Here is a 127,648-nt window from a genome sequence, read left to right on the forward strand (position 1 = left end):
CCACTTAATTCCTTATATTCTTGACTTCTTTTTTACACAATAAAGTAGTATAATAAGATTGTAACTTTCTTCTTTTTTTTTTTTTTTTTTTTTTTTGAGGAAATACAATTGTTTTGGTATATATGTTGAGCCAAATCATAAAATAATAGTAAATAGATTATGTATTTAGTTAGTAACTTAATTGAGTTGACCTTATTAAAGTCGTAGTTGGCTCAACCTCGACTCATAAAAGAATCGGATTTCATATAATAACTCTAATATAATTTGGGCGAGCCATCGAACTTGGGTAAAGCCAGATTGGCAGACTCAATCACCGGTCAAATTATACGTCAAAACTAAAAGGAACATTTTACAATTTATTCCCAACAGCATTCTAAATAAATTACGAATTTTGTAAACTGGTATATTATATATATATATTCATAGTCATGACCCGCCTTCTAACATATTCCATAAGACAAGTAAAGCATATGGTTATTGGACCAAAATGTAACAGCGTGTCATAATTTTATATCGTTAGAAATATTTTAGCATTTTTGCAATAAGTACTTTTTGATATTTTACTCCAAGTGGGGACTAAATAAAACTAGTCAACTATAATAATAATAATAATAATAATAATAATAATAATAATAATAATAATAATAATAATAATAATATTTCTATCGTTCTTTTTATATATGTAACAAAAACACCTTGTTTTTTTACAAGATAAATAAAAAAGTTATTTTATATAAATTTAATGTAACTTAATATTATATATTTTATATAAAGATTTAAATGGCATGTTACTCACTTGTGGTGGAGCCAGTATAGCAAGGAGGGGCCGTGACCCTCCAACATTTTTTAAATCTCTATTAATTAATATATAAATATAAAAAATTTGTGTACTATAGCTTTAACGGCTTTTCTCAGATTTTTTTTAATGCATTCGGTCCCCCAAACTTCAAATGCTGGTTCTGCTAATGGTAGCTTCACTCACGAAATAGCTCAAGACACGGTACTTAAATACATATTACTTCGTTAGTTTTTTAAGGAAAAAAAAATGACCAGATTTAATTTTGGAACAATACACTAAAATTGAAGAGAATAAACCATACAAAATTTAGAATATTCATCGTGTGTGTGTGTATATATATATATATATATATATATATATATATAAGTCTATCGAAAATGATATTTTATGTGTTCTTTTCACCATTTGTTGTTAGTACAGCTAGCTGGAATTCTCCCAAGATAATAAAATGGACAACCACTTCAATCAATAGTGATTGATAAATTTACTTGATGATTGTGATTTGAATCAATCTTGCAAATATTTATTAGTGCTGCAAAATGCCAACACCCAATTAACGTTTAGAGCAAATTACGGACACCTCCTGATGTAAAATTAAATTACGAAAAAAGTCCATGATATTTGTGTAATTAGATTCATACTAAGTCTTCTTCGTTTCTAAGTATCATTAGCTCCAAGTTAAGCTTTAATTTCTTGCTCTCCTAATAGCATTAGCTTCAAGTTATGCTTTCTTCCTCGCCTAATTATTGTCTTACACGTTCATTCTTAACTTAAGATGTTAAATTTATTTACTGAATATGGGGTTTTTCATAAGAAAATACATTATCGAAAAGGATAGTTATAATTATTCAAAGAAGATTGATTGTTTCGTTTTAATTTTACCTCAGTTGTTGACCGTAATTTACCGTTGGAAATTAAACCAAAGAACTTAGTTAGAGAGTCTAGAACATCTCCAAGGGGAGATGTATATGTACATTATACATCATTTACACAATCAAACCCTACAATCAAAAAATAAAAATATTTTTTGATATTTTCTTTTTCAAAAAATCAAAAAATATTTAAAATTACAATGTTGTACTTTGTGATAATTAGTATTAAACTATAAAACTCTTTTTTCTGAATATAACTGTAATTAATATAAAAAAAACTAACTTCGTGTTTATTACTAATTATAATTAAAAGAACAAAATTTATTATCGCATTAATTAATAGTATTAGTCAAATATTATCATTAAAATTCAAATATTACTAGTATAATTTTTTTTTAAAATTAAAATTTCCATACTGATATTAGTTTCATTTTTCTAAATAATAAATATATTAAAAAATAGTTCTTGTCATTTTTTGATGAAGAATTATTTGCTTATTTGGATTCTACCACTGATAATAGCAGCAACGGTGAGCGGGTGATGAATCTGAAGCTTTCTTCTCTACGTTGTTGACTGCGCCACGTCAGATCTGAATCACAAAATCAAATTCCAATGCAGAAGTATAAAAATTGGTCACCAAATATACTAATTTGATACTTGCATTATTTTAATATCCTTTTACAAGAAAGTTTAAGCATTAAATAAATTATCAAATTTTAAATATACAAATAATTATACTTTTAAATGTCGTACGTCAATTTTTAAGATTAATTGGATGACGTCAATTTTTGAGATTAATTGTACATTTTGTATAACTCATTTTAAGGGGTGTATTTTTGCACCTCCGGGTTCGAATTAAATGGAATATTAAGAACATCTCCAGTGTCGAACTAAATGGAATATCAAATGCTAAGACTATCATTTTGTTACCTCTGCACTTAAAATACCTTCTCGAACGGAAACATTAATCTTATTTTAAACAGTTGATAAACTCTTACATTTAACAAGCTGTTTCAAGAGTTGATAAGCTAATACGTCTTATTGTTTAAATAAATTTTTTAAAGTGTTTGGATAATGATCTTGTAAGCTATTTTTATACTCATTATAAAATCTTAAATAAAAAGGTGGAGTAAGAGGGTGTTTGGCTAAACTTATAAGATGTTAAAATGAGCTTATAAGCTCTTCCAAAGTGTTTGGTAATTTTTTTAAAAAATATCTTAATTTTTTTAAAAATAAGCTGTTGGAGAGCAAATAAGATCTTTTTAAAAAAGTACATCTACCTCACCTTTTTATTTAAAATCTTATTATGAGTAAAAATAGGAAATAAGCTAATTATCCAAGCACTCTAAAAATTAATCCTAAAAATAAGACGTAACAGCTTATCAGCTCTTAAAACATCTTATCAGACGTAGGAGCTTATCAACTCTTAAAAATAGGAAATGTTTTTTTTTAAAAGATCTTTTTTTTTTTTAAAATAAACAAACACTTTGGAAGAGCATATAAGCTCCTTTTTAACGGCTTATAAACTTAGCCGACCTGTACTGCAATTGACGATTAATTCAAAATCAAAACAAACAAAACATCCTTAAAAAAAACTAAGGACCACATGAGAGGTGGGTAAAATTATTCGATACAAGCACGAATCATTGCTGCAAACAAAATATCTAGGGTTCTCTAAAGAGGAAGCAAGCAACTTTATTTTCATGGTACAATGTGAAAGAACATAATACATTTTCTCAAGTGCAATAATTATTTTTCTAGAAACATCATTCTATACAAAACAACTTTTCTTGAATGATGGCATCTCATATTTCATGCTAGTGGTTGCCATTAATTTATGGACCACAAGAAAACAACTACCATGTGAGAACCAATTCACCATCAACACTCTTTTATGACCTACTTATAATAATTAAAACCCGAAATCAAAATCGAACCCAAAACCGAACACTAGAAAAATGTCGAGAATCTTAAAAGCCCTTTAGTTGCGTAATCATACTAGGAATGCGAGAATTCACAAAGGAATAATATAACGATTGCAACAAACCGAAGCACTAAGTATCGATTCCATGTTCTAATTATTGTATTACGTACTCACTAGCTATTTCTTCCGGTTTCTGTGAGTTCAATATTTTCAAATTTGATGACAAATAAAAGCTAAATATTCTATAAGGTTCCGTTTGGTTGGGTAAACTAACCATTATTAACTAGATAATTGGACTTTGTTTGATGTTTGTTATCTTCAATAACTTGTCGGGTTGACCTGTAAATATTTTGTTATCATGGCCTATCTAGTTCTATTTTTGCCTTTTAGAGAGGTTTTTTGTTGGACATCTCGAGATCCGATAAAATAATCGAGTTGTCATTATAATATTTAATTTTATTTTAACTAATCTTATCTTGCCAACCAAACGGAACGATAAGTTGTACGGTTTCCATCTTTACCTTCTCGGACAAGTAATAATCTGTAGCATTCACTGTAGTCAAATGCTTCTCAAGCACATCAAACACAAAGCTGAAAATAGTAGGAAAAATAACAACTTTTTATTCCTTATTTTATTCCGTGATAGAAATATGTGTGATGAGTATTTCATCATCTAATACTTAAGTACTACAAAAAAAGAGAGAATCAATTTCAAACAATATTCCTATCTCCACATTCACTAACAAACTTAGGCAAATGTATATGATCACCTTATTACCAACCCTCAATTGCTCCCGTGTGATTATATCTTATCTCCCGTATATGTATCCTTCAATGTCGACTTCAATTTGATCGTGGAGAAGATTCTAGAACAAATAAACGGTGATCGATCGATCGATCGCAAAAGCTGACTCTTTGCAGTTAATGTGCATCGTATTTTCCCGCAAAATCTTACAATCCGGTTCTTGATGAATTATCAATATCAAAAGTATATCGGAGCTTCCCGGGGGTGAATCTGATGAAATGAGGCACATCAGAACAAAGATGAATCCAGTGAAGGTACAAAGATGAACTAGACTATGATGCAAAAGACAACCTTTTTTCACATAACAAAATAAATAATCCAAAAAAATGGACAAACTTCACCCCCTATAATCCCATTTTCGCATTTCCCCCCCTAAAAATTCCAAAAAGGGATACGCCCCACAAAATATTATATTTGTTGCACTTTGCCCCAAAAGCCAATTTTTGGAGGGCATTGTGCAAGAAAAATAACATTTTAAATGGGTAACGTGCAACAAAAATACTCAATTCCAAAGAACAATCCATCGAAATTTTGCTATCGGGGCAATGTGCAAGAATAACATTTTGAGGGGATATTCACTTTTTAGAATTTTGAGGGGGTAAAGTGAAAAAATTAGAAAGTTCTAGGGGGTGATGTGCAATTTTCCCATGAATAAATAAAACAATGGACAAAATGAATTTCACCCCTATAAATTTCTCATTTTTGCATTTCCCCCCGTAAATATTTAAAAAAAGGATACCCCTTCAAAAATATTATTTTGGTTGCACTTTGCCCCATAATCCAATTTTTGGAGAGCATTGTGCAACAAAAATAACATCTTAAATGGGTAACGTGCAAAAAGTAATGTTTTTAAGAGGCAACACAACGTGACAAAGACAACATCTAAATGGGCAACGTGCAACAAAAATACTCAATTCCGATAAATAATCCATCGCGGAGCAACGTGCAACAAGAATAATCTTTTGAACTTTTAAAAATATTGAGGGGTAAAGTGCAAAAATTAGAAATTTACAGGGGCGATATGCAAATTTCGCTAAAAAAACAAATTATGTAAGCAAATGCAGAGTGTAAAATTGACCTTTGAAACAAACGGGGCTCCATCAAGAAGAAGATCCGAACCCGGAACAGCCAAACAATCCCTCGGAGTTTCAAACAGAGAGAGAGAGAACTGCTTAGAAACAACGCCCACATTGAAGTAAATCAAACCCGAGCTGGGTACGTCGATCCGGATTTGAATAACCGGAAACCACAGGAACAAATCCTGCGCCTTGATTCCCGACAGCCCGTCGATCTGCCCGTAGCTAATGTTGCCGGAAACGTCTGCGTCGTAGTGGATCTCGTCCTCGAACTTTGCATTGCAAGCCCGGTCCAGGTGGACCGCGAATCTCCCGGAATCGTCCAGGCTGTAATTCTTCACCCCCTTTGGCAGCAAACCCGCCGGCAACCCGTATAAATTCAAAACTTCGTATATTGAAGATCCAGACTCTTCTTCAATGGCGGTTCCCGCCAATACTAGCCATGAATCGACGAAGACAATGAATAATAACGGGATCATGAATTGGCGCCAAGACTGCATTTTTTTTTCTGGGTTCTTGGGTGGCGGCGCCGCCGTGATGTGTGGTGGCGGTGGTGGTGGAGAAGATTTGAATAAGAATGAGGAGAGAGAGAGAGAGAGAGAGAGAGAGAGGGGCCAATTATTGTTGATTTGATGGTTTTTTTTTTCTGCACGCGAGGGTGTATTGAGCTGGACAATGGCGGTGGAAAACGTGGGGGGCAAAGTGGGGATATATGAATTGTATGTGGACACGTGTCGGGTTTTGAGAGGGTGAGAAGGGGTTTGTAGTTGCAGGTGATATGCATGGAAAATTTAATTTGAATTAGTGATAAGCAGATAAGTACTGATAAGAAGGATGGATGAAATATGAAGATAGAGCAAAAGGCCTACGTTTACTTGGACTCTTTTGCAAACTATTTTGTGGACTTTTACGTAAAGAATATACCTTCCACTGTGTGCTTCTGTGTGTGTGTGTGACAGAGTTAAATAATATTTCATTTTCCACCCTTTCTTTATTTTTTAATCTAGATCAAATTAAATAACAATTAACCCCTCAGGACCTTGACTTTTGCACTAAACACCCTGCAAATATAGGAAATACAAACAAAAGCATCAATTTTAATTTTATATATATATTACATTACGATTACAGGGATTTATAGTACCACGGAAAACAAAGATAATAAGTCTTTAAACAAAACATCATGAATAAATTCAGGGCAAGTTTCAAAAAACAAAATGGCATCGATTTATCGATATCACCATTCAATGTGGAATATTTGAATATATTATTTATTATTATTAATAAATACAAATGTGATTTTGGGTGCATATCAGGGCTCAAGTATATTTTGAGTGATTGGGATAAGGGCAAAGATGAACAATAAATCGACAATTTAAATTTGGAGCTGTATCTATCATGTACGTGTTTTTGAAGAAATTGCATGTGGGATGGGGCTTCAATTGTGATAATTGATATAAATGATTTTGTCTTTACATAATAATAATAATACTAATTAGGGTAAATTACACGTGCATCCCTAAAGTATGTTAAAATAATTTTAAGGTTCTTGTGGTATCGGTAATTACAATCACCCCTGAAACATGTTAGAAACCCGAACGAAATAATGCATTCGATAAGTTATTTCATTTGGGTTATAACTGACTATTAGTTACATGCAGTGGTGAAGACAACATAGAGTTAGGGGTGACATGGTTTTCCTAACATTTCTTAAATTCTTATCATTATATTCTAGATTTAAAAAAAAAAATCGTCTATGGCACGCGGGAAACAAATATAGTGCATTTTGGTTCCTAGGACATGAAATCTTGGCTCCGGTAATTGTTTCAGAGGTGTGTCTGTAATTACCAATACCATAGGACCTTAAGGTTATTTTAGCATACATCAGGGGTGTATGTATAATTTACCATTATTATTATTATTATTATTATTATTATTATTATTATTATTATTATTATTATTATTATTATTATTATTATTATTATTATTATTATTATTATTATTATTATTATTATTATTATTATTATTATTTATCTATGCATGATGCACAAATGGTGTGAATTGTTTTTAAATGGTTTCTTGAGTATTCTTTTGGAACTTTTACAAATTTGTAAGTGTTGGGACTTTTTGCAAATTACCCTTTTTTTGGGGCAAAAAGTTTGGCTGGATATTTTTGCCCTTACTGTTTATATCTGAATCTAGTTTTGAAGGACGATTGAGACAAATCACCAAGATAAGTTGGAAATTAAAGTTTGCTGTACAAATAAATCAACTTATAAATTAAATGATTGAAGTTAATTTATAATGACATTTGAAACAACCAAATTTTTAGAGGTTAGACAAATATTTCGGTTTTGCGTACGATTACAAACTTCTACATTTTCAAAAGTTGTTGCAAATAGCATTTCACGGCTTTTGTTCAAGTTAAGTAGAGATCGGATTGCAAATTTCCGACATGCTTCAATAGCATACATGATGAGTTTATTCTAATACATTGTTTCGCTTCACTGTTGTGCAATCGCGCTCCAGTTATGATGATTGAGAGAAAGGCGAAATTGTGAATGCTGAAAGAGTAATTCAATCTAGAAAAGTTAGTTTTAGGGTACATTTTTTTTTTTGGAAAAACTTTCAGCCGGGTGTATTTCATCTGATAAAGATCTACGCGGTGTAGCATAGTATAAACCACATACATGTTTATTTCTATGCTACACCCGATGAATGTTACACCAGGTGAATTTTTATTGATCTGCATACATCAATGTGTGCGTATTTTTGTATATATGAATAATAAAGATCTACCTACTGTATTTTATCTGGTATAGCATAGTACAAGCAAAATACATGGTTATTTCTACGCTCGGTGAAGGTTACACTAGGGTTATCTCCACACACCAAATGTGGACGTGCGTGTATGTGTATATGAATTATAAAGATCTACACGTTGTATTTCATATGGTGTAGAATAGTATAAACCTAATACATGATTATTTCTATGCTACACTGGATGAATTTTTACCTCTGATTTACGCACTCCGATGTAGATGTGTGTATATTTGTGTATATATCAATGCCGAATGGTAAAAATCTACCTAGTATATTTCACCGATGTGGCATAGTATAAAATGCCAATACATATATGTATATTCCATAAATTACTAAAAGGACAAGGATAATGAAATAATTAAATAATCCTCCTAAATCAAACAAAGAAAAATTATTTAAAATTCCATCATTTTAAGGTTTGTTATTTTATTTGGTAAATTTTGTGTTTTATTCAAGATTATGTTTGGCAGTAGGTAGGTAGATAGATAGCTCACAAGAAATCCATCCATGTTGCCATAAATTCATGATGGGCCTAAATTATGGGCATTAACCTCAAATTTTTAATTCATTTTATCTTACTCGGGCCCATTTAAAATAATTAAGTTTAATCAAGGGCATACATCCATATTATCTTATTGAAATTACAAAATAATCATAATCTCAAGAGTTTAGAAATAATTTTCATATCATGCTACACAATTTTCTTAAGATTTCTTTGAAGTTTTATTCTCTTGAATTTCAGCGCTGAGTCAAGCGTCAGAGGGTTTTCGTCAGTACGAAGCCTCGGCACCCTAACACTTGTTAGTGACACATATAGCAAATCCCGAAAAATATTTAAAGAGTACTACTAGCATTAATACTGATACTGATACTAATGTACAAAAGATGATTTTTTTTTAATTCCTCTTGGGCAATCTAGAAGCTTAATTGGTTATGGTACAATTGTTTTTTTCTTTGCTCCAAACAACTTTAATTTGTTTTCTTGTTTCACTTTACAACTCGGTGCATCACTAACATGTTTCTGCTTTGTTATTTGAGGTTTCATGTGAGCTTTTATCAACTAACAATATTATTTGATTCAATTTTTTCGGCTACCACTTGCAATTAATATACTTTAATTTAATTGAACAAGTGATTAATATAAAATCAAATATGTGATTAATTCCCCTGTACCAGTGCTCTTTCACACTTTTTTTTTTTTTTTTAATATCTCCAATATAATTTGTTTATGGATGATGACTTGGTTCAAATAAAATATGGTGTATTTTGGGCAACACAGACACAAAAGAGATTATCTCAATTGAAAAAAAAAATTGACCTTATTATATCTAATAAAATTATAAGGGTATTTAGCTAAACTTATTTCAAATATTTGATAATTTCTTACATCTGATAAGTTTACATCTTATTTTTAAATTTAGTTTTTTACCGTGTTTAGATAATGAGCTTATAAGATTTAATTAATGTGGAGTATATGTACTTATTTTAAAAGACTTTATATTATTTTAGCTCCCAACAACTTATTTTCAGAATTTTTAAGATTTTTTTAAAAATATATATTGCCAAACAATTTTGAAGAACTTATAAGCTCTTAAACAGCTTATAAGTTATTTTTAACAGCTTATAAATTTAGCCGAACACCCTCTAGATACCTAATTAGCTCTTAAATAATTTTACTAACTGGAAATGGTGCTGAAATGTAGACACGGCCACATATCCATTTTGCTCCGGACCTGACCCGGACCCACTTCGTTGACCGCCCCGTCGGTTCGGCCGATGGTCATTTCTATGATGTACTATGAATAGAGGGGGCAAACCAAACAAATTGAAACAATTCACTTTAAATTTGAAAAGAACCATAAGAGATTGGTCCTGAAAAAAAGAGGAGCTCCTTTCCATTTGTCGATATAGAACGAAAATAAGTATAATTTAATGAAAATAGATTTTTGAACAACTATGCTACTTTTTTTTTTTTTGTTTTACTTTCATATAGTTATAGTAGTTTTCCAATAGTAATATGGTTTGTCGAATGTCTGTTAATTTCTTTAATTAGCAAATGTGAATATGAGATGGTGTGCTCCAAACATAATTAAACATAAATAAGCTTTCTAATCTTGGTATTGCTTACTATATAATTGTACCATTAAATAATTTCAATTTTTCCTACGTTGTCAAGTGCAATAAATGATCATTTTTTCAATCATTGTGTTATAATATTATGGACTATAGCACTTAATTTATAGTATGACAAGTGTCCTAGATAGGTGTCACAATTAAACTATAGAAGTTACCAAGTAATGACATGTGTAATGGTGACTAAGGCATTCTCATGCCTATAAATACTTGTATTTTGTGTTGAAATGAATAAGAGAAAAATACACCTTTTGCTAGCATTTTTTATCTCTCTGTACTCTCTCTCTCCTCACACACACACTCTCTCTTAGGGGTGTAAACGAGCCGAGATCGAGCCGAGCTCGCCTCTTTTGGCTGGCTCGAGCTCGAGCTCGAGTTTATTTTGTCGAGCTCGAGCTCGAGCTCGTCGAGCTCCTCTTTTTTTGGCCCGAGCTCGAGCTCGTGTCAATTTTGTCGAGCTCGAGCTCGAGCCCATTGTCTTTTTTTTTTTTTTTTTTTTTTTAATATTTTTTTAATTATTATTTTATTATTAAAAATTATTTTAAAAAATAAAAAATAAAAACTAAATTGTAATTATATATATTTTTAATATTTGTATTTATTTCTATAATATTATACATTATTTAAATAAAAATAACATATAAAAAATAAAAAAATAATAATAAATCCGGCTCGCGAGCTCATGAACAACTGAAAACCGGCTCGAGCTCGGCTCGTCAGAAAGCTCGAGCTCGCGAGCTCGAGCTCAAAAATCTCGAGTCCGAGTTCGAGCTTTTTACGAGCCGGCTCTTCGAGCTCACAAGTCGGCTCGATTCGTTTACACCCCTACTCTCTCTATCTTTCCCACTCACATTCTCTATACACACATAGTATATTATATTATATTGTGTATGATATTATATTATATTAAATAGTGTATATCATATATATACATATATCCCATCCGTATGTACATATATAAATATATATTAGATCTATTAGTAACTTGTTAATATTGATTAATTAATAATATTCACACCATTAAGTTTCTAATAAAATATTTAATACATTAGCTAATGGAAATTATTTCAAAACACATTGCACATTTTTTTTTATCTAGAAGAACAATTGGAAATTAGTGACTTTGAGAAAGTTGCCATGTTATATATCTAAAATCCAACTTAATTACTCAAACAACCCTATTTAGAGTAACTTTATCCAAATTAGGGATGACAATAGAGTGGGTATAATGCTGGTATAAGGCTGATATTTCAATTCCCATCCATGTCCGACCTATAATTCCCCTTCTTCATCCCCTAAAAGTTTCTCGAGTTTTTTAAATTGGGTATCCCCAAAATTCCTGTCGATATTTTCCGAATACCTGAACAAAAAATAGCCATTTAAAAATAAAAATAAAATTTGTCCTTGAACATGGTGATTACTGTTAAGTGTCTATTTTAACACTTTATCGTATCTTTTTATTTGAGCTTTTGGTGTGTTTTAACGATAATTGGTGCTTAAAAAGTTGATTTATTGTATTTTAGGTACAAATTGAAGAATTGGAAAAGTATGGGGTCAAAACTGTAATTTTGGCGAAAATATGGGTCAAAAGTGAAAATATCAAAATTCTGAAGATTTAATGCTGAGACCCCCGTCCCAGTTTTAGTGCAAATCATGGGACCCCCGTCCGAGACTCCGAAATTGCACAGAAAAGGGATTTTAATTGCACAAGGAAACTGCCTTCTTCCCCAAGTTTTCCACCCTATATAAGACCAAGTCAAGCACACAATGAGAGATCCATCTTTTTACGCAAAATCAAGAGCAAAGAAGATCAACGAAGACTCAAGCATAGTTTTTCTTATTTAATTTATTTATTTTATTTTATTTATCATAAGAATTACGAGTAGCTAAGTCTTTATTTCTAGGATTTTATTTGGAACCCTATGTGGGATTTATGAACCCTTTTCTATGATTTTATGCAAGTTTTAATTCCGGATTATTTCTTCTACTTGTTTTATTAAGTGCATGAACTTGATCAACTTATGTGCTTCTATGTTATTGTTAATCGCATGAATCGGAAGATCGGGTTAATAATTAGAACTGTGGTAGAAGAGCCTTTGTGGTATTAACATAGGAATATAGTTAATCTCTTAGGTAGCCATTATTGAGATTTGTGCTTAATGCTGTGTTCTAGAATTAATTGCATAGGAATATAGTAATTGAATCTAGAGTATTAGAATCGTAATACACGCGGAAGCGGGTTATGATTATTTTAACATCTCAGGTTAATAATCCGGGTTAATTGCTTGCATAATTGAAGGAATTGGGGGAATAATAATCACATAGGGGGAAGAATAAAATCCTAGGCTTGTTTACTTTGATTAAATCTTCGTTTTAAATTGCTTTCTTGTTTTTGCTTGCTTTTTAATTTAGTTTATTCTCTCAAAACTCGACTGTGTAGGGTGGGCTTGATAATAATTGGTAGAATTTAGCGTCTAGGATTAAGTAATTAAATATTCCCTGTGGGTTCGATATCCGGACTTTTAGTCCACTATATTACTTGTACGATACGTGCACTTGCGTGTAGGTTTTCGACCAACAAGTTTTTGGCGCCGTTGCCGGGGAATATTTTAATTATTTATTTTATTCTAGCTCTAAATTTGAACAATTTTCACGATTCACCCAAATTATTTTTTTATTTTTTCGTTTTAATATATTTTTTTTTCTTTGGTTACATGTCAGGTTACAATTTTCGCGCAACTCAAACGGGATATGAATGGCTTCCGTCTGGCGAATACCTCCAAAATACCTATAATATGCCGTTGCTTTGTTCAATATGTGGTGGAGAACATTACGCTAACCAATGTTGGTATGCACCGAAGGCGAATAATTTCATAGATAATACCAACAGAGGTTACTGGAACACATACACCAACACGTACGAGCAGAGCAATTCAAGCCAATATTTCCACAATTTTCAACATCGTGAGCCGCAATTTGATGATTTTCAAACCTATTATGCAAAGCCACGAGAACCCACTATTGAGGAGTGTTATAGGAAATCCATCCTTGAAGATTTTATGAAATCCACTCAAGCATCTATCCGAAGACTTGAAATAATGTTGGAAGAGATGAAGCTCAAGAGGTCTCTTGAAAATATTTCAGACAATATCGAGAATGGTTGCAACAAAGAAAATTCGTCTGAAACTTGTGATGAGAAAAATCCTTTAGACCTAGATAATAGTGTCGATGAGAGGGAAACGGAAATAACGAAGACGCTTAAGGATAATGAATATGAGAATGCAATCGAGCTCAACTCCAAAGATGTGTCAGAACAAGAGAAGAAAGAGATGAATGTGGTTAGTGCAAATATTCAAATTGAGGATATTATTGTTGTTCATGACGTGGCTTTGAAGGCATCAATAGAGGTTGATGAGAAGACGAATGTATTTGAAGTGGAGGTTATACGCGGACGCGAGATTTTTGTGTACCAATTTGAGGGAGCGGGTGATGAAGATCCCATCTTGGCTTCGTACCGATTGATTACAACTAAGAAAGACTACAAGCTAAGGTGGACCCTGACATATTGCAATCCTATCCTTGTATCGGTTGCAATTGAAGTGAAAAAGCTCATGGATGGATGCACGATCTACAAGGCTTTGGATTGGACATAACAATTTCAAGAAGCAAAGTCCGGCTGAAGACTTAAAATTTAGCGCTTCTCGGGAGGCAACCCGAGCTTTATTGTTTTTCGTAGTTTTCTTTGATTTTTCGTTTCGTTTTTATTTTCATAGGCATGCATTCTAATTAATCTATTTGAATTTTAATTTTCAGGGTCGAAAACATGGTCAGGGGGTCCAGACGGCCGTCCGAAATTGCAAGCAAAATCTCAGACGGCCGTCTGGGAAACAGAAAGCCCCAAACGGCATCATTGCCTGTGGGACGGCCGTCTGAAAATAAGGCACAAACATGGGACGGCCGTCCCGTGAACAGTGGGGAGACAGAGATGTCGGACGGCCGTCCGAAAATCAGCACAAAAACCGGGACGGCCGTCCGACGATTTTTAGGGCGTTTTAACTTTAAAAAATTAGATTTTTTCCCCCATTATTTCCTAAACCCTCCTCTTTCCTTCTCTCAAACTCCCACACACAAATGGAAGCTAGAGAATCGAACCAAATTCTCCAAAATCTACTCTTTCAAGGCACGCCCACAAGGTGTTCGACAAATTGCCTCAACCAAATTTGGAGGCCGATTCTCATCCAATTTTTACCGGCACCCATTCTTGAGCCCGTACCCGAGCTTTCTGATGAGGACGAGCGTGAGAGAGCGAGAGAGGAGCACCCCGATCACACCGACTCCGAATAAATCAGGTGTTTTCTATCCTTAAAACTTTGTGCTAATTTCGTTGAGGGCAACGAAAATTTTAAGTTTGGGGGTGAAAAACATGTTTTTGTGCTTATTTGTTTTAGTTTGCATGCATTAGGTTTTATTCGTTTTTATTGTTTTTCTCGTTTTTCCGGAATATATAAAAAAAAAAAAAAAAAAAAAAAAAAAAAAATTGCTTGAGTCGAATGCATCGATGATTTATGATGATGAGAGATGATCAATGTTTGATGATGAAATTGCTTGTTTTATGTGATAAGGATTTGATGTTTGTTTAGCTTTCGATTCAACGGGACTTAGAAGCGAATTATTGCTAGGAATCACATTTTGTGCATTGCTTTGGTTGAATGTTTTGTATTTTAAATTTGGAATTAATTTGTGCTAGATCATGCTATGTTCGGTTTTAAGACTCACCTTAGGAAATTTATGATACGAAGTATTGAGTAGTGAGTGATTTGGGATATGATTTGGGCCTTCTTTGAACCGTTTGAGCCTTTCAAGCCGATTTTTTTATCAAAATTATCCTTAGAACCTTGATTTGAGCCTCGGAGAAAAGGTGTTCTTTCTTTTAGCCAATGTGTAAGGTAGAATAGGTGGAGATTCTTGAAAAATTACCCCTTGGAGTTCGGTCGAAAATTTTTATAAGGTCCTTCTTCTTCTTCTTCTTCGATGAAAAAAAAAAAAAAAAAAAAGAGATAAATATATATGCTTCTATATATATATATATATTATAAAAAAAAAAAAAAAAAAGAGAAAAAAAAAAAAAGAGAAAAAGAGAAGAAGAAGAGACTAGAAGGGAGAAATGAGGACTAGTTGTTGAATTATTTTTGAAAACTCGATCCATTGCCTCAAAAGCAAAAGTGGAGACTTTTGAACTTTTGAGAATCGAGTTTACTAAAGTCCGTAGAGGTGAATTCATTGTTTCAAACGCCTATCTTTCAAATTTTGGCGTAATCACCTAAATTCAAGAAGAATAGCCACACATACCCATATTTCCTACCTCGAACCAAATAGCCTAACAATTGAAAGCCACAAAGCCCCAATGATCCCAATAGCTTAATGTTCGATATTAGTAGAATAGAATAATTTGGTGAGTATTTGGAGTCAAGCATATGCATGTAAGTATAAATTCTTTCTATCTTTAATTTGCAAATATTGGATGCTTGAAGCAATTGTATGAATTGTGGTTTTGGTAATGGTGAGTGACTAAGTGTTGTTGAATTTTGAGCTTGCGAATGCCTAAGAATTGTCATTATAATTACAAGTTCTGAAAACGTGAAATTGATCATTGATCTATGTGATGAGATGTTATCGTTGAGTTATTTGCTTATTGGTAGATTTTGCTTGAGGACAAGCAAAAGTTCAAGTTTGGGGGTGTGTTAAGTGTCTATTTTAACACTTTATCGTATCTTTTTATTTGAGCTTTTGGTGTGTTTTAACGATAATTGGTGCTTAAAAAGTTGATTTATTGTATTTTAGGTACAAATTGAAGAATTGGAAAAGTATGGGGTCAAAACTGTAATTTTGGCGAAAATATGGGTCAAAAGTGAAAATATCAAAATTCTGAAGATTTAATGCTGAGACCCCCGTCCCAGTTTTAGTGCAAATCATGGGACCCCCGTCCGAGACTCCGAAATTGCACAGAAAAGGGATTTTAATTGCACAAGGAAACTGCCTTCTTCCCCAAGTTTTCCACCCTATATAAGACCAAGTCAAGCACACAATGAGAGATCCATCTTTTTACGCAAAATCAAGAGCAAAGAAGATCAACGAAGACTCAAGCATAGTTTTTCTTATTTAATTTATTTATTTTATTTTATTTATCATAAGAATTACGAGTAGCTAAGTCTTTATTTCTAGGATTTTATTTGGAACCCTATGTGGGATTTATGAACCCTTTTCTATGATTTTATGCAAGTTTTAATTCCGGATTATTTCTTCTACTTGTTTTATTAAGTGCATGAACTTGATCAACTTATGTGCTTCTATGTTATTGTTAATCGCATGAATCGGAAGATCGGGTTAATAATTAGAACTGTGGTAGAAGAGCCTTTGTGGTATTAACATAGGAATATAGTTAATCTCTTAGGTAGCCATTATTGAGATTTGTGCTTAATGATGTGTTCTAGAATTAATTGCATAGGAATATAGTAATTGAATCTAGAGTATTAGAATCGTAATACACGCGGAAGCGGGTTATGATTATTTTAGCATCTCAGGTTAATAATCCGGGTTAATTGCTTGCATAATTGAAGGAATTGGGGGAATAATAATCACATAGGGGGAAGAATAAAATCCTAGGCTTGTTTACTTTGATTAAATCTTCGTTTTAAATTGCTTTCTTGTTTTTGCTTGCTTTTTAATTTAGTTTATTCTCTCAAAACTCGACTGTGTAGGGTGGGCTTGATAATAATTGGTAGAATTTAGCGTCTAGGATTAAGTAATTAAATATTCCCTGTGGGTTCGATATCCGGACTTTTAGTCCACTATATTACTTGTACGATACGTGCACTTGCGTGTAGGTTTTCGACCAACAATTACTAATGTAAAACAATTTAGCTCTTGATAGTTGATACGAGATCATTCAAATCTAAATGGATAATCGATTTACAAAATATAATTAACATAATCCATTTAATTAAATAACTACAATTTTTGTGAGTCCAATCATAAATACACATTTTAAGTACATTAATAGTTTGTTGGATGTTACACCTGATTAACTTCATCAAATTATATACTCTTGTTATAACATACATGTGTATAGAACTATACATATCTTAAAATCAAATGTATATAAATTAATAGTGAAAAATAAAGAATATCACTATACTACGCACTCCCTATTTTTCATAATAATTGTCTATTTTAAAAATATTTTGTTATGTATTATCCATCACTTTAGATTCTCAATACTGCATTAAATGTATTTTTTTTCCTGTTTTTACTCATTAATTCAACTGTAAATAAATTAACTATCTCTTATGCACATCATTAAACGATCAAATTTTCTAAAATCAAGATACAGTTACTAAGGTTCGTAGTACTTATACAAAAATAAAAAAAACGACAGTTAATTAAAAACGAATCGAGTAAATGCTACCATGGAGATTGCCACGGGCCGTTTAAAATATCCAAACTTTTCTACCACTACTCATCTTTACTCTCTTCCCTTTAAAGCCACCCAAACTATAATCAAACTAAAGTCAAGATAAATTTAATATTTTAATTTTTTCCCTTTTCTATTCCATCTATTTAAACCCAACTTTCCCTGTATTTCAATTCTCAAACAAATAATCAAAATGAGAAAGATTCACTTGTTCAGCTACTTAACACTTTTCTTGATTCAAATTGCATTGAATTTCAAGAAAGGTTCCTCTGCACCTGAAGATGCTCTTGTTACACATATTCCTGGTTTTCATGGCAGCTTTCCTTCCAAACACCACTCTGGGTAAGAATAAAAACAGAATCTTTTTTTTTTTTTTTTTTTTTTTTTTTTGTGTTTTTTGGATGTATTTACTTTTTTCTGAGTAATGGGTTTTCTGTAATTATCTTTCATTTCTTTTGGGTTTTTTTTTCAGGTATGTGACAATTGATGAAACTTATGGGAAGAAATTGTTCTACTACTTTGTTGAGTCTGAAAGGAATCCAAACAAAGATCCTGTTGTTCTCTGGCTTAATGGTGGTCCGGGTTGCTCTAGCTTTGATGGGTTTGTTTATGAGCATGGTAATTTTTGGGTTTCATTTAATTTTTTTTTTTTGAATTTTAGATTTTGATTTAGGTGGTGATGATATAGGACTTGATATTGTGATAAAAATGCTGTCTTTTCTACGAATAGATTATGAGTTTTGAGCTTTAATTTTGGTGTTTCGATAGAAGTTAAAGATTCCGTCTTTCTTGAATGTGTGCTATGGGTGTTTCCAGTGCAAGAATGCTTAGTCGTTCGATGGTTTCGATGTGTTTGAATTTCGAGATCGGATTTGCGAATTCATTATTATACATCCTATGTTATATGGACTGAGTTATATATTGATCAATGTTCGCCATATATTTGTGAATTAATTTCGGTTAACTTAAAAATTCATTCTTGAAGTTAAAATGAATTGTGCCTTTTACGACATAACAAGTAAACGGCCAATGATTACTATTGTTTTGGTTTCGATTTGCGGTAACATGTTTTTTTTTTTTTAATACTTCTAAATGCAGGTCCCTTCAATTTTGAGGCGGGAAAGCCACGCGGTAGCCTTCCCACCCTGCATCTCAATCCATACAGCTGGACCAAGGTTACTATTTTCAGTGCTATTCCTAAAAAAATCCTTTCTTTATATATATACTTTTAACTTTTAATTGTATTTCTTATTCCAATTTTTAATATCACTAGGTATCTAGCATCATATATTTAGATTCCCCTGCTGGTGTTGGATTATCTTACTCCAGAAACGAATCCGACTACGTAACAGGAGATTTAAAAACTGCTTTCGACTCCCATTTATTTCTCCTCAAGGTGCAATTTTTATAATGTTTCATTTATATATATATATATATATATATATATATATATATATATATATATATATATATATATATATATATATATATATATATATATATATGTATATATGAATTGATCCATTAAATAACTTTGTATATCATCTGGCTAGTGGTTTGAGCTCTACCCGGAATTCCTATCCAACCCGTTTTACATATCCGGAGAATCGTACGCTGGGATTTATGTCCCGACTTTGGCTTATGAAGTGGCTAATGGTAATTAATTATCTATAAACATGTTTAGTGCATCATCTTTATTAACGATATAAAAACGTTAACTTAGTTATTGAAATTGTGTAGGAATTGACGCTGGTGTGAAGCCCATTCTAAACCTTAAGGTATTTCATATTAAAGTCGATATCGTGGAATTTTGCATTGTGTGGATTATTAAATTATTTAATTTTTACAGGGGTATATGGTTGGAAATGGAGTTACAGACGATGTGTTTGACGGAAATGCCCTTGTACCGTTTGCACATGGAATGGGTCTTATTTCCGATGAACTTTTTGAGGTATGTAGCTCTAGTTGCCCTTTTATTTTTATTATTTTTATTTTTTAATATGTTGTGTTAGTGCTATATTGGTTCGTAAATTTGTATATTTTTTCGGTCGATGGCATTGTGTTTAATCTTATGGCGCATACTTATTCAGTTGACTGAAAATCGAAAATATCAAGAAAATCGATGTATGGGATTTAATTAGCTCACCCATTGGTTAAAAATCGGATCTTTGAGCAAGCTCGATGAAAGAAGAAAAACAAAAATTGAGTGTGTTATGTTTCGAAACAACTAATATAAGTAATGATTTTTATTTTTGCAGGCAGTTAATGCTGAATGTAATGGTAACTACTACAACCCGATAAACGAAAATTGTGAAAGCAAGCTCGCGAAAGTTGATAGGGTAAGATAAATTTATGATCAAGATTCCACAATTTATTAAATTTTATTTATAAAAAAACAAAAAAAAAGCATTTTTAACTAATTTTGCAGGAAGTTGATGATTTAAATATATACGACATTCTAGAGCCGTGCTATCACGGGTCGTCGAGTATAATTCAACTCGAGAGTACAAAAGTGCCGCTAAGCTTTAGGAGATTAGGTGAGAATAGTGAAAGACCGTTAGCCGTTAGAAAAAGAATGTTCGGACGTGCTTGGCCTCTTAGAGCTCCTGTAAAAGACGGTTACGTCCCTTCTTGGCCTCAACTTCTCAACGGCGAAAATGTTCCGTGCACTGTAAGTAAATTAATTAATTAATTAAAACACAAAAACCATTATTTAATAGTACCTAATATTTTATTTTATTTTTGCATGGTTTTTTTTTTACTCAAAAAATTGTCGTGTAGGATGATGAAGTTGCAGATGCGTGGCTGAACAACGAAGCGGTTAGGAAAGCAATTCATGCTGACAGTGTAAGATTTTATTTGTCGTTTTTTTTGGAAGAAAAAAATAAATAAAATGATTATATCGGCATTGATTATCAGGCAAATGTAGCCGGTAAGTGGGACCTATGCACGGACAGAATATCCTTCTATCACGATGCCGGGAGCATGATCAAGTATCACAAGAACCTCACTTCACGCGGCTATCGAGCCCTCATTTTTAGGTACTTATAAAATTAAAATACTCCCTCCATTTTGTTCCATACTATCGGTTACTTTAGAATTCAAATACTGCATTAAATGCATTCTTTTTCCTGTTTTACCCATATTTATTCTACTCTAATATTAATTCTCTCAATCACATCATCAAATGATCAAGGTTATTTTAGTCTTTTTAATGTGTTTTTTTTTTCCTAAAATCAAGAAACATTTATTGAAATTTTTAATACTCATGAATAGCTGAAGAACGACTATTATTTAGGAACGGAGAGAGTAATTTTAACCATGCTTTTCTGACTAATAGTCTTTTTTTTTCATTGCATTTTTCACTATTTCTAATATTTTTTAAATTATTTAATTTGCTTTTAATTGCAGTGGGGACCACGATATGTGTGTCCCGTTTACGGGAACTCAAGCTTGGACAAGATCCATCGGTTATAAAACCGTAGATGAGTGGAGGCCTTGGACCATCAAAGACCAAGTTGCCGGGTAAGTACTTGTTCATCATAAACTCAAACCTCGTTTTTTTATTTTATTTTATTTTATTTTATTTATTATTATTATTATTATTATTATTATTATTATTATTATTATTATTATTATTATTATTATTATTATTATTATTATTATTATTATTATTATTATTATTATTATTATTATTATTATTATTATTTTTAAGGTGAATACTGAAGACAAGCAACCAAATTTGTTTGCTGTTTTGTGCACACAGGTACACTCAAGGTTACGAAAACGGTCTTACATTTCTCACCGTAAAGGTATATTCTACACCTACAGTAGAACCTCCATAAATTAATACACGATAAATTAATAACCTCGTTTGGATAATACTTTCTTCTGGTCTCCCAACTCAGTAAAAACATATTAAATTATTAGTTCGATAATTTAATATTTCGCTAAATTAATAGAATTTTGTTAGTCCCGACTGTATTAATTTAAAGAGGTTTAACCGTACATCTTTATATTTAAAAAAAGAGTTTATTACATCTAAATGTTGCGTTTTTTAGGGGTAGTTTGCTCATAAAACTGAATCATAGGGGGGATTTTGCAAATACTTAAAAGTTACAACACGAAGAGTCTTTTTTGCTTGATAATAAGTTTGTTATATTTAAATGTGAAATATTATCCGTGCAGGGATCTGGGCATACGGTACCGGAGTACAAACCACGCGAGGCATTGCAGTTCTATGTTCGTTGGCTCGAAGGCCAAAGAATTTGAAACGAACGAAACGATGAAATTATCTAAAATTGTAGTAGTTTTGTTTATTCTCGTTTCGAGTTTCTGATTCTTCACAGATGATCGAAGACGATGACTGAGTTCCGGAAAGACTGAGGGAGATAAATATATTTGCCATGATTAAGATATGGATTTAATATAGATATTTGTGGAACAAAAGAATGCTGCATGTTGCTTTCACGATTATAGTCAAATAAATATTTCCTCTTTCATATTAATTTCTTGAAAGCTCATCTAAATTTGATTTATTAACATGATTAACAAAAAAATATTATTTCATATAAGATATAAGGTATAAAGTTCGGATTGAGCTCAATGTAATTACAATCAAGGATAAATTACGGCCAACCCCTGAGGTAATGTCAAATTACGGAACAATTCTTTATGTTTGGATAATTACAACTAGATACGGTCACGGGCCGGTTGGATCCGGACCCGACCCGGATTTAGACCCGCTCCGCCCCGAAACCGACTCGCACCCCTTGGACACAGACCCGGACCCAACTTTACATGGGTCGGTTTCGGATCTTGATTTATTGGACCCGAGACCCGACGGGTCTACCCGTCGGGGGGACCCGAGGACCCGTCCGTCCACCCGAATAAAAAAATGTTTTTTCTTTTTGAATTTTGAAAATGCAACGGCTGTAAACCGGACCCGACCCGGACCCGGTCTGTAAATTCAATTTTTTTTATTTTTTTTTTATTTTCAACGGCTAGAAACTCGAGTCCACCCGGAACCGACCCGGACCCGGTCTGACTGAATTCAATTTTTTTTTCCAACGGTCAAGATTAAAAGATAAATAAAAATTCAAATGACCAGTTTTGGACCCGGACCCGACCCGGACCCGAAAGGACCCAAGTGGACCCCACCCGGACCCGGACTCGCCTCCACAAGGGTCGGTTTCGCGTCCCCAAAAAGTAGGACCCGGATCCAGCGGGTCCGACCCGGCCCGACCCGTGGCCGTGTCTAATTACAACTATCCTTAACTATAAATTCTCTTAAACATCCACCCTCGCAGTCTCAAATATTGTGGAATATTCTCCAATTTGTACCAATTTTACCCCATTCAAGCTCCACATTTTATAACAAGATAATCATACGATGTATTTCTTGACTTGTAAATATCATATTGTGGTGCATGCATTTTTACACAAAACGAGTACAAACTAGATAATATTGCATGTAATGTAATTTGATACCATAAGAGTGGACGCGTAAGAAAATTTATAATTGAGGGGAGTGGTTGTAATTACCCAAACATGATGAGCTTTTTTTTTCTTCGTAATTTGACATTATTCATGGAGTGGCCGTAATTTACCCTAAAAACAAACAGTATACTATGTATAAAAGATAAATAATTCGAGCACAATTTGCATTTGGTTCGAATAAAGTTCGCACAAACTCGATTGGACTAGTAATCGAATCAAACTCAAATATAAATTTTTGAAGCTTGATATAATTTTAAACAAACTTGAATAATATTCTAACTACTTTGTTGTGTTAAAAATATTTATATATATATTTTTTTACTTCTAGTAATTTTCTGTATATGTATTATGTAGTTTATAATTGTGTCTATACTCGATTCAAGATTGTTCGTTCAAAATTCGTCTAAGCTCGATCGGTTGACATATTGTAACTAACCAAGCTTGTTGGTTCGATAAACTATAAACCTCGAATTCGAGCTCGATCATAAAAAAAAATAATAATAATAATATAAAATATATAAAAATAAATTAAGCTACACAATTATATAAAAAAATAAAAGAAGCTTTACAAATGTATACGGTGTCTATACGCCACCGTATTTGTATTTGTAATTTTGATCGATGTTTTTCAAACGCTTTCTCTGCTCTCACACCGCCGCTCGCCACCGCCACCACCACCACGGCAAACAATGGTCGGTGAAGCAAGTGACGAATTCCAACTTCTCGGAGGCTTTGCAGGAAATCAAAGACTGCATATTCAATTCCGACTTCGTAGCGGTCTCGTTGCAGAAAACCGGCGGCCACTCCGCCACGTGGCAAAGGATCCTCCCCATCGATACGGCGGAGACGGCTTACATGAAGGTCAAGGACGCCGCCACGCGGTTTCAGATTCTCCAATTCTCGGTCTGCCCCTTTTCAGTTAAGGGTTCTAAGCTCATTGCTCACCCGTAAGCCTCTTTTTGCTTCATTTTACTGTAAATTGGGGAAAATGTAGAAATACTGATAATTCGTCGATTGGTGAACATGAATTTGAATGTAATCTGGCCTTTTAGTTAGCAATTGCCATGAAAGTGAAACTAAGCTCTGGAGAAGGCATTGTAGTTGTCGAAATTTCATTGTTTGGACTATAGATTGCTTAATTGAGATATGATCAAATCGATTTTCACTCCGTGATGCTTGCATTATTTTCAAACTCTATCGACACCATAACTACCCGATTATCGATTATAAAGTGTAGTTTTAGATGTTTGTTTGAGGTCGGCCAGAAGAGCCTTTTTTTTTGCCTGTCCGTTTCGTTTTTTCCCCCTACGCTTATCTGTTGCGAATGGTAACCCTCGCTAGTTTTTGTAATTTAGACTTCCGTTTGCGTAAAAATTACAATTCTCCGGCTATAGGAAATGACGAGCAAAACGAAATGCACGTTTTTTCCATACATGTTTCTGATGCCGTGCACATCTGACAAGATTTAATTCCGCGGTTTGAAATTAGAATGCTGTCATGTTCATGGTCTTATAGGAGCATTTCTCGCATTGAGTTCATTGACATTTTGAAATAAAATATTATTCAGCTGATACGGTTTCATCGAGAAATTTTACAGATTTTGAGTTATCTCTGTTCTGGTGCAGGTTTAACTTCCACGTGTTTCCAAGGGATGAGTTGAAAGTGGGGATGCCGTCTTACAGTTTTTCATGTCAATCGTCATATCTATCCTCTATGGCACGAGAAGGTTTTGATTTCAATGCTTGCATCTACAACGGTATGTTTATATCTCCTCTGCTAAATCTGTGTAGTTGTTTAGCGTATACGCTTTTCGATTTCTCAAACATTGTGCATCTAATGTGATCAACACGACAAAGCTATGAGATTACGAACAAATCGAAACTGAATGTGTTTCATTTTGTTTTGTGTAGGTATATCATACTTGTCGAAAGCACAAGACTCGGCTGCAAAAATTCAAACTGGAAATTTATCACCCGTTAGCGGCACAGTGGAACCTTCATCAGTCTACTCAGTTGCTGATACTATATTCATGGAAAGGATCGAATCCCGAGTTAAGAATTGGATACGTGCTTGTAAAGATTCAAACAAAACTGAGGGTGAGCAAAGTTTTAACTATGTCTTGTGATTATTTTGCCCTTCAATGATGTATATTTTTTGGCAGTTGCAGATGCTCTCATAAGTTCTTTAAGGAAACTTGTAGCTGGAAGTGAAGTTTTTGGTTCTCGACCATCCTTGACTATAGATATCTGCAGTGAACGCCAAGTGCCGCTTGTAATAGAGGTCAGTGTACTGCCGTTTAGGGAAGATAAATATTTCTCTTTTATTTATCAAATGTCGTAATTTAAAAATTAGGTTATTGATGTTTTGAAACGATTTGCAGGCATTGAAAGAGTTTGTTGACGTTGTACCATTACATGTTACAGCAAAGGGAGTGGGTGTGCAGGCCGTTAGAGCTGTTTTGACGAGTTCAAAAGAAGACAAGACCCTTCTTGAGGTATACATGAATCAACTCCGTGGGTTACTGTATTGTATAATTTATAATATATGTTGATTCAAATAGCACGTGTGACTTTTTGTATCATAATTCATAATACAGAAAGAAATTCAAGATACGGAACACCAGCAAAGAAAGCTTGTCCGTGGCTTCCTTGAGGTGATAGACTTGATTTCTACTTCTCAGAGACCTGTTGTCGTGCACAATTCACTCTATGGTCTATCTCTATCTTTTTTTTTTTTGTCAATTTGAAAACATAGACCCGAATTTTGAAATTAATATACTTCGTTGTGTCGACTTTTTAATTCAGATCTTGCTTTTATACATTCAAAGTTCCAAGCTCCACTACCGTCGACTATGGATGAATTCAAGAATTCGTTGCTTTCGCTCTTTCCTCACACACTTGACGTCAACCATCTTATGAAGGAAATCGGCCCATTCGACAAAATGAACAACGTGCAAGCAGCATTGTCCTATTTGGAGAGAAGATTCTCTGCACCAATAGACATGGACATCTCTAATCAAGGCAAGTAATCAAGTTTATCTAGCCCATAATAAATTTACTAGAAAACCGACATATCTAAAACATGAAGCGCTTGTTGCTTCAAGTGTTAACCGATTGAAGATGATGTCTTTTTTTTTCAGCAGAAGAGACAGAGAATACGAATACTCATGGGCATAATGTTCTCAGAGTATGCCAGTTGTTTGTTAAATTGTGCTCCATACTAAAAATACCTCTCGAGTTTCCGGAAGGTGAGCGTATTACCCAATTGCCTCCTTCCCTTCAACGCACTTCCAATACATTTAGTTCCAAAGTACATACTACCGATGACGACGGTGTGGGAATTCGGAGTGGCAATAGTGAAAAGGTTAGTACCGACAATTTGGTGTTCTTGTGGGGGTTAAAAAACAGAAAATCGTCCCGAAATCTGAAAAACCTCATTTGTGATTCGTACAATGTCTTGTCTGAAGAATTCGATGTTAGAATGTTGGATAGGACATGTGCGGTAGTTGTTTTCTGGAACGCTGGTGTGTTGGACCGTTTTCTCGGGATGGTAGAAGGTTCCGGAGGAGAAGGTTTGAGATGTGCGAGATATAATACGTACAGAAGAGTTTGCGAATCGGGTTTGTGGAAAGCAGATTTGGCGGAGTGCTTTGATGAAGCGTTGGATGAAAGTGAAACCCTATCAAGAACCGAGACGAAGCTAGAGGAGTCAGTAATATACTGGAATGATGATGAAATGATTAACCTGGATGATCTTTAACTTCCGAGTGTTAACTTGCCGTAATTGGGTCAATTCTTCACACAGACGAAGTATTCGGTTGTTGAGTTTCTTGGAAGCTGTGCTATAGCAATTCAAATTTAGGGTTTTAGGGTTTTACTATTTAGGGTTCATTGTAACATGATATTGTGCCAGTCCAAGAACTCTGGCAACCGTTCATTGCTTGAAAAATATGATCTGGAGTTGTCTGTGTACTGTTGAGTTCCATTTTCTTGTGTTTATTCAAGAAAGTTAAGAGGAGGTTAAATTAATTAATTATATTTACACATATTTAATATTCTGTATCTATATAGGACTTTGCTGACTTATAGTTCAAATATTTGAAATTAAAAAGCATCAATAGTTGTTCAATGAAGAATCAAACTATGAAGAAAGCAAAATCTCTCAATTTTTTAGTACAAAGATGAAGGAAAAACTTTTTCAAAGTTCAGTTAGAAAATATGATGTAAAAGAGGTCATAACTCAATGCAAAAGTAAGCGGCATTCGAAGCATCCGTTTTCTCTTTGGTTATTTTGTCAAGAAACGATTGACTAATGCATAAGAACCATGGCATCGTTTAACATTCCGGGAATGGGCATGGAAATCACTGTCAATTGATTGGAAGAAGCTGATAGTCGATAGATCCAGTTAACACGAATCTTGTTAATAAGATTAGGTCATCGACTAATTGTCCGTCACCCAAGTGAAGAATTTGGAGAGTATTCATTGTAAAGGTAAGACTAGTTCTCTCTGCACGTTGAGGAAACGTTATAAACCGCTCCAAGCATAAGTGCACAACAAGCCAAGTACCTAAACCCCACCTAATTGCAAGTGGATGCATATTTACATAACAATTTCAGTACAAACTCCAACGGATCCCTCTCTGGTTATTATATGCTTTATTGTTGATTTACACACATCAATTTGTGTGGGTTTGAATGGTAAAGATCTGCCCAGTGTATTTCATAGTATAAACATATCTTGGAAACTATCCATAATTGCATGTAAGAGATGAGAAAGTCTAAACCTCGATCCCTGCTATGGATTTATTTTCATGTAAATGCTCTATTCAACATAAAGAGATGCACACAATCACATGACAATTAATCAGTCGAAAACGTGAGCCATCACAAATTCATATATTACAGATTTCCCTACACTACCAAATAATGAACATTAGTAAGAATTCTAACTGCACAATGTCATAAAACATGTCGCATGTATAGGATTTCTGCACATCCCATTATAGAGAGAAGAGAGGTTCAACAACAACAAAAAAATCTCCTAACCCTAAATCGAAATGCAAAAGAAACTGATAACCGATAAAGCCTAAATCCAGTAAGCTTCTAAGCTAATGCACCTAAATCAACAGAGAATTCTGGATGAATGAAGGAATCGAAAGACTTTTGGTACAATGATCGAGTTATACATACAAATATATTAATATACAATAGCTCAGGGTGCTCTAGCCTATTGTTTCAATTCTTCTTGAAAATTACACAGAAAGAGAGTTTTTCCCACAAGGTACAAACAAACTTTCTCTCGTACCTAAGCACTAAAACTCTGCTTATATTATCTCTAGGACCGACCACCAACTCAACCATCTCATCCAACTGTAATAGCCATATGACTGAAGAGAGGCAGAACATTTAAAAAAATAAACACGAGTCACAAAAATTATTTTTATTTACTAACTCAGTTACTCGACTTCCATCCTATAGATCTCCTCTGTCACCTGACTACTCTTTCTAATTTCTTGATCGAATTCAAAATTCGAAATTATAACAACCCCACTACATAGCTTTCTTACAGCTTGCAGTATTTAACATGTCTAAAGTTCCATGTTATCGAAAAGAAAATGCAAAGCCAACCAAATAAGACGGTGGTCAATTCTAGAATTAACCACTTCAGCAATACTCACTTGACACCTTAAAAACAACATAAAAATAGTAAAAAGACAAGCTTCTGAACCAAAGCACCAGGCCTTGCCCTAGCATATAATTATCTCCCAGCGCCGACTATTTTCGGGTGCTTAAGAATAAGTTTAGCGTATCGAACATTTGAGGACCAAAACCCCAATTCCTAATCTTTTTAGGTGCTCAAGAATAAGCTAACCCTAATGAATCTTTTAAGGACCAAACCAACACCAAACCCCATAGTGTAAAAAATAACGATTAAGAGTTCAGCAAATGCAACAAATCACTAGATGTTCATTGCTCTACGTCTATTCACCACAACTTCTCACAAAAGAAGAACATCGTAAAAGTTTTAAAATTATAATTAAACAAACAATTAAAGCATACCAAAGATGTCAAACAAAGAATTCAGGAAACAAGATAATCTCATTTTCCGAAAAATTAAATACGAAACTGCGAACATTTCCTCTGATATGAATCAGATGATCAATTGTCGAATTTCATTCAAAAGTACATACATTTCAAAAACAGCAATCACATTCGCCCCAAATTGCATTATCCATAATATCCATCCGCATTATTCAAAAACAAAATTAAAAAAAGCCTTACGACAACGGCCGCTCCTCCGGGAATGAAAGCCCTTACGGAGTATCCCATGGCCTTGGCTCAGGTACGGCAACAACCATACCCTGCATCTCCTGCGTCAGAATGACCTGGCATCCAAGCCTAGCGTGCTTGTTCAGGATACGATTCCGGGAGCTCTTCCTCAGGACGTACTCCTCGTCCTCCGTCGCCGGCGGCAGTTTCTCGAGCCACTCCTGGGCGATGTGAACCTCGCATTCGGCGGAGCAGGCGTCGATCTCCTCGTGGCGGTGTGAGGCCGGATCGATTAAGCCCTTGTTTGTCAGCGCCTTCAGCAGAGTGTGGCCGGAGAGGCCGACCACGTTCTGCCTGTGGCCGTCGGGGTCGATTGCGAAGAGTTTGACGATCCGATCGGAGACCTTTGCGGAGGAGGAGGAGCGGGGCGCGGCCGCGTCGGAGGCGGAGGAGCGGGCGATTATGGCGCGCGATGGAAGTGAGAGTGAGGGGATTTTGGAAATCCGTGAGGCGAGTTTCTGGAGTGTGGAGATCGCCATTGTTTGCTTCCGAGGGTTCCGAGTGACGAATGAGGCAAATTTTATTGTTCTGTAAAATGTTGATGATTATAGTCAATTTGTTTTTGTTCAATTTCTACTTCTTTTTTCTTTCTTTTATCTATTTTTTAAAAACGATTATTAATATTTTTATTTTATTATTATTATTTTTATTTTAATAAGTTTATGTTGCAAATAATTATTTAAAAGTAAAAGTTAGTGAATGTGAGTTAAGTCAGTTTTTAGTGTTTTTTTCTAAAAGTTGGTGGTGTTTGCAAATATTCCGGAAAATAAACTTAAATAGAAAAAACAGGGTTATGGGTACTTTTAAAAAAAATAACTTAAATCATATTGTTTTAAGATAAGCAAAAACAAAAATTGATTTTGTAAACACCTCAAAACAAATTATAAGCAAAAAAAGCTCATAATCACGCTAAAAAAACTTTTGCAAGCACCACCTAAAACCCGTAGAATATCTCATGCTTATTTAGGTGGTATTTGCAAAAAACTAATTTAAAAGTAGAAAGTGCTTGTAAATTAAGTTAATATTAATATTAAGTATTTACTTCTAACAGTTGAGGTGTTCGCAAATACGTGAAAATGAACTTAAATATAAAAAAAACAGGTGCAAGGGTGTTTTTTTTAAATAGCTTAAAACTGTTTCTTTAAGAGAAGTAAAAATAAAAGCTGATTTTGCAAACACCTAAAAATATATTTATAAAAATGAAGTAGGGAAGCTGTTTTTTTAAGTTTTTGCAAACACCACCTTCTTTCTTCATTGATCATGCTAAAGTTAGATCACCTTAGATAGTTGAAGTATGATGAGCTGGAAGAGCAGAGTAGAACACTGGCTCACAAGTTTGATGACCCTGAGATACCTGCGATCAAAAAACACGTGAACTAGGCCGGTGGTTGATCTAGCGGAAACCCCTCCGACGCTCAAGTCAGACGTGCGGATAGTGGAAATAGTCCAGAGAACACAGTTGATAGTATTACTCAGTTAATAAGACATACCTTAAGGAATGAGTTCAAACATTTATTTATAGCTTAGTTGAGATTGTCGGGCCCAAATCTTACTTGAAGGTGATTGAGCCTCGGTGATAATGGTCTTCAATATTAGGCTCGTGGCCCAGTAGGTAAATAAATAGTAAGCCCATTGGGTTGACCCAATTAGGCATATCATTTATGACTATCAACTTTTGATTGGTTGGTCCGAACGGCAACTCACATTTGATGAAATGAACTATCAGATTAATGAGATAAACTTAGAATTTGCAAAGTCGAAGATGATTCAAAAGAATATTATTTCACTGTTCGTTCAATGTACAAAAGATAATCGCTAATATGATGCCGCACCGTCTTTCAATTGTCCTCTAAATAGTTGTCGGTATGACGCAATCATGAGCTGTTCCATTAGCCTACGGCTAGATAAAAGCTCGAGTTTTAGCTCTTGACAAACTCAACTAGAGCTAAACAAATTTGGCTCCGCTTGATCTTCAACTCACCAAATTTGTCTGACTCAACTTGAGCTTGACTCGTTTATACTTTGTTTATAATCTCAAAACTTTTTTTTTTTTTTAATAAATAACCCCCTATTTTCCTAGAATGTAGATAGGAGAGGTGTAAGAACCGTACAACTTAATTCTATTTCCACATTTCCCTCGTGACTGAGTATGGATAAGATCACAATTAGTATTTTCTAAGAAAAATATATAATTTTTATCAGAGAGTGAAAAATTAATTCATGTTACATTTTAAAACCAAATAAAAATTACAATCTAATATGCATTAAAATTCCATTAAACAAATATTAAATTTTTTTTTTTTTCAGAATTTTCTGAATAAAATAAAAAATTAATGCTTTAAAAATCGAAATCGAAAACAAAAAATCGATTTTTTTTCAAGTTGCGACTCCAATTCCATCAAAGGGCTGAAGTTATTTATAATGGGCCGAGCGAGCCCATTATAAAATGTGCCCTAGCTCATTCCGCCTCTATTTATTCTCTATCCCCACCGGTCCTTTCGTTCTATCTCCGCCTTCAACATCTGCACTATCTTTCTCTCTCTCTCTCTCTCTCTCTCTCTAAAAAAAACTGTGTACGCTTTGATATTTGTTGAGATTTTGTTATTTGTAAAAGAAAAATAGATTATAATTAGTGCACGCAAGTTCAGCTTCTTGACTGGATCAATCTATACTCCGATCCAGCCAATTATTTACTATTAACCTTGCAAAATCGACTCGCCGGTAACACTCGCCTGAATCTGATTTTTACTGATTTTTCAGGCCCTTATTCTACCGGCACAATCTCTTCTCATCTGATTTTTCTATTTTTTTGTTTTAATTTTTTTATGTAATTTAATTTACAGCAAACTCACTCTGTCCCAAAACCTTTTCAAATGTTCTGAGGCAATTTCTATGTTTGCTAAATCAATTTTTTATTATTTTTTCCAATTTACTCGTCCATTTGATTTCTCAAATTCTATGATCATACTGGACACATGGTTGGATCACATTTTTTAATTATTACTATTTATTTTAATTTATTTAACCAAATTTTTTTTTTCATTTTAATAGGGTTTTTTTTTTGCTTTTTTATTCAAATTAAATTTTTTTTAATTCTTATTAGCTCTTTATTATATTTGTTTATTGCGTTTTTCAAAATTATTAAAGAAATAACTAATTTTACTTGGCATTATAATCTTACATTAGCTAAATACAATATCAAACTTTACTTTTGAACTTTATAAGTAATTTTTGTACCCAAGTATTTAAATCTTTGATTAAATTGAACTTAAAATATAAAATAATCCAAACCGAGAAATATAAATTATTTCCTAGCAAGTTCAGCTTCTTGACTGGATCAAGCTATATTACGATCCAGTCAATTATTTACTATTAATCTTGCAATATAAAGTTGCTGGTAACACTCGCCTGAATCTGATTTTCTTGATTTTTTAGGCCCTTATTCTACCGGCACATTTTTCTTACTAAGATACCAATTTCAATGTTTGCTTACTTATTTTTTAGAAAATGTGTAATCTATTTCTGACATGTCAATGAATATAATCTTGGAAATTTATTTTATTTGATTGTGTAAAGGGTTAAGAGTTTGTTTCTGTAGTGAAATTCCCTGTGATATCAAATATTTTAGGGTAAATTACAAACACCCCTCTTGTTTGGATAATTACAACAATCCCTTAACTCATTAAATTTGGTGGAATCTTCGAGATTATATGGAATATTATTACTTTTGTATTCGTTTTATCCTATTCAAACTTTACATTATGATACATTATGAAGTAAGATGATAATAATGTGATTTTTAGCTTGTATATATCAGTTTGTGGTGCATCGGAAATTGTATTTTTTACACAAAAAGAGTACAAATTAGAGCACATTTCATGGAATTTAGATGACTATGTTGAATTTGGCACCATAAAGGTGCAGGTCTAAGAAAAAATCAGGTCTAAGAAAAAATTATAGTTGAGGGGTAGATGTAATTATCCAAACAAGAGGGAGGACTTTGTAATTTGATCATACCTCAGTGGGTGTTTGTAATTTACCCAATATTTTAAATCAACTTCAAACTAATAAACATTGAATGCGTATGTATTTATAAATTACAATAGAGCAATCGCACCATAGTTCAAGCAAATTATCATGAAAGACATAAACATTTGCCAAAATTACAAGAAAGTTAAATTCAGCCATTATCATTAAACTCAATATGAAATTTGTAAATTATGGTGACCTCTTGATATAAGGTCAATTTATGATTTTTCTTTGTTCAGTTAATTACAACTATCCTCCAAAACATATATTATTTTATACACACATTCTTATAGTATTAAATTCTATTGGATTTTTTTTATTATGTGAAATATTTTCTAATTTATATTTATTTTGTACATAAATATAGATTCAACTGCATCACAATTTGATATGTATAATTTAAGAGACACCTCTTATTATTATTTGGTTTCAAAATGTGGAGTTCGAATGAGGTATTTGGTTTCAAAATGTGGAGTTCGAATGAGGTGAAATTGGTCGAAATTAGAGAATCACAGATGATGTGTAAGAAGATTCATAGGTGATGAATTATTATAATTGCCTAAATACTATGGGTACTTTGTAATTAGACCTTAACTTAGGGAAATAGCATTCAGAGAGTTCAATTTTGAGATTGGTGAAATACACCCATATTTTTTGATAAATATGTAATTATTTATCTAACATACTCCATACGAGTGCGTTATATTAAAGTTACGTGATTATTTAACCTAGGTTCTAGAAAAGGCGGTGATTATATGCAATTGCAAAAATTACTTAGGGGAAGGTAAAATCTAATTTTTTATCAAAAAATTACTAAAATCTATTATACCCTTATTAAAACACAAAATCCATAATTTTAAAATTCCACAACTTCCTTTGTGTAAGACCGAACAAGCAAAACTCATTTCATCTTCCTCAAAAACTCATTTCACACAAATTTTTCAAAAATAAAATTCTTCATCTTCTCATAAAATCCTCAACATCCAAAACCATCAAATCTTAATAAAACATGCAAATGATAACATTATGGAGTCACGAGACATCACTATGGAGAATTCTATAGAAAAAGTAGAAAACAAACTATATGAATGAATATAATTTTATAGTTAGGTGATCGATTTTTAAGTTTTCAAAAAGAAAATTCGCAAAGTCAAAATTCGACATGTACATGTCGATTTTTGTCACAAAATTCGACATTTAGATGTTGATTTTTTAGCAAAAAATCGACATCAACTTTAGATGTCGATTTTGGTGACAAAAATCGACATCTACATGTCGATTTTTTGCCAAAAAATCAACATCTAGATTTTTTGCCAAAAAATCGACATTTAAATGTCGATTTTCAACAAAAAAAACATGTAAAAGTCGAATTTTCTTCTTTTTCTTTCTTTTCTTCTTGTTCTTGTCTTCTTCTTCATCTTCTTCTTCTTCATGCTTTTCTTCTTCTTCTCCTCCTCCTCCTTCCTCCTTCCTCCTTCTTCTTCTTCTCTTCCTTTCCAGACACCCGCGGTTGGGCGTCGATGATTTTTCGGCGGCGGATGGGAGGCGGCAATTCTTCTTCCGCTGGAGCATTCCCTCTCGTTTTTCAATTCCTCTTTTTTTTTTTTTTTTTTTTGGTCTTGCAATAGCAATTAGGTTTAATTTGAATGAATAATATCAAAATCAATATTGGGGTTATATTTGTAATTTTCAATCTTGTTCTTAACAAATTTATTTATATTTTGGTCTTAGAAATTTTGAAATTGTAAATAGGTGCAGTCTCTAAAAAACCTGTTTTCCATGGCTTCTTCGTAATTATATCTCTAATATCAAGCATTTAAACGCATCAATAAAAACCATATTGAACTATGTATTTGATTTCTTCTCAAACTAAAACCAGTATGGGAGAAGAATCCATCATATTCATACTTACAATATAATCAACAATCAATCGCCCAAATGGAAAAAGATAAAAGAAATTATGAAAAAAAAAGAACAAGCCATTTACAATGATGAAGAAGAAAGAATCGCCCAATAATTTTTCGACGAACCCCGAATTAATTAATTATCAACTCAAGGCGGCGAATCCGCCGCCCTTCATCATCTGCCGGAACTCGTCGAAATTGACCATCCCGTCGCCGTCGACGTCGACCTTGCTGATCATCCGCTTGCAGTCCTCGAGCGTCCGCCCCTGCTTCAGCCCCAGCGAAGCGAGCACCGACCGGAGCTCCTCCACGGTGATGAATCCGTCGGCGTTTTTATCAAACACCTTGAACGCCTCCCTCATGTCGTCCTCCTCGTCTCCGCCGCCGCGCTCGCTCTCCTCCATCACCGCCGCGTACAGAGTCCCGAACTCCTCCGCGTCGACGCAGCCGTCGCCGTTGGCGTCGATCTTCTCGATCATCTGCCGGAGCTCCTTCTCGGCGATGTGGATCCCGAGCTTTTCCAGCGAGTCGCTCAGCTCTTTCCGGCTTATTTTCCCGTCGCCGTTCCGGTCGAACATCGCGAACACGCGGTGGAGATCCTGGGTACCCATTTCCTTCATCATTAAAAAAAAAAAGTAAAAACTCAACCCTAATTCCCCAAATTCAAATTTGGCTGATGAATTAATGTTTTTCCTTTTTTTTTTTTTTCTTTTTCTTTTTCTTTTTCGGATCTTTCGTCCGATTGAATGTGAATTAATTAAGAAAAGACTGGGATTGAATATTGGCAGAAATTTAGAAGAAAGGAGAAATTGTTAGCATTGAAATAAATCAATGGGGGAGAATTGATTTGATTTTCGAAGATAAATTAACCAAAAAAGAAGTTTCGAAATGGAGTTGCAATTTTCGGTGGAGAAATTATATGGGGTTGAGGAAAATGTGGCGGGAAATATGGAAACCCCACTCATTATAAAAGTTAAGCTATGCCATTTATACCCTTTCTAGTTTCTACTACTACTATTTTATTATTATTATTTTTATCATCATCTAAATAAATCAATTATTTATTTTAGAACAATATTTTTCATTCTGAATTCGAAAGTTCCAACTTTTGATTTTTCTGAATTTTGTTTTGTAGCGGAATGCGAAAACATTTTAGATTCTAATTTCCAGACCAATTTTCATTTTTGAAAATATATTGTTATGTATTTGATGTTTGTTATAGGTAGCTAAAAAAATTGAAAATTCCAAATTACATTGATTTATAAAAAAAAAAGAATACGATTTTAGATCAAACTTTTTTCTATATGAAATTGGACTTAGTTTTGCACTTACGAAAAAATAAATTTTCTTTTCCAAAAGTATTAATTAAGATTTGATTCGTCTGATTTTCACCCATATTCTCGACTCTATCCTTTCAAATCATTGTCCAACCAATTGTGTGGATCCATGATCAAATAGTATGAAAATCAGGTTCAAAGAACCTCGCAGCCAAACATATAGTAGGTCGTTCATAGTAAATTTGTTTTGCAGAGAAAATATAAATTTCATAAGGCAAATCTCGTCAAACCTAGGGATGGCAACGGGTCGGTTCTGGGCCGGGTTTGCCTAAACCCAAGACCCGACCCACGAAAAATATATAAACCCAAGACCCGCCCCAACCCGCTTTAGCTTAGACCCAGACCCGCCCCAACTCAAACCCTAACTAAACGGTTCCGACCCGCCAGACCCGCTAGACCCATTAACATACAAAAAAAATAATATTTTTTAACTTTCATAACATTTTGCTTGGATGTTTTTATGAAATAATTCCAATACTAAAATACAATATTTTAAAAAATCTCTACAAGTGACATAACATGAACAATAAAATTACTATTAATTATATTTAACTTCGATAATAAGTAAAATGCAAAATGTAAGACAATTAGCGGTGGTCGACAAGTGATAAATATTACTCACGAGAAATGAGATTCGAAAAATAAAATACTGAAAATAGGTAAATGAGAATAGTGAAGATGGAAATTGATATTCTGATAAATGAAACTCAAAAAAAAAAAAAAAATATATATATATATATATATATACGGGTCGGTTCCGGGTCGGTTCCAATAAGACCCATAACCCGACCCAGAACCATCCGGTTCTATAAACTTAAACCCATTACCCGACCCAGAACCATTTAGCTGACTCAGACCCGCCCCAAGCGGGTCGGTTCCGAGTCCAAGACCCGCTTAACCCGTACCCATTGCCATCCCTAGTCAAACCTTAGCATCCTCCATAGTCCATACACTCAAAACTAACAAACTCATTCCGTAAAGGATGGTTTAGCGGCTAGAGTAAGTGAGCTTGTGTCAATTGATTCAAATTCGAATCCTCTTGCTAACGGTCACTAGGTCGAGCTTGTTACACGTAGTTAGTTTAGTGTGGTTTACGTCTCTCATATGTGTTTGTAAACTATTATACGATAGTGTATGTTACCCAGTGCACTTATATGGTTGACTGCAAATTCGTTCATTGCACAAAAAAATAAAAATTAAAAAATAAATAAATAGAAACTGAAAAACTTTGCTAATGCATGAAGAAGGCAATTACCAGAAGTGGTTTATAAGACTATGCACTGAATATTGAATGCCGAATGCGGAATATGCATCTGAATAGTTGTGTCTGAAAAATGAATGTTAAACTATTAAGCTCATTTGATAACCGAAGATATGTAATGTTTGAATACTATTATTTTACTGATATATACTTGATTAAATGCTAAAATATTTGTTAATTTGGAATAAAATGATTTTTCTTTTTTGTTTTCATGAACCAGTTTACAAAAATTAGTTGACTTGGCAAAAAAAAAAAAAAAATTTACTTTCCAACTTTCCAAATTCGTATTGCTATTTTCTGAACTTTTTTAACAAGATTTTCTCATTCAAATGTTTAGTAACATCTTTGTTTTGATGAAGAAATTATCAATGACCGACTTTAGCTCAGTTGGTAGAGCGGAAGACTGTAGTGTGCTAGCTGTTATCTTTAGGTCGCTGGTTCGAATCCGGCAAGTCGGATGTTTTTTTAATTGTAATTTTTTTAATTGTAAGGTAAGGAATTTAAATTAAAAAACGATGATACGGGAAAATGATAAAAATGGCATGTCCCAAAAATGGGGATACGATAATTTGGGGGAAACGTGTAAACATGTATAAATTTATAAATATTATGTATAAACATGTATAAATTTTTATTAATATATAAATTCTTTATATATATTTTTTATACAAACATATTCAAAATAAATTTAACTATCGACTATCAATTTGCAACTGATCATTAAATCATGTAAATAATTTGAGAAACAACAAAAATAATTAAAAATTTATTATTCAAACATGTTTATAACTTTTTAGAAATTGCAAAATGGCCCATAAGGTGTCCGACAGGTGTATTCGAGTTTCCGGCACAAAACGTTTCCAAAGCGCGTAAACGTTAATAAGTTGAAGTTTCAGTGCTACATAGGGTTTAATAGTTTGCATTCGCAATGAAGCATAAATGCATCGACACTAATAGCAACAAATTTAACAAGAAAAACAATCGATTTTTTTAAAAAAACTACAAAGAGAAAAAGTAAAAAAAAAAAAAGTTACATTGTGGAATTTGATAAGCTTGTACTGAATTTGATAAGTTACATAGTGGACAATTTTCTCCTCGCCTTGGTCGTAATGTGGAAGGCATGGTAGTGTCGGAACAATGCCATTTACGATGAAGAAGGGATTTCCGTAGCTGAGCTTCCCATTTGGAGCAATTTTTTTTCTCTAATCTTTTCACCAATTTCTCCTCCATAAGGCTCAAGAGTTGCAGCTCGCTCACCCTTCTTCATGGCTTCCTCCTAGTTGTGGTACCATTAAAATCAATTTTGATGTGGCCTTTCCTTGTGGCAGCGATCATTACCGAGTTGCTATGGTGGCACGTGGATCAAACAATGTATGTCGTTGGTGGAGTATTTGATCATTTCCGGGCAAGCCAAAATCGGTGGATGGAGAAGCTCATGCGGCACTGTATGCGATGAGTATTGTTCGTAGTAAAGGATGGGGCTCAATCATCTTGGAAGGAGACCGTCTCCAAGTGATTAATGCAATGCGTCTAAGAGATGACTTTGTCCTTCCTTTGGCGTTTATATTGAAGGCTGCATAAACATGATGTCGTTTTTTTCTCGTTGTACTTTTTTCCTTATCAAACGGCAAGGCAATAGCCTGCCTCATTCTTTAGCTACAATGGCTTGTATGGAACATGTGGATGAAATTTCCCTTCCTTTGTTTTTGGCCTCTGGTGCCTAATGATATGTGCTCGTTTCCCTAAAAAAGAATTTCAATTTTCTAAATCCGGTTGGAAAAAAAAAATATTTTTTTAAAACAAAATAAAAAAACAAAAAAAAAGTTAATTTTTTAAAATCAAATTGACAAAAAACGAAAAATATAAGTAAGAAAAAACTAATTTAAAAAAAAAAAATCAAAACTAAAAATAAAATAGAATTAAAAATATATATAAAAACAAAGAAATCCAAAAAGGCGATAAGTGGGGTTAATTTAAGTAATACGCATTAATGGGTTCATAACTAATACTCCCCACTTCCCATTTTATTTGTCTTTTTAGAGAATTTTTTTATTTTAAAATAATTGTCACTTTGGAATTGCAATGAAACATTTATTGATTTTTATCATATTTGCCCTTACTATTTTTAATAAAATTAGGTGAAACAATTAGTGAAAGTGGTTTTTAGTTATATTATTATGATTTTTCCAAAGCCAATACACATTTATTAGTGATATGCCTAATTGGCCCAACCCAATGGACCTACAAATTATTTACCTATTGTGCCACGAGCCTAATATCGAAGACTACTATTATCGATGTCCAATCACCTTCAAGTAAGGTTTGGGCCCGACAATCTCAACTAAGCTATAAATAAATGTTTGAACTCATTCCTTAAGGTACGTCCTATTTATTGAGCAATACTACAATACGTATTCTCGGGACTATTTCCACTATCCGCGCGTCTGACTTGAGCGTCGGAGGGGTTTCCGCCGGATCAACCCCCTAGCCTAGTTCACGTGTTCTGTGATCGCAGGTATCTCAAGGTCATCAAGCTCGTGAGCCAGTGATCCACTTCGCTCTCCCAGCTCAACTACTTGAGGTGATCTAATTTTAGCATCATCAATTAGTATTCTTAATACATGTGCATCAGCTCAAAACGACAAATAAAATAGAAACGAAGGAGTATGAATTTATAATTTGGGGCTATCACAATATGGAACTCTCGTTGATGGGGATTTGTTCACAACGTCTATAGCTAAAAGCAAAAATTTAAACAAACGGCAATCATATTAAAAAGACCAATTAATTGATTAAAAAAACCAAAAATAAAAAATAAAAAATGGAGTATATTCATTATCTAACCAGAAAGAGAATATTAAAAAATACTATAAATGTAATCTTTTATTATATAAATTTCTTAATTATGGAAAAAATAAATTTCGTTTATCATATATTCATTATAGGGGTTTTCTGTATCTGAATTAGACGCAAAACCGACAAAAAAAAAAAAAAAACAAAAAAACAAATATAGAATCTAACATTAAAATTAAAATTCAATCTCACTTTTCAAATAAGAAAAAAATTTCATAAACTTTGGCATTTTTTTTTGTTGAAGAACAACAATTGTATAGTCTCAAACAATCAACAATATAAATATACAACTTTCACCACACTGCATTACTCTAAAACTTTTAGCTACAACAATTCCCAAAAAAAATTGAGTTGGTGTACTTCAAATTCAATTAGATAAATTTAGTTAGCTATCTTTCTGCACAATCTCAAACATTTGGACCATTGTATACTCTACTGGTGTACAGTCGATCTGCGATCTTCTCCATTGTCCACATGTTAAATTTGGTAATTCGTCGTCTTATTTCTAGCAGCACCCATGCCTCGGAAAACTCCATAGAGCTTAGAGAAAACCCTTCTTCCCTGTCATATAACCTCGTGCGAATTTATATCCATGCTCGCCGTCGTGCATCAAGCATAACATCATCACCGCATCATCGAACACCCTCCATCTAACAAGGTTATGCTCATCTCTAACTTGGGGGTCCGTACGCGGTAGATGTGCAACCGGGTGCACAAAGAGCAACGGATTAATTAGCTCTCCGAATTATCTTGAGACACAGAGGAATCAGCCCTTCCCATCTACTGACACAATAAACAAAAAAAATCGATCTCTTGACATCGTGAAGCATCGATTTCTACGATGTTGCTGTTGGGAAAATTGGTTAAAAAGTTGAGTCATGAACAATTTTTGATCAATATTAATGTATGGTCTATTTGATTATTTAAATCAATATTTGGATTAGACTATTATAAACAAACCAATTTGTGGTGAATGAAAATTACTAGTCCAAAAATATGTCGAAACAACGAAAGTGGGATTTTGAGTTATCCCACATTGGAAAAGTAGTGAAGTATTGAGCTATTTATATATCTCAATGTTGGACCTAAAGGTCAAGCCTTTTGGGCATACAACTTTGTTTGGGAGAAAGGTCTATATGTTATGGGTTTCGGATCGGATTTGGATTTGGGTCCAGATCACAATCGACCCTTTTTTCCATAATTCCTCACTTCAATCCAAAAGGCCTTTAGCCTACTCCATTACAGATTCTCTCTAAAAGTTCTACACAAAGTTTTTCCCATAATTCCCCCCATTATAGATTCTCCAAAAAGCCTTCTGCATTTCTAGCCTACCCCATTACACATCTGAAATGTTTTACTAATGTCGTTTTGACTTCAAACCTGATTTTGATATATTTCTAATTTATTTTTGGCAAAATTCGGAACACGGAAACTGTAGTTCTGTGGGTTAGCTTTCTAATCCAACTAAATCCGCTAGATTGGATGCTGTGTGACAAAGTTATGCTTACATGAGTCACATTTTCAATTTTAGATACCTCAATACATCAAAGTTGTGGGCAATATCCATTGATTCATGTATATCTTTCGGGTCAGACATCCAATTTTTTGTGATTCAAGTTGGATTTGAAAACTGACTCAGAATACTAAAAATTCTCTCGAAAAGTTCTACACAAAGTACAAATCGTCCCCATTACAGATTCTCTCGAAAAGTTCTACACAAAGTACAATTCGTCGTGCTTGGGATTTGGAATGTTCATATTCCAAGTCTTTTTGTATCTACAATTCGTCCCCATTGAAAAAGCCTTCTGCATTTCTAACCTACCCCATTACAGATTCTCTCGAAAATTTCTACACAAAGTACAATTCGTCCCCATTACAGATTGTAGTTCTCTGGGTTAGCTTTCTAATCCAACTTAAATCCGCTAGATTGGATGCCGTGTGACAAAGTTATGCTTGAATGAGTCACATTGTCAATTTTAGATACCTCAATGCATCAAAGTTGTGGGCATTATCCATTGATTCATGTATATCTTTCTCGTCAGACATCCAATTTTTGTGATTCAAGTTGGATTTGAAAACTGACTCAGAAAACTAAAAATTCTCTCGAAAAGTTCTACAGAAAGTACAATTCGTCCCCATTACAGATTCTCTCGAAAAGTTCTACACAAAGTACAATTCGTCGTGCTTGGGATTTGGAATGCTCATATTCCAAGTCTTTGTCGGTGTATCTACAATTCGTCCCCATTGAAAAAGGCTTCTGCATTTCTAGCCTACCCCATTACAGATTCTCTCGAAAACTTCTACACAAAGTACAATTCGTCCCCATTACAGATTCTCCAAAAAGCCTTTTGCATTTCTAGCCTACCCATTACAGATTCTCTCGAAAAGTTCTACACAAAGTACAATTCGTCCCTTTTACAGATTCTCCCGAAAAGTTCTACACAAAGTACAATTCGTCGTGCTTGGGATTTGGAATGCTCCTATTCCAAGTCTTTGTCGTTGTATCTTGGGAGACGGAAATCCAAAAAGCCTTCTGCATTTCTAGCCTACCCCATTACAAATTCTCTCGAAAAGTTCTAACAAAGTACAATTCGTCCCCATTGAAAAAGTCTTCTGCATTTCTAGCCTACCCCATTACAGATTCGCTCGAAAAGTTATACACAAAGTACAATTCGTCCCCATTACAGATTCTCTGGAAAAGTTTTACACAAAGTACAATTCGTCGTGCTTGGGATTTGAAACGCTCATATTCCAAGTTTTTGTCGTTGTATCTTGGAAGACGATCGCCGCTCAAACCGTTAGCACCGTTACAGGGAAATTTCGGAAGAGACAACTCACCTCAGCAAAATTCATTTCAAGCAGATTTCCAACAGTTACCACAAATCAGAACCACATGTTTACTTCGCTATTGTCACCCTCCTCTTTTCTTCTTTTGTCGGACGATACTTCTCCTTCATCCGATTTTACTTTTTCAATAAACTTATGTTGTTGATGATTAACGATGTGATATTCTTAAAAACAAATGTCCTTACAACACACACATTCAACACACGCATCTAAAGAGATTTGAACCTCTGACCTATCCACAAACACCAATATAGAAGAGGCTCCTGATAGCACTAGTAAATTTTTTGATACTCAAAGGGGCTTGATTTTCAAGAACCATAATAGTAAATTTTAAGCAAGTCTAGATAATATGAGTTCATGGCGTATTCGAAATAGGACACAATTTGACGGATTTGAACCGACTAGTATTTATGTACATTTTTTATTGACTGATAAGATTATTTTGAAACAATGTTCACATTCAAATAATTCAGCAAATTTAAATATTGCATTGAAACCAATAAGAAGTCTAAATTTTGATGTATGTATTAGACAATTATCTGAAATAATATATATATATATATATATATATATACATATATATATATATATATATATATATATATATATATATATATATATATATATATGTGTGTGTGTGTGTGTGTGTGTGTGAATTTTAAATTAAATAATATATTCTCAATGCAAAATTACGTAATATAATGCAATATACAAAATCAAATCTTTAAAATGGTGAGAACAAAACCAACTCTTTTCGGTGTAGTAAGATATAAATTAATTCAATTTCATCAACAGCAAAGTGAGTGAATTATGTAAATACGAGAATTTTGTATTTGATAATTGTCATTCTTCGACTCACAATCCTTGTTCACCAACTTCATTAAAGGTTGTTCGAAATTCTGAAATGATTTTATGAAAATATAAAGTTGAAAATTATTTAACACATCCGAGGTCTACAACAGCTAAGTAATTTTTATTTATCAAACCATGATAATATTACAACCACAATAACTGTCTACATAAACTAATACATTTTTGCCAAATTATTTCGGATATCTCGGTTCACGGAGTTGATCATGTTGGTTGTATGTTGTTTTCACATCGGAAATTTGTAAGGTTCATATAATGTACCTCGGATGTGTGAAATTGGATCCCTACACACAAAAAGGCTACAAAAGAGGTGGTCCAAAATGGCGACATCACTATAGTTTGGCAGTTTCATCTCAACTACCAACACGAGAATCTTAATATCATTCTTGTCAATTTGTCTAGCAAATTGATAGTGTAATTTTATGGATACTTGGAATCTTATTCGATCGAATACTTTCAGAACACTCTCAATTGTGTGATGTTTCTTAATCTGATTATAAACAACCATTTTCTTCGAATCACTACCTCCCATTGCTTTACATCTATATTCTATTTTACCTCAGTATTCGCACCCAAATAATATACACATGTCTATAAATTCGTCATTAGTCAAAGTCAATGCTTGCAACATTGTACCCAGACTCACTTCCGTCACAGTCGAATGATTTTCATTCTTAAACGCTTCAACAGTGAAATTGTGTGACATCTAAACACACAGACGACAAACAATCAGTGTCCCTCGAGACAACAACATCAACAAGGCATTCTTCCAACGCAACATGCTTCCCATCACAAGTAGCCTCATAATATTGTGCCCCCAAATACATAAGAAAGTGTTGTCTTCGCAATAATGTGTGACGAATGAGATACATAATGTTCATTTACATAAAAAAATCATAGTGTTGTAAACTTTCTTTAATTGTCTTATTTTATCCTCCTGCATATCCCACGAACGCTTTCCCAGCGAATGCACATCCTATGGTGCTTGATAAATATAAATTACCTTTTTTATGAACGGTTCACCAAAAACATCAATTTCCTTCTTAGCATCTATCACATTCTTGCGCCGCGCAGCAATTACCGATGCCTTAATGCTTTTTCGAATCCATCAAAAACAAAAATTGGAGTTACTCGACACTTGATAAAGATGATCTTCTGGGCTAATATCCCTACTATATAACTTGCCACATTGTCAACCCGAGTTTTATCATCAGTCAACTGTTTCCCCGGCCTTTAAAGAAATGTTTATATCAACATAAAAGCATCAACTGTTTTTTATTTTATTTTTACAATCGTTCGGGTGTTTGGTGCATGTGATTGTGCCAGGAGCTATTTCGTTCAACAAAGCATACAAACGTGGATTCTCGTTTTCTGTCTTCTTAAGAGAGGGCAAGAGACTATATTATGAATTTCGGAACTGATATCCATTCAACTCATAAAGATTGTCGTTTTCCATAACCGATATCCCCATGCTTAGGACGGTTCACATAATTGACGCAATTAGATCTTCCACATATGTTTTAATTTCTAAAAATATTGACAATTTTCAGTTCTCCAAAAAAAGAAATATAATATAATACATATTTATATGATATATTTTAAAAATATTTCGTGAAAAGTAACATTATTTACATATTTCTCAAAATTTTGAATGAATTTTCAAATTTTGGAGTTTCTTGAAATTAGTATATCTTTTTACTTCCATAAAAAAGTTAAACAAAGTTAAGAAAAAGAAGTAGGAGGAGGAAATAGTTATGTATGAGGTGATCATGATAAAACAAAATTGGATCACTAATACAATGTTTGGAAGCATTGTCATTTCATTTTCATTGTTTCATCAAAACGAATTCGTGTTTGTTAAGCTTTTTGTTAAAAAAAAGAGGAATTTTTAAAACAATTTTAAAAGTTTTCTCTCCTTCAAATATGATTTGACTGTTATAATATAAAATGTCTTCATCGAAAATTAAATAAACGTCACTTCATTTTTAAGTAGTTCTTCTAATGTTTTTCAAAATTTCGATATTTTTTGAAAAGTACATAAATGTTCAGGAAAAATAAGAACACAAACTTTTGTAAAGATTGACAACATGAATTTCACCAATGATTCATTGTGAATAAAAAAAAAAAGTTACAGTTAAACATCTCTGAATTAATACAGTCGGGACTAGCAAAATACTATTAATTTAGCGAAATATTAAATTATCGAATTAATAATTTAATATGTTTTCACTGAGTTGGGATTAATAGCAATTATTATTTAAGCGATGTTATTAATTCATCGAATATTAATTTATTGAGGTTTTACTGTATTTATATGATCCACATATATCACTGACAATGATATAACTAAAATGTAGAAACCAAATTCAAAATAGGGAAATAACGAAAAATATATGAACTATCAAAATATATGAGATCAAATTGAGAAAAACGTTACAAAAATTGAAAATTTTCGAATTGAAAGCGGCGGAAATTGGAGCAATTACACTAAAATGTAGAAATACAAAAAATAATAATAATAATAATAATAATAATAATAATAATAATAATAATAATAATAATAATAATAATAATAATAATAATGTCATGGTCATAGAGACTCATACTAAATCAAAACTATTAAACTTTGAACATATCCAAAAATAAAATAAATAAATAAATCATTGGCAGTAAATCTGCAATTTCATGAAGCCCATTTCCGTCATTTGCAAAAGCAAAAGCCCATTTTAGAAGCCCACTTCACATTTGCTGACGTCAGCCTTCAACAACAACAAAAAATTGCAGCCGAATTGCTGCAGAAATTAAAAAGGGCAAAAATGGCGGTGAAAAATTTAGCATGTAAATCCCTTCCTCTCAAACGTCTCCTCGCCAATCCTCAAACCCTATCTCCCATTTCCCGCCACTCCGACTTCATATTTCAAACCCGCAGGTGATTTTATAATTATTTTTTCTTTTTTGTTACTTTTCAATTTTTAGAATCTGATTCGATGTAATTTTTGTTTGCCCAGTTATGTACATACATGCGAGATTTTGGGCAGAATCGCCCCAGTTGCTATTTCAAAGTGTTTGCATAATGAGATGGGAGTGAAAAGATGCAATCTTGGCGGTGTTTCCTGGATCCACTCGGGTCGGGTTTTGAGAAATCCGGATCCGGTGGTGGAGCAGAGCGAAACGGTTGGCGGGCCGGGCGGGTCGGGCGAGGCTCCGGGTAAAAAAAGGAAGAAACTGAAAGGAAAGAGAGCTGTGGTGCGGTGGTTGAAGTTTTTCCGGTATAAGAAGAAGAAAGATTTCGAAAGAATGACACCCGAAGAAAAAACCCTATATAAGTTAACCAAGGTAACAAAACTTTTCGAAATATCGATCCTTTATTTTCGCTGACGATATATATATATTGATGCTTTTGATTTGTTAATCAAGGCTCGGAAGAAAGAGGAACGATTGCACGAAGCACTCCACAAGATCGAGCCGAAGGAGTTGTCCGAGACGACGCACGATCCCGAAATACTGACGCCCGAGGAGCACTTTTATTTTCTGAAAATGGGGGAGAAGAGCAAGAACTACGTGCCCGTCGGAAGACGCGGGGTGTATCGAGGCGTTATACTGAACATGCACTTGCATTGGAAGAAGCACCAGACTTTGAAAGTCATAGTGAAGACGTTCTCGCCGGACGAAGTGAAGGAGATCGCGTCCGAGTTGGCGAGATTGAGCGGTGGGATTGTGCTCGATATTCAAGAAAACGAGACCATTGTTATGTACCGAGGGAAGAATTACTCTCAGCCACCGACCGAGATTATGAATCCCAGAGAAACTCTTTCGAGGAAGAAGGTAATTTTTCTCGTAAATTTGTCCCAAGTCTCGTAAATTTTAGCTAAGTTTCTTGGTTATTGATGATTTTTCCGTTTTTATACAGGCTTTGGATAAATCAAAGTATAGGGATGCTCTAAGAGCTGTCAAGAAATATATTCCGAGACTCGAGCAGGATCTCGACTTGCTTCAAGCTCAGGCAGAAACTAAAATTATGACGAGTGAAGTAAAAGATGTTGATTTCGGAAGCCCTTCGAATCAAGAATTCGAGGGATCTGATAGGCTGAAAAAATTATTGGCTCGAAATGATTTCAATAAAGAAAACGATGAATCGAATGTGGATTCTGATATTCGTTCGGATTCGGAAGCGCTGTCGGATATGTTCGAGACGGATTTGGAGTCTGAAAACGAGGTGAAGGAAGAAAAGCCTCTTTATATGGACGAGCTTGAAAAGATTCCGGCGGATAGTGACGGAGACGAAGATGATTTTGAAGAGCATCTTCGACGAATATCTGCTGATTCGAGGAAAGAGAAGAATAGTGATAGAGACGATGAGTTGGCGGATCTTGATGAAATTGATAGAATGGTTTTAAGGGCAGCTTCGCTTTTGAAGAAAAAGAGAAAATAATTCATCGGTATGTAATGTAACTGATTATTGTTATACGACTATATCGGTGCAGTGCACTTCGTTTTTCTTCGTATTCTTTCGATATGAGAATAATAAGTCTTTGAGCAGCAAATTGCTATGCGGTAAAGGCTAAGAATTGGCTATGTTTTCAGACGACAAAAAAGGGTTTAAAATCGAAGAATTCTCTTCAATTGATGAGAGGATTGGATTTCGACGTTCTAGAAATTTTGTAGTTTTTATTTGGCGAACCGGTTATCGATATGCTTATCAGCTTATGCTCTTCGAGACTTAATCGGCTGTAAATATTTCGATGGGTCCGATAAATGATTGCTTGGTTAAGCTTATAAGCTGTTAAAAAGAGCTTATTTCATAATGTTTGGTAATTTAAAAATAAAAGATTTTAATATTTGAAAAAATAAGTTGTTCGAGAACTTTTAAGATTTTTTATTTATAAGTATCTCTACTCCACATTTCTTTTTTAAAATCCTATAATGAGTAAAAACAGCTTATAAGCTCATTATCGTGGATCGGGTGGAGCGGGGGTTTGTGCATACTGCTAATTATAGAGATGCAAACTATGCATCTTATCCCCAACAATATAAAAGTTATTACATATCCTAAAACAAAAGTTGAGAGCAAAAAATTATGAACAAAATTAAACAAGTGCATCACACTATAAATCAACCTTCCTTTAATCACTTCTTGAAAACTAAGTCACAGAAATAATGACATCACTTATTCTGGTCATTTCATACCAGAGCCAAAAGAACAAAGTAACATATTCTCCAATTAAAACTAACTTAAAAGCTTATATACGTACGACAGATATAAAATCATAGCTCTTTTACACGGTTATTGAATTATACCTATGTGACGGACAATGCTAGTGCTTCGCTCAGCGCTTCAGCTTCTGCTTTTCTCACGTTGTCAATAACTGCTAGAACTTTTGAAGATAAATTCTCGGTTTGATTTTCGACGTTTGCCAGAAGAGTAATCAATTTTTCTCTGTACGAGGCACATAGTTCTTCCTGCCGCTGCAGCTCGCGTGCGAGCTCTTGGATTTTCTTATCCTTGTCACTCTATTGAATTAACAGAAGATTTTCAGAAACTCATTTAAAATTTCCTTTTGCGAATTAATTGAGAAAAGTATGTATAATCAATGCTCACTAGGCAAATATATAATAATATAATTCACCATCTTTCAGAGATAGTGATCAATGAGCATATCATTAGTTTTTTTTTTTTGGAAAAAGTTATACTTTCATTTCAGGGCAAATTACGGCAAATTATGGATGTTAAATCGGTAAAACCGAACTGAAATTTCGGTACGCCAACATTTCATACAGTTTACCGAACTGAATAGACGATTTGGTTCGGTAAATAACCGAATTACATAAATTTTATGTAAAAATATTTAAAAGGAGGGGTGGCTGTAATTACCCAAACGAGAGGGGTTTTTTCGTAATTTGGCCATACCTCAGGAGATGGCCGTAATTGCCCTTCATTTTATTACATTTATCCCTATTCAATATGATTATGACTCAGGCTTATTTGGATTAACTCTTCACAATGAATCCCAAATAGTCTAGAAAAATCTAGTTAAGACAGTACTTAATCATATTGTTTCTTAATCGAGAATATAAGCAATTATGTATTCATTTCCTTCGTCTTCATTCCCACTTATTTTTATGATAATGCTGTTTTAATTATGAAAACACAAACGAGAAGAAGAAAAAGCGTACCACATTGGTAAATTCCTGAGCAGTGACAACTAAAGGATGGTTATGGTCCTTGACAAATCTCGTAACTACCCACTTTCCCGATTTCTCCATCTTAAACAGTATCGTTGCCTTACAACCCTCGCGCGCACTTGCTCTTAGCTTTTTTTCGGGCCCGATTTTTCCTTTGTTATTGGGAGAAAACCCTTGTTTGTTACACCCAAGTCTTCGAGCAAGAGTTCTTCCATCAATTTCAGATCGACGCCTCTGCATAATACGGACCACAAACCCTACTCTCCTTGCGTAGTCGTTGTAAAATCTCCGTGCATCTTCTTCCGATTCGAATTCCATGCCTACACATGGTTCAATAACTTCACCTCCTTCAACCGACCTTGTATTGTTCTCCTCGATTTCGATGACATCGTCTTCTTCGGAATCGTTGGAGTTCCAATCGTCTCGTTCTGACTCAGCGCCGGTGTTTCCTTCTACCACTGCAAGTTGATATAAGAAAAATATACCTTTGAAGTTAACTTCATGCATCTATAAGTGAACTGAGTCGTTCTTGATCACAAAAATGTGCGGAAAAGATCAAGAAAAAATTGTGTAGATGTAAATAGAGTTTATTTAGCAAGTTTATTCAGTAAAAGAGACATACGAACAATGATGAAAAATGACAATCAAGGTAAAATATTACACACGATGCCAATTGTTTTCCATAAATATGTTTATGCGATTTTCATTCAATATCAAACCGATGCATAAATGATAGATACTAGGCTAAGGGTAGCCGAAAATTCGGTGCCTGCACTCAGATTCGGGATTAGCTAGTAATTAAGCCGTATAACCATTGCATAAACAGACACAAATTACCCGCTTTAGAAAAGGATTAAACTTTCTGTGTTAATTTCTTTCTATTTTGCAACAGTCACAAAATTAGCAAGAGAAACCACCACATCAAACATCTAACTACAAAAAAGAAACACCCATTCGTTACAAATTCCGTAATCAAACGAAACCAATTCCGTAAAACTCAGAATCAATTGAAATTCCTCAAAGCCCACGAGATTCATTATCGAGGAAAATAACAACAAATCCCCAAATACTTCAGGGTCGGCCAGTTCAATAAATACGCAAGGAAAAAAAATTAAAAAAAAAAAAAAAAAAAAAAGACTGATGGCGAGAGGGTGTGGTCTTACTTGTTTGATACGAGAAGAATGATGGATGAAAATGAAGAAATTTCTTGGAGATTTGCAGCAATTTCAGGGTGTTCTTATCGTGAGAATCGAAGCACAACTCCGCAGTGTATGGGCAAACCACAAATGCGTCTAACTTCCTAATTTCTTAAGTTAGAATTTCTTGTTTCCGTTTATTGCATTTCGCACCCTTGATTTTATCTTAATTACTAAACAAATCATTAAGTGATTTTATTAACAAAATAATCTTGTGTGTATTAAGGGACCATACCCTAAAAACTCATCAATTGTGAACTAAAATACATTACACTGGAGTTAAATGTCTCTGGGATATTACACCTGGTGAAAATCATCATGTGATTTTTTTACCATAAATCTATATAAATAATTATCTACTAAACACACGTACACATGGATGTGTGTGATTACATAAAGACCAACGGTGCAGAATCACCCGAATATTTCACCGGTCGTAGCGTCAATTGACATCATTTGCTCTACCCCTTAATGGTCCAACTTAAAAATGTTTTAATTATAACTTTGATGTAATATTTGTTTCATTCTCTCTTTTTTAACTTGTAAAGCTTGAAATTTGCATCGTTTTGCTTAGTTATTTTCATTTTAACTAAATTAGTTTACTCTAAGTTAGTGTAAACTTATTTGTGTTTTGTTAATCAGTTTTTATTTAATTTAAGCTAATTAAAATATACTAATTTAGTTAATTTTAAAAATAGTGTCATATTTTGAATTTCAATAAAAAAAAAAAAAAATCGTTTTTCTCCAACAAGATGTGTACTGTGAAAGTCCAGCGGATTAGCGGTATATAGAGATAAACAACGCTTTCAATGCAAGTTTTTTTTGACAGTAAAACGCGCTGCTGTCGGCGATTACATTACACCGCCCCCTCTCCGCCCGGTTCCGCCGCCCCCAAACACCGCTCTCGGCTGTCGCCACCCAAACAGAGGAGAAAAGCATTCAACTGAGCTTCAAACTGTCGAGATTCACAGGAATCTAGTAAGTTTTCATCAAATTTCTCTCATATTTAAGTCTGTTCATCATAATCATCAGCTAAAAAAACTTCAATTTTTTGAAATTGTAATAGATTTGATTCTAATTCAAATAAACAATCAATGTGAAATTAACTTGAGAAGCAGTGATTTAGCTCTCAACTTTAATGCACGCCGTGAAAATAAAAAAAGAGAGTAGAAATTCGTAATACATGATTTGATAATGCTATGAAATTCTTCCATGTTCAGTTTCCGAGTTATAAATTATTGATCTGAGTATAATTTGGCCACTGATAAGGTCAAATTACAAAGAAAAGAAAAAAAAAACCTCGTGTTTGGATAATTACAACCACCCCTCAATTATGAATCTTCTTACATGTCCACCTTGCAGAGTCAAATTTAGTGGAATCTTCTAGATTATATAGAATATTCTCCAGTTTGTACGCATTTTACCTCATTCGAGCTTCACGTTTTGAAACAAGATGATTATTAGATGTGTCTCTTGGCTTGTAAATATATAGATTTTATTGTGGTGCGGCATCAGAAACTGCATTATTTCACAAAGCAAGTACGAACGAGAGAACATTCCACGGAATCTAGAAGATTATGTTGAATTTGACACCATAAGAGTGGACGTGTAAGAAAATTCATAGTTGAAGGAGGTGGTTGTAATTACCCATACATGAGGGGGGTTTTCGTAATTTGACATTACCTAAAGGGCGGCCGTAATTTACCCCTTGATCTTAAACACTAAGTAGTCGAATCATATTATAGCTAGAATTTTGTATGGCTTCTGTCGTTTCTTAATTTGAAGTTGGAGCTTTTGATTTTCCTAATCAAAGATGATGAAATGTAGAGTTTAAGCCCTAATTTATGCTATGCAGTGGATGATAATGAGGCTGAAATGTTGGGGATTTCGATGGTTAATGATTTTTTAGTTAACAACAACGAAGGAAATTCCGATAGAGAACCGTATGTCGACATGGAATTTGATTCGGAAGAAGCTGCAAAGGTATTCTACGATGCATACGCCACGCACATGGGGTTTACTATGAGGGTTGATGCTTTCAGGCGATCTATGCGTGATGGCGGTGTTGTTTGGCGAAGACTTGTGTGTAATAAAGAAGGGTTTCGCAAGAGTCGGCCCAAACGGAGCGAAAATAGGAAACCGAGGGCGATCACTAGGGAAGGGTGTAAAGCGATGATGGTTGTGAAGAAAGAGAAAACGGGGAAATGGGTCGTTACGAAATTCTTCAAGGAGCACAATCATCCGTTGGTTTTTGCTCCGGTTAATGCCCGTCGAACCGCACAGCTGTCTCAAACGCCAGTAAGTACTTTGTTAGTTCGTTAGAATTTATTGGGAATTTTCTTTTAATTTATGGTGATCTAACGATGCTTTTGGTACCCTTATTTGCAAGATATAAACCAATCTAGTCCGAAAACAAACACGTATGAGTCGGCAATAGCTTTCTCAATTGAATTTTTTATTTTATTTTTTAATTTGATCTTCTGCATAACTGCAGAATCTTCTAGAATTGGTTACTGATATTCACTCATTATGAAATCAGTTTCCGAAACTTAAAGTTGTTCTATAGGGCCTCGTTTAATTGGTAACTAATTAAATAATTGGACCTTATTGGATATTTGGTAGTCCAATAACTTTTCGAGCCTGCGCCCGCAAACAATACAATTAGGTTTTCATACTATTTAATTTCGTCTTGGCTAATCTTATCTTAGGAACCAAACAAGGCCTAGACGTAGGAGCTTGACTTGATCAACTAGATTATACTTGTAAATGAGGTGTGTTGGATCAACAAAAACTCGAGCTTAAGCTCCAAAAAAGTAGCTCGTTGAAATAATCCCATCTGATTCTTCTCCAATTGGTCGAATCTATTTTCACGGAGCTGGAAACGAGACGACTTTCTGAAAAACATAATTTTCGCAACATGGATTTATTTAATGTTGGTTTAATCTATGTTTCTACTGCCATTTTTTATATCAATGTTTACCAAGCAGAATCAATGTTAAACAATTTAAAACATTTAAAAGTTAAATTGATTTATTTGGTCGGCGAATTATGCAGGATGAGAAAGATGTGAAAATACGGGAGCTGACAGCTCAGTTACAGAGAGAGAGAAAAAGATCTTCGGCTCTGCAACAACAGCTCAACAGTATATTAAAGGACATGGACGAACATTTCAAACACCTCTCGAGAAACATTACTAACATAGTTGAGAGCGTAAACGAAATCGAGTCGAGAAGACCAATAACAGCCTTCCGCAAAAGTTGATTGCCTTTCAATGCTTTCTCGTTTAATTTCTTTGGTCTTGCTGTAAAGATTCTCTACGGAAGCTCGTAAAAGTCGTGTTTATTTGTGTAAGTAACCGTTTTCGTGTTTTATTTTGTACCTTTGTTGTGAAGTGTTGTATATTAGCCTATATGTTCATGAGTTTGGACAATTGGTTCATAGATTACCATTTTAGTTTTGTGAAAATGAGAGTTGTTTAGATGTAATTAATTAATTAGGGATGAGGTTAGTTAGGTTTGGTAAGTTCTGTTTTTAGATAAAATTGGATTCTTAGAGGTTTGGTAAGCTAAGATATAATAAGTTTGGTGACTTAGGGTTGGTAATAAGTTTATCATAGTTTTTTTGGTCTAATTGTATTTCTTTTCTGGGGCTAATTGCTTAGTTGTTTTGGATTTTTGGTATGTAGTATGTACTTATTAAATAGGATAAAATGCACTTCGCCCCCTACAAATTCCCATTTTCGCACTTCCCCCTCTTAAAATTCAAAAGCTGGATAATCCCCCTTCAAAATATTATTTTGGTGTACTGTGCCCCAAAAACCAATTTTCAGTGGACATTGTGCAGTAAAAATAACATTTTAAAGGGGCAATATGCAAAAGATAGTGTTTTTTAGGGGTTACATGCAACAAAAATAACATATAAAGGGGCAAACGTGTAACGAAAATACTCAATTTCGATGAATAATCTATTGGAATTTTTCTATCAGAACAATGTGCAACAAGAATAACCATTTGACACTAACCTTTTTAAATTTTGAGGAGGTAAAATGCATAAAGTAGAAAATTTGAAGGGGTAATGTACAATTTACACTATTAAATAAATAAATTAGATGCTTGTGAGCTGGCTCGCGAGCCATCTAACAACCATAATCAGAGTCGACCCGTGAGGGAATATTTTGGGCAAAATACATCTTTATATAATTATGTAAAAATTAAAAAATATACTTAATTCTACTACTAAATTTGATTAATTTGGTATACGTGAAATACTTATCAAAAAAAAAAAAAATACAAATTGATAATAGAAGAGGATCCCCAGATCCAGTTTCTCTCTCAACCAATAGTCAACTCCTCCACGGAGCCGCTATACACACATTTTACACACATATAAACACACACACACACACACACACACACACACACACACACACACACATATTCTTTCCCCAAACCAGTTGAAAGATTTTACTGAATTGCTCCATCACAAAATATTCCTGTAAGTGCCATCTGCTTACTATTTTTACTTTCTTCACAATTGTTCTCCTAATTACACAATTTTCGTTCCAATGTGTTCAGTTTGATTTCGATGCTTGCATTATGTTTCTGGATTAGCAGATTTTTTACTCAATTTTTTTAATTCTGTTTTTTCTCTTTATTTCGTAATTCTGGTTACCTCACTGCGTTTCTGTGTGTGTGTGTGTGTGTGTGTGTGTTCTTTTGATAGATGTTGATTTTTTTTTTTTTTTTTTTTTCGGTTTGTACATTGATTCATTTATTAGTTTAGTTCTTCCCCCAATTCTCTAATCAAATCTAAATCTAAATCCTTCAATAGAAGAATTAAGTTAAGCGCACAAATTATGTAAGCATACAAATGGTGTTGAAGTTTTCATACCCCCTGTTTAGATTTCGCTAGTGCCGAAGTTTGTCGATTTTATTCCCGTTGCCCGTGTGATTCTCAAACAAATGTAAATCCATGCCGAATTTTTAGTATTTTATTGCTGAAACACGCCGATTCCTCCAGAAGTTTCTTGATTTTTATACTCGAATAGTATTTTCCGGTCTAATAATGCCCAATTCAAATTTAGTTTCTCCAAAACTCGTCGTTTGTTACCTATTTAGGTACGGATTTCCAAAAACGTCGTAATTCGTAGCAACTATATGGCCCAAAAAGGCCCGTAATACTTCACTATTTGTTCTGCATTTAGCAACTTCGATCCATTTTCGCCTTCAAAAGATGCTTCCGTTGACAATGAATCTAAAGTGTGCCAAATTATTTGATTGAACAATAAGATATACCAAGATTACACTTAATTCAATATGTAACACTCGCTCCTCGTTTTCTGCTGAAATTTTTTCGTCTGAAAACTGCAGAATCGGAGTAAATTCGAGATGACAGGAGAAACCAATCACCCCTATGTTCCAAGAGATCTGATACTGCCTGACTATGTGCCCGTTTTTCTCTCTCAATCGACCATTCTTGCCGTTTACGGCATCTCTTCTTTGCTTGTTGTCTCAGTCATGTGGCTATTATCCGGTACATTCTTCAACTACCCTTTTATAAACTTATTATAATTATCTGATTTCGATATGCTTTTATCTACGATGGGAAATATAAATTCGTAATATTTTTTTTTATGATAGGGCGGGGTCTTAAGAAATCGAAAGCTGATAGAGTACTAATGTGTTGGTGGATATTCACGGGCCTAACGCATATTATTCTGGAGGGCTACTTCGTCTTTTCTCCCGAATTTTACAAAAAGAAGACTCCACATTACCTTGCAGAAGTTTGTAAGGCCATCTCCAACAGTTGTTTAAAATTCGATTGTCTATATCTATAATTTAAGAGGCGAACAGTGTTATGCAGCACCACTTTTAACATCACACTCCAACAATATTGTTTATATTTTACATTATTATCATATTTTATTATTTTACAAAAAAAGTATTTTTGAATTAACTTTAACAACTATTAATTTTAATTTCACATACGTACATATATCTTGTTTTAGTTTTGTACTCAGGGAACTTGTTTGGAATTAAAATATATTGCAAATGATAATTTATGTTATATATACATATATTACAAAAAAATAAACATTCGTTATTTTATTATAACAATTATAATTTATACAGGGAAACATATAGTGTGCACTGTAAATTTAATATAAAAAAATAGCACTGATGGAGTTTTTATTATTCTTTATTTTTACACAATTTGTTAAATTGTAGTTTTGGTTTCTCAATTTTGGATATCCAAAGTTAAAATCTAAAAAAAATTGTATTTTCCCATTTTATTGTTGGAGATGTGATTTTGGACTGAAAATGTGCAGAATATGTATATTATAGGTATGCATCATCTCTTGGAGATGCTCTAAGTTCTTGATTATGGATATTCTTTTTTATGCATACTAGGAATCTTTTTTTTTTCGTGTTTATAAATTATTTATACTTGTTAAAAATGACATCTTTTAGGGAAGGAATACAGCAAAGGTGATTCTAGATATGCAGGACGGGATTCGGGTGTGGTTGCTGTTGAAGGAATCACCGCTGTTTTAGAGGGTCCAGCTTGTCTTCTTGCAGTGTACGTATAACAATTACGAGTACATGCCTTTTAAAGAGTCGAAATTGGAGTAACATTTTGAAATCTGGTTTAAAAAAAAATAGATTTTGAACAATTTTTTTCATATTGATTTCCAATTTTTCCGAAACTTTTTTGGATCAGAATGGAGGTTATAGCCAAAAATTTCGATTTGTGATCCGGTTTTAATTTCTGAAAGTATTTTTCGTAAATGCCAAAAAAATCACGAATTGATTAAATATGTAATTGTCTTTTGAAACTCACATTCTATATTTTAAATATAAAAATAAAAATAAAAAATCAATGTTTTCTGAAAATTTTCCGAAATTTTCGAAGATCATAAAGATCAAACGGTGTTAGGAAATTCCAAACTATAAAGAGATTTTGGAATTGGAATGGATTTTTTGGATTCCGAAAAATTTGGAATCAAACTTAAAAGTTATTTTTTTCAATTGGAAAATTCGGAATTTTTGTAAAAAAACCTTAATTATGATCCGATCCGTCTAATTTCCACCCCTATTGTACGTACTTACTAATATTATTACTGACAATGTGCAGGTATGCAATAGCAACGAAAAAGTCATATAGCAACATACTTCAAATAGCAATCTCTCTAGGCCAACTTTACGGAACTCTCGTTTATTTCATTACAGCTATATTGGAAGGTGATAACTTTGCGACAAACGAATTCTATTATTACGCGTACTATGTAATGGCCAATGTTTGGTGGATTATAATTCCCACCACCATTCTTGTCCATTCCTGGAAGAAGATATGCGCTGCTTTCGAGGTCCAACCACAGAAGAAGACGAAATCCCGCTAAGATTTCTGCTTTCGAGATCTTTTCGCTTGCTCCATTTATTTTATTTTAACCTCTTTTATTTATCAAACCTTAATTTCAATAGACATTTCGAAATGATGTGATCATCCTGATTTTTTTTTTTCGTGTTCGTCGAATATCTTTCTATGTTAATGGTAAAATCTTCATTTCGTATGTTTGTGAGGTTGTGATAATTCAATTTAGTCTTTGAAATGAGTTATAATTCAACAAACGATGCCCGTTGAACTTCATCGGGTAAGATCCAATCGAATACACGTAGATAGATAACTATCAAGTTTGCAACACAGAAAACGAGATTCGGTAAAATCGAACACATGCCAACTTTGTTGTTAACTGTTATCAAAGAAGTAAATAATACAATAGCCTGAAATAAATCATAAATCACAGCTTCACAATTTATATAATCATTGCAACAACAAGATACATTTTCAGTTCATTAAAGATCCAACAAACGAAAATCGATCAACACGTATTCCAATTTCAAAGCACAAAATATTTTAATACGACTTCACCACCCGTATTTAGCTTGTGTCTGAGCTTTGGTAAGAAAACCTTTAGAACGTCTCTCGGCAAGCTCCGACTCTTTCTGTCTCATATCGAAAAGCAAAGAGCCTATTTGATGCTTCCTCTTATGCAACTTTGTGGGCTTACCCTTTGTAGAAGTCGGCTGTACAACAAAGCAAAGCAAACCAAAATGGAGATTCATTACGCCACAAAATACAACCAACAATTTTCACTACCAAAACAAAATACATCCATTTTTTTCGAGTTGGGATTTTGAAAGGCACTCGTAAATCGGCAAACTCATCATCAAACTTTAAAATGGTAAGAGAAAAAGAATCATACAATACAACTCCTCAAATGTGTCTTCATTCAAAAATTAAAGCCAGAATCTTTTTCTGACTTTAATCGAATGCACACGCTTCTTATAACAGATTTAATACAATTTACCCGTACATATACATACACACAATAGAAAGCATAACATTAGGGTTAATTAAGAAATGTATTTCGCATCAGCAGAAATTGCACTGCTAGTATAGGACGGAACACCTAGGTATCAATCGTCATAATAACAACACTTTTGCTATTGTTTTTTTGTTAAACGAGTTGGACGAGTTTCCTTAAAGATCTTCTACCTTACATTGTACAACTCAATTCCCTATGCAGTTTGTTCACTCTTGACCCTACCCAACGTATCTCACTTAGCCCACTCACCCAAAGCCAAAGAAGAAAATATAATTCATTTGGAAGGAGTTCACACGATCATATTTTGATATTTCGAAATGCAACTACAAAGAGATGCAACAATCATATTATGTTTTAATTTATGTTTGTTGAAATCAAAGTTTATAAACATTTTCTTGCTTCGTACTATTTTCTGCGAACAACCCTCAAAACAGATCCCGAGGCGCTGCCCCACTAAACTGCCGTGAACCTTTAAGCCCCATCTTCTTAAGGAATGCCATGTGCCTAATATCCTTAAAAGCCGAGATACTGACAGAAATATTCACAGAAATGCCAAAGAAGCAGTTCGGATCAGCACATAAAAAAAAGACGAAAATAAATACCTCATATTGAGGGCCAAATGCAATCCCAGTCGATTTAACCTGGTCCTGCCTCGGTCGATTTTTCATCAGCTCATCTTGCTTAACCTCAATTATTTCTATTGGGGTATCTTTCCTGCCTCTTCTTCCAGGCACTCGCAGTGCTTCCTCAGCCACTGCCGATACCTCAGGCAATGGAATCGAATTGGCCCAATTATTCTCATATTGACCATAATTACCATAACTGCCACCAGAATTTGAGTAATCTACATATTGACTGCTACCATACGAATAATCAGTAGCTTCGTAGGATGATCCTGCAGTATAGTCCACCGCACCACCATTCAATATCTCACTGGTCTGATCCTCCTCCTTCAAGTATTCCGCGTTAGAGTTGTTGACAACGGTATCGTTTTTCGTCGCTCCGATTTTATTAGCATTAGAGGATGGAGCTTCAGTTTCGATTATCGATCTCCTGTTTGTGCCCGAAGCAGATGCCATAGTGCCCAATGTAGCGGTGTACCTGGGTGCTGGAATACTGGACAAGAACGAAGCTGGAGAAACGGTGGAAATTGACTCTTTTGCCCTCTTCCTTTGTCTTTCTAGTTCACCCTCATCGGCATCGTCGTCTTCGTCGTCGAATTTACCGGCATTCGGGTTTGTAATAGTCGGAGGCCTAAATTGAACAACCTTCTTTGAGGATGATGACGATGGTTTGGGTGGAGGAATCGAAGTGAATAGGGAAGAAGAATACGAGGGTTTGGGCTTTGATTTTTCCACAATCTGTTCATCAAATTCTCTTTTTATGGCAAAACCCGATTGGGGTTTCGGCGGAGGGAGTGAATTGAAAAGAGATGATTTCGGCGGCGGGAGAGAATTGAAGATTCCGCCACGTTTCGTCGGCAGAAAATCTCCGTCTTTACCGGATTCGGATGCCGAATTGACTGTTCTCGCCGGTGCTATACGCCGTTGAACCGGCGACTGATCTTCGTCATCTGAGGAGGCGTAATTTGCTAGCAGAGAATCCATCCAAATAGAGAACGGACTGGGAAGAAACTAATCGCAGGAGGAAAAACACGAATTAGGGTTCTAAATTTTTAATTTTCTCCCCCATCGGAATTTGGGAATTGGGAATTGGAAACAGCGAGAGATTCAATTAGCACTGTCATATTTCTTGGGCTTGGCAATTAAGATGGGCCAAACCAAATGCCCAAGACGAATATACCCATCCACTTTCGATTGAGGTGAAAATTGGAATGAAATTGTTAATTTTCGATGATTTTGATATGTTTTTTCATTTTTCTTTTTGTCTGATGTTTTGGAACAATCTTTTTCATTTCAATCTCGAAAATTTCAATTTCCGATTTTTTCTCCAAAAGTTTCGATTTCTTCTAAAAATTACCCTTATAATATCAATGTTATTATGTACTTCATATTTTAAGTGACTAAAAAGTTGAAACTTTTGAATTCCGTCCATTCTGATTTGAAAATTTATGATTTCAGAACAAAGTATTTTATTCAAATATCCCAAAGTTTCAATTTTCCAATTGTTTTCGAGACGTAATTTGAATATTTTTTTGATTTTCGGAAAAAAATAAAATTTTGAAAGTGTTGATTCTAGTTTGATCTGTTCGATTTCCACCCCACTGTTTCTCAAACGATCTTGTGAATGATGCACTAGTGAACTTGTATATGAGGTAATTAGATGTCACATCAGGTAAACATCGATGCGAAGACAAACAAAAAGTACCAAGAAAATACTTCAAAAAAAAAATAATAACACCGTAGCCCTTAAAAGAACTTGCAAAATCTTGGAATCTTCAAAACACTAATGTTTTTGTCAAAGTAAATTAATGAGTGAACAGTGAGCTAGTTATTCAACTTGCAGTTAGCATACGAGTGTGGCAAAGGGTAAAAGAAGCGAGCAATATGAAACAATTTCGAGCACCCAAATAAAGGACTGAGTTTCTCCATTAGTGGTCTCCTCCAAAAGAACCGAGAAACCTCGAACTTTCTGGAACTATGCTCGTTCACTTATTCTGCAAAGTGCAAACCGAAAATAGACGAACATAATTTCACTCTCAGCATGCATATCATTGTAAAAGCGTTCACCATCTTCAACATACTACTAGTTCACTCTTTTTTCCCTACGGCCTCGTTTTGGGATAAAACTTAAAACTTGACGGACAATATAATCAAGATGTATGAAATGTTTCGGATTTGGGTTTCAAGACACCGGCCCGAAATTTAATCAATCACGTTGAGTACAACATCAACCCCTATTATTACACAATCCTATGTCGACAACTACCCAATACAAGGATTGTATTATCATAAATACCACAATGTAATCCTATCGAATTCAATCAATCTGATCAATATTCCCCAAACATTAGTCCAACACTTACCAAGAAACTACATTTATCCCCCGATAAAACATCCTAACTTACGCGCATAAAACCTATCACCCATAACAAAATTAAGTTAGATATTCATACAGACGAACAAAATGTCGTCGTCGTCGTCAAATTAGTACACAAGTCGCAGTTCACCAAAACCTTCGTTTTTCCCCCCCTAATTAGTCACATAAGATGAATTTTCCATACAACACGAATATCAACAGCAGCAAATTCATCAATGGAGAAAAGCATAAACAGCGGTGGAAATATAAACGACAAGAGCAGAGGTCACCAGAACAATCAAAGCCGTCACCGCGTGCACGGTCGATCTGCTCCCGCAGGACAGCATTCCGAGCCTGATCTCGATCACGCTCACCATCGACAGCATAAGGAAAAGGCAGCCCATCACCGAGCCAACGGCGGAGGCTAGCATTCCGAACCTGAGCACCTTCAGATTGATGTGAGCCCTAAATATCTCGTCCACGTCTTTGCTGTTGAGCAAATTGATGGCCAATTTGAGGCCCTGCGCAACCAGGGAGGAGAAGAGGAAGAAGCTGAAGGAGACCACCTCGAAGACCAGGAGCTTTTTGGCCACGTCGACGCCGGCGTCGCAGGCGGAGGGGTTTTCGAGGCTGTGCTGCCCCGGTGTGGTGAGGGAGAGGCCGACGAAGACGGCGATTGTGAATAGGGAGTTTACGTTCACCAGGCCGTCTAGGGCGGTGACGTGGACGCTGGTGGTGGAGGAAGATCCGCCGCCGCCGCCGCCGCCGGAGGAGGTGTTCCTTTGTGGCTGCGGCGAATACTGATCTTTCGGATAAGTATTATCAGATCTGTGAAAAAATACACAATAATAAAAATAAAATGAAAATTTACAAAAAAAAAAAAAAAACAATTACGTGAATTTAAATGTGCATGAATTCCGACGGTGGTGGGAGAAAGGGGGGGCTTACTCCGGCATGATTGAAGGTTGGAAAATGTAGCTATTGGTTAGGGTGTTGCTTGGAGGAATTGCTCATAATTTCTGTTTTTCTTTTTCTTTTTGTTTTTATTAATTATTAATTAATGGAGTAAAAGGGAAAGAGAAGAAGATGCTTTGCTAATTGCTTTATGAAATTTGGATGCTTTTTGTGGTGTGAACGTGATTTATGTCGTCTCTCTCAACTTTGCTTTGCTTTGTTTCTTGCTTCTTTTCTTAAGAAATGGACTCTGTTTTGACTTTCCATTTTTTTAAGTTACTGAACAAATTATCATTAAGAAAAAAAATAGAAAAAATAGGTTACTGAAGAATGTGAAGTTATACTTTACATTGTGTATTTACATCGGATATTTGTTTAACCATAGACAAGATTAAACCACCACCAATTAAAATACTAAAAAACACATACACACGAGTTTGTGTTATTATACGTAGATTTTACTGTTAAGAATCATTCGGTATTAATAAGCAGGTGTAGCATATAATTTCCCATTGAAGAGCTAAATCGATTCGGTAAAATAGGGTGAATTTGTATATTGCACCTCAAACTTTAGCATTCGATTGACAGTTTACCCTCTAAAATTTCTACATCTATTTCTTGTAAGAGATTTTAAAATAAATAGGGCAAATTACGGCACCGCTGAAGTAAAGTATTATTAGAAAAAAAAAAACTCTTTTGTTTGTATAATTACAATTACCCTTCAACTATGTATTGTCTTACACGTTCACATTTACAGCATCAAATTTACCTAGGAATGTTCATTCGGTAGGTAAACTGATAGAATCGAAACGAACGGAAATTCGTTCACTTTTGATTACCGAACCGTTAATTCCGTGTGGCATTCAACTATTTATAATAAAAAAATCAAAATTTTAAATATGTTTAATAAAATTTTGCTAATTCTGTTATTTATCGAACAAAACGCTAAACAATATGAGATTCTTTCTTAAGGTAATGCATAATTAAGGGGTATTTGTAATTATACAAACATGAGGGATATTTTCGTAATTTATCTTTTCTCAGGGGTAGTCGTAATTTGCTCAAATAAACATGTCACGATATTTTAACTAATTTTATTCGAAATTAATTTTAATGAAGTACCCAAATTTCAAAATTTGATTCGATTTTTAATTTACAAAATAATTACAATAATTCCAAAGTCCCAAAAAAAATGAAATTGGTTAATTAAGGAAATCGAATGTATAATTGAATATCTCGCGCACTCGCTGATTTCTGCTAATTCGCGCAGCACCACACCACTTCCATGGCACCCAGAGACAAGTACAAGAAACCCAAATTGGAACATCAATCCGAACGAATTGACGATAATGAGGTAATTCAAAATTTTTTTTTTTTTTTTTTTTTGGGGGGGAAAATATTAGATTTTGGGGTTTTATCAGTTTTAAACTTCGATGCGGGTCGGGTTGAGCAGCTTCAAATATTTCGTGTTTACCCTTTTACTGCTTGTTTTGATAAAAAAAAAAAGTGATGGAGTTGATGTTTAATGATTTGGGATACTGATTTGAGTACAGTATTGAGTAAACTGTAAACCCAATCTGCTTGATAAGTCAAACAGAACAAACTTTGAATGCCAGGTTTATATATATATATATATATATATATATATATATATATATATATATATATATATATATATATATATATATATATATTCGTGTCATTTGAACACGGCGGGCATATATCCCGATTTATTGAGTAGTATTGAATTGGTATAATCAGAATTTTTAAAATGCTGGAGAAGTTCCCAATTTTTTTAAGCTTTTAGATCAGTGGTGAGTTGTACGAAAATTCCGTATGTTTTTTGAATTATGCAAGCCATTTACCCTTTAGATCCTATAGTATTTTGTTGTAATACATTGTTAAGTTATCGAAGTTCTCTCTAATATGTATTCGATATTTTGTTAGAGATCAATTTTGTGTATATATTTAGCACTCCTGATCTCAGGCCCAGTCTGTAGAAACGGACGACGAAGTTTCAATCGAATCATCGTCCGACGAAGAAATGACCACAATTTCACAGCATTATTTTGGCAGCATTGAAGATGATGGTTTCTCAATCAGAATCATCGAGGTGTTAGTTATTGCTTGATTTATTCATATTAGCTTTTTTTTTTTTTCTGTTTCAATGTTTTCTTATATTCATTTGACCTTCTCGTATCAGAACATGAAAGAAGAATACGGACTATTTGTATGGCCGTCGAGTGTAATTCTGGCAGAGTACATTTGGCAACAAAAATCACGGTTTTCTGGTTCTAATGTTGTCGAGGTATGTCAAGCCATCACAATTCATTACATGTATATATATATATATATATATATATATATATATATATATATATATATATATATATATATATATATATATATATATATATATATATATATACACACACACATATATTTAATCAAAATTTATTACATTCACTTGTTTCCTCAAGGTTTAATTTCAATCTAATTTTTTCATTAATAGTTAGGCGCTGGAACTTCGTTGCCTGGGTTGGTTGCTGCTAAAGTCGGTGCTGATGTAACTCTGACCGACGATTCAAATAGATCAGAGGTATTGTTTTGTTAATAATAATAGTATTAGCGTACAAACACTTTAGGTTATTTACTGTCTGAATTTTGTGTCGAGTTTTTTTTTATTATTATTTTTAATTTTGATTTTACAGATTTTGGTCACTAATTCTCTAAGTTCAGCTACTTTCAGCACTCTAATATTTGATATTTAACGTAGTTATTCGTTTGAGGTCAATTTTTACATTTTCGTTTATATTTCTTGTTCGATGAAATTCTCAAAATGTTAGTGAATGCTCGGAATTAAAATTTGTTTACTCTAAATTTTCTTGTCTAATTTATAAATTGTTTTTCTTCCTTGTACCTCTAGGTGCTCGATAGTATGAGAAGACTGTGCAATATAAACGATCTCAATTGCAGGGTAAACATGTCTATTTTTTTCACGTTACATTGTTTAATTCATATTAATATTCCTTATGTTAATTGTAATTATATCCTTATTCCGTTTCGTATTATGCACTACGATAATACGGATTAGTTCATTATTAGCTGTAGGTTTTGGGACTCACATGGGGAATATGGGACCCACCAGTATTTAGTTTGTACCCGAACATCATTCTTGGAGCCGATGTTTTCTACGATACAGCGGGTAATATATATTGATGTTTTTATTTTTATTTTGTTTATAACAAATTCTCATTTTATATAATCTGAAATACTACTTTTCTATTGCATTGTGGTGCTAAAAGCCTTTGACGATCTTTTTGCAACGGTAACGTATTGGCTACAAAGATGTCCAGATTCCGTTTTCATCACCACCTATCATAACAGAAGGTACTTTTTCGATCCTATTCATTTGCATATGATGGAAAATCAAAATTATTATTAATTTTTGGATCTTTTCTTTCTTAACACGAGGAATATTCTTTAGAGTCCCGCCTTTCTATTTGAGAGTTCAAAGCACATTTAATTGTTTCATGAAATTTAACTATTTGTTGTTTTCGAGATTTATAGTTTCTAATATCTCGAAATACGGTAGTATCAATGCAGAACAATATTGTCGTATGGACAAAAAGTCCAACTATTAGCTCCACCATTTGTCGACTCAATTTTTTTTTTTAATTTTATTTTTTACAAGATTATATAATTCTGTCATGGCTAGACGAGGCCTAAGTTACGTCACTCCTCAAAAAAATTATTTTTGATTAATAATAACCATTTTGTAGTGGGCATCACCTGATCGAGTTCTTGATGGAGAAATGGCAGTTGAAGTGCACGAAGCTTGTTGATGGGTTTTCATTATTGCCGTCTCACAAGGCATCAAATTTGAGTGGCAATATTCAGTTGGCAGAGATTGTTTTCGACACTTCAAAATAAAAATAAAAAAAATGGTGAAGCAAGTATGAAGCAGGCACATTTGGTAAGTAACAATAGTTCGGGTTTTCTTGCCAACCGTTTTTTTGTTCGAGTCCATTGCACAAAGTTTGCATAATGCAATTCACCTCTCGTATGTTTTGCGTACTATTACATTGAAAAAAACTAGTTGCTTAACCAGAATAAAATCGGATGCCGCTTATGAACAAATACATGGATATTTCAAACGGAAATTGGATTTTATATTTGCCTCTATTAGAGTTCACATATTATCAACAGCTTCAATATTCCGCGTTTTCTTTTACACATTTTCCTTTTTGATTTCCGAAATTCCGAATAGTTTTGGACTGGAATTGGAAATATATGATTCTTTTTTGTAATTTCCGATCCGATTTTAATTTTCGGAAAAATCCGAATTTCTGATATATTTCTATATCACATATTTTACTTAGTGAAAAATTAATTGAACATCTAACATTTGAGGTATTTATACAACATTGTATATTTTATTTATTTCTCTACTTCGAGTTATGGTTATTCTGTGATTGATGTGAATATATATATTTTCAACTTCTTTTTTGAAAATGTATGGAATTTCCAAAAAGGTCCGAAACTTTCCGAAATTTTCAAATGTTGTATGATTTGGAATTACGAAATCCGGAAATCTTTGAAGCCTTTTGAATCGGAAAAGATTTCCTGATCCCGAAAATTTTGGAGTTACTGGAGTTCGAAGTGATTTTGTACATTTGAAATAAATAAATAAATAAAGTTTTTGAAGAGGTCGATTAAGATCTGTTCCATCCGACTTTCACACCTACTAGAAAGAACTATATATACAGTCGATAAGCCCAAGCCATACAAAATCGGGTAAATTCAGTAGGTGTGTCTTTTTACCATTCATAATGTCAAAACATATCGATAAATCGACTCGTAAATCGATAAATCTAAATAAAACACAATGCATAAAGTGAAGCAAACAAGTAAACCAGTAGAGCAAAACCCACGAGAACACCCAATATCACAACCGACCACAAAGACTCGCCCCCACAAGAAAACACGCCGAGCTTCACCTGAACAAAATTAGAAAAAGACAACATCAAGAAAACACACCCGACGAAAGAACCCAACGCAGACCCGAGCAACCCGGTTTTCAAGACCCGCGGGTCGATATCCGCCTTGTGCGCGTCACCCGGATCCAAGTTGTTGAGCAAGTTGATGACCAGCTTGAGGCTCTGAGCGATGAGCGAAGAGAAGAGGAAGCTGCTGAAGGAGACGACCTCGTACACTATCAGCCTCCTCACCAGACTGTAGGCGGCGTTGCATGACGGGCGGTGGCCGGTGCCGCTGGCGGAAGGCTCCGTCAGGGAGAACCCGATGAAGATCGCCACCGTGAAGAGGGAGTTCACATTCACTATTCCGTCAAGTGCCGTCACGTGGATGCTCGTTTTCGATGGTTTTCCGGTGGTGGTGGTGGCGGTGGGTGTCTTAATTGGCGGCGACTCATCGTCAGCTCTGTTTGAGCTGCGTGCATAAAAAAATGGAACTAATTAATACTTATTATTACATTACATTGTTGGTGAATTATTACATGAGAGAGAGAGAGAGAGAGAGAGAGAGAGAGAGAGAGAGAGAGAGAGAGAGAGAGAGAGAGAACCGGTGCGTGAGCGAACCATTCGACATAGATCGGGTTAGTAGCGAACTGAGAATTAACAGTAGATACTCTATATGTATAGAATAGATCAAGACTTAAAAGTCATTGCTTTTGGTTTATATGGAATAATTTGAGTATTGAAAGACAGAAAAATTTGATGAACGTGTTATATACAATACAAGTTCATGTGTACGTTTGTCGTCGAATGTGGTCCATGCATGGACAAGTTACATAGCTTTGTAATTAATAAGATGAATTTATTGATGAATATTCCTCACCCACACATTTGTTATCTTGGTTTATATGAATTGAATTTGTGGACCAATATGTAAACTTATTACTTACCTATATTTTTTTTTTGGGCAGTTCCAATGTGAAAGTGAGATGGGAGTTATGAGATAGGACTTGAAGATTCAAATTGCATCGTTAACTGATTATTCCTACTCTCTCTCTCTCTCTCTCTCTCTCTCTCTCTCTCTCTCTTCTCTCTCTCTCTCTCTCTCTCTCTCTCTCTCTCTCTCGGTGGTCACCGGAAAACAACATAGAAAAGCAAAGAAGGTACAAACATAAAGAGAGAAAGAGAGAGAAAGCGGGGAGAGAGAGAGAGAGAGAGGAGTGCCGGAGTCAACGAAAGGAATTAGGGTTTGAGTCGGCTTCGGTATTTAAGTGGCTGAGAAAGAGTGGCCAAGATTGTCTCAAACAAATGGACGGTCAAGATCAGACATCCACTTACATAGACTTTAAATCAAACTGGATCAAACAGAGCAAAGATATTAAAAGCAACACTATAAACATTAGAAAACAGTGCATCTATTCAGAAAGATGGTAATAATATTAGCTTACAACATACTAGAAATTAACAAGATTAATAATACCTCTTGCTCTTTTCTTTTGTTTTTTTTGTTTTTTTTTGTTTTTTTCAAATACTAGATTTACTGATAGATTGAAGATTGCATGAACTGGGAAAATGGTCAACAACACTAACAGTTAAAATAGACGAACATCAGTCTCTCAGCATCTCTACCGATTAGTGCAAGTAGGCAGTCTGGTACTGGTACGCATTCCCGAAGAAGTTGACTTGATGATTAGGAGAGAAGTTATAGACCGCAGTGGGGCCCACATACGGCTGCACGTGGTGGTGCTCCGCCGGTCCACTGTAACCATACGATGGTCTCTCGTAGACGTACTGCGGATACCTTTCGGGCATTCTGCCACCACCGTAGAAGTTCTTGTCGGTGGCAACATTTGCAGCTCGTGGTGCGTGTGCACCACCAACGCCGCTAGCGCGGGGTCTTTTGGACTGTGGCTTCGCAACTTCTGTTGCCCTTTTCTTGTCCGCCTTTGCTTTCTCGATTTCGAGAACCTGTTTCTGGAGTGGGTCCACTGGGAATTGGATCTCGAGACTATGGTCTTCGATGCACTTGATCACGGCTTTAAGTGCAGTAAGCTCTTTCTCGTTTACATCGTTCTGGAACAAAAAAGGTCGGCATTCATGATTAAATATCTAGATTACGTCTCTAACATGGATTATTGATGGGATTGATAAGATTGATTGAAATGGTTAGGATTACATTGTCCATTATAACGTAACATGTGATTTTCTTATGTTTAAGATTTGCGATTATGCAATCCTTGTAATGGACTAAATATCCTTCATGTTCTTGATTAAAATCCTGACTCGTTTTTTTTTTTTTTTATCACGGGCTCGAAAACAAATTCATAATCCTTTTGAAACAAATTAGTAATAAAAGCATTTCCAACTGATAAAAACCCGATAAATTCACCAATAAATGCAGCGAAAACCAAGGCATAGAAACGGACCTGTGCAGAAGCACCAGGTGATGTACTTCCGGGTTTGGCAGCCGACGGCACTTTCTTGGCTTCCGCCAAGTAGGATTTCAGTAATGAAACGGGTGAAAACTGCTCAGTCAGTTCAAATGCAAAAGCTAAATTCACAGCATCAATCTGTCTTCCGTTCTTTACCAAGACGTCAATCACGCCTGATAGATAACGAGACTGTTAATCACTACACATAACAAAGCCTGATAATTAACCGAACCGAATTATTATTAGCAAAAACTTTGGAAAATCTCGAGTGTTTTGGATCCAACAAATAACTGATCTTGCACATACACAAAAAAGTAGACCAAACCTGGCATTTTCTCAGACAGGCCGAGGTAACGGCAAAGTTCAGCGGTTTGCCTGCGTCGAGAAACCATGGGAATCAATTTCGACAGACAATCCTGATCGAAATCCGAATTGATGCGAAAAGTAGCCAGAAGCTGCAGAAACGCATGAGCCTCTAGAGAATTCCCGTAACTGGCATCGACGTCAAGATAATCCAGCTTCGGTTTCCACTCTTCGGCAATAGCCTTTGCTCCTTCCTTTGCATTTTCAGAAATAATACCAGAAACAGAGTCTGCGTCCATGTTTACGAACAAACTGCTGAGGCACTCCATAAGCATGATACATGTTCGACGAAGGCCCAATAGATTAGCATCTTTTTTATGCACGTCTTCTGTGCCGTAGAAACCCTTGAGCGAGTCCAGAACAAGATACGCGGGATCCGATGCAGCCTTCAAAGCGATGGGAATTTCCTCCCTTAGAGTAACGAGATCTTTCCGGTTGTCCGATATAAATTTGTTGAGCGCCTCGGCATTCATCTCTTGGCACAATTTCACCAGTTCCGGATAAGCCTTCACTTGTATATTCGTATTCTGAACAGACTCTTCGGTACCGCTACTCGTATTCTTCGCAGTAGTTAATTCATCGCGAGTCTTTTCCTCGACAACTTCTCCTTCAGCTTGGTTCTCGTGGTTGACCATGGCATTCAAAATGGCCGAAACCGCAGCATCTCGTTTCTCTTGGAGGGTCTCGAGTGAGGTTTGCTCCTTGACAGCGACATCTGCTTTGCGCTTGTCCAGAATCTGTCTCGATTCGACTATTTTGGTGTCGAAATCTTTCTCTTGTTCTTCAAGTTCGGTGAAACGCCTCTTCAGTGATTTCTGAAGACCCTGGAAATGCTCCTCGATCTGTTTCCATTTCAAATTTAGAGTGACTGCTCGATGACTTTCGAGTTCGGCAAATGCCTTCTGGAGCTGTTGTATCTTAGAAGCTGTCGAGTCCATGACATAGAATGCTGGACAAAAAGTAAGCAAAGTGTAAGTTCATCAAGGGATTTTAAAGGAAGATGTACGGTGGATAAACTAACAACCACAATCGGGTTCTGAACAATAAACCGTATATACAAAGCTCAATCTTAGCCGAAGATTGAAACTTATTCGCTTGATTGCATGGATAAACTTATAATCATATTACGGCCACCACCTGAGGTAATGTCAAATTAAGAAAAAATCAATCATGTTTGGTTAATTACAAGCACCCGTCAACCATGAATCTTCTTACACATCCCCTTGCGGTGTCAAATTTTGTGAAATCTTCTAGATTATGTTGAATATTCTCCAGTTTGTACCCATTTTACCCCATTTGAACTCCATATTTTGAACAAGATGATCATAAGATGTATCTCATGGCTTGTAAATATCAGATTGTGGTGCGTGGTGCATCAGAAAATGCATTTTTGCACAAAACGAATACAAACTAGAAAACCTTCCACGGAATCTAGAAGATTTTGTTGAATTTGAAACCATAAAGGTGGACGTGTAAGAAGATTCATAGTTGAGGGGTGATTCACGATGTTTTTTTTTTCCTTCGTAATTTGACCGACCTTACCTCAGTTAATTTACTCAACAACCAAAACAAAACGATTTGTAAGGATAAGGAATGTTGAGATAAGTAGGATAACATGAGTTGACTTACACAAGCAATAAACAAACAATAGAAAAAGTCAACAAGTGAGAGTGAGTATGAGAAAACAAAGAAAATGAGTTCGATGCAGCAATTCAAGGTAAACATACATACAGCACAAGTGACGTCAGATTCTTCTCAAACAAACAATAAGATTTAAACAAGGTAATAAAAACCTAATACCAAATGTAAATACAAAAAAAAAAAAAAAAAAAAGGAAACTTGATCTGCGAGCAGTAGTTACCGGATCGGAAGAAAGCGGCGGCGGAAGAAAATTGAAGTGAACGGCGGCGAATTGGAGGAATGAAAACTCACACCATTTCGGATCCTTAGAGAGAGAGAGAGAGAGAATTGTATGAGGGGAAAGAGGAAAGTAGATGTGGGGACGAGAGAGAGGGTTTATATATATGAATTATGAAAGTGTGATGCCGACATCCACCACGCGCTGACACCACATGCACCTCTCTCTCTCTCTCTACTTTGCTTTTTTGTTCCACCATCACCATTCTCCATATTCATTCATATTTCCCATAATTCAATTTCTTTTCGAGGGAAAATGTTGCATCTATTTTCATTACATAGATTAATATTTTTTTTTCTTTTTTTTTTTATTTATTTAAGCCTTGATTGCTTACTAGTATTATGTCGTAAGATTAACTAAATAGTAGGAGTTAGTAAGATGTTTGGTGGGTATGTATTCGATATAATTTGAGCCCGTGCTATTAAAGTTGAAGATCGCAATTAAGTACTACTAGTCTACTACTACGTCATGAAATTAGCAACACCCTTTCACCTGAGATTAATTTTGTAAATGATGACTAAAATGAAATTTTACAATTTTATCCTTGTACCAATAACTTCATTTTATTGAATATAAGACTTTATAGACAATTCACATATGATAACAGAATCGAACAAAGTTTAATACAATATGTAATCTAAATTCTAAAGAGTCAAATATATTATAAACTAATTAATCAGTTAACTAGTAGGAAATTAATCTAATCAAATCTAATCTAATCCGGTTTAATCCGATATAGGTATGTGAACGAGGCCTAATAGCGCATTAGTCTTAATGTAGCCCAAATATCTTTCATTCTTTTTAATAAGAGAGTGTTTGGCTAAGCTTATAAGCTATTAAAATATTATATAAGATATTTAAGAGTTCATAAGCTCGATCTTCCAAAGTGTTTGGTCAAATTTCAGAAAGATTTTACAAATTTAAAATATAAGTTGGTGGAGAGCTTGTAAATTTTTTTTTTCAAAAGTACCTATGCCCCATACTTTATTTAAGATTTAAAAACATGAAAAATAATCTTCTGAAATTAATAATAAAAATAAGACATAACAACTTATCGGTTCTTAAAATAACTTATCAGATGCAATAGCTTATCAGTTGCTTAAAATAAACTTAGCCAAACGAGCTCTAAGTCTCCCTCGGTGTAGGAATGGTGAACTCCGCTCAAACAGTTCATATAATTGCTCCAAAAATAGTCGAGTAATCAAAATAGATACTACTAAATGTCATCTTGTATAGTATCCCAACAATTCACGAAGAAGTATCTAGTGAAGCCATCTTGATCAGGAGAGATGTTCAGAGAGAACTCTTTATCTGCATTCAAGATATCTTCCGTAGTAGTAAGAATAACGACGCGATGTATTCTAATTGTGATTGAGATTTTGGATTTTCTCCGCATGAATCTGCTTTCGAGTTGACCCACGCGTAGTTTTTTGTTTGTTAGTTGATCGGTTTTCGGTTGATTTTTGTTTTTAGAAAGAACTCAAGAACAACAGTACAATGTCACGTTTACGCACCCGTCATCTGTAATTGAATTATCTCTAATCACAGCTAATTATGCAACCTAATGAAGAGGGTTTTTCTAATTTCCCAATAAGATTGCTAAAAGTTGAACAACATTTTATTCCACATTTAATAAGATATTCAAAGTTAATTTTAATAAAAATAAATAAATAATTCGAACTTGTTGAAGTCTTGAAGACGTGAAAATATAATGTAAATATAAATTGAAATTATATATATTTACATTATCTTATCACTAATGTAAATATAATTTCAATTTAGTCAATATAATAAGATATACATTAGTGATTTCAATTTAGTCAATATAATCTTATCACTAATGTAAATATAATTTCAATTTCAATTGACTTTGCACCCCTACCTTTGAGTGGTGATTTGGGTGAAGTGAGTTCCTATTTTATTTCACTTTGGTGACACAAAATTATTTGAACGCAATTTATTTTTTCATATAATCTTAAGAAATTTCAGAGTTAATAAAAAACTTTTTACTCAAAACATTTTGGTGAAATTTCAGAAAATTGTAACACCAATTAGAGACTATGGTGAATAGTAAATAAAATATTTTATTGTTTTGAATTAGTCATTAGATAGTCAATTTTAAGATATCATTATGGCGAGTGGGCCTAACTTGCCATTAATCGCATAACTCAAAAATCAATAGAAATTTTCAATTGTGTTGAAAAAACGTACTAATAAACAGGCCTACATAGAGTACGAGAACAATACTAAATCAATTTTAATGCGTTGGGTTCGAATATATTTACAATATAATCTTAATAAATTACTCGATAATTTAATAATCACGCTTAATTTCTTCTGGCTTCAATTCCGTGAAAACATATTAAATTATTAATTCGATAATTTAATATTTGCTAATTTAATTGAATTTTACTAGTTTCAATTGCATTAATTTATGAATGTTTAATAAGACATTATCTTATTATATCCGTACCTATGACTATTATGTTGTTCTTTTCATTTGGTTAGCTATACGACTTTTTTCGCTATTATGGATGAAGTTTACATTTCTAACCCGTACGGGGCAACTTTTTAACGAATGTAATTGGCAATATAACTGACGACGTAAGTATTCTGTTGTAAAATACTTCTTCCACGCGTGGATTGTAATGAAGTAATTGAACTACTTATTTAGTTTGTCATGTTGTTAATGAAATAACATAAACTTGCTCTTATTCTATAAGTTGTGTGTCATAGGCTTCACTAACAAGTGGTTGTGAAAGTGTAATTTTGTTGTTAGTTGATCGATTTTCGGTTGTTTTTTTAGAAATAACTCAAGAAGAATATTACAATTTAACATTTATGCAGCCGTCATCTCTAACTGAATAATCTTTAATTACGGCTAAATATGCAACCTAATGAAGAGGGTTTTTCTAATTTCCCAATAAGATTGCTAAAAGTTGAACACCATTTTATTCCATATTTAATAAGATATTCAAAGTTAATTTTAATAAAAATAAATAAAAAATTCATACTTGTTGAAGTCTTGAAGACGTGAAAATCTTGCACCAAAAAGCGAAATTTCTCGCCCCCAGGGCCTCATCCCTTGGTCCGACAAGTATTTGATGGAGGAATGTAAATAATGGTAACTCAACGGCCCGTTAAGGTAGCGGACCCGGATCTGGTGCCCACAAGGAACCAACCCTCATTGGAGTTGAAATTCCCACACTGCGGCTGCCAGGATTCGATCCTAGGACTTTGCACTAACTTACCACCTTCGGAACCAGTTGAGTTACACTCATGCGGGCAAGACGTGAAAATCTTAAGGACACTTATCTTATCACTAATGTAAATGTAATTTCAATTTAGTCAATATAATAAGAAGTGATGGGGAAGTCGTTTGAAATATAATTAAACATCTATAAATTAATGCAATCAAAACTAGCAAAATTCTATTAATGTAGCAAAATTAAATTATTGAACTAATAATTTAATATGTTTTCACGAAATTGAAAGAAGAAATTAAACGAGATTATTAAGTTATTCATTAGTAATTTATTAAGATTATACTGTAAATATATTCGAAACCAACGCATTAAAATTGATTTAGTATTGTTCTCTTTATTAGTACGTTTTTTCAACACAATTGAAAATTTTCATTGATTTTTGAGTTATGCGATTAATGGTAAATTAGGCCCACTCGCCATAATGATATCTTAAATTTGACTATCTAATGACTAATTCAAAAGTCAAAACAATAAAGTATTTTATTTACACCATAGTCTATAATTGGTATTACAATTTTCTGAAATTTCACCAAAATGTTTTGAGTAAAAAGTTTTTTATTAACTGTGAAATTTCTTAAGATTATATGAAAAAAGAAATGCGTTCAAATAATTTTGTGTCACCAAAGTGAAATAAATAAGAACTCACTTCACCCAAATCACCACTCAAAGATAGGGGTGCAAGTAGGAACGAAATTTCCAATTTTCGCCGGTTCTCAAAAAAAAAAGTTTCGATTTTGGAACAACTTTTTTTTTATTTCGAATTTTGAAATTCTGATTTTCGATGTTTCCGATTTTTTTTCGATTGGAATTGGAACTGAAATTATGTAAAAAATATTTAAAAATTCCGATTTCGGATCCAATTTAATTTCCAAAACTAATTTCAATTTATTTTTCGAATAATACACCAATAATATATATGTTTTTATTTATTTTACTTAGTATAAAATAAATTAATTATTTAATCTTATTTTTATCTTATGGGCCATACTGAAAAATCAAAATCTTTAATTTGCAAATTTCTCACATAGAAAAAACCGTAGTTTCTTCCCTGGTTTCGACTTTATCATTTGGAGGGTTTATAATTTTGTTTTATTTGAAAATAGGTGCCTAACGCAATTTCTATAATTATTTTTAAAATATTAGGGTTTATCATGCATATTAGTAGTTTTGGTTTAATGATTTTATGAAAGTAAGTTTTCTTATTTTTGAAAATTTATGAAGGTTTTTGAAACTAAAAAAAAAAACATTAAACTTATGTGATTTCCAAAATTCCGAAATTTCTGTAACATTTGGAAGTGGAATGAATTTCTAGATTCCGAAAGTTTTGAAATTGGAATTGAAATTAGTTTTGTACTTTCAAATAAAAATGGATTTTTTTTTTGAAAAAGTAAATCCCGATCTGTTCTATCCAACATTCGTCCCTACCTAGAGATATACTCAAACCCTAATTATGTGAAAATTTTGGATAAATAGCACTTACCCCCTTGTGGTTTGAACTTTGTGGACATGACTCCCTTGTATTTTATTTTTATAAGCACATAACCCTTTGTTCTTTTAAAAATTTCTTCTTTTTAATGAGTATGATTATTTATCAAGTGTAATACCATAGGGTGGTTATGTGCTTATATTAAATGATAAATTACAACCACCGCCATGAGGTATGACCAATTTACGAAAAACCCCATCTTGTTTGGATAATTATATTTACCCATCAACTATGATTTATTCTTACACCTCCACCCTTATGGCGTCAAATTTAACATAATCATCTAGATTTTGTGGAATGTGCTATAGTTTATACTCATTTTGTGTAAAAATACAGTTTCTGATGAACCACAATATGATATATACAAGCTAAAAAACACATATTACGATCATCTTGTTTCAAAATGTAGAGTTCGAATGGAATAAAACGGGTACAAAAGTGTTATTATTCCATATAATCTCGAAGATTCTACTAAATTTAAAACTGAAAGAGTGGACGTATAAGAAAATTTATAGTTAATGGGGTGATTATAATTACCCAAACAAGAGGGGGATTTTCGTAATTTGACCATATCTTAGGGGTGATTGTAATTTACCTTATATTAAAAATCAATAGGGTCATGTGTACAAAAAACTACAGAGGAATCATATGCTTATATTGAAATTACAAGATAATTATATGCACGGAGCCCAAATCACACCACGGGGTTTAAGTGTTATTTACCCAATATATATCTTATATATAAAAGAAAGAAACGCTGGGCAACCCTCAAAAAACCCTAATGATATTTATTTAATTATTTATTTTTAATATTTTTTATCTACTAATTTTCAATAATTATCAATCTCTTATTTTTCATCAATATATCTCAAATCTTAAGAGATATTGAATCTAATCTATATATTTAGATTATAAATCTTAATATGTAAAATTTAAACAAACTAATGTTATATAAAATATGAATAATACTGCATTATTAAATTTATGTTCGTGTACTATATTTTCTTATTATGTATTAAATTGATTTTTTTAATTTTACTCTTAAAATAATATCACGTGCATCGCACGGAAAAAAAATGCTAGTATATATTAAAAAAAAAAAATAACAAGTGGAAAATGGTCCATGGTCAAGTCATGACTTCAACACGGTTTTCATTATTACCAAATAAAATAAAATTAATTGAAAAAATAAAAAAATAAAAAAATTCATGTAATGGTCGTTGCAATATCGTAGCTAATTTCGAAAAGTCTTGTATTTCATGTAGCTTATTTTCGTAGCAGTCGTCCCACTGGGAAAAAAAGTCCAAAAAGCTAATAAAAAAAAGCAGAAATGGAGGTTAAAAATTGAAATGATGGAATAATTAGTGGGTCACTCAGGCAAAATTCATCAACAGTGAAAAAAAAAAAAAAAAAAAAACGAAAGGCTGTAATTATTCAAAATCATATTCAATTATATATAATCACAGTCATTCAATCACAGGTCTCCGTTCCGCACCAGAGATCCAAAAGCTTTTCCACACTTACCTGGTAAGAAATAAATATAAATTACTTCTTGTTTTTGAATTAGCTGTTCATTGCGTTCTTGATTTTCTTGATTTATTTTCTTGAAGTTCAGGATTCCCTGATTTTTGGTGAAACCCTTTTGTTATTTTAGTTGGGTTTCTTTCAAAGTTTGCATTTTTATTATTTTTATCAATTGGGTTTATGAAATTTTTTTTCTTATGTGATTTTAGTATGTTAGCTTGATATCTCTCTCTCTCTCTCTAAGCTATTTTTGATGTTGTTGGAGCTTTTGTGATCTAATTGTCTATTATCTAATTTCGGTTATTTTATTTTATTTTAATATCCAGGTAGTGAGTGAACAATGAGGCTTGTGATTTTACAGCAACATTGATTTTTCGTTTATATTTCTCCGGTTCTTTCGATTGAAGAACATGGTATCTAATTATCGACCGCCGTATGCTCTCATCGCAATCGTCATTTGGTTTCTGTCGACCGAATCTTTCTTCAGCCAAGCTTCTCAAGCCGATATCGACTGCCTCAAATCCGTAAAAGCATCCCTCAAGGACCCGTCAAACTACCTAGCATCGTGGAATTTCAACAACACTGTCGAAGGGTATATCTGTAAATTCACCGGCATCGAGTGCTGGCACGAAAACGAGAACAGAGTGCTGAACATCCGATTGTCCGACATGAGACTCGAGGGGAATTTCCCACTAGGCGTGGCGAGTTGTTCCTCGATGACGGGCCTCGATCTTTCGTCCAACAATCTCCGAGGGAATATTCCCAAGAATATCTCGAAACTAATCGGTTTCATCACAACCCTTGATCTATCATCTAACCAGTTCTTCGGTGAGATACCATTGGATATTGCCAACTGCTCGTATTTGAATGTGCTTAAACTGGACGGCAATCAGTTGACCGGTCAAATACCTCCGCAGATTGGTCTGCTTAACCGATTGAAGACGTTTACGGTCGCGAATAACCGATTGAGTGGGCCCGTTCCACATTTTATAAATTCCACCATTTCGGCGGAAAGCTACGCGAATAACGCGGGACTGTGCGGGGGGCCTCTGCCCCCTTGTAGGGGCCCGCCGACAAAGGGGCGTACGCCGGCAATTATTGGTGGAGCTGTGGCTGGTGTGAGTGTTGGATCTTTGGGTTTTTTTGTTATTATGTTCTTCTTCTTACGTAAAATGTCGAGGAAGAGGAAGGAAGGAGATCCACTTGGCAATAGATGGGCGAAGAGTATCAAGGGTGCCAAACGAATTCAGGCAAGAATCACTCGTTTTTTTCGTTTTCTTTTTTTTTTCCAGTTTTTCTGCATCTAACATAAAATTCAATACAAAAGATTCCTTCAAAGTCGATAATAACAAATCCATTGAGATTTTGTTTGGATTGAGTCATTTCACAAGGAATTTCAAATGGGGTAGTGATAAATGCCGTTTCAGTTTTACTAATACCGTTTTGACTTTAAACGTGATCATTTCAAATCATTTCCATTCGGACTCATTTCAACTTTGTGAAAACGGTAAAATTAGTTTCTTTTGTGCATGCATTTTTTTTTTCCGACAATGGATGTTAACAAAATTGAGTTGTGTGTGTATCTTCCGTTTTTCAGCTCTCGATTTTTGAGAAATCGGTTTCCAAAATGAGCTTGAAAGATCTAATGAAAGCCACGAACAACTTCAGCAAAGAGAATATAGTCGGAACGGGACGAACCGGAACAACCTACAAAGCAACACTCACAGACGGGACCCACCTCATGGTGAAGAGATTGCAAGACACGCAGCACTCCGAGAAAGAATTCACCTCCGAGATGACAACCTTAGGAAACGTAAAACACCGGAACATGGTCCCGCTTCTCGGTTTTTGCCTCACCAAGAAAGAAAGACTCTTAGTCTACAAGTACATGCCAAACGGATCCTTATACGATAACCTACATCATAGCGCAAACGAAGACGCCAAAGCTATTATGGATTGGCCTTTGCGCCTCAAAATCGCAATTAGGTCGGCAAAAGGGTTCGCATGGCTCCACCACAATTGCAATCCACGAATAATCCACCGCAATATTAGCTCGAATTGCATTTTATTAGACTCCAATTACGAGCCGAAAATATCCGATTTCGGATTAGCGAGGCTAATGAATCCGATCGACACTCATTTGAGCACATTCGTGAACGGAGAATTCGGTGATTTGGGGTATGTGGCCCCCGAATACACCCGAACCCTAGTCGCAACCCCTAAAGGTGACGTCTTCAGTTTTGGTGTAGTGCTTCTCGAATTAGTGACTGGTGAGAAACCCACGAGTGTGAGTAGGGCCCACGAAGGGTTTAAGGGGAATCTGGTCGAGTGGATTTCGCAGCTATCCAGGGAATCTAAGCTTCTAGAAGCTGTGGATGTGTCGTTGGTTGGGAAAGGGTTTGACAGCGAGATTTTCCAGTTTATTAAGGTTGCGTGTAGTTGTGTTTTGCCAGCTGGACATAAAGAGAGGCCGACCATGTTCGAGGTTTACCAGCTATTGAGAGCTATTGGGCAACGGTACGATTTTACGATGGAGGATGATGTGTTGGTGCCGTCGAATTTCGAGGGCGGTGAACAGTTGGTGGAGCTTATTGTTGCTCGAGGCGTAAAGGAGATGTATTGAAAGAAAATCGAATATAAACGACAGTCGGTATTTTCATGTTGGTATGTACTAAAATTTTGTTTTCTCATTGTAGATATGAAATGTTCATATATGTATATGTATGTATGTGTTCCATGCAGAAGTAGCTGAGGTTTAATTAGTTAATTTACCAGGTGTATTATACAATGCTCATTTGTGTATAGTTAATAGTTATGTTTAGTTTCTTGATATTAATGTCATTTAGTTCTATGTATATATATATACACAAATTACGGTCACTCGTAAGGTAAGATCAAATTACGAAAACCCCTCTCCTATTTGGGTAATTACAACCGCCCCTCTCAACTATGAATCTTCTTTTATTTCCACCCTTACGATGCCAAATTTAGTGGAATCTTCTAGATTATGTGGAATATTCTTCAGTTTGTACCCGTTTTACACCGTTCGAGCTCCACATTTTGAAATCATATGATTATAAAATGTGTTCCTTGGTTGTAAATATCAGATTGTGGTGCATCATTAACTGCATTTTTGAACAAAACAAGTACAAACTAGATAACGTTCCACAGATTCTAGAAGATTGTATTCAATTTGACAACACAAGGGTGGACGTGTAAAAATATCCAAACAGGAGGGGGGTTTTCGTAATTTGACATTACCTGGCCGTAAATATATATATTTCTTGAATCAGGAGAAAAAATACAGCATTGAGAACCTCCACAACAGTCTTATTGGTTACAATATAACTTTTTTTCTTTATATAAATCTATATCACCTATCTAATAAATACAAAAATAAAAATAAAAATCATGTACCTATAATATTGCCAAGAAAAGGTCACCTTAAATATAAATTCATGCATTAAACATTAAGTGGAAAGGTGTCATCATCATCATCACAAGTGTTTCCCCTGTTATGAAACACACCCGGAACTTGCTGCAGCATCGGATTAACCGGGACCGGAAATCTATGTGCGGAACTAACCATGGTTCGCTCGTTAACCAATCCAACTTCCTTACAAACCCTATCCAAAATCGTCAAGAAATCCCTCACCACCATAAATATCCTAAACGGATGCGCCTCCTCTTTAGTCGTGTTCCCGTGGAAGTACTCCGTTATTTCCTTAACCAGGGTTAGTGCAACGCTCTCTTGCGCTCTAACCCGAAATATCTCCTCCTCCGCCCTTCCCACGAAACCGTTGACAGTGTCCGAAAACTGACAGCTGTCGCTTTCGTTTAGTGCGGCGACAATCTCCGTGACATTTTCGATTCCTTTCGAAAGCTTGGAGACATCGTTGGCGATAACTTCTGCGTCCATTACAGCGGCTTTTTTAACATTAGACAGCTCAGAAGTGAGGGCTGAAATGACTAAAATACCCTCGCTCCTTGTGATTTCCTGAACGACAAAATGTAAGAGTGTGGTTTTTCCGTCCGCTCCTTTTATGTCAACTAGCTTGAGGAGCGTGTCGAGCTTGAATGCGTGCGCGTCGCCTCGGTTTGTTCCCACATTCATGCGGTTGCCGGTTTTCAGGACTGCTTCTAGAAGCTTCAGGAACATTCTACTGGTCCTCAATTCTTCGCAAGCTGACTGTAATAACAATATTTAGAAGTCAATGCCTTAAAAAACCATACACGAGAGCAATTCAAGTACTTATACGGAATGGAATTTTCGAATTATGCCAATTCCAGACGATTTTGGAACACTATTTTTCATTCCGAATTCCGAAAGTTCCGATTTTCAATTCCGTCCCTTCTTTTTTGAACCGAATGGGAATACATATTAGATTTGAGTTTATTGCATTTCGTACCCTTGTGTTATATTGAATTGTTAAAAAAACGCCCGTGTTATTAATAATATCAGCAAAAAAACCTTCAATGCTAAAAAAAAGTTTGAATCATAGGGAAGTTTTTGCTACTAAAATAACAAGGGGTTTTTTAGTAATTAGAGAAAGTAATAACCCCTATTAGATTCCAGTTTCCGGTTATATTTTACTTTTCAAAAATATTTCCAAAAATTCCATTGTTTTATTAAAAGTACACTTATAATATACTATAGGTGATTGAAATTAGAAATTCTGGATTCCGCTGATTCCAATTCGAAACTTTCCAATTAGGAACTGTTTTTCTTTTTCATTCCAATTCCCGAAATTCCGATTTTTACGAATTTGTTAGGAACGAAATTGCAATTAGGTTTCGATTCCGAAAAAAAATGCATTTTTTACGAAAGTGCTAATTCCGATCAGATCCGCCCGATTTCCACCCCATACATATAAAGAGAGCCCAATATAGAAAGCATAGTAAAAGCAGATTAGGATACGAAAACAGTACCTCGAGAGTTGCAAATGACTTTTTGAGGTACTCGACCTCGGATTCGAAATTGGATATATAAAGCATCACTTCGACTCTTTTGAATGCATAAGGTATATCGACAACTCCTTTCAAGAATCTCTCTGCAGCGCCAAGCTTTATTGGAGAATCTTCTTTGTATTCTTTTAGCTTACGTTCCTCTTCCTTAGTCGGAGCCATCTTCAATAAACTTTCTAGAAGCTCTGTACCAAGAAGATCTGCATTGCCTGTATACGAGACCCAAATTGAATTACGGCAAATGCCTAATAGAATATAAACACCATTAACACATGTTTCAAATCCAGTGCCAAAAAAAAAAAAAAAGTAATCACCAAATTTCTCGTTGGTTGTTTAACACGGCAATTTTTTAGAATCTTTTAACAAGATGCTTTTGAATTAGATACATAATGAATTTCAAGAATGCAGATTAAGAAAAACGGGTTCGGATTTTTATGCTGCGTGACAATTGACAAGTAACGAAATAAGCTGCAACCGACATGCGCAAACACGATACATACAACTGCATGATAAAATTTCGTAAATAATGTTTCGATGCAATAATATACCTTCTAGAAGGCCTTCACAAACTTCATCGACAGTGACGTGAAGCGCCTTCAATAGTATAGCAATATTCTGAGCCTTTTTGGGATCAAGAACTCTATCTCCATTGTCTTGGCCAGGTGGCGGAAGAACCTGCCACCTGGTTGCTTCCTTTGGGTTCGATTTTGGTGTATTCACAATAAACAACGTCTCGATCATCTCCTCATTCAATCTGCAATACGACTCAGATCAAAATAGACAATTGACAAACGAACTCATTTAACAATAAATCGTATGTAAAGAGTCGTACTTAAAAGAGCTGCATTTGAGTTGATCCCACACCATTTCCCGATCGGAACTTGCTCTTACTTTGTCCCAATGCAACGGCTTCAATTTTGGTTTGGGTGTACTCTCTTCGTTTCGGTCCGCGGTTTCACTTGAGTACTCTTTTTCCTTATTTGGAGATTCTTTATTCCCGTCATTCGTAAGAGTTTGTGAATCGTTTGAAGTCAATTCAATTGGAGAAACCGACATAGGAATTTCCAAGGGAATTGGCTCGACGGGGTTTTTGGCTGCTGAAGTTGGAGCATTAGGACTTTCCCATTGACTCAGAGGCGGCGTCGGTGGCGGTGGTGGAGGCGGCGGTGGGACAGAAACTGGTGGTGGAACAACAGTGGTGTTATGATGTACAGGGCTACTAATTCTTATCGGAGATTCCACATTTGAAGTCCTCGGCGAGCATTCTTCACTCTTTGAATATCTTTCCGGCGACAATGTATGCTCGACAGGGCTACTATTTCTCATCAAATAATCGACATTTTGATCGGAAATATTCGAAACCCTAGGTGATGATTCTTCACTTCTTGAATTTGATGGCAATGGCGAGGTAAATTCGAGACATATCAAACCCTGCACCTCCGGCAATGTAGGACTAATTGTCGGGCTATGATGATGTGCGGGGCTGCTAATACTCACCGGAGATTCCAAATTCTGATCAGATACACTCGAATTTCTTGGCGGTGATAACGGCGGCGATGCTGATTCCTGAAACACCGGAACTTGGATCTGCCGATCTGTAACAACGGTGTTATGCTGGTCAGTGCTGCCAATACTCACCGGAGATCCCACATTATGATCGGAAGCGTTCGAACTTCTCGGTGATGATGAACTATGGGGCAAGGGGGATGCATATTCCGGAAACACCAAACCTTGTGTATCTGGCGGTGTCGGAATAACAGTGGAATTGTGTGCAACAGAGCTGCTAATTCTCACCGGAGATTCGAAATTCCGATCAGAAGTATTGGAAATCCTGGGCGACGATTCCTCACTTCTCGAAAATCTCTTCTCCGTGGAAGATGAACTTGGGGGCGACGGCGAAGGAGATTCATGAAATCGGGAAGGCAGCGGCGGCGGTGCAGTAGTTTGAATCTCAATCAAGTCCGGCGAATTGGGAATCGAATTTATAGGGCTCGGAGACAAAGACCTCGCCGGAGAACCCGGACCCGATTGGGGATCCGAACAACAAGAGCAAGTGGATGAAGAATTCGAAGTGGAAGCATTGAAATTCTCCATCTGAATTGCGGCGAAAGCCCTAGTGGAATCTGATCTAGTGCCAATGGAGCTATCTCTGCCATTTACGGAGCCTTTGGGGGAGTAAAATTCTTCGCTCTCGTCGTCTTTACTCGGGAAAGTGTGCGGCGTGTTCAATGGTGGCAAGGGGCGGAGCTCCGGCGAGTCTAATTTTTGGGAGTATAAAGCGTTGGTGTAGTTAGTGGTTGTGCTTGTGCTGGTTGCGGTGAAAGCGGTGACGTGTGAATTTACCAAAGTGCCCAGGTACAGGAACTCCGAGCTTGTTTGCGAAGGTCTCTGAAGCTTCGGGATGTGGTGGGAGGAGGTGTTTGGGGTGATGATCTGGTTGAATGAAATGGTGCTGCTGTTGTCGGATCTTTGGGTTTTGGATTTGTTGAATGATGATGATGACGGTGATCCGTGGGTGGTGTTCCGCTTGCGGAGATGGAGGAAGACGGCGAGGGAGACGACGGCGACGGCGGCGAGGACGGCGGCGGCGGCGGCTACGATGAGTTTAGTGGAGGTGGAAGTGGGTTTGGAGGAGGGGCTGGGGACGGTGAGGGAGGAGATGTTGGCGGGGAAGGAGGCGAAGGAAGCTGGGGACGGCGGCGGAGGCGGAGGGGAGGGGTAGTTTGGGAAGAACGGGTTGTTGTTGTTGGTGTTGTCAGGGGCGGAAGAGGTAAATGGGTATTCCGGCGGGGAAGGGGGGGAGGGAGTGGGGGGGGAGTCTTGTGGGAGAAAGGGTTGGTGGAGAATGCGGCGGCGGTGGTGGTGGTTGTGGAGGGTGGTGGTGGTGGAGGATAATGGGCGGAGGGTGAAGGACAAAAGGAGGAGGCGGAGGACGGCGGCGGCGGTGGTGGTGGCTGTAGGCATTTTGTGAATGGTTTTAGTGTGTGTGTGTGTGGGTATGGGTAAAATGGAAGGTTAGATTTGATAATGGATGTGTGAATCTGTGTGAATCGACATTTTTACACACTCAGTGCGTGTGTGTGTGTGAGAGAGAGAGAGTGAGAGCTGAGAAGAAGAAGCAGCAGCAGAACAGAAGTTTAGTAGAAGTGACAGTGCAGTATAATTAACTAATGATGTGAGCGAGTGGGGACCACTCAATATACGTACATATACTGTGTGTATTTGTGTGTTTGTGAGTGACAGCTGACTGTTCAATATTCTGCTGGATCCATTCAATATTTTTTTTTTCAAAGCGGCCCCTATTGTTATATTTTATTTAGTTTTTTTTACAATATTTTTGTAAATTAAAATACTTTCACTGATTCATTCTGACTACAAATATATTTAAAAATGAATTTATTTTTATGAAATTCTGTCTTATATAGTTGTAGTGCAGAAAAATATGTATAAACGAATGAGTTGTACCAACTTTTCTGACTCGGAGAGTTGCAAGTAAAAATGCAATTACTTTTTTTTTTTTTTTTATATATAATTATTATTATTATGCTATTAGTGTCACTAATTCTATCATATGTGAAAATTTAGGAAACATAACTAAGTTAATTATACTAAATGAAATTACATGCTTCGTAGATGCAGTATGAAACACGATCGTCTCGCAAGGGATGATCTAACGGTTGGAGCAATTTGTGTCAATTGACTTAAGTTCGATTCCCTCCCTTGTCAGTGGACGCTAGATCGAACTTGTAGCATATGGTTAGCCTAGTGTGGTTTACATATCTCGTTCTAGTATTATTTCATTATTAAAACAATATATATATATAGTAAAGCTTGAATGATGTGGAATTGATGGGGTTCAAATGGAAAAGTTACATAATAAGTGCAACTTTATAACGGCTATCTTAAATCATGTATAAACAGTTTACAAGAATGTAATCTCTGATTTTTGGGTACGAGGTAATTAATAAGAGCATCTTCACTTTATTATTACTGGTAAACAGTGGTTCCTTCCTCCATTTTGTAGCCAATCAAAATCAGCTTTTTTTTTGGGGGAAATATGCAAAACCCCACTCAAACTATAATATTATGAGTTAAATCCATTTGATTTTTAAGACTTTTGTCCACACTTAAAGTTCAATCTTAATTAGTGAAAACTCCCTCAACAACTGTGATAAAACAAAACTACCCTTATCAGTAGTTTTTAAAATAATTGCAATATTTATTTTTCATAACCGTCTCACGTGATTGTAGGATAACATTAATTCTCTCCATATATCTCTCTTTCATCTCTCTCTCTCTCTCTCTCTCTCTCTCTCTCTCTCTCTCTCTCTCTCTCTCTCTCTCTCTCTCTCTCTCTCTCTCTCTCTCTCTCTCTCTCTCTCTCTCTCTCTCTCTCCCTCTCTCTCTCTCTCTCTCTCTCTCTCTCTCTCTCTTCTTCTTCAGACCCATTATCCTCCATCACTCGCCAATGGAGACCACTCAGCCGCACACGGCGCCGGCGCCGGGTTTCGATTCTCCTACCGAAGAGTGGATGAAAAAAAAGGAGAAAAATCAAGTCTTTGAGATGCAACAGTTTTCGTGCAGAGCCCAGATCGGAAGATCTAACCGTCGGATCGGGTTAATATTTTTATACAGGACTCGTAACACATCAATATAACTTATGACTGGTGGAGATCGGAATCAGACTTCTCTAAATATAGATCGGATCTTAAAACTCGCTGCTGGTTTTTGTTACTAAATAATACAGGGCAGCAGATTGGACGCGTTTTTCGTGCAATCGAACCGTTGGATGTGGCAGAAATTTGGATACAGTATTCGAAGTATATATTTTTATATACTGTACGGAGGAGATTGAGTTTGGTGCCCCCTAGCTCCGGATATAAATTGTGAAAGTATCACATTTTGGTGAGATTCTTTTTCATTTTTTAGTCTTCACTTTTAGAGATTTTCCATTTAAAATTTGTTGGGGCCATTTGTGTTTGATTTTGATATTCCAATTGTTGTTATTAATCAGTCATTTTTTTTTTTGTTGAAAAGATGCAGTTTGAGCATTATTTCATATCCGATGAGGAAACATCGGAATAAAGGGTGGCGGCGGCTATGAAATGCACTAATGAAAATGGTGCAACTTGCAAGCCAAATGACAAGAATCAGTTTTTTAGTCATATACATAATAGTCATATGTGGTCATATATATAGTCATATTTAAGTTTGATAATTGTTTCTGTCTGTTTCGATTTCTCTTTATTTTATTTTTTTATGAATGTGAACATACAGTTTCAGATTTGAGCAGCAACAATAACATGACTATAATCATATTCGAATATGACTATTGTTCAATATGACTCTAGTCATATTCGAATATGTTCTATCTTATCGTTTCAAGATTCAAATTGTGTTTTTTTTTTAGGATGTTGATTTGATTGATTTCTTAAATAATAGGCAATATTTGTTTTATTATATAATTTGGTAAACATGATTGTACTAGACTATATAGTCAGAATTTTTAAATTAAAAATATAAAAAACTGCAATATAAATCAAGAATATGACTATAGTTGATATAGTCACATATAGTCATATTAGACTATAGACATATTCAACTATAGTCACATTCGGCGCAGTAAACCCGTCGAGAAAAAAAAATCATTTTTTTTTTTTGTAAAAAAATTTTTAAATTTTTTTTTGAAAAATTATTAAAAAAATATTATAAAAAAAAAAGCTAAATAAAATCCGAAAATAATAAAAAATAAAAATATTTTTTTCTTAAATTTGGTAGCTGATTTTTAGGGATAGCTAATTAACACAAGGGTAATATTGGGAATAAAGTTTCTACAGGGTTATCACAAAGAAAAATTTAAGGGGTTGATGTATCACCATTTCTTAGCTATATGAGGGGCATATTGCTAACGACCCCTTCTTTTTTTAATGCAAATTTGGCTTAATAGAAATAGAAATTAAAAGAGGGTTATTTATATGTTAAACTGATTCTACTTTTATTGTTGATCTGCACACACACAAAAAAAGAAACCGTAAATATACGTAATTTACCCTTTAAATTAATATATACGTAATAAACCGTAAATAAATAATGATTGTTATTTGTTACATTAATCAGTGAAAAAAGCATTTTGTCTATACATTTTAGTGACTGCAACGACACTTGGTGGCCGACAAACTACGATAATGTAATTTCTAAACTATGATTAATTGCTAATCAGTCGAGATTAGTGCGCAATAAGCGACGACTGAGAATCATCACTACTCTATCATTATTTGTAACATATGAATAAAATAGGGTAAAATTCATTTTTACCCTTAAATTAGGTCCTTTTTCTTTTTTTTTTCCTTCTTTTTGAGGAAACCCTTAAATTAGGTCAAATGTATGCTTATTTTTGTCTTTACAATATATAGTTTTCAATCATTCTTTTAGAGTTTTTTTTTTTTTTTTGAGGGAGAATTATATATAAATCAATGTGCCAAATTGGCTAAAGTCGAAGGTAAATTGTCTCCTTCAATACAGGTAGAAAAATGCAACGAAGCTAAATTATGCGCTAATCGATTACATAAGCGCTGGACAAACTGAACTTTAAGAGTTAAAAATTGTAGAAGTATTTTATTCACTTATTTTATTTTTGAGTTTTTTTCTATTACTTTCTTAAGCTTGTTGTCGGTTATCTTGATCTTACTTTCCATATATTTTCTTTTCTTCCTTTTTATTGTCCTAATTATTTTACTATCGAACCGACAATAAGATTACATATTTTACTACATGTTTTATTGATATCATAATTTTCACTTATAAACTTTAATTGCACTGATTCAAGTTGTATTGAAAAGATAATGGTTCGTTCTACAACTTTAATAATTTCATTTGGAGCTTAATCTTACTATTGACGGTAAAATTACGCATTTATAATATCTATTTTATTTTTATTATAAATTTCGCATATAAACTTTGATTGCCCTGATTTAAGTTGTTGTATTAGAAAATTACGAACATGTCCTACAACTTTCATGTTTTATGTTTTTTGAGCTTTAATTTGAATTGTTCAAAGGTCACATTCAATACTAACTAATCTCATTAAGTTGGACAAAATCATTTTTAAAAAGAATCATGAATACGAGGCTAATGTGTTTGAAGAGATTTTGGCGTTCAATTAAGTGTAATAATTAACATATATCATGGCAATTGGTCACATCTAGAAGAGGGTCCTTACATTATTACATCACATGTTGGAAGGAAATATGTTAAATGAATCTATTTATTAAAAAAATATTGGGACAATAATGTGTATTTAATTTGTAATAATTGACCAATGCAATCTACATACATCTTTCATGTGCCATTTTATTTGTTTTTTTACGAAAACAAAAGAGAAAAAGAAAACATATACAATAGAACATCTATAAATTAATAACCTTATTTAAATAATATATGTTCCCGATTCTGATTCGAGGACAACGTGCTAAATTAATAATTCGCTAAATTTATAAGATAATACATATTTCAAAATTCTTATAGACCCTATCTAATATATAAATTAATAATGTATAGAAACAATAATTAGATAAAATGGTATGTTACAATATATGATTCTTTTGTTTCTTCTTGAAGTTGATAATATTCACATTGAAATCAATACCTCGTTTTTTTTTTTTTTTTTGATGATATGGTAAGAACTTTCGGTGACATATAGCTCAACAAAAAAAGTTCAATAAAGTAGTTGCTCTAAAAACTTCAATTCGATAGACGACCTTTATCGTATCATTTTCAACTTCATCGCCTTTATTAATTCTCATTTCTCATGACACTCACAATTATTTATTGGTCAGTAAACATCTACGAAGTTACGTTGTTTTCTTCAAGATAGTTTAATATATGTTCAACATCCATTTTGTTACGACAATTTAACTCATTGATTAGATTGGGCAGTTCTCAACTAATTTCTCCAACTAAGGGTTCATCCATATTGCTTTTTAATATTTATTGAAAATAATAGTAACAATTTCATAAATAAGTAAGTTATTAATTAATGTATCAAGTAATAATTATTAGTTTTTGGGTAAATTACAATCAGCCCCTGAGGTATGGTCAAATTACGAAAATTCCCCTCTTGTTTGGATAATTACATCTACCCATCAGCTATGAATCTTCTTACACTTCCACCCTTATGGTGTCAAATTAAACATAATCATCTAGATTCCGTGTAAAAATACAATTCCTGATGCACCACAATCTGATATATACAAACCAAAAAACACATCTGATGATCATCTTGCTTCAAAATGTAGAGCTTGAATGGGATAAAGCGGGTACAAAAGTGATAATATTCTATATAATCAAGAATATTCCACTAAATTTGAAACCACAAGGATGGGCGTGTAAGGAGATTTATAATTAACCATAATTACCCAAACATAAGGGGGTTTTTCGTAATTTAACCATACCTAATGGGTGATTGTAATTTACCCTTAATTCATAGAAATTTAGTATCTCACTAAATTAATAAGACTGCACCATTCACAACTAAATCAATTTATAGAGATTTAGAACAAATTTGTTTGCATCAGATGTCTCTACAATACTAGCAACAAATATTTCCATAGTATTTACATAATGACACGTGTGTCTCATATAGTTTTGGACATGGTCATGGTATTTTCAGTCCTCTAATTAGTAATGTACTCCCTCCTTCCCATTTTATTTGTCTTTCTAGAGAATTTTTTTTGTTTCAAAATAATTGTCACTTTAGGATTCCAATGAAGTATTTATTGTTTTTTTTCTCAATTATGCCCTTAATACTATTAATAAAATTAATGGGAAAACATTTATTAAAGTGGTTTTTTAGTCATTTTATTATGATTTTTCTAGAATCTATGCACATTTATTAATTTTCTTAATATGTGTGAATTAGCCTAAAACGACAATTAAAATGGGAAGGAGGGAGTATACTTTTGTTTTACCTTTTTTCTATATGTCAAGATCTTGTCTCATCACTTAATGAGTAAAAGAACATTGGTATTTTCCCAATAAAGTTTTGAACATTATAATGCCCCAATTAAAGATTCCTCCATGCATATTCTTTTCATATCCCTTCAATAATTCCATCTTGGTGGGAATGCTTTATTTAGTATTATAAACAATTAGCATTAACCATATATCAAAATTTGAAATATGAATACGTAAATATATTAAAGGGTAAATTCCATTTTACCCCCTCGTACTCTACCCGAGAGTCACTTAACCCCCTCGTACTCTCAATTTTCTCGATGTACCCCCCTGTACTCATACAATTTCCCAATACAGCCCTCTCCGTCAACTTTTTTCAATTTTGACTCTGACGCCGTTTGGTCAACTCTGTAAATTACAAAATTTCCACTGGCTAAACATCGTTTCTTCTCCCGTGAACATTATCGTTTCTTCTTCTTCCACCACTCCCCCTTACAAGATATCCCAAAATTGAAGCCCTAACTCAGCAAAAATCAAGACTCAAAAATTGATCAAGCCCATAACTCGAGTGGAATCGATCAATTTTTGGGTCTTGATTTTTGATGAGTTAGGGCTTCAATTTGGGGATATCTTGTAAGGGGGAGTGGTGGAAGAAGAAGACACGATAATGTTCACGGGAGAAGAAACGATGTTTAGGTAGTGGCAATTTTGTAATTTACAGAGTTGACCAAACGGCGTTAGAGTCAAAATTGAAAAAAGTTGACGCAAAGGGCTGTATTAGGAAATTGTACGAGTAAGGGGGTACATCGAGAAAATTGAGAGTACGAGGAGGTTAAGTGACTCTCGGGCAGAGTACGAGGGGGTAAAGTGGAATTTACCCTATATTAAATGCTTAATTAGTTTGTAATGTAGTGACTATGCGTACTATTTGATTACATAAGATAAGTGACTGATTTTTATTTATTTATTTTTTTTTTTGAAGAAAGGGCAATTTTATTAGGAATACGGTGTCAAACTTGAAGGATAAACCCTTCGGTACAAGAAAAGTCATGTGACTTAGCAATATCATTAGCTAGCTTGTTTAGTAAACTAATTAATTCTTGAATTTGACGTTGAAATTTCAATAATCGGTCTAAAAAGAAAAACAATGATTATCAATAGGTAAGGTACGATATATAGGGTATCAATACAGTATACCGTATCAAATACCGGAGTTCCATAATTTTTTTACCGAATACCGAATCGAGTTTTCAATCCGGTTTGGTTTATCGACGGAGTGAACACCCTAATTATGAGTATGTAGGATCCCATTAAAAAAAGTGGAACATATTAGAGAAAAGGAAAAGGAGAAAAAGGACAAGAAAAAGAAAAGGCAAAAGCAAAAGGCATAGGATTTTAGTGCATGGCTGATGGCTTCACCACTTTATTATGCAAATGGTGCCAAGTTTTTTTGTCATTTCTAACTAGTTAATTATATATATGTCATACATGTATATGATAAGACGAATACAACAAGGAAACTATCATAAAAGTATTTTGAATATAAACAAATATTTTTCATTTAACAATATTTCAAAAAGGATTCGCGGGTTTCAAATGTGAGTTGACTGGTAGCTAGACTAGAGAGCCTATGCACTTCTTATACTATATACAGTATATATATATATATATATATATATATATATATATATATATATATATATATATATATATATATATATATATATATATATATATATATATATTTATATATATAAGCAATAAGCAAACTACACAAGAACATATACTGAATGGTCAAGATTTCTAGAAACTCACCCCAGATGTCAAAGCAAAACTTTCCCTCCCGACGACAAAAAGAGTTACATTCATTCTCGGTAAATACCCCCCTCGAAGCGACCGAAAATATACATACTCAGATATGTAAACTCTCCGGAAACACCTTCCTCAGAATAACCAAAAACAAACTCGGATATCGCTTACGGGTTCTAAGATCTCCATTACATTAATGGCATAAAATAGTTTCTTTCTAACTTCTTCCAACCATAGATCTCTCTCTCTCTCTCTCTCTCCAAAATAGGGCAACACTTCATCTTCAGCCCATATTTACTCATAAATAACTGAATTTACTACAAAAAAAAAAACATACATATTGAGCCTTTCCGGAAGAACAGATGCCACCACATCTACAGTTTCAGGGGCAACAAAATACCCGAGCAGTTGGTTAACCCTAACAGTAGATGCTATCTGATTTTCACTTGTTCCTTGTACAAAAATTTGCATCTATTTGATGTTAAATCATCCGATAATACACATATACCACATCCTTACAAATAAGGTAATCCTCTTCCGAGGGTTAAAAAGACATCACCACCTATCTCAACCAAATTAATTTAACGAGCCCAGAGCTGCAAGCTGTTAGACTACTTCAAACCCTTTTAACATATAGGATTCTAGAAGGGAGGAAGACGAATAAATCATGACAGTAACGAAAATTACATCCTTACAAATTAAAGAATCGAATCAACGTATTTGTATATTGCTAAAAGAAGCATGAGCCCCCCTTTGTTAACTTAATGTTCATTTTCAACATTTTTACCTTGAATTCACTTCAGCAAGTAAATTCATCTTCTTGGCAATCTTTAGTAAGTCCAAACAACGCTCTGCATGGAGAAAAAGTGCAAACGCATGTAAAAGAAGAGGTGCACACCTTATATGGTGATGTAAGAGCGCACTCAGGGCGCTTACTATTAGCTGTGTTTCCAAATCGTTTAATCATTCATCAGGATAAATATTCTTTATCTTTAACCATGTAAAAGTATCCATGATATAGTAACGGTCATTCTTTTAGTTGCTATGCTTAGGTTCCGGACTACTCAACCAAATCAGTTTCACTAATGTAGCTTAAGTAAGTAGAGATGAATAATCAGCTTAATCATGCTTGCATAAAACAAGTAAAATATTCAAGTCAACACCATATATTTAATAGATAAGAAACTCATTACGGATATCAGATCCTTCAATATCAAAATAACTATTAATTATCACTAGGAGTCTAAGATAAAAGAATTAGTAACAAAGAAAAGCAAGTCCATATGAGGAAAGCACCCTTGGGAGAACTACTAAGCAAAAAAAAAAAAAAGACCAAAGCCACATGTAACATTTCCAGTTGATACACTCAGTTATCATACAGAATTTCGCACTCCGGGGAAAAACAAGAAAAGATTACAGGGCAAATCATGTTAAGAAAAATCAGAGACGGGGTACGGGGTTTAGAAGCACACAACGGACCATGCAATCTGAACCAGTAGCTACTAATACCCTTTGTGCAGACAACAGAAAGTAGGCCCTAATTGCAACCAGCTATGCAGTCTAAAAGGAACATCTTATGCATTTCTAGTCTAGATTAGATAACTGCTCCATTACGTATTGAACATTAAGTAGATAAAGTCGTACATATCTGAGCATTTAAGAGAATAGGTTCTATTGCCATACTATTGACCTCAAAATTGGAAAGGTGTTCCAGTGTGAGTTAACCACTCATACATCATCACGTAACATCGGAAACAGTGAAGAAACTGACCGCCATACTAATGGAATGAACCTTTACTATTCCACTCTTACTGCATTGCTATCAGCTTAACAATAAGATATTTAGAAGAAGTTGATTGAGCTCGAAAAAGATAAGACCTCAGAACCAGCTCTTATGCCCCTGAAGAGGTAACAATAAGTTAGCAACCCCTGTGATTATGAAGCCTACAAGGTTAACTGATCTTATTTTTCTATTAGGATTCTCGAATAGCAATTTGAGGCTTCTCAGAGGATATCTGACCTCAGTTCTGTGTAGTTCTATTACAGTCTGGCATTTGAGTTTTTAGAAACTACAAGCACCAAGTGTATACCATTATTATTTTAGAAACCCTCAAGATAGGGGCATTTGGCAAAGTATCACAAAGAACAAACGATGCTGAAGGGACCATAGAGTCTAGAGCAGAGTTTCTGCACCTCATCCAGAGAAGGGATTATAGACAACACAGTGAAAAGGGACACACGGCCGCACAATCTTCAATTGCAAACTAGGATGTCGTATCAACTACGAGACCGTGTCTTTCAAGGTATAGTAACATTCCCATGACTGGCGACTTTAATACCATTAAGATCAATTTTTTTAACAGCCATATATGATAACTTCAATCACTAGAAAGTATGATTCCACTCTTTTAGGCCTAGTTTCATTTCACAACTTGAGGCTTTATGCAAGTCACAAAATGATTTACAGCCTATAGGAACTGATAAAAATATATTTTCACGAATCTTTTTGACAGTAGCATGCAAATTGATTCCATTCATCTCATATTTGCATGAAGATTGCTGCAGCACGAGTAAGTTGAACCAATGATAATTTGCGTGGGAGGAATTCCACTCTAGTTTTCGTCAAATGTGGGAGCAACAACCTTATGTGGTTTAATAAAAAATCTAGCTGGTGATCTAAAGATGATTCACTCAAGGCTTAACGATTGCAAAAATAAGATAGATTGTGGCACTAGTGACTGTAATGTTGAGTCCTTTTTAGTTGGAGTCAATTATTGAAAGCGGATGGGCAGAGCAGAGATCTCATAGTCTAAATATAAGGAGACAGAAGTAAGTACAATGACAGGACAGCTATAAGGCATGAAGATGGGGATGGACTGAATGACAAACTTATTAAATGAATAACAGTGCACGAAACAAGAGTATCCATATTCCATAGACTCTAAGACAAATGGCCACATTCTTTTCAAGGAATTCACGACCGAGTTTCTTTAAAGAAAAAACCATTGGCCTTATAAGCACGCACCCAAAAGGATTTGAACACCAAACCTCTTTCCACATGGAAGAAAGCCAATACCATTAGGCTAAAGCCTTAATGGTATTATAATAGCATGCTTATAATACTTGACATAACATCATATTTTTTCTTTGTTTATTTTTTTATTTAGTTATTATTTAAGTCCTCTTTTTGCAGGAGGATGGACGGATGGGGATAGACATGTTCACGGTCCCAGGCAAAAGAGGGCCAGGAACCGTAGGCATAGTAGTGGAGAGGTTGATCTATCCTCTGTACTCTCACATAAAAATCAAACTAGTTCCGCTCATTTCAATTAAGCGGATCATACTGATTACCAATATCCACAAACTCAATTTTTCAAAAAGAAAAAGAAAAAGAGGCTTTGATGCTTCTATCCAAGACACGAAGCTAAAATGCATTTTATCATTAGAAAGAATAAGATGAAAAGTGATGACATATTATAAATAAGGCTTTCACTAAAAAGTGACTATGTACCTCAGATAATTTGACAATAGTAATCAAAGAATCCCACAATTCTCAACTCCAACATCTGATGACAAAATTAAAAGATCAAGCACCGATTTTCAGCCTGCTACCTTTATTCCCCCCATCTCATCTATCTTTGAACTCTTGTGCTGCAAAATTTCAAGAGTCAGATGTACCATCTGGAAAATTGTTGACAAGATTGAAAGAGTTCAACTAAAATTTAAAACTCATAGAAGTCTACTGGTCCTCCTCTTACCTTACTTTTCTTGTGTTTATGAATGTCATTGCCTTCCTCATCTCCATCATGCTTTCTCTTCTGAAATACAACATGTTCAGGACAGTTTGATTTAAAAGTCTACCAACAACTTCATATAAGAGTTGAAAATAGATCAAGAAAACTACCAGTGAACCAAATAAAACTCAATATTAAAACTGTTCACTGATGAGTTTTATACGTGTCAGTCTTACAACCTGACAGTTGCAATCTGTGAAATTAGGAAATTAGGCAAACAGTTTGTCTTACATAATAATAAATGCCAGTCCGGTGTTTAGAATTCCATAAGAAAACCTGTGTATATTTAGGAGGAAATACAGTTTGAATACCTTCTCATGATGTCTTTTAGAGTGGTCATTGCCAGATTCATGATGGCCACTTTTATCTTTTTTCTTCTCCTTGTCCTTGTCTTTGCTTCGATCTTTATGCCGATGTTTGTGCTTCTTGTGTTCTTTATCTTTATCTCTGTCTTTGTCCTTGTGCTTTTTATGTTTCTTTTCCTTGTCTTTGGACTCGCTTTTGGATTTCCCAGCAATGGTAGGAGTGCCCTTCTCAGACTACAAAACATTAGAAGACCAAAATAAGATTTAAAGCTGTAACGTAATTTATAGCACAGAAGGAAGACTCAAAAGCATCCAAATAGTGAGCCTCATCTTTTCATGGGTAAAAGGACTATCATTAAGCACACCAATAAAATTCATAAGCTCAATGAGTACAAACTCACAGGAGGAAGATCAACTGGAGCTGTTTCCCTCAGTTGAAAAGCTTCCCTCAGAATATCCAGGTCAAAAGGCTGTATTCGTGTGCTAGTTTCTCTAGACAAGGGCTTATCTTGAATGAGTTGGCTCAATTGCATTCCCTCCCCTTTTCTGATTTCTGTGTCTCCAACAACGTTGTGAAGATAGTGAGTGTCTGATATTGACAGGGGAAGCGGCTTCTTGCAGAAGAAATCATGATGAGGCAGCAATTTGTAGTGACTTATAAGATCCACAGCACCTGTAAGTTCTCTTGGCCCTAATTTCAAGAATAGAACACAAAGATGGTTTAATGACCTGGGAATAAATTGATAAAAGCACAGTTGAAAGCTCATAGTCTATTCTTCCACAAACATATATTGTATCACGAAAATCCTGAAACCACAAGTATCTAGACTAATCAAAGGAATGACTTTGAGACAGTGGCAACAGTGCTAAGAGCATCGACTGTGACTTTCATGAAAGCAGATATCAGCAAGCATTGGCAGCTCTAAAGAATAAAACTATTTGTTTTTTTTCTCCGTTTCATCTAAACTACTCCATCATCAAATGAGCAACGAGGTCAGAAAAAATGAATTCCTTACATTGTCAAATGAACCAAAATCTAAAACATCTCAACAATCACCTTCCCTGCATTCCATTGTTCCTTCCCACCTCCCGAATAAATGATTCCAATAAAAAGATAATTCACTCATAATAAATAAGCTCTCAATTACTACAGGAGAAAATGTTTCCAGGCTTTAGCTTTTCTAATATGTCCAGCTTGAAGTAAAAAAGGAAAAAAAAATAAATAAAACATATTTAATACCACATTCCATAAAAAAATCACCATAAATTAATATATAGACCGGCCGATAGGGAAAAGCGGGGAAACTGCAGATATAGATACCTAATAAGGAGACCATGAGATAATATTTCTTTAAGCACCATCCATATTTTCATTAAAAAATTCAGCTATCAACACAAATACTGATTATTGGGTTTTTATATTTGAGGGTTGGGGGTTAAAGAAAAATCATAGCTCATAAAGTAGTTCACATTTACAATATTTACCTCTTCCAAACTTCTTGTAATCGGGATCCATCAATCAGCTCCTGATAAAAAAGTAGCTCATAACTGCCAAAGATTTCACTGAAACAAAGAAAAATAAAATTACTTGACCAGTGGTTTTTCTTTATAAGCTCTGCAAGTTAGACCATGATGAATAAAGAAAAGCAATTCGATGAAACAATAACATATCAAGTTCATGAAACAGAATCCAATAATAGGAAGTTCCTGATAACACGAGACATTGGTCAATACACACTAAGATAGAAGGTTAGAAAGACAGCGAAATAGTCAAAGTTCAACAGTTACAGATCCCTGATCTGAACGTAAAAAAGGTGGTTAACTGCACAAGAAGCCAGAGAGAGAGAATCCGATGAAAGAAATTCTTCTACAAATCTTTACAGAAATCAAAAGGAGGTAATTCATGGCATTTACTAATCAAAACCTTTTAGCGAATCAGACAGCTGAAATCACTACAGATGGATCCTCAGTTACTCTGCAATCAGTATATATTCTAATAACACTTCGACCCCCAGTTATGTTGAAGATTCTATTGCCCCGACAACAGTTACAGAATACTAATCTGCTGCTTACCTCAGACTTAGCTTAAAGGAAGCAAGACTGTAACGTAGAATGAACAAGCATTTTCGCCGTGTATGTGTGACTGTGTGTGTGTGTGTGTGTGTGTGTGTGTGTGTGTGTGTGTGTGAGAGAGAGAGAGAGAGAGAGAGAATCATCAACAACAATGTAACTGAACGATAGGAATATTATGAGACAATAACTGCAAACAATAAAGAAAAATGAGTCCAAACACTCTGTCTACAATAACTTGAGATAGAGAACAGGCGGGAAAGCTGGAAACTTTACTTCATGGGTCACGTAATCAGATTACTACCTACCGATGAGATATCAAAAAGAATATCAATAAGTTTAAGAAGAAAAAGCAGTGCAAAACCCCAAATTGATGCAATCGCATAGAAAGTTGACACCATCACATCCAAAAACTAAGAAAAGTGACGCATGGCCACAACCTTTGACCCGGATAGAGTTCCATCTGTCATTACTGTGCCAATAAATTTTCTAAGCGTTACAAAGTATAACAGTATTCGTGTCGTGACACGTGGGAAAAAACTTCTTTGTTTATATCGCAGCCATAAATACTCACAAAATGTTATTTTCAAGTTGCGCAAAGGGAAAATGAGAGAAAACACAAACGCAATGGGGACACAGGTGAAAAGCACATGGAAACCAAAATGTGGCCTATAACTCCGCATCTTGGTCGATATAAAATTTGACTTCCTGAACTTTTTCCGCATATTCACTGTATCTCGTAACTTGATAGCATATATTATGTAATTTTTACCTCCACTTAAACTTTCCTTACCATTTAAGTGAATTTATAGTAAGTTAAGCTCCGGTGATTAAGTTAATATAATTTATGAGCTATTGTTATTTCTCCAAATGAGGAGGGGACTAATGAACTTTCAAGTTTTAAGCGCATCTCTATTTTGCGGTAACTGATAATATTTTCCTGAAACTGACCCGCTGAAAATATTAGAACAAGGCACACAAATGGTGTCTGATTCAAAACATCAACTCACAATTTCTAGTGAAAATTGTGGCATGTATATTATCTCTTTGGTACCCCTTTTAGAATGAAGAAAATGCTAGCAAATTGAAGAAAATAGAGGATTGGTTATATTATCTCCTTGCATCAATTTTTTTTCTTTTCTTTCTAATATCCTCTCAACGTTGCCAATTGACATATGAAATGAAATGAAACTAAAAACATACGCATTCCCTCTCCCCTTGTCTTCTAGGAATGTAATTTAATTCCAAATCACCTCAGAAGTAGATTTTTCATTTCAAAGACTTTATTTTGGAGAATAAAAAGTTATCTTCTTATACTTATTTTTCAAGTACTTGTGTTAAATTATGACTTTCATTTGCATGTGATTGGAATTAGGGTTTCCTTCAGTTTAATCACTTCAGGTTTAAGCTTTTTCATCTTAACTTAAAACCCCGCATCTTACGATATCTTTACTTCATTAAATATTTCACTTGCGAGAAGGTAACGTAACACTATTTTGTAATTATGAACTAAACAAACTGATTTTGCAAATCTCTGGATCCAACTTTAATAAAACTACGGCAAACGAATTCTAATATGGAAAACATTTAGACAACATTTAAAGCACGCCAAAACTTGAACTATTTCCAAAACCAGATGGACAGAAACATTTAATTAAAATACTTTCCTAGACAAAATTAAATATGAGAGAAACTAATTCCATGCCACGGACTTGCATCTTTCATGCAGTTATATTCCATGACCAATTATATAACTATTTACTCAGCTAGAAAAACCAGGTAATAAGTCATTTTTCCAACAAGTAAAACCAGAGAACTACAATAGAATGACCTTCGGTTATTAGTTCATGGATAAACCGTACATAATGGGGCACAGGAAAACCTAGAATTAGAGAAAATCTGGTTTAGAAAAACCCTAATACAAGAAATTAAATGACAAAATAAGAAACTCACAATTACAATTCAAAGCAAAGCACACGGCCAAATCACAAAGAACCACATGACATCTGAACTATAAAACAGAAAAAGGATACTTGTTAAACAAAAAAAGGATGCTTGTTAACAGTATCGACAGGAGTTGAAACTACCTAATCGAAACCCTAATTTGAAAATTCAAAAAGAAAGGAACAACCGTAACCCTAATTCAACAATTCCACACTCAAATCATACTGAACGAAAGGAAAATACTGCAGACGAAGAAACCAATCCCAATTCAAGCAGAAAGAAGACAAATAAAAACGAAATAACTGAATACACACCTTGACCGACCAAAGCAACACGATTTTGGGGGCTTTTCGCTGAGGTTTTTGGAGTGATCGGCGCCGAACAAACCCCCCCGTGTGCAACAAATTTCAGGTGGAAACCAGCCTCTGTAATTCGACGTAGAACACGGAAACCGACGAGTTGTAGAAAGAATTCGAGCTGCTTGAAAAAAGTTTGTTAATGGAGGGAAAAACAGGGGTGGGGATCGGGTGCCGAATCGGGGGACTGTGGAAGAATACTTTCAGGGGCTCTTCAATTGGTTTTCTAGGGAGAAATTACACGTGGCGTCACCCTAGTGGTTTTTATATTCTTTTTATTTTTATCTTAAAGTTTTACATATAAATTAATTTAAATCTCCATCTAATCTTTTCATAAATATAATTTATTTGTTATTTTAATTATTCATTTTAATCCCCGACTTTCTTTAAACAATATACCACGTGATAATTTTGTGTAATATGATTATGTAATTTAAGATGAAAAATATTTAATGGCAAGTATCATTGTAAATTCTTTTAATAAAATATAATGGAAAATTATTTTATGTAAAACTATTTTTGCACGTAATCTTTAATATTTTTTATTTAATTGAAGACATAGTACTTTTTTTTTTTTTCTCTTTGAGAAAACCCCCTCACTATTTTTTTTAATTGAAGGAGGCCCAAAATATTTTAGTCCATTTGAGAAAAATCCACACTCATTTTCAACCATTATGTTTTCCAGCTTTACCCCGCCCGCCACCTCATCATGGGGTCAGCGCTCCGCGATTTTTTTTTTTTTCGTTTTTTTAATCGACTATGAAGCTAGTCGATTAGTCTTAAATCGACTATGCTTCATAGTCGATTAAGGAAAATCTTTAATTTTTTAATTTTTTTTTTGTTTCTAATTTTGTTTTTAATTTTTTTTGGGTTTTTTTAATTTTTTTCTCTATCATGTTTATTAATGCATAGTCGATTAAAATTTTAGCTATTAAAAATAACAAATCACAATTACAAAAAAATGCAAAATAAACTATATTTAAAAAAAAATATACAAACATTGTAATTGATTTATACATTGGAATCAATAAACAAAAAATAAAAAAATAATAAAAAATAAATTAACAACTGGAGTCGGTTAACCTTAATCGACTACTGAACATAGTCGATTAAGCCTTAATCAACTATTGAACATAGTCGATTAAACACACGTAGTCGATTAAGGGCCCTGTCTGCGCGAATTTCTTTTTCTGCGCCGTCTTCTGCCACAATCCACCAAAAAATTCTAGATTTGCTCTTCATCGTCACCACGTCGTCGCCACACCATACCATCACCACCCCACTTCCATATTCTAAGAGGTACAGAGTAGTGAGTACTGTACAGACAATTTCTCTTACATAACCTTAACCCCCACATTAATCTAATTAATTAGCAGTAATCTAATTAATCCCTTATTAATTAATAATCAATCATCTGCTAAATGGTGGTGAACATTGTAATTATTAGGCGACAAATACTGATGATGATGATACCTTATCCCCGTCGCTACAGGATACCCGCCGCCGATGTAGCTCCCACTGGACATCGGCACCGGAAACCCAATCCCCATCCCCGCCGTCGCCGGCGGCCGGCTCGCCGCCACGCTCTCGAGAGACTGGAACTGGTTCTTCAAGAACTTGACGTAGTGAATAGCCTCGTCGAGCATGGCGAAGACGAAGTGAGGTTGAGTGGTGGAACGACGAGGGGACGGTGGTGGTCGGTGAGGATTTGGCGGTGGTGGCGGTGGACGGCGGCGGAGAGGCATTGGCGGTGGTGAAAGGTGTGAATTTGGGGAAGAGAAATTAGGGTTTCAAAATAGTATATTGACAATTAAGGGTAAATTTGGAATTATAAAAGTAATATTTGGTGGAATACTAACCAATGGGGTTTTCTCAAATTATTTTTGGAATGGGGGATTTTCTTACCTACATTTACTAGATGAGGGGGGTCTTGCTAATAATCCCTTTTTTTTTAATATCGTTCAATTCAATTATAGTAATCATATTGTATCTTATTATTATATTGATTTTTTTAATATTAAATGATTTTTGCTATTTTTTCTTGACATTTGATACCCCTTTATTTCGAATATATTTTTAAATTCTAGTAGAAGAGGTATCAAAATACAACTCTCTTTGATAACTCTATTGGAGGATAAAATTTTAAATTTAAGGGATCAAATCGCGATTAAGAAATTAAATAACGATTGGAGTTGCTCGTACCAAAACTTAATTACATTCTAAGCTCAACTAGTATGACAAACTATATGTTTACGATGTGCGAACAAAGAGGTTAACAAAATAGTTGGTTAGTAATTAATATATCTCTTTTTTTAGAAATACAAGGGTTTTTTAATTCAATTATCTCAGATCCCCATAAATAATTCATTCAAAACACAAGATTCTCCACTCGACAAAACCGCTATTTTTGTGGGCTACTAGGTTGTCGTTCCTCAAAGTATGATGAGCTTTACTTCTCGAAGTTTGCTTCCATCCGTCTAATGTCTTTGTGATGTTTCCATATTAATATATAGAGCTTGAAACTCATCCATGACCGCTAATCACAATAATCTAATATTTTTTTAGTTGTTAGTTTGGGCCAACTCATCTTCACATATAGTTGCTTTAACTTCGATTAGTATAAGATCCAGTGTTTGTATCATACAAAGAGACAACCATCACACACATTCGCTAGTACTCAATCTAGTTACGGTGGCAAGTCCACATACGTTGTTCGCATAATTCACAATAATTCACACTGACATTCAATTTTATTTCAATTTCATCGCTGTCGAAGCTACCATTATGCAAAATTTGTGTCCCTTGATAATCGGCCGCAACACTTTCATCGTCGCTCCATGAATGGCATTTTAATACATTGAGAGAAACAAAAAAATTCATGGTAAATAGCTCTTCCCCTTCAATTTTTTTTTAAACAACCTTATAACATGGTTTACAACGGACACACCTAAAAAAAATTCGAACTTCCAACCTCTCACGCCGATTTTCAAAAGTTTGTTGCCAATTTTCAAGTTCGCTTGGTCACAAGTCCAAAGACTAACATAGACCACAAACCACAACAACTTACATTCCAAAATTTAAAAAAAAAAAATATTAAATAAATGTATTTATATTCCACTAGCATATTCTCTCTTTGAACGATTTCACGAACCAATCCGACGGCGGTAAAAAAATCCCAAAATTTATGGTCTTCGCCTCTTCTACGTATATGTATAAAGCACTCCAATAACTCAACTCGTTCACGCAACTCACCCGTTCCAATCTCGACAGCATCGCCATTTTCACACTACAACAATGGTTTCTCTCTCCATCCCACCGCTTAATTCCACGATTCGGTCCGTGCTTTTCACAGTAATTCTCTGGATTGGATTGTTTTGCATTGCAGAGATCAATGCCGGCGGGGATGTAGGACAATTTCTGCGAAAAGGAGGGAATAATCCGAGGGAATTCGACTACTTCGTTCTCGCCCTCCAATGGCCGGGTACCTATTGCCGCAAAACTCGCCATTGTTGTTCCTCTAATGGCTGCTGTCGAAGGTACTACTTGCCTTCTTATTTGATTTTGTCGGTCAATTGTTTCCGAATCAATTTAACTTGTTTCTGTTTGTAAAGGTTTGCAAAGATCTTTTTTTTTTTTTTTTTTTTTTTTTTTTTTTTTTTTTTTAAATTTGTTGGTGATTTTACTTTTTTATTTTGAATAAATGAACTTCATCTATTAAGAATGGCAGGCAACTTACTTTTGCTTTTTGTTTAATTTTGCCAGTACGAATGCGCCAACAGGATTTACAATCCGTAAGTCCACTTCTGTACATTCTTCAAATTAAGAGTAGTGGTATGAATATTATGGTATAACCCTAAATTTCAATGGTCATGTTTAAAATTTCGTTTATTGATTTGAAGGAGTGAAGTATGTGCATCCAAATATAATATATTTTTTGGTAAATTACGCCCCTGAGGTAAGGTCAAATTACGAAAACCCCCTCCTGTTTAGGTAATTACAATCATCCCTCAACTATGAATCTTCTTACACGTCTATCATTGTAGTGTTAAATGTGGAATCTTCTAATTATAGGGAATATTCTCAAGTTAGTACCCGTTTTATCCCGTTCGAGCTCCACATTTTGAAGCAAGATGATCGTTAGATATGTTTTTTGGCTTGTATATATTAGATTGTGGTGCATCAGAAACTGAATTTTTGCACAAAACGAGTACAAACTAGGAGAACATTCCACGAAATTTAGGATATTATGTTGAATTTAACACCATAAGGGTGGACGTGTAAGAAGATTCATACTTTAGTTGAGGGGTAGTTGTAATTACTCAAACATGAGGGAGGTTTTCGTAGTTTGACCTTACCTCAGGGGTGGTTGTAACTTACCCTATATTTTTTTTACACTTTTGATGTAATTTTGCAATGTCAATGTGATGCCTCTTTCCGTGCAGATGGACTTTGGCCGAATTATAATGACGGAACTTGGCCGTCATGTTGCACCGGTAAAACATTTGATGCTAAAGAGGTATAGCTTCTGTAGGTGATTTAGTCTATTTTACTGTTTACACTTGTGGATGAGTTATAGATTCTAGAGTATATATGTTTATTTCCGCGCTTATATCTAAACAAGTTTCTGGTGCCCTTTTAATATGCATTTGACATCCGATTTATCGAGATTGCGATATCACTCAGTCTGGAGCATTCTTGGTAAACAGATGAAACTATATGCCGGTGGCTGCTAGAAATAGACTTGAATTGTTGATAATGTTCACATGTGAAGGCAATCATTGCTTCTGTAATGGCTTAAGACATTACTTCCTACCCAACATGCCGTTTATATGTGTTGATTAATATGACCAGTAGGATGTAAGCTTAGATTGTGAATACGTGATATTGCTTTATCGTTCATTCACTCTCGTCGACCCGAGAGAACTGTTATTTTTCTGTCCTACCCTTTTCTTTTCCTAAAGGTTTCTTGTCCTTGGGGATCAAGGCTATTTGTTTATTTATCCAAGTCCTTATTTCTATGAAATGCTATACTTGGTCCGTCCGGTTTTGTTAATTAGATCATTTACCTTTTAAAGTGTATGTGTTATATTTGTCCTTTGCAGATCCGTTCTAATTCTTACCATTTTGGAAACTGCAGGTTTCGACGTTGCTTAGTGGACTGAATATGTACTGGCCATCTTTAAGCTGTGGTTCTACATCTAACTGCCATGGTGGAAAAGGAATATTCTGGGAACATGAGGTTTTCTAATTATCTGTACTTTACTTCAGAATTTGTTATGGTATTATTACATGGACTAATAATTGCTACTTTGTACCTGTCATGTTTGGATCGCGAATCGTCTGGAAAAAAGTGGGGTAAACATCTTCCTGAAGTGTTCATACTCCATTTATTTTACCGTTTTATCTATAATATGATGAATAAAGCTTATCATATCTATATGTTGGTTCCAAATTCCAATTAAATCTAAGTTGTTGAATATATTCTTAAACGTATTTAACGGGATGCTTATTCCATGATCATGGCATCACCAGTTTAAGTTCTTCTTTTTTTCTTCTTCTTTTCTTGTTAGTTATGTTAGTTGTTTTTGGCTGTTAGGACCGGTCCTGCACTCAATTGCCTTTAGCATATTTCTATGATGCTAACATAACCTGGTTGACCTTGTGAAATTTATGTTGTACTTTCTGCTAAAGCCTTGCCCAAGTGCCCTTGGATAAAAACAAGATTCCGAGAGACAGAGAAAATTATGATATAAAGTTGCAAGATGCATGAAAATTCATTGCACTGCAGATTGATATGCGTTACTCTGTGTGTGTGTGTGTGTGTGTGTGTGTATGTACGTCTAGGAAGTAGGAAGTCGAGTACATGCAAAGCAGCACAATCGTCATACTGAGACCTGGTTTTTTTTTTTCATATAGCTGGAGATTCGAGTGCACGAAATACTTAATATGTTTCAAAGGTGGAATTACACAGAAAATGTAAAGACTTAGAACTGGCTAATCGGTTCTATGGAACTAATCAAAGTTAAATTTATCGTCATACCCTCAAATACTAGTGCACGATATGAGCTATATCTTGATTTTGAATTTTCCGTACTTGAAGTAGGAAATCCCCAGGTGGGCAGTGATATCAAACAGATGTGTATTTGGCGTATTTTTGTGCATATAAATATATAAAGAAACTGAATAACACGATACTGCACCAAGCAAGAACCACTGTGGGGGAGACCTAACATATTTTCTTGCTTTCCTTGTTTTGCAGAAAAACACGGAACTTGCGCCTCTTCAGTTACAGGAGAAGAGTACAATTACTTCGTGACGGCACTTAATGTTTATTTCAAATATAATGTCACAGTAAGATGCCGATACAATATTTTTTCTGTTTGTTCATTAAATACATGTTACTTCGTACATTTACGAGTATCAAATCTGTTGCATTGGAGTTTATCGCCTAGTTGGTCTTTTACCCCTCGATTTATGTAGTCATGACGTCATGCAGGATGTTCTGAGAGAAGCTGGATATGTAGCATCTGATTCTGAAAAGTATCCCTTAGGAGGCATTGTTTCAGCCATTCAAAATGCTTATCATTCAACTCCAGAACTGCAATGCTCGGGTGGTGCTTTGCAGGAACTTCATTTATGCTTCTATAAAGACTTTACGGTGAGAATTTACTGCCGATTATGATGAGTACTGGTATGAAATTGATATATACCGTGTTAATCTATCCACAATATCCACGTTTCGTGTCCGACACTCGAGGACACCTGACGGACACCTTATGGGCCATTTTGCAATTTTTGAAAAGTTAGAAACATGTTTGAATATTACATTTCCAAATACTTTTGCTGCTTCCTTAATTATTTACATGAAATCAATTGCAAATTAATAGTTGATAATAATATTTATTTTGATTATATTTGTACGGAAATATAAAAAATAAATTATATACAAATAAAAACTTATATAATATTTATAAATATACCCCTATACTTTTAATATTTACACGTTTTCTCCAATTTCCCATACCCCATTTTTGGGACATGTCGTTTCCCCGTGTCCGTTTCCCATTTCCCCGTATCTCTGTTTCCTTGTCTGTGATACATAGCTTATGAGTACTCTGGTATGAAATTGATATATACCTTGATGGGTCTTGTATTGATAGTTATACATGGAAGAAATCATTTATACTTGTATTACATCACTATTAAGTATTTAGTTTTGGCTCGTTTCTCCTCGAGAGTAATTTAAGCCCTGTTCTAACAAAGAGTCATTTTTTGCAGCCTCGGGACTGTGCAGCTGGTTCCAACACTACAAATGGCTTTGTTAATTCGAAAAAGTCATGCCCAAAATACATCAGCTTGCCGGAAATCGCCTCATTGAGTAAGTTCAAATCTCTCCACGCCACATGTAGAAACAATACGTCGTCTCTCTGAAGTTCCGCTTCACTCGGAAATTCTAAAATAGTTTTCCTAGAGATTTTCAATGTTTGCAATAGGATTACGATCACTTACCGAATATTTTTGCATTTCTAGTTTAAACCTTTTTCGCGTCGCATATGATTCGAAATAACTCCATTTCCGTATGCAGAACTTGGAAAAGCTGAAACTGAAGTTTCACAATCCACGTTACGATCATCTATTTGAACCGGTTCGTATGCTCTTATCAGCCAATAATGCCAAGAAGTTCGTCGCTGAGCCGTTGGCCTCTGTATCTACCTGTGTTGTAAGGTATTAGTTTAAGCATCTTATTATTGTTTACTTAGCTTAATTAATTGCCTGGTCACAAAACACATTCGTATTTTCCTGCAATCGTTAACACTATATCCTGTGTACAATAACCTCTAAATATGTATGGAGAATGGACTCGAAACAAATGTAAATTTCATCGAGACGTTTTCTGGACTATGTGAGTAGTTAAACATTTGAAAAATCTCCCATGTTTGCGTAATTACAATCACCCCCTCAACTATGAATTGTCTTACACTTCCAACCTTATGGTATCAAATTTATCTACTGAAAGACAAAATACATAATTGAGTGGTTATAATTACCCAGACATGAAAAGTTCTTTTGTAATCTGACCTTAACAGGAGTGTCCGTAATTTGCCCTAAAATATGTATCGGCGTAACACTCTAATTTTTGTTTCTCTTTATGTTCTCCATTTCCCATTAAATAGATTTATTGTGGAATTGTTATGCTTATGTTAATTGCTATAACATTTCATGTTCTAGTATTACATTAGCAAAATCATTTAATCATTCAATTTATAAGCATTTTGAGACTTGTTTTCAATTTGTTTTGGCAAATAATTTTTTTAAGTGAAGATTTTGAAAATGAATAGTAAACTCAATTATTGTCTCATCATTAATCAATAAGCAATAACTAACTTAAATAACAAGCTTGAGATTCAATTGTCTTAGGGTTGAATGTGACATTCACTAAGTAATCTAGAATAATTATTTATTATATTATTGTTTTATGTTGGAGATATAAATATTAAATGGTTAACTTTATTAATAATTTAAATTTTTAGGTCATTTAATACGGTCATTTTTTAAATTTCAAGTTCAAGATTTCGAAATTGTAACATGCTAACTACAATTTTTAGATGAGATTGACTCAACATGTCAGGGTGTTTCGTTAAGCTTATAAACTATTAAAAAGAGCTTATAAAATGTTTAAGAGTTTATAATCTCTTCCAAAGTGTTTGATTTTTTTTTTAAAATCTTCATATTCAACAAATTAGCTGTTGGAGAGCATTATTTAAGATCTTTTAAAAAAGTATTTCTACGCTATTTTTTAAAGATCTTATAATGAATAAAAATAAATTATAAATTTATTACCCAACCATTTTAAAAATTAAATTGTGAAAATAAAACGTAACAATTTATCAACCCACCCTAAAACAATTTATCAAACGTAAAGATTTATCAGTTTAAAATAAATATATATTGTGATATGTTTGTTTTATAGTATACAGTCACTACATCGATAGTTTGATACGATATTTTTCTAAAAATAATTGAGTCTAGAATATAATTAATTAACTACATCTCATTAAACCTATCCTGAACATTATAAAATTAATCGATATGAATTAATCTCAATCTTGTCTGCCAATTGCATTAACTTTTTCAATCACTAAACTTCGTTTTCAAAAAATTCATACTATATTAATAATGTTAATTATCAACCATAGTGCTATTAATTCTGCAATCAAAAAAAATTAGCCTCACTCTTAATACAATCAAATTATTGTGCACTTTATTGACAGTAAAAAATAATATCAGTAAAAACTGGTTTATTATTCTCTAACAATTATGTAGTTAAATCTTTGAAACTAACCTAAAACAAAGCTATTCATGATTTCCAAAATATCTTCAATGATTATATATACATGATTGGATTAATTTTAATTACTCAATAAGTTTCTAATTACATAGTAATTTATTTTACCATTTCACTAAAAAAAATAGCACATCTCATACCAACAACTCATAGGCATTTGACTAAGTTTATAAGCTTTAAAAAATAACTTATAACATGTTTAATAGATTATAAGCTCTTCTAATGTTTTTGATATTTTTTTTAAAAGATCTAAAAATTCATAAAATAAGGGGAGCTTTTAAGATTTTTTTTAGAAGTACATCTACCATACATTTTTATTTAAGATCTTATTACGAGTAAAAATAACTTATAAACCTATTATCCAAACGATTCAAAGATTAATTCTAAAAATAAGATGCAACAGATTTTCCACTCCTAAAACAACTTATCACATGTAATAATAGTAATTTCAGTGAAAGCACATACATGCGCACGCAATATAAAATTATCACACTCAAAACAACTTATCAGATATAAGAACTTATCGGTTGTTTAAAATAAACTTCGCCAAACGTGGCTCTAAGAGCAATAATAGTACAAACATGCGCATGCAATATAGAATTGTCACACACTTGGTCACACCACTACTAATTATACTATAATCTATGTAATTATTTTAAAATTAAAGGAAAGCAACTTTTAGGTGGTAATAATGGCACAATTATTGAGGAATAGTGCAATTCCAACTCAAATTCTTTTTTGTTCAAGGTGACATTAATTCCCACTCTAATTATTTTTCTATTTAATTAACCCAATCCAATTTGGTTGATATTGTCCTATTATTGCACTCACCTACACATACATGAATATCCCCATTAACTTTTAATTAATTAATTAATATTTTATTTTATAATTATTTGTACATGTCCACCATTTTCTATCTTTGTACATCACCATGCTGTGTCAACAGGCAATAAAATTAATGGAAATAATGTTGGTGAACTATTGAACTTAATTAATTAATTCACATAATCACTTTATTTATAAAAAATATAAAAGATCAACATTTAATTAAAAATAAATCCCAATCTTGTTGCCACACTTGTACTAAACTTTTTGCACAAGTCCTTTTTTTTTTTTTCTTTCTTTGGATACATAATTAATATTGAACAACTATTTTAATTTGTTTGATTAATTAAATTAAAAAGTCTATGATGTTAGGTAAAATTGCCTAGGCCTAGGCCTAAAGATTATTTGAAACAATTAACACTAAAAAAGGTGGTAATATTTTAGTGAGATAACACCAAGATTACTGAGGTAAGCCGCCATTAGGGTGTTAAAAAGGAGATTTGGTGTAATCTTTACGTATAAACGAACTTTTCGAACTGATTAAGACGCTTAATCACATTTTCTTAATTTCTTCTCTTTTTAATTTGATTTACAAATAAAGAGGATTCAATTGTCTTTCCATGCTTTGAAGGGTGCACTTGTGATGATTGAGGAAGAAAATTGGACAGATTGTATAAAAATTAACATTTTTTTGGATAATTAATTTTAATTCAATTTCCCAAAAAAAAAAAATAGAAAAAATCAAAAAAAAAATGAATGAAAAAAATGTTCTAAAATTGAAAATTTTCAGATCGCATTGGCGACATCGAAAGTACATCTTTTATTCACTTATAATACAAACTACATAATAAAGTATTTTAATATTATGAATTTAATTTACGGGAAAATCAGAAATTTTGAATTAATTTTTGGATTTTTAAGTAAGATAAAAAAAATTGGAATTTCACACACACACACACACACACACATATATATATATATATATATATATATATATATATATATATATATATATATATATATATATATATACACGGCATTTTTTAAAGATTATTTTCCGAATATTAGACATTCAAGGCCAAATTAATTAGGAGTCACGAAGAGAAAGATTGTTGACTTATCTCATAATGAACGAAAAAAGAACAAAAAGAAAAAAAACGAAATATCTTGTAGAACTGCATGAGCTTCATCCGTTGCTTCAACATTATAACCGGGGAACTTCGTTACTCTCACCAAATCCATTGCTAAATGTAAAATACCGCGTACACGTTGATCTTCAACAAACCCCCGCGGAGGATGTTTCCACACACCGAGTTATGCTCTCGTATCGTTCACCGAGTTATCACTCGTTCTTCTACAAATGTCCATTTATATATACTTATGCTGTTTGTGCACTATCTAATGAGAATACCTCATGCATGAATCATGATGCACCACATGAACTATAATCACCCAAAATTTAGTTCCCTTATCTCCTAATATAAAAAATAACAATTTTAAATAAGACAACATCTTATTGCCTAAGTTCACAATAAATATATTAATATGACAAATTTTATCAAAAAAAAAAAAAAACAAACAATAATATGCTAAATATAATAGTCCCCATTGCACTATCAAATTATCTCGGAAGTGAAAAACTAGTTTTAATTATGTTTCAAAAAACAAAAAAGAAACTGAAAATTCGAATAAAAAATTGTTCCAAAAATAAAATAAATCAAATCAAAACCAACGGAAATAAACAATTTCAATTTTGTTCACCTATATATAATATAAAAATATAATACCAACAATATTGTAGTCTATTTTTTAGACAAATGATTTTTTTTTTGGAATTGTTTTATTACTTGAACAAAATTATTCCTATTCCGGTTAAATTGGAAAATAAGAATTCCAAATTTCCAGAATTCAAAAAAAAAATAAAAAAATCGGACGAAATTCAAATTTTTTTATTCAATTTTTATCTACAAGGATTATTCTGATATGTATTTTCCCCTTTGTTGTTGTTATTGTTGTTGTTGTTGTTGTTGTTGTTGTTGTTGTTGTTGTTGTTGTTCAGTTCGGTAACTAAAATGTTAACATCCAAAATTAACTGCAGTAAATGTGAATCTTAAATAAATTTTAGGGCAAATTACGGTCACCTCCTGAGGTAAAATTAAATTACGAAAAAACCGTACCACCCAATTTGTTTGGGTAATTACAACCACCCCTCAACTATTTTATGAGGGTTTTTTTTTGTAATTTGATTTAACCTCAGGGGTGGTCGTAATTAGTCCTTGAAACACATCAAACTCTCGTAGGGTCCGGTCCGACTTTTGCCGTTTATTAGGCCATTCGTTCAAAATATTAATCCCTTCGGGTTGCGTCTTTAGACAAAGCTATGATTGCATAAATTGGCCCGACCACGCTTTTAAGAAACATTCATGATAAACCAACCAACAACTTCATGAAAGCTAAAATCGCATCACCTTTAATTTTGTTCATACTAATTTGTGAGGGCATGAATATACATAATTGTGAATAATAAACTTTTCTTCTTATTAATTAAATTCGATCAATAGAAATTTATGTTATAATCACGGCTGCAGCTACATGCAATACTAATTACATTTTTGTCAGACCAAATTAAAGAAAGATTCTATTTTATTAAGATGAAATGACAAATATACCCATAAATTAAATTGACTTTTGTTTGCTTATGGAAGACCAACTAACAAATAATGAAAAAAAAAACAAAGAAAACATGAAATTAACCCCCCCTCCCCCCTTGAAACCCTACCCTACGCCCAAGCTCCGTCGACAAAGCTCCGCCGCTCTTGATGCGACGTTCTTGATGTCTTGTACATATTTTTGAAACCTTGGATGGATTTGGACAATAAACTGTGTCTTCGCATTCGCCTTTTGCTATAAAAATAAATGAATATTGAAATAAAAAGTAATTGGAAAATAAAAAGTTAAAAAAAAAAATATGAAACAACTAAATTTCGACATTAAGGTGTTGAATATATGTCCATAAATTCAACACCTTAATGTCGAAATTTAGTACATTTTGACTAATTTACTAACAGTTAAATTTCGACACTAAGGTGTCGATTTTGTACTCCAAAATCAACATCTCAATGTCGATTTTTACCTGTAAAATTCGACCTGTACATGTCGACCTCGTCTGCGCGGAATGTTTTTGGAAAAACGATATTCTAGCTAAAAAACACCTAAATGCATACTTTATTGGGTTCTTCTACCTTAGAATCTTCTATTTTGATGTCTTTTGACTCCATACTTGCCATCTTTGTAAGATTTGTTGAGTTTTGATTATTTTGCATGTTTAGGTTTTGTGGGTTTATGGAAGAGGAAGGAGAAATGTTTTGTGGGTTTTGGAATATGGAGAAGATGAGAGTAGGTAAATATAAATTAATTACTTTAAACAGTCGTTGTTGCAGTATGTCATAAAAAACTCGATATCAGATGACCGCTTATAGATGGGCCCTCCAAATACTAGCCCGAGCACTAATGCATCCACCACGACATTGCGTCTCGCCACTAATCTCATCATGTTGTGGGGATGACTGCATCATCCTCAATAGCGTCGGGAGAAGCAACCAACATCATCGTCATGGTAGGATGGCCCCACAGTTGATGACACGGCTTCAAATGTCTCAACTTCTCCGGTAAAACACGACTTATTCGATCGAATGGTATTATAATCGTCCCCTCGCCAATACAACTAAGTTGCACCATCTAGCTCCTCCGGTTGCTCGGAATGGTCATCATCAACATTTCTCTCCATTCGTCGCACTTGTGCGATTGTATACCCCATTTTCCGACCTGCATAACTTTTCAAATAATGCAAACCGCCTTAATAAATTATCGCCTTTTCAAGAAAAAAAACCATTAACATAGTATTATTATTACTACTACTATTATTCACACTTTGCAGACATCGAGTCATGTTTTAAGTGATTCCACCTCATTACATATACGAAAGAGGAATTTCATAATTCATGTTGTCGATCCTTGTATCATCGCTTTCGTGTTACGACGACACTCAAGAAATAAAAAAAATAAACCAAGAACAAAGTATACAAAATTTTGGAGAAGCCAACTTAAAGTTATATTAATTATTAAATTGCAAAAAGTATTTATAGCATAAAAGTTAATAAGCTCTAAATGATGGTGTCTACAAAAACCATGAGTGTAACATATGAAACACATTATTGGCCCTTTACTTTTTGTTAGTACTCTCTCTATATATATAATTAATTAATTGAAATCAACTTAATTGCACGAAAATGATAAAACATAAGTTATGAGACTATTCAACAAAACAAACATGATGTTTTAGACTACTTTTGTTTGCTAATGGGAACACTTTTACACAAAACACTTACACTCGCACATGTGCAATTTTGTTCACTTTATATCTATTTTCTCTATTTTTTTCTAATAATCTACATAAAAAAAAAAAAAAAACCTAATTTGATCGATTGAGTAGATCAACTTCAAACTCGATTCTGATAATGATCTCATTCGAATTGAGAAAATATGAAAGACGCAAATTTTAGCTCTTTGATTGAAGATCGAATGTGAACATCCCGCCAAAATGTCAACTGATTTGGTCGCCTAATTGTAGGTCAATTTCAAGCTCGAGTTCGAGAGTAATTCCATTGAAGTTTCAGAAAATAAATCATGTGAGTTAGCTTTTCAAATTATTTTGGATCATCCGGATTCGAGATCTGGATGATTGCTCGTGTGTATTCTCAATTTAAAAGACATAAATCAAATGATTATGCAACATTGGTCTACACATAATAAAGCACACCTACGTGTATGCCCCTCCTCCCGTCGTTATTTTTCACCAGACGTAGCATCTTATAAATTGTCTATATTGAGGCAAATGACATTTTTCCTCAACTCCTTTAATTATGTAACTTTAAAGATAACTTCTTTTTATATCTAATTTTCACTATTTTCTAATTGGAATATTTACTAAAGCACAACTTTCTACCCAATAAATGTAAAATATAGATCAAATCAAACCATAATTAGAAATTGCATTACACCCATCCAAGCATGAAACATGGTTAACTAGAGGATTTTCCTAATATGAATTGTTTGATGAACACAAATAAGAAAGACAAACAAATCACTACAAGAAAAGTGATATTTAATAGCGTAGTTTTATAGCGTGTTTGCAAATTATGCTATTATTAGTTTTTGTCATATTAAATAACTAATTAATGAAAAAGTATAAACGCTATTAATATGGACAATTCCATTATCGAGGGTTTTTTAAGTCAAATTCACGGTCAAAAAGTGTAAAATCAGTCTCTCTCTATCGGCCGAATATCTTTTAGCCGCTTCGATCTCATCAAATACTCTGTCGCCTCCATCGTTCACAATAAAATGTCGCTCGCCTCCGTCATTGAGGAAAGGCTCGCCCCTGTCGTGTCCAGCCATATATTCACGAATTATTCTCTCCACCGTCGAAGCATAAAGCAAAACATTCAGCGAATCAATTGAAACACTCCGCTCTCTCTGGCTCGGCCAGCCGGCGCGACATTGCTGATTCTCTTTCCTTTCCATACGTAATGAGTATTTCTCACTCACCATTTATTTGATTTTGTGTAAAATTGTCTTCAATTTAGTTTTTTATTTCTTTTCGGCCAAAAAAAAAACCCTTATTCTACTCAATTGATTTGTTCTTTAATCTGCATTTATCATTTTATGTGTGTTTTGTTGCTGTTAGAAGAGAATAAGAAAATCTAGTGGTTGTTTTGTAGTTTAGGAGACATGGATCTCTCTTCAATTTTGATTGGTTCAATATGATTATGACTTTGTAAAGATTGTTCTCTCCGTTGTATTCCTTGATAGTAATTTAGTTTGCTCCATAGGTATTCCTTGATACTGGAAAAATGTATGTTCTCCCCCAGTTATTTTGTGCAGCATGTATATATAATGTTTTCTATTTTGAATTTTCTTGGGTGATTCAATAAATTGTCTGTATTTATCTATTTGTATGACTGTATTTGTGTTATATTCATATAAATTTAAGCATTTCGGTTGATGGCCTTTTTACTATATAAATAGTTAATTCCTTATTATAACAGAAATAACTACATTTAGCCTGATATGATGGAGGAAAAAGTGATTATTGTGTGTCTGATGTGTGCTTTTCATCCTTTGCATTGTGGATTCAAACATAAGAGGAATGCTATATTTTGCTTTCTTGTGAAATATTTTTTTAAATGTTTGGATTTCATGTTAAATATGTATATAACATGTCCGTTCAATTATCATGCTAGTTCAGAATTATTTAGTGGACAAGTGGATTTGAACGTCTCTCTGTAATACAATTCTCGGGCGCCTCTTTGTGATCCAATTTTTAAAAGGACGGGCAAAAAGGTAGATGATTATTTGTATTCCCCTACTTAAATACTGTTCTGTCATATTAAGATATTGACACTGTAATTCCATCACTTGTCCTTATATATTTAAATTTTACCAGGATGTTGGAGAGTCTTGAAGTAAGTATGTTGTTTTAGAATGATTTATGCTTCTTTTGATGATTTTCGTCCAAGGTTTTTTTTTTTTTTCCTTCAGTAGAAGTCCATGAATATAGGTATACCACAGTTTCATCCAGTCATTTAATTCGATCCATTTACTAATGTACTCTTTTCGTCTCAGTTGTGATTCTATATTTATTTTCTGATGATTTTTTCTATCATTAGTTGTATAATTAGGTATTTTATGATAACTTATCAACAATTATTCAAACAATATTAACTAAGATTTATGGTTTTTACAGGGATATAAGCAAAGGAATTGGCAAAAACAAGAAAGTGGAAAACGAGATAGCAATGAAGTAAAAAACGTGATAACAAGGATGAGAAAGCGGACTTAACTCAATGAGCTATTTTCCAAACTTGATGAGTTGATTGGAAAACGAGATAGCAGACTTGATGAATTCCTTTTGCTTCAAGTACATTTTTTTTAAATAATTATTCAAGTTCAACTTTAGGATTCTTGTGACTTGATGAATTGTATTGAATTGGATAAATTTAATATGTATTTATTTTTGCTTTATTTATTTTTTATCTGAAGGAAGATATTCTTATATATATATATATATATATATATATATATATATATATATATATATATATATATATATATATATATATATATATATATATATTAATTTGATTTTTGTACAAATGTTATTTTATATTTATTGTTATTATATAAAGATGCTTTATAGACGTAACAATGGCACATGAAAAGTGCTATAAAATAACCTAACATAGCATTTATAAAGCACAAATAAATAGAAAAACAATACAACTAAAACGCTATAGAAAAGGATAATAGCATTTAAACAACGCTATAAAAAAGGATAATAGCATTTAAATAACGCTATCAAATAACGTATATTAGCACTTTAAACACGCTATAAAATGCAGTACTGTGATAGCGTTCGTAAAGCGCTATAGAAACATCTTGACCTATTATAGCTCCGGCAGACATAGCGTTTTCAAAAACGCTATAATAGGATAGTATAGCGTTTTTGAAACGCTATGGATGACCTTTTATGGTGTAGTGAATAGAGTTCTCAAGACAATCCAAAGAGACAGCTAAAAGACACTACTATCAACTTTTCTTTTCTTTATTTTTTCGATAATAATTAACTACTATATATCGACTTGTAGATGCTATATTTGGTGTAACATATCACAGACGAAAATACGTCGGATATTTTTGTAATCTCTAATTCGCGCACAATCACAAGTACATGGACATATAGATGTAAAGTACGCCTAAACCTATATACACTTGTAAAATATTATAATTATAACATACAGCAACTCCAATGGAGCAGTTATCAAACGAGGATTGTATTTCGATAATTCACCTTTTACTATGTAAAAATACTTACTGGAAATTGAGTTATAAAAAATGTAACATAAACATTCAACAACAAATTGACAAAATTTCCAATTAATAATTAATTTGATAACCATAGTTGAAATATACGATTTTTAAATAAATATTAAAATATTATATCATGTATCAAATGAAGTATTTGATAACTCAATTTTTATATCTACCATTGAAATTACTATAACTCAATTTTACAACTATTCTTGACCTTATAAAAAAGTCCACATGGGAAGAGAAAAAGGGAAAAAAATTAGGCTGCGGCTATATGCAATACTCATTCCACTTGTGCAAGACCAAATTAAAAAAAAGATTCCAAAAGATTCTATTTTATTAAGATGGAATGACAAGTATGCCCATAAATTAAATTGGCTTTTTTTTCTCATGTAAGACCAAATACAAATAATGAGAAAAAAACAAAAATCGACACCAAGGTGTCGAAAAACTATGCTACAAATCGACACTTAAGCGTCGAATTTCATAGGTAAAAATCGACATTGACATGTCGAATTTGTAGCACAAATTCAAATGTCGAATTTTATACCTCAAAATCGACATCTAAATGTCGATTTTTACCTGTAAAATTCGACCTGTACATGTCGAATTCGTTTGCGCGGGATTTTTTTGGAAAATCGATATTCTAGCTAAAAAAACCCATACATGCATACATTCTTGGGTTCTTCCATCGTAGAATCTTCTATTTTGATGTCTTGTAACTCCATATTTGCCATCTTTGTAAGATTTGTTGAGTTTTGATGATTTTGAATTTCTAGGTTTTGTGGGTTAATGGAGGAGGAAGGAGAAAGGTCTTGTGAGTTTTGGAAGATGGAGAAGATGATAGTTGGTCTTGTGGTTTTATGGTCTTGTGATAGGGTTTTTTTGTGTTTTTGAATTTTTTGTCTTGCATATTTGGAATTTTTTATTTTTTTAATAAATAAGGGTATTATAGTATTTATACATTGAAAATTTTAATTTGGTCTTGCGCAAGTGGAATTAGTCTTGCATATAGCCGCAGCCAAAAAATTATTACCCCATCACTCCATTATTTTCTATGTGCCCCCACCCCCACCCCCACCCCCATACTTTTCCCTCTTCACAGTCCAAAACCCAAAGCACATAAATCTAACCCCCACACACCCACAAAAAAACCAATTCATCCCTCTCAAAAAAAAACCAACTACACTCCATTACTTCAATAATGCTTATTCTTGTTGCTTTCAAATCATTTCTCCTCCTTCTCCTTCTTACTCCGCCGCATCCCGCCGTATCTTCCACCGTCACCACCACCTCCTCCGGCCACGCAATCCCATTCCCATCCTACGAGCATCTCAACATTAAAGAATCCATCGCCGCCACCGTCCTCCGCCCCCCTCAATCTTCTTCCCACGACACCAACCACTACGCCGCCGTCGACAGTGAACTAACTCAAAAACCCACCACCAACCACAACTCCACCGCCGCCAAGCTCCACCTGGTACACAGAGATAAGCTTGCCTTCTCATGGCACCACGACCACCGCCGCCGTTTCGAGTCCCGCATGAAGAGGGACGCCAGGAGGGTGGGCGGCCTGATCCGCCGCCTCTCCGGCGGCGGCGGCGCAGCCGCCTACGAGGTGGCGGATTTCGGGTCGGAGGTGGTTTCCGGCATGGACCAGGGCAGCGGCGAGTACTTCGTGAGGATCGGCGTTGGCAGCCCGGCGAGGAGCCAGTACATGGTGATAGATTCCGGCAGCGATATTGTGTGGGTACAATGCCAGCCCTGCAGCCAGTGCTACCACCAGTCCGACCCGGTATTCGACCCGGCCGATTCCGCCTCCTTCACCGGAGTCTCCTGCAGCTCCTCCGTCTGCGACCGGGTCGAGAACTCCGGTTGCCACGCTGGCCGGTGCAAGTACGAGGTCTCGTACGGAGACGGGTCGTACACCAAGGGAACCCTAGCCATGGAGACGCTGACAATCGGCCACACTACGGTCCAAAACGTGGCGATCGGATGCGGCCATATGAACCGCGGCATGTTCATCGGGGCCGCCGGGTTGTTGGGCCTCGGCGGTGGGTCCATGTCTCTCGTGGGCCAATTGGGCGGGCAGACGGGCGGCGCGTATAGCTACTGCCTAGTGAGCCGCGGCACCAGCTCGTACGGCTCGCTGGAGTTCGGACGGGCAGTACTGCCCGCTGGGGCCGCGTGGGTCCCGCTGCTCCGGAACCCGCGAGCCCCGAGTTTCTACTACGTGGGGCTCTCGGGCCTCGGCGTCGGAGGAACTAGGGTTCCGATATCGGAAACCACTTTCCGGCTGACCGAACTGGGTGGCGGCGGGGTGGTGATGGACACCGGCACGGCGGTGACGCGTTTGCCCGCGGCGGCTTACGTGGCGTTCCGCGACACCTTCATGGCGGAGACTGCCAACCTGCCGCGGGCCGCGGGGGTTTCGATATTCGACACGTGTTACGATCTGAACGGGTTCGTGACGGTTAGGGTGCCGACGGTGTCGTTCTTCCTGTCGGGCGGGCCGATCCTGACCCTCCCGGCGAGGAACTTTCTAATTCCGGTGGACGAGAGGGGTACGTTTTGCTTTGCGTTCGCTCCGTCGCCTTCGGATCTTTCAATAATAGGGAACATTCAGCAAGAAGGTATCCAAATATCATTTGATGGGGCAAATGGGTATGTTGGGTTCGGGCCAAATGTTTGCTGATGACTCGAGAATTGTAGTTTTGTTGGTGTGAATTGTAAAACAAGTTCTTTTCCCCCCTTTTCGGGCTAGTATATAGTATATACTATTTAGTAGAGTTTAAATTAAACATGTATTGCATGAGTTAATAAGTGTCATCCCCTAGGTAGATATATTGCTAATAAAAATATATATGTTTTTTGGTGATCAACTTTTGAATCACTTTACTAGCTATAGATTGATGTAACTAAGGAATGAATGATGGTGTGAATAGAGTAATTAATTAACATGGCTAGTGAGAGTCAAAACCCAAACTAACCTATGTGGTTTGCGCGGTTTGAGATGTTACACCTGATTATTTACATTGGGTGGATTTGAATCGTAAATTTGATTAAATAACGACCCGCTAAGCACAAATACACATGAATGTGTGTGTGATTATGCGTAGATTTACGGTTCAAATCCATCCAATGTAAATAATCAGGTGTAACATCTAATAATTTTTGACGAGTTGCAGTCAAAAAAGGGTGAGGACAAAAATGACATTGAATTGGAATTAGAGTGTAACCTTTTACACCAAAAGAAGGTCCAAGAGGACCCCTTCTGTACCCCTCTTTCTACCCCCCCACACACCTAATGCAATGTAAGCATCAAAGCTTTAATATGATGAATTTACCTTCGTGGGCACATGACACAATGGTAAAGTAGAACTAGTATAAACTCAATCGCGTCTTAGAAATTACAACATTTCTGGAAGATAAGTTGTCGTGGTTGCTTTGATTATTATTAACGTTTGTTAATTCTGAATCTGTATTTTTTTTATCGCCACGTCTAGATTTACCTAGTATACATGCTCAAAGGGAAACACAACCTACTGCCAAAATTAGTCGAGCGAAACTTAAATATCGAAGTTATAGTGATAATTAATAAATAAATGTTCGTAAGGCATCTCCAATACTCTAGTGTGTGGGAGGGGAAAGGAGGAGGAAGTCTCCTCCGACTTTTCCCTATGTAGTGATTTTTTTTTTGTGTACAATTATATTTTTAACATTATTAGTAACTCTAAATTTGTAATTTTAATTTTATTTACAATTGTAAATCAATTAAACGAATCGTTTCAAATGCGTGTGAAAGAGGTGTGCTATGACGGTGGTAGAAGACCCTTTTAAAATTTGGCCCGCCATATTACAAGATTCTATAAAAGAGTAAAGAGGTGGGAAATAGAACATTTTCAAATCATGAGAAGAGAGAGCCACCACCATTGCTAGAGTACATATATAGGAGTGAAACCATCACTATTAACTAGGGTTTGTTTGATGATGTTTAAATTTGAGTTCAATTTATTTTGAGGTGATATGGGTAGCTCGAAAGTCGAGTAAAGAGTTATTATTGTACACGAGTTTCACGTTGACCGAACCGAAAATACATTTGTAGATCCAGTTGGGTCTATATGAACTCGTTAGCTAGGCCTTGATATGTTTATTAGACCACTTGAAGCTATGTCATGAAAGGTTAATGTTACTGACAAAGAGATAAGTTTTCTTTTTTAAGAAGAACGACTCTCGAAGAGGGTGATGCTGGATCCTCAACTTGTCTATGGATAAAACAATAATGAGTGCATAAATACTTTCAGGCAAAATATTACAACCTGAAAAATAGCTAAAATATGAACTGCGAGTATATAAAATCTATCGAAAATAGAATAATACAGTACAATTGGCAGCCCAAACTAAAAATAGGACATAACATAATACTATTTAAGCCCAAGCTAAGAGTTAAGTTATATTATTAAGCATTAGCAGTAGAACATAATTTATGAATCTCAAATCATTAAAATACTTGAAAAAATATCATGATTAATTGGGTTGTGCTATATTCTCTTGTTAGGATATAAGCCTAGTTACAATCTAACTAGAACTTATAATCTAAATATAACTATATAATAATGGACTTTTTAATCATATATTAATTAACACTAATAAAAGCCCGGGTATATGGTCTTGAGATACTACACCTGATGTAATACACCGGGTAAATATTAACCGTTGTGTAATATACATAAGTGTGTGTATGATAATGTGCATATGAACGGTTAATAATCATCCAATGTATTTGACTGGATATAACATCAAACAAACCCGCGATATATTGAGCGCAACATGAAAACAAGAGTGCACGGAAAG

At 34.4% G+C, this 127,648-nt stretch overlaps 19 protein-coding genes, 1 long non-coding RNA gene and 1 other non-coding gene across 26 annotated transcripts; 11 read left to right on the plus strand and 10 right to left on the minus strand.

Moving 5' to 3' along the window:
* Window positions 1–4,269: 4,269 nt before the first annotated feature.
* LOC105954451 (uncharacterized) lies at window positions 4,270–6,289 on the minus strand. Its single transcript, XM_012978121.2, has 2 exons — window positions 5,479–6,289; window positions 4,270–4,610 (listed from the first exon to the last, which is right to left on the minus strand). The coding sequence occupies exons 1-2, from the start codon at window positions 5,974–5,976 to the stop codon at window positions 4,578–4,580; spliced, it is 531 nt and encodes a 176-aa protein (XP_012833575.2). The 5' UTR covers window positions 5,977–6,289; the 3' UTR covers window positions 4,270–4,577.
* Window positions 6,290–17,876: 11,587 nt separating this feature from the next.
* On the plus strand, window positions 17,877–22,411 carry SCPL21 (serine carboxypeptidase-like 21). The gene is made up of 14 exons (XM_012978122.2): window positions 17,877–18,245; window positions 18,376–18,521; window positions 19,002–19,078; window positions 19,177–19,299; window positions 19,457–19,559; window positions 19,644–19,681; window positions 19,753–19,854; window positions 20,162–20,242; window positions 20,332–20,574; window positions 20,685–20,750; window positions 20,823–20,944; window positions 21,315–21,428; window positions 21,670–21,715; window positions 22,092–22,411. The coding sequence occupies exons 1-14, from the start codon at window positions 18,097–18,099 to the stop codon at window positions 22,173–22,175; spliced, it is 1,494 nt and encodes a 497-aa protein (XP_012833576.2). The 5' UTR covers window positions 17,877–18,096; the 3' UTR covers window positions 22,176–22,411.
* Window positions 22,412–23,887: 1,476 nt separating this feature from the next.
* On the plus strand, window positions 23,888–27,454 carry LOC105954454 (Polynucleotidyl transferase, ribonuclease H-like superfamily protein). 4 transcript variants are annotated; one of them, XM_012978124.2, is made up of 8 exons: window positions 23,888–24,349; window positions 25,028–25,158; window positions 25,313–25,498; window positions 25,564–25,682; window positions 25,783–25,896; window positions 25,999–26,113; window positions 26,207–26,422; window positions 26,545–27,454. In XM_012978124.2, exons 1-8 carry the CDS (start codon window positions 24,024–24,026, stop codon window positions 27,159–27,161), a joined length of 1,824 nt encoding a protein of 607 aa, XP_012833578.2. In that variant the 5' UTR covers window positions 23,888–24,023; the 3' UTR covers window positions 27,162–27,454. The 4 variants fall into 4 exon arrangements, with proteins under 4 accessions (XP_012833578.2, XP_088669856.1, XP_012833579.2 ...); XM_088813730.1 differs by having other exon boundaries at window positions 23,889–24,349; window positions 25,570–25,682; XM_012978125.2 differs by having other exon boundaries at window positions 23,975–24,349; window positions 25,570–25,682; window positions 26,542–27,454.
* Window positions 27,455–29,482: 2,028 nt separating this feature from the next.
* On the minus strand, window positions 29,483–30,295 carry LOC105954455 (2Fe-2S ferredoxin-like superfamily protein). Its single transcript, XM_012978126.2, has one exon. The coding sequence runs from the start codon at window positions 30,209–30,211 to the stop codon at window positions 29,717–29,719; it is 495 nt and encodes a 164-aa protein (XP_012833580.2). The 5' UTR covers window positions 30,212–30,295; the 3' UTR covers window positions 29,483–29,716.
* Window positions 30,296–35,590: 5,295 nt separating this feature from the next.
* Window positions 35,591–36,549, minus strand: LOC105954401 (calmodulin-like protein 3). The gene has a single exon (XM_012978070.2). It carries the CDS (start codon window positions 36,286–36,288, stop codon window positions 35,809–35,811), a length of 480 nt encoding a protein of 159 aa, XP_012833524.2. The 5' UTR covers window positions 36,289–36,549; the 3' UTR covers window positions 35,591–35,808.
* A 2,086-nt stretch (window positions 36,550–38,635) lies between these two features.
* TRNAY-GUA (transfer RNA tyrosine (anticodon GUA)) lies at window positions 38,636–38,721 on the plus strand. The gene is given in 2 exon segments: window positions 38,636–38,672; window positions 38,686–38,721. It is a non-coding gene; the product is annotated as a tRNA-Tyr (tRNA).
* An 8,865-nt stretch (window positions 38,722–47,586) lies between these two features.
* LOH1 (RNA-binding CRS1 / YhbY (CRM) domain protein) lies at window positions 47,587–49,623 on the plus strand. The gene is made up of 4 exons (XM_012978127.2): window positions 47,587–47,762; window positions 47,842–48,169; window positions 48,251–48,658; window positions 48,744–49,623. The coding sequence occupies exons 1-4, from the start codon at window positions 47,650–47,652 to the stop codon at window positions 49,263–49,265; spliced, it is 1,371 nt and encodes a 456-aa protein (XP_012833581.2). The 5' UTR covers window positions 47,587–47,649; the 3' UTR covers window positions 49,266–49,623.
* Window positions 49,624–49,944: 321 nt separating this feature from the next.
* LOC105954402 (Far-red impaired responsive (FAR1) family protein) lies at window positions 49,945–52,432 on the minus strand. The gene is made up of 3 exons (XM_012978071.2): window positions 52,180–52,432; window positions 51,008–51,474; window positions 49,945–50,344 (listed from the first exon to the last, which is right to left on the minus strand). Coding segments are annotated over exons 1-3 (681 nt in total). The 5' UTR covers window positions 52,181–52,432; the 3' UTR covers window positions 49,945–50,131.
* A 568-nt stretch (window positions 52,433–53,000) lies between these two features.
* Window positions 53,001–55,677, plus strand: LOC105954404 (Far-red impaired responsive (FAR1) family protein). Its single transcript, XM_012978072.2, has 3 exons — window positions 53,001–53,190; window positions 54,068–54,510; window positions 55,267–55,677. Coding segments are annotated over exons 1-3 (651 nt in total). The 5' UTR covers window positions 53,001–53,189; the 3' UTR covers window positions 55,474–55,677.
* A 711-nt stretch (window positions 55,678–56,388) lies between these two features.
* Window positions 56,389–59,782, plus strand: HYD1 (C-8,7 sterol isomerase). Its single transcript, XM_012978129.2, has 5 exons — window positions 56,389–56,706; window positions 57,582–57,744; window positions 57,852–57,998; window positions 58,683–58,791; window positions 59,347–59,782. The coding sequence occupies exons 2-5, from the start codon at window positions 57,600–57,602 to the stop codon at window positions 59,609–59,611; spliced, it is 666 nt and encodes a 221-aa protein (XP_012833583.2). The 5' UTR covers window positions 56,389–56,706; window positions 57,582–57,599; the 3' UTR covers window positions 59,612–59,782.
* A 150-nt stretch (window positions 59,783–59,932) lies between these two features.
* Window positions 59,933–62,950, minus strand: LOC105954458 (mitotic checkpoint protein PRCC-carboxy-term protein). The gene is made up of 2 exons (XM_012978128.2): window positions 61,201–62,950; window positions 59,933–60,296 (listed from the first exon to the last, which is right to left on the minus strand). The coding sequence occupies exons 1-2, from the start codon at window positions 62,203–62,205 to the stop codon at window positions 60,138–60,140; spliced, it is 1,164 nt and encodes a 387-aa protein (XP_012833582.2). The 5' UTR covers window positions 62,206–62,950; the 3' UTR covers window positions 59,933–60,137.
* Window positions 62,951–63,550: 600 nt separating this feature from the next.
* LOC105954460 (uncharacterized) lies at window positions 63,551–64,757 on the minus strand. Its single transcript, XM_012978130.2, has 2 exons — window positions 64,526–64,757; window positions 63,551–64,405 (listed from the first exon to the last, which is right to left on the minus strand). Exons 1-2 carry the CDS (start codon window positions 64,531–64,533, stop codon window positions 63,811–63,813), a joined length of 603 nt encoding a protein of 200 aa, XP_012833584.2. The 5' UTR covers window positions 64,534–64,757; the 3' UTR covers window positions 63,551–63,810.
* Window positions 64,758–65,612: 855 nt separating this feature from the next.
* LOC105954462 (Putative methyltransferase family protein) lies at window positions 65,613–68,704 on the plus strand. Its single transcript, XM_088814222.1, has 8 exons — window positions 65,613–65,885; window positions 66,519–66,644; window positions 66,735–66,839; window positions 67,044–67,130; window positions 67,458–67,508; window positions 67,643–67,736; window positions 67,837–67,921; window positions 68,314–68,704. Exons 1-8 carry the CDS (start codon window positions 65,817–65,819, stop codon window positions 68,462–68,464), a joined length of 768 nt encoding a protein of 255 aa, XP_088670348.1. The 5' UTR covers window positions 65,613–65,816; the 3' UTR covers window positions 68,465–68,704.
* Window positions 68,705–69,324: 620 nt separating this feature from the next.
* Window positions 69,325–70,277, minus strand: LOC105954463 (uncharacterized). The gene is made up of 2 exons (XM_012978134.2): window positions 70,116–70,277; window positions 69,325–69,982 (listed from the first exon to the last, which is right to left on the minus strand). The coding sequence occupies exons 1-2, from the start codon at window positions 70,139–70,141 to the stop codon at window positions 69,406–69,408; spliced, it is 603 nt and encodes a 200-aa protein (XP_012833588.2). The 5' UTR covers window positions 70,142–70,277; the 3' UTR covers window positions 69,325–69,405.
* Window positions 70,278–70,885: 608 nt separating this feature from the next.
* LOC105954461 (FRIGIDA-like protein 3) lies at window positions 70,886–74,386 on the minus strand. The gene is made up of 4 exons (XM_012978132.2): window positions 74,164–74,386; window positions 72,265–73,251; window positions 71,934–72,112; window positions 70,886–71,580 (listed from the first exon to the last, which is right to left on the minus strand). The coding sequence occupies exons 2-4, from the start codon at window positions 73,238–73,240 to the stop codon at window positions 71,140–71,142; spliced, it is 1,596 nt and encodes a 531-aa protein (XP_012833586.2). The 5' UTR covers window positions 73,241–73,251; window positions 74,164–74,386; the 3' UTR covers window positions 70,886–71,139.
* A 5,772-nt stretch (window positions 74,387–80,158) lies between these two features.
* LOC105954464 (probably inactive leucine-rich repeat receptor-like protein kinase At5g48380) lies at window positions 80,159–83,326 on the plus strand. Of its 2 annotated transcripts, none has more exons than XM_012978135.2 (3): window positions 80,159–80,499; window positions 80,823–81,746; window positions 82,094–83,326. In XM_012978135.2, exons 2-3 carry the CDS (start codon window positions 80,907–80,909, stop codon window positions 83,117–83,119), a joined length of 1,866 nt encoding a protein of 621 aa, XP_012833589.2. In that variant the 5' UTR covers window positions 80,159–80,499; window positions 80,823–80,906; the 3' UTR covers window positions 83,120–83,326. The 2 variants fall into 2 exon arrangements, with proteins under 2 accessions (XP_012833589.2, XP_088668763.1); XM_088812637.1 differs by having other exon boundaries at window positions 80,359–80,499; window positions 80,827–81,746.
* Window positions 83,327–83,758: 432 nt separating this feature from the next.
* On the minus strand, window positions 83,759–88,605 carry LOC105954467 (uncharacterized). The gene is made up of 4 exons (XM_088812636.1): window positions 86,294–88,605; window positions 86,010–86,215; window positions 85,426–85,670; window positions 83,759–84,685 (listed from the first exon to the last, which is right to left on the minus strand). The coding sequence occupies exons 1-4, from the start codon at window positions 88,423–88,425 to the stop codon at window positions 83,960–83,962; spliced, it is 3,309 nt and encodes a 1,102-aa protein (XP_088668762.1). The 5' UTR covers window positions 88,426–88,605; the 3' UTR covers window positions 83,759–83,959.
* Window positions 88,606–96,661: 8,056 nt separating this feature from the next.
* MED19A (mediator of RNA polymerase II transcription subunit 19a-like protein) lies at window positions 96,662–104,911 on the minus strand. 2 transcript variants are annotated; one of them, XR_001172538.2, is made up of 7 exons: window positions 104,650–104,911; window positions 101,807–101,884; window positions 100,723–101,012; window positions 100,328–100,555; window positions 99,981–100,040; window positions 99,734–99,873; window positions 96,662–97,073 (listed from the first exon to the last, which is right to left on the minus strand). XR_001172538.2 is itself a non-coding variant. In XM_012978136.2 (6 exons), the coding sequence occupies exons 2-6, from the start codon at window positions 101,835–101,837 to the stop codon at window positions 99,823–99,825; spliced, it is 660 nt and encodes a 219-aa protein (XP_012833590.1). In that variant the 5' UTR covers window positions 101,838–101,884; window positions 104,650–104,911; the 3' UTR covers window positions 99,644–99,822. The 2 variants fall into 2 exon arrangements, 1 of the variants encoding a protein (XP_012833590.1); XM_012978136.2 differs by lacking the exon at window positions 96,662–97,073 and having other exon boundaries at window positions 99,644–99,873.
* Window positions 104,912–107,826: 2,915 nt separating this feature from the next.
* Window positions 107,827–112,588, plus strand: LOC105954468 (ribonuclease 2). Its single transcript, XM_088813302.1, has 8 exons — window positions 107,827–108,227; window positions 108,454–108,482; window positions 109,134–109,207; window positions 109,829–109,932; window positions 110,949–111,042; window positions 111,188–111,349; window positions 111,970–112,069; window positions 112,277–112,588. The coding sequence occupies exons 1-8, from the start codon at window positions 107,986–107,988 to the stop codon at window positions 112,330–112,332; spliced, it is 861 nt and encodes a 286-aa protein (XP_088669428.1). The 5' UTR covers window positions 107,827–107,985; the 3' UTR covers window positions 112,333–112,588.
* Window positions 112,589–120,599: 8,011 nt separating this feature from the next.
* On the plus strand, window positions 120,600–121,948 carry LOC148764940 (uncharacterized). Its single transcript, XR_016029776.1, has 2 exons — window positions 120,600–121,267; window positions 121,671–121,948. It is a non-coding gene; the product is annotated as an uncharacterized LOC148764940 (long non-coding RNA).
* Window positions 121,949–123,876: 1,928 nt separating this feature from the next.
* On the plus strand, window positions 123,877–125,676 carry LOC105954469 (Eukaryotic aspartyl protease family protein). The gene has a single exon (XM_012978138.2). It carries the CDS (start codon window positions 123,999–124,001, stop codon window positions 125,487–125,489), a length of 1,491 nt encoding a protein of 496 aa, XP_012833592.1. The 5' UTR covers window positions 123,877–123,998; the 3' UTR covers window positions 125,490–125,676.
* The last annotated feature ends 1,972 nt before the right edge of the window (window positions 125,677–127,648 follow it).

Source organism: Erythranthe guttata, chromosome 14, assembly GCF_056151865.1.
Source record: "Erythranthe guttata isolate IM_541 chromosome 14, IM_541, whole genome shotgun sequence".
In the NCBI taxonomy this organism is placed as follows: domain Eukaryota; kingdom Viridiplantae; phylum Streptophyta; class Magnoliopsida; order Lamiales; family Phrymaceae; genus Erythranthe; species Erythranthe guttata.

What these genes read in the sequence shown, in the direction of transcription:
- LOC105954402 (XM_012978071.2), bottom strand. An exon ending in CTCAGGAATTTACCAATGTG is followed by an intron (nt 50,345 to 51,007) that starts GTACGCTTTTTC and finishes TTAATTCAATAG; the next exon opens with AGTGACAAGGATAAGAAAAT.
- LOC105954455 (XM_012978126.2), bottom strand. Translation starts at nt 30,211, where the DNA reads ATGGCGATCTCCACACTCCAGAAACTCGCCTCACGGATTTCCAAAATC.
- LOC105954462 (XM_088814222.1), top strand. Translation starts at nt 65,817, where the DNA reads ATGGCACCCAGAGACAAGTACAAGAAACCCAAATTGGAACATCAATCC. An exon ending in AACGAATTGACGATAATGAG is followed by an intron (nt 65,886 to 66,518) that starts GTAATTCAAAAT and finishes TCCTGATCTCAG; the next exon opens with GCCCAGTCTGTAGAAACGGA. An exon ending in ACGATTCAAATAGATCAGAG is followed by an intron (nt 67,131 to 67,457) that starts GTATTGTTTTGT and finishes TTGTACCTCTAG; the next exon opens with GTGCTCGATAGTATGAGAAG.
- LOH1 (XM_012978127.2), top strand. Translation starts at nt 47,650, where the DNA reads ATGGCGGTGAAAAATTTAGCATGTAAATCCCTTCCTCTCAAACGTCTC. An exon ending in TTCATATTTCAAACCCGCAG is followed by an intron (nt 47,763 to 47,841) that starts GTGATTTTATAA and finishes TTGTTTGCCCAG; the next exon opens with TTATGTACATACATGCGAGA. An exon ending in AAACTCTTTCGAGGAAGAAG is followed by an intron (nt 48,659 to 48,743) that starts GTAATTTTTCTC and finishes GTTTTTATACAG; the next exon opens with GCTTTGGATAAATCAAAGTA.
- LOC105954461 (XM_012978132.2), bottom strand. Translation starts at nt 73,240, where the DNA reads ATGGACTCGACAGCTTCTAAGATACAACAGCTCCAGAAGGCATTTGCC. An exon ending in CCTGTCTGAGAAAATGCCAG is followed by an intron (nt 72,113 to 72,264) that starts GTTTGGTCTACT and finishes GTTATCTATCAG; the next exon opens with GCGTGATTGACGTCTTGGTA. An exon ending in CACCTGGTGCTTCTGCACAG is followed by an intron (nt 71,581 to 71,933) that starts GTCCGTTTCTAT and finishes TTTTTGTTCCAG; the next exon opens with AACGATGTAAACGAGAAAGA.
- LOC105954468 (XM_088813302.1), top strand. Translation starts at nt 107,986, where the DNA reads ATGGTTTCTCTCTCCATCCCACCGCTTAATTCCACGATTCGGTCCGTG. An exon ending in ATATTCTGGGAACATGAGGT is followed by an intron (nt 109,933 to 110,948) that starts TTTCTAATTATC and finishes TCCTTGTTTTGC; the next exon opens with AGAAAAACACGGAACTTGCG. An exon ending in ATTTCAAATATAATGTCACA is followed by an intron (nt 111,043 to 111,187) that starts GTAAGATGCCGA and finishes GACGTCATGCAG; the next exon opens with GATGTTCTGAGAGAAGCTGG.
- LOC105954464 (XM_012978135.2), top strand. Translation starts at nt 80,907, where the DNA reads ATGGTATCTAATTATCGACCGCCGTATGCTCTCATCGCAATCGTCATT. An exon ending in AGGGTGCCAAACGAATTCAG is followed by an intron (nt 81,747 to 82,093) that starts GCAAGAATCACT and finishes TCCGTTTTTCAG; the next exon opens with CTCTCGATTTTTGAGAAATC.
- LOC105954404 (XM_012978072.2), top strand. An exon ending in CACAGCTGTCTCAAACGCCA is followed by an intron (nt 54,511 to 55,266) that starts GTAAGTACTTTG and finishes CGAATTATGCAG; the next exon opens with GATGAGAAAGATGTGAAAAT.
- SCPL21 (XM_012978122.2), top strand. Translation starts at nt 18,097, where the DNA reads ATGAGAAAGATTCACTTGTTCAGCTACTTAACACTTTTCTTGATTCAA. An exon ending in ATCCATACAGCTGGACCAAG is followed by an intron (nt 19,079 to 19,176) that starts GTTACTATTTTC and finishes TAATATCACTAG; the next exon opens with GTATCTAGCATCATATATTT. An exon ending in GCGAAAATGTTCCGTGCACT is followed by an intron (nt 20,575 to 20,684) that starts GTAAGTAAATTA and finishes ATTGTCGTGTAG; the next exon opens with GATGATGAAGTTGCAGATGC.
- LOC105954454 (XM_012978123.2), top strand. Translation starts at nt 24,024, where the DNA reads ATGTTTTTCAAACGCTTTCTCTGCTCTCACACCGCCGCTCGCCACCGC. An exon ending in CAATGCTTGCATCTACAACG is followed by an intron (nt 25,159 to 25,312) that starts GTATGTTTATAT and finishes TGTTTTGTGTAG; the next exon opens with GTATATCATACTTGTCGAAA. An exon ending in AGATTCAAACAAAACTGAGG is followed by an intron (nt 25,499 to 25,563) that starts GTGAGCAAAGTT and finishes ATTTTTTGGCAG; the next exon opens with TTGCAGATGCTCTCATAAGT.
- LOC105954458 (XM_012978128.2), bottom strand. Translation starts at nt 62,205, where the DNA reads ATGGATTCTCTGCTAGCAAATTACGCCTCCTCAGATGACGAAGATCAG. An exon ending in CATTTGGCCCTCAATATGAG is followed by an intron (nt 60,297 to 61,200) that starts GTATTTATTTTC and finishes TTTGTTGTACAG; the next exon opens with CCGACTTCTACAAAGGGTAA.
- LOC105954469 (XM_012978138.2), top strand. Translation starts at nt 123,999, where the DNA reads ATGCTTATTCTTGTTGCTTTCAAATCATTTCTCCTCCTTCTCCTTCTT.
- HYD1 (XM_012978129.2), top strand. Translation starts at nt 57,600, where the DNA reads ATGACAGGAGAAACCAATCACCCCTATGTTCCAAGAGATCTGATACTG. An exon ending in AGTCATGTGGCTATTATCCG is followed by an intron (nt 57,745 to 57,851) that starts GTACATTCTTCA and finishes TTTTTATGATAG; the next exon opens with GGCGGGGTCTTAAGAAATCG. An exon ending in CCAGCTTGTCTTCTTGCAGT is followed by an intron (nt 58,792 to 59,346) that starts GTACGTATAACA and finishes GACAATGTGCAG; the next exon opens with GTATGCAATAGCAACGAAAA.
- LOC105954467 (XM_088812636.1), bottom strand. Translation starts at nt 88,425, where the DNA reads ATGCCTACAGCCACCACCACCGCCGCCGCCGTCCTCCGCCTCCTCCTT. An exon ending in TTGTGAAGGCCTTCTAGAAG is followed by an intron (nt 85,671 to 86,009) that starts GTATATTATTGC and finishes TCTCGTATACAG; the next exon opens with GCAATGCAGATCTTCTTGGT. An exon ending in AGTCATTTGCAACTCTCGAG is followed by an intron (nt 84,686 to 85,425) that starts GTACTGTTTTCG and finishes TTGTTATTACAG; the next exon opens with TCAGCTTGCGAAGAATTGAG.
- LOC105954451 (XM_012978121.2), bottom strand. Translation starts at nt 5,976, where the DNA reads ATGCAGTCTTGGCGCCAATTCATGATCCCGTTATTATTCATTGTCTTC. An exon ending in GAGCCCCGTTTGTTTCAAAG is followed by an intron (nt 4,611 to 5,478) that starts GTCAATTTTACA and finishes TCATTTCATCAG; the next exon opens with ATTCACCCCCGGGAAGCTCC.
- LOC105954463 (XM_012978134.2), bottom strand. Translation starts at nt 70,141, where the DNA reads ATGTCGAATGGTTCGCTCACGCACCG. An exon ending in AATGGTTCGCTCACGCACCG is followed by an intron (nt 69,983 to 70,115) that starts GTTCTCTCTCTC and finishes TTATGCACGCAG; the next exon opens with CTCAAACAGAGCTGACGATG.
- LOC105954401 (XM_012978070.2), bottom strand. Translation starts at nt 36,288, where the DNA reads ATGATGAAGGAAATGGGTACCCAGGATCTCCACCGCGTGTTCGCGATG.
- MED19A (XM_012978136.2), bottom strand. Translation starts at nt 101,837, where the DNA reads ATGGATCCCGATTACAAGAAGTTTGGAAGAG. An exon ending in TTACAAGAAGTTTGGAAGAG is followed by an intron (nt 101,013 to 101,806) that starts GTAAATATTGTA and finishes TCTTGAAATTAG; the next exon opens with GGCCAAGAGAACTTACAGGT. An exon ending in CTAAAAGACATCATGAGAAG is followed by an intron (nt 100,041 to 100,327) that starts GTATTCAAACTG and finishes GTTGTATTTCAG; the next exon opens with AAGAGAAAGCATGATGGAGA.